This window comes from Ailuropoda melanoleuca, chromosome 11 (genome assembly GCF_002007445.2).
Source record: "Ailuropoda melanoleuca isolate Jingjing chromosome 11, ASM200744v2, whole genome shotgun sequence".
NCBI lineage: Eukaryota > Metazoa > Chordata > Mammalia > Carnivora > Ursidae > Ailuropoda > Ailuropoda melanoleuca.
In genome coordinates this window covers 34,647,873-34,766,974 of record NC_048228.1, presented here as the reverse complement: position 1 = coordinate 34,766,974, position 119,102 = coordinate 34,647,873, and the positions used below count along the sequence as shown (strand labels likewise).

Below are 119,102 nucleotides of genomic sequence, written 5' to 3'. Positions count from 1 at the left end.
ATCGAGCCCCACATCAGGCTCCTCCACTGTGAGCCTGCTTCTTCCTCTCCCACTCCCCCTGCTTGTGTTCCCTCTCTCGCTGGCTGTCTGTCTCTTTCGAATAAAAAAAATAAAATCTTTAAAAAAAAATAAAAATAAATAAATAAATAAATAAATAAAGGAAGGAGGGGAGGGAGGAGGGAAGGGAAAAGGAAAGAAGGGAAGAAAAAGAGAAAAATGCAAGTTTTCTGTCTCCCAAAGGCATTCAAAGTGTTACCTTTTTACACTTCCCTCTTTTGGAAATACGTACTCACCCAGTATTTTTCGCGTGCTCAGCGCCAAGTCCTGTGTTAGATGCTAAAGATACAGCCCAGAGCAGTAGAAGCACGGTCTATACCCATACTGAATTTAAATAGAACTTAAGTTATAATAGAGTAGTTAGAATCGAATCGAATCGAATCGAATCGAATAGAATAGAATAGAATAGAGTACAAAAGACAAGTAGATATTAACTTTTCTAACTAATTAAAAAGATCTCTAAAGTATGTTTTTAATTATGCACTTTGTCAATCTTAACTATATCCTAATAGATACACTGAATTTAAAAGTAGATGGGGAAAAATAATTTTCTATGACAGTAAATGCCTTGTAGCTGGATGTTTAAGATAAACATTTCCGTATTTCAGTTCTAGACTAGTTATTATTATTGAACACAGGGGCAAATGTAATAAAACAGACTAATTTTCCTGTTAAAGGAAATGGTTTTTTAAATGGTCACAATTGCTGTGGTTTAAGAAATGCTTTATAAATTGGGACAAATCAAAGGCCAAAAATCTTCTAATCCATGGAAAAATTAAATCTGAAATTATTTTTAGCCTATTAAATGCAATTTTGAAAATGCCTTTGTACGTGGATTATCACATTTAACAGATAGAGACAGAAATATTTGAAATTCAGGAGTCATTCCTGACTAATTCTTTTTTTCTGTCTCAACCCTTCAATATCACTGCACCTCTTCCTATTCTTTAAACAGCACTTAGCATATTGAACTTGTACTGATTCATTTTGACGTCGTGGTTTGTTTTTTCTCATGTTGTACTATACATTTCCTTGTACTCTGTTGAACCAATAGAAATGATTTTCCCGGGGCGCCTGGGTGGCAGAGCGGTTGGGGCGCCTGGGTGGCAGAGCGGTTAAGCGTCTGCCTTCGGCTCAGGGCGTGATCCCGGCGTTATGGGATCGAGCCCCACATCAGGCTCCTCTGCTATGAGCCTGCTCCTTCCTCTCCCACTCCCCCTGCTTGTGTTCCCTCTCTCTCTGGCTGTCTCTATCTCTGTCAAATAAATAAATAAAATCTTTAAAAAAAAAAAAAAAAAAAGAAATGATTTTCCCTTAAACTCTACCCCCAGCCTTTGATTAAGAATGGATACATCAAAATTTTTTGCTTACCTTTTCAAGGTCTCTTAAATAATCCTATTTTTTTCATTCAAATTCAAAGATCCAGTTTGTTCCTGTGGAGCTGAAATACTTATGGGCGCCTCCTCACTGGCTCTATAATCTCCAGGCTGCATCCCACCTTTCAAACTATTCCTTAATCTTGTTTGAAAAGACAGTAGCAGTAGTGAGTATCTCCAAACAGTCAGTGACTTCCAGATTCCAGTATTTCATGTCCCACCTCTGGGACACTTGCCGGAGTAACACTAAGCCAAGCCTATTTCTGTGTTTTCTACTCCTTGATGAGCTGTTATTACTCTTCAGTTTCTTGCTTTGGTCTTGGAGGATGTCTAAAAGAGCTCGGATAGGGTATTTACCTTGCAGGAATCAGATATTAAGCAGTGCCAGTCCACAGAAACACAGAAACTCAGACTCAGCACCTGCATCTGGCTCTGATTCACATCTGTTGGCTACTAGCTGGTTTAAAAACAGACAAGGTTTGTTGTTGGTTTTTTCCCCCCCATTCATGGCCACGTGACCAGAAATCCAAATAAAAGCAAGCAGCATGAATTATCTTATTGATAACAAAGGTGAGACAGACAAGAAGGTATGTGTGGTAACTCACAGGGTGATCAAATCCATCTGGGGGTTCTAGCCATACTTGTTTTCCATCTACTAGTGGCTCTTCATATGCTCCAATTTAAAGTGGAATTTAATTTGAATATCTCAAAATCTATTAATCAGCTTTAATTACAATCTCTAGTATAATATCTTATAGCAGCCAATTACCAAGATAGTATAGAATTGGTTAGGACATACTGACACCTAGTTAATATATGTTCTTTAATAAGTTTTGTATTTCATTTCTTTTTTTAAAATCTTAGAGCAGATATGCAGCATTTTGGATGCTCAGGGTCTACTTTATTTTTAGGAATAATAATATTGTATTTTATTGCCACCCCTCCTTGTTGGGTCCAGATCCTATAACTCAAAAAGTAAAGGTAAATTGAATAAAAGTAAATTAACACTTTTAAGCTAGCAGGATGCCTTTCTGGTTAAGTAGAGCTATAACTGCATTACTCTTTAAAATCACATTTCAACTCAACCACAGTTTTGATCTCAACCCCATAAAATTAACCCTGTGTGAAAGACAAATGTACCTGACAATTAAGGAGATGGTTTTATTCAAGCTACTGTAATAGGGGGAACATTCATTAATAAGGAACATCTCAAAGAAAAGGAAATGGAACTAGGATTTTACAGAGGCAGATAAACAAGGGAGACATAGGGGTGCCTGGGTGGCTCAGTTGATTAAGCATCCAACTCTTCATCTCAGCTCAGGTCTTGATCTCAGTGTCATGAGTTCAAGCCCCATGTTGGGCTCTATGCTGGGTGTGGAGCCTACTCAAAAAACAAGCAAACAAACAAAGGAGTCACTGAGGAAGGATGGAGATGTGTCTCACCAAGAAGTAAGCCATTTCTTGGAACACAAAGGAGTGGAGAGGAAGGGTCCTGACTGGTGCTGGTTTCCAGGAACACAGGGCTCAGATAAAGTTCAACACTGTCAAGACAATGACAATTGTTCAAGAAAAATGAGTATCATTCATCCTGAACAACTCAGAGCTACCATAAATCTCTAGATAAGATAAGGTCTAAGAAATAGTCTCATAGATTCTTGTTGGCACTATTTCCTGTAAACTCGGTAAAATCATCTGTTGAGAGGTGGTGGCAAATGTCAGTCGTTCTGGAGTCCTGGAGGCTTTAAAGACTTAGGCATCCTAAAAGGGGGATGCTTAAAAGGAAAAAGAGAAATAGTAGTACAAAAGTTTGTATTAAAATAAAGGAGTTGAAGCCTGAGGGCAACCAGTCCGGTGGATTCCAAGAATCTTTTGGTTATGCAGCACCATTTGCTGAGTCTCATGCTATCAAACAAGGACCTCAGCGCTCTTGGTGATGTTGTCCACAGTCTTGGTTACATCTTACATAAAGGTATGCTTAACTGAAGCATCTCTCTGGACTTCCTTAGTGGTCCAGACAATGACTTGTGCAGGGAGAAATCTGGACTATGCATGGGCTATTGTAGTAGTGAGTTCTTCAAGATTTGCATCAGGCCATTAGGCTTCAGATTGCAGAGGTTCTTCCTATCCTGTGGAAAGGCTCAGCTTCAAGGCAGCTTAGAGAAATTGGGCAGTCAGGTGTTAGTTCTCCACGATGCTGAGTCTAACCAGGTTAGAATCTGATAACCCAGAAGGGTATGCTATCAACGATGCAGTTTGCCATTGAACTACAAAATTTCTCTCTATAGTCACCCACCTTTTAATAAAAAATAATCACAAAGAAAGATTATTCTTTTTTTTTTAAGTAGGCTCCACGCCCAATGTGGGGCTTGAACTCATGACCCTGAGATCAAGAGTCACATGCTCTACCAACTGAGCCAGCCAGGTACCCCAAAGAAAGATTATTCTTGGTCACAAAATAAAGCTGGTATAATTATATTTAGCCTGATTATTTACATAGGTGTAGCAATGATGGTAATTTATTATATAGGCCTTTTAAATTTTTCTTTGCTGGTAATTTTCATTAAAAATCTCAGATTAGACTTTCAATGGCCTCTTGAGAGTAAGAAGCTAAGCCAAGAAACTGCTATTAAATTTCACCTGCAGTAGATACAAATTTGGGATAATTCTTCTCTTCACAAGATCCCCAAAACAGTTTAAGATTCTTGGGCTTGCTGGAAGCAACCTTCCTTACTTACCTATAAGGCAGAGGACACTGTAAGCCAGGTACCAGGCTAGTCTTCCTAAGTGGTTTTGTAAGCGTTGCTCCATAAAGTCAATTTTAGTTCCTTAAAAGTTCCTAGGCATATAGAGCAAATGAACATCATTCTCAAAGAGGATATTCCAGGCAAGGTCTCAGTTGTGTAACTGGTTCTTCTAATTATGTCCTGGTAACAAGGAAGAAAGGTTCTTTTTGAACCTATGCAAATAATTATATTGCTATTAAGATAAAGACATTCAATAATAGTTTCCCAATTCTTGAGGGCCCAGACAGGGACAAAAAGACCATTTATAAATGTTGTATTTCTGTTTTAAAAAAGCAGGAAATTGTTATGAGTTATAAATAGCTTACGAGAAATGAGAAAGCAGTTCCATAGATACGCAAAAAATACACCACCAATATTCCAAACAAAAGCCACAATTATCTCTCATTAGTTCATTCGGTCCTATGTAATTATTCTTGTACTGCTCAGTCTTGGGTTAGTAGGCTCATGAACCCATCTGCTTTTTGACAGGAATTCAGGAATTCCCAACTCAGTCCACCAATATGCTTTCCAAGTTGTTTAAGTGATGCCATCAGAAGCCTATACCCCCCAATGCCAGGCATCATCTTTTTTCCCAGAGCACTGAGGCAGTTCTTTGTTGAAGATGAAGTATTCAGGGCTGGCGTTGATTTTAAGAGTTTTCAGGGAAGCATTAGAGAAAAATAAAATCTCTGTGGATGACAGACTTAAAATGACTATGGTAAAATTATTACTGATAATTTTCCAAAGGGAAAGATCTGATGAGAGTTCTCAACAAGAGGAGCACAACTGACAAGGAAATTTAGTTGTTTCCGTTGTATGCAAGACAAGATAATCCAGTCAACAACAACAAAAAGTTTTAGACAAAATATCTATAAACACAATCACTAATAATTAACTTATTTTCAAAGAAGAATGGATATTACATTTAATTTGCGACAATGATTAAGCATAATTTCTACAAAGAAAAAACTATGGATATAATATATAATAATCGTGAGACATAATAGACCATGAATATACCAAGCATATAGTTAGAACATAACAAGAATATATCAAGAATATCAAGTAAAGGGATTCTATAAGACTATATCTTCTGCATGTTTGTATAACTCCATAGGTAAGTGATATGAATCCCCAGTTGAAAACCACCTGCCTAGAAGAAGCTAGATTCAAATTAAAGAAGTAAAGTTCTGGCCAATATTTTTAAAAATTACTGAAATTCTGATTGATAATACTGTGGTGTTGTTGTCTAATATCAGGCAGAGCAGCACCAGAACTCTGATAAACAGAAACATGTCTTGCACATCAAGAGCATTGACAATTCTCTACAAACATCCCATACAGCATACAATTTCTAAAATATTTGTATTAATAACACTTTACCACACAAACGTAATCTAAGGCAGGTGAAGCATTTCTTCTGATTTAGCAACTTCCTTTCCCCAGACTCAAGTTCAATTCAGCAACTATGTGCCAGGAATAAACAAAGTCTCTAGAGATTCAACGATGAGCGAGACACAGTCCCTATCCCCAGATATCCTTGTTTCATAGTTCAGTGGGGGAAAATATGCAGGTGAGAGTTACAGAAGCACAGACTAGCTGCTCTGTGCCCAGCCTGGGAGGAGTAAGGAGAGTAACAAAAGGGAGGGAGGTGAAGGTGGGTTACATGTGGTTTTTGGAGAAATGATGCCTAGACTCAGTGGTCCGAAGAGTAAAGAGGAGAAAAAGTAGAATCTGTTTAGACTGCTTTTCAAAGAGCTTAATGGAGTGGGTATAAAAGTGATGACAAGTGAAGAACAAGAGAAGTTATGGATAAGAGAAGGAACAAGATCTTGAAAGAGAAATCAAGAGCAGAGACCAAGAACACCAAAATATAAGAATATTCAAATTTAGATACAGCGGTAGGAAAATTCTTTCTTAATCAGTAAAATGTTCTCAATAGTAAGGTCCTCTGCTGAGTGTGATTCATGGTGATTCATACAGGATTAGAGCATTTGGAGGTGGTTACCTATGTTTGAAATCGTTGCCAAAGAAAACAGGGGGAAAAAAACTGTCCAAAGACTGTAAAAGGGCTTTTCCATGGCACTGCCTCCCCATTCCTGATATGGAAGGTAAAATATTTCTGGAGGTACCAAACAGCACAGCATGGGACCTTCTCTAAAAAGTCAAACAGCATTGGGTATAGGGAAAGCAGGTTGTGCCAGAGTATAGAAAGCCATGAAATCTGGAGTGGACTCAAGGAACACAAAATTAGGTAGAAATCAAGGCAGTGGAGAATTCGGAGGGGTTAGTAATAGGAGCTGTGAGACAGACAGCCTGAACAACTGGAAGGATAGGACTACTCCAGCCCCCAATCTGAACCTAAACTATTTTAAATAGGTTGTTGTATCAACATCAAGCTTGTGAGGTAAAATGACATATTTTAGAAACAACAGAATCCCAGATCTTGTAGAGAAAATATTCTTCCTAGAAATTTTTATTACCCAAACTCTTTTGAACCAACCCAGACCAGAGAGTATTTTGGTAATCAATTGATTTTATTTTATCCCCACAGTAAACTCCTTTGTACCTAAGGATTAGGGTAATTTACTCTAACACTTGAACAAGTTTATTCAGTCCAACAACTGATGGATAAATAAAATGCAGTCTAAACAAACAGTAAGTATTATTTTGTGATAAAAGGGATGTAGTGCTGATACACTAAAGAGTGGATAAACGTTAAAAAAAAAACTTCGCTAAGTGAAAGAAGCCAGACACAAAAAGCAATATATTGTATAGTTCCATCTACACGAAATATTCAGAAGAGGAAAATCTATTTAGACGAAGTAAATTAGTGGTTGCCTTCAGCTGGAGGAAAGAGAGAGGGGAATGAGAAGTGATAGGGTTCAGGGTTTCTTTTAGGGGAGAAGAAAATATTGTAAAATTAGATTGTGGTAATGGTTACATAACCTTGTGAATATACTAAAAAATACTGAATTGCACACTTTAAATGTATGAATTATATGGCATGTGAATTTATATCAATAAAGCTTTTAAAAAGGTTATCCACTCAATGTTTAAGACAACTAAAATGTACCAACAATTCAAAAACATGAGTTATTAACAATTTAATAATACATGTAATGAAATATTTCATAGCACATATCATCTATTAAAAAATATTTATATTGCCATGAGGAAATAGTAAATCGATTATTTACCTTATTGATTTAGGAAGATAATTTATTTTTAAAATATATGATATTTTGATGTAATACAGGCTGGGTTTGTTTCTTTTTTTCTTGGAAGCATGTTATTGTGGAGACAGTCTTATAATTTTCATGGTACTTTTACTGCTGTAATTTAAGTGATTTAAAACAAATTGTATTGAATTTTACTGTATACTAATATTTTAACGCTTTGGCTTCTGCTTGGACCATAATTATAACATTTTGCAGCTATTGGTTATTTTAATTACAAAATACTGCTGAATGATTTCATCAAAGATTAACTATTTCTTCAACAAGGATTGCTACACATTAACATCAAGATGCCTCCCAGCCATTTGACAGTTCATCTTCTCATCTCCCCAGGGCTTTTTACTGCCACACCCTAGGGCCAAAAATCAGGTTTCCAAATCAGCCTTACTTAATTCTTCTTAGTAGCCTTTGCTTTTTATATATTCGCTCATTCAATAAGTTTTTACTGAGCACCTCTATGTACCAGGTATGGGGAATGCAACAAATACGTACTATCTCTAGAAGGTAAGAGTATAGGAAAAATATATAATTAAAGAAGTAATTACAATAGTGTAGGCATTGTGGGAGCAGAAAGCAGTGAGGCATCAACAGGTATAAGTGTTAAACTAAAGCATTTCAAAGAAGGGTGTCAAAGCTGAGACTTGAAAAATGAAGAGAAATTAGGAAAGCACCAATTAGAGTAGTTGAAAGGAAAAAATAAATATATGAAAAAGTTCAGAAATGAGTGACATCATCAAGCTTCCAAGGTCACTTTCCAGCAGTTCAGAATGGTTTAAGAATTGAGCGCAAAGGAGGAGATAGGGCTAGAGAGAACTAAACGGGTTTTGAAATGCCTAATGAGCTGTTCTGCGGAATTTGGATCTTCTAAGGGCAATGGAAGTCTTTGAAGAGTTTTAAGCTTTAAAACAAGATAAGACCTGTGTTTTTAGAAAGATTAAGTAGGTATTTTTTTCCCTTTAAGGTACTTCTCAAAACCAGGCAACCTCCAAAATCCTTATAATCATGATTCCTATAAACTTTAGCAATTAATTTTAAATATTTGACCTTTTTTCCACTTGAAAAGAGCTATCCCAGGGCAATAATCAGTCCCATCTGTTATCAAGTGATCAATTTGCATGAGGAGCTTTCGTGGCCAGGAGCTTCTAGAAGCACTGGGTCAAAGACCAAGAGTAAGAACAAGTGTTTTTAAAACACTCCACTTTGTAAAATATTCACCTTTAAAGAAATAATGGTGCCTTTGCAGGCATTCCTGGGTGGCTTAGCTGGTTAAGCGTCTGCCTTCAGCTCAGGTCATGATCCCAGCATCCTAGGATCCAGTCTGGAATAGGGCTCCTTGCTCAACAGGGTGTTTGCTTCTCCCTCTGCCTGCCTCTCCCCTGCTTGTGCCTGCTCTCTTGCTCTCTGACAAATAAAAATAAAATTTTAAAGAAATAATGGTGTATTTGCACCATGGAATGTTATGCAATCATTAAAAATAATGAATGAGAGCTATGGATGTGGAAAGGATTCCAGAAATAATTCTGAGAAGAAATGCAAAATGCGGTTAAGTGCCTCCATAATGCCATTTTTGTAAAACCATGACATCCCACCATGTATGTATGCGTATATTAATATATGTATGTGTATGTTTATAGGTGTTTTAATATGATGACATGAGTCTTTATCACAGGATCTGAGCTGAGTAAATTCACTCCCACAAACTGAGTTGCCATTTCCTTTTGTTATATATATATATATTTTTTAAAGATTTTATTTATTCATTTGACAGAGACAGAGACAGCCAACGAGAGAGGGAACACAAGCAGGGGGAATGGGAGAGGAAGAAGCAGGCTCCCAGCAGAGGAGCCTGATGTGGGGCTCGATCCCAGGACTCTGGGATCACACCCTGAGCCAAAGGCAGAGGTTTAACAACTGAGCCACCCAGGCGCCCCCCTTTTGTTATGTTTTTACATAAGTACACATTTGACTACACAAAACAAACAAAAAGAATCAGGTAAAAACCTCACCAACCAGCTCCCACCAGGAATCTCAGATTAGTCCTGATTTTTTAAAAAAGATTTATTTATTTATTTATTTATTTAAGAGAGAGAGAGAGAGAGAGAGAGAGAGAGATTGAGCACGCACACAGGAGCCGGTGGAGGGGCAGAGGGAGAAAGAGAAAGCTGCCTCCCCACTGAGCACAGAGCCTCATTCAGGGTTTGATCTCGAGACCCTGAGATGGGACCTGAGCCAAATCAAGAGTGCAACGCTCAACCAACTGAGCCACCCAGGCACCACAGGTTAGTCCTGATTTTTAAATAAATATGTATATGTGTCTCTATATATGCATATATCCCCCTTAAATTATCAAATGACTCTACTACCTTACTTATTGCATTCTTCACAGTTCGAGTCACCTAATTACTGAAAGTAGGGATCCAAGGTATTTCAGTTTGCCCATACATTTCAGAATTTTGATTTTTGTGACACACTCCTTTCCTTCTACAATTGCTATATAATATATATGAACATATTTTAATTATTTTTAAGGTATAAAAATTATTTTTGATATACTTATAAATCATGTTTATTAGAGAAAATGCCAATCATTTTTATGTTCATATCCGTACACACATGTATATAATGCTTTAGAAATGCCTTAATTGAATCATAAACACACTATTTTTTTCCCTAATGTTTACCGCTTTGTTTTTGTTTTTATTGTCCTCACTACATCCCTCCTACATTTTATAGCAGCAACCAAGGTTATGGAATAATAACTGCAAATAGAAAAATAACTGCAAATAAATGACTTACCATTACCAGAACTGTTCAGAGTGCTTTATGCATATTAACTTACTTAACCTTTGCAACAATCCCAGATGGTAGATACTATTGTCCACATGTAATAAATGAGGAGACTCAGGCATTGAAGGATAAAGTAACTTGGCCAAGATCACATAGGTGGTAGGTGACAGGAACACTTTTAAACTCATAGTCCATGTTCCATAGGCCATGCTCTGACCACTATTCTAACCCCCCACCCGCAAATTAACATAGCCTTCCATTTTTGTCTCCATGTTCTTGCCATCATATGCAAACATATATACACATGTACATACATATACGGACACAAACATATATGAACAGGAATGTATGGTTTTGCAAAAATGGGATTATGGAAACAGATTCCTACATTTTGTATTTCTTGCATACAGTCATCTTATTTTTATTACTGCAACATTCTTTTACATTGAGACCTTCATCCTGGCACTCCTTGTCCCCCTTAACTACTCTACTTTATTTTTTTCCATGAACTTATCACCTTCAAGGACATAATTTATTGTATTTATTATTATTAACCTTGTCCCACTATAATGTAAGCTCCATGAGGACAGCGAACATTGTTTTATTTATTGAAGTATCCCAATAGCCTGGGATGGTATCTGCCACGTGAAAGGCACTAAATAAATATGGGTTGAATAAACATATGAAAGTGAGCATCAATTATCTATCTATCTACATACATATATCTAGTTTAAAAATAATTAAAAAGTAAGCAACTACAAACCCCTCAGGTCAAGAAATAGGGCATTACCAGCACTCCTAAAAGTTCTTTATATGGCCACCCCAGCCACGTTCTCCTCTGTCATCATTCTTTATTTTTTTTTCCTCCAATGCATTCCTTTTTTTAGATAAAATTAATTTAATAATATGTATATATTTTTTATATTAACTGTAGTTGACACACGATGCTACATTAGTTTCAGGTGTACAACATAGTGATTCCACAAGTTTATATGTTAATCTATGCTCATCACAAGTATAGCTACCATCTGTCACCATACAACAAACACTCTTACAATATCATTGACCAGGTTCCCTATGCTGTACCTTTTGTTTCCATGCTTATTTTATAACTGGAAACCTTTATCTCCTACTCCCTTTCACCCATTTTGTCCATCCCTTCACCCACCTGCTCTCTGATAACCATCAGTTTGTTCTGTATTTATGGGTCTGTTCCTGCTTTTTGAGTTTATTTGTTCTGTTTTTTTTAGATTTCACATACAAGTGAAATCATATCGTATTTGTTTTTCTCTATCTGACTTATTTCACTTCGCATAATATCCTCTAGGTCCATCTGTTGTTACAAATGGCAAGATCTCATTCTATTTTATAGCTGAGTAATATTCCATTGCATATATACACCATGTCTTCAACCATTCATCTATCAAAGGACACTTGCATTGCTTCCATATACTGACTATTTTAAATAATGCTGCAATAAATAAACATCAGGATGCCCATATCTTTCAAATTAGTGTTTTCCTTTTCTTGGGTAAATACCCAGTAGTGGAATTTATAGATCATATGGTATTTCTATTTTTAATTTTTGGGGAGACCTTCATACTCTTTTCCACAGTGGCTGCACCAATTTACATTTCCAACAGTACACAAGGGTTCCTTTTCCTCCACATCCTTCCCAATACTTATTTTTTATATTTTTTATTCTAGCCATTCTGACTGCTGTGAGGTGATAGATACCTCATTGTGGTTTGACTTGCATTTCCTGGTGATGAGTGATGTTGAGCATCTTTTCATGTGTCTGTTGGCCAACTGTATGTCTTCTTTGAAAATATGTCTATTCAAATCCTCTGCTCATTTTTTAATCGGGTTATTTTTTTTTGGTGTTTTGTTGCATAAGTTCTTTACATATTTTGAATTCTAGCCCTTTATCAGATATGTCATTTGCGAATATCTTCTCCCAATCTGTAGGTTGTCTTTTAGTTTTGTTGATTGATTCCTTTGCTGTGCAGAAGCTTTTTATTTTGATGTAGTTCCAATAGTTTATTTTTGCTTTTGTTTGCCTTGCTTTAGGAGACATGTCTAGAAAAAATGTTGCTACAGCCAATATCAAAGTAATTACTGCCAGGAGTTTTCTTCCAGGAATTCTATGGTTTCAGGTCTCACATTTAGGTCTTTAATCCATTCTGAGTTCATTTTTGCGTGTGGTATAAGAAAGTGGTCCAGTTTTATCCTTTTGCATGTAGCTGTCCAGTTTTGCCAACACCATTTATTGAAGAAACTGTCTTTTCCCCATTGTATATCCTTGCCTCCTATATATTATAATGCCTGAACATTTTAAAATTTAAAAAAAACCTGGTGTGGCCTATAAAGGTTAGATATTACACAGCTGTGAACTCGCTTGACCTAGGTGACTTTTTTAATGTTAGAGTTTAAATAATCATCTTTATGGTAATTGTTCTATTTCCGCGGTTCTTATACTTTAGCATTCTTGTTAAGACACAGTAGTAGGGGCGCCTGGGTGGCACAGCGGTTAAGCGTCTGCCTTCGGCTCAGCGCGTGATCCCGGCGTTATGGGATCGAGCCCCACATCAGGCTCTTCTGCTAGGAGCCTGCTTCTTCCTCTCCCACTCCCCCTGCTTGTGTTCCCTTTCTCGCTGGCTGTCTCTATCTCTGTCGAATAAATAAATAAAATCTTAAAAAAAAAAAAACAACACAGTAGTAAGCGCCATTCACAGTTTCTGATTTAGTGGGTCTGAGAATTATACTTCTAACGAGTTCCTGATGATGCTAATAATGCTGATCGAGGGACCACACTTTAAGAACCATTCGTCTCCATAAATAAGCTTTTTTTTCCTCAGTTTTCAAATTAGTAGCTATGAAGTTTCACATAATGGTCTCATAATATCTTTTCTACATCTTGATCCATAGTAATATCTCCTTGATCATGTCAAACCTCGTATATCTTTGCTTTCTTCCATTTTTCCCTAGTCAGATTCTATTTGAATGCTTTTTTTTTTTTAGAGATTTTATTTATTAATTTGACAGAGAGAGACAGCCAGCGAGAGAGGGAACACAAGCAGGGGGAGTGGGAGAGGAAGAAGCAGGCTCTCAACGGAGGAGCCTGATGCAGGGCTCGATCCCAGAACGCCAGGATCACGCCCTGAGCTGAAGGCAGACGCTTAACGACTGCACCAGTCAGGTGCCCCTATTTGAATGCTTTTATGAAAGAAAAGATTTTGGATTTCTTTTCTCCTATCAAATATGTTTTGTTACTATTTCCTTAATTTCAGCCTTTCGTTTGTTTAATTTTTTTGTTTACTTTTTCAGAAGATTATCAAGTTCCTTTATTTCTCATCTTTAGGATTATTTTTAAAAGTTTTTTTAGGATACCTGGGTGGCTTAGTCAGTTAAGTGTCTGCCTTTGGCTCAGGTCATGTTCCCAGGGTTCCGGGATCGAGTCCCACATCGGGCTCCTTGCTCAGCTCTGCTTTTCCTTCTGTCTGCTGTTCCCCCTGCCTGTGCTCTCTCTCTCTCTCTGACAAATTTTTTTAAAAATCTAAAGAAAAAATTTTTTTTCAGAAAATGTAATGCTGAACATGTCAAAGGTTCATTATAATCTTTCTGTAAAGGAAAAGTCAAAGATAGTCTCTTGGTAAAAACAGAAATATTTATTTGCCTAGACACATAGAAAAATCATTTGGCATAAGGTCACTAGACTCAAATCTGGTGGTAAGTAGATTGGTGATTAGTAGTTAAATATATATTGTGGTAGCCAATGATCCAAAATGGTCCCCAATGATCCCTGCCTCCTGGTTCACATATTCATGTGTAGTTCCCTCCCACATTGTAACTAGGATTAGTTTGTGTGACCAATGGAATACAGCAGAAGTGATGGCATGTCAGTAATGAGATGAGATTATAAAAGGTACTTCCACCACTCTCTTTTTAGATCGCTTACTCTGGCAGGTGCTAGCTGCCATGGCCAGGCTCACTAGTGAAGAATCAAAGCCTGCATATAACCGCACGAGTGAATCTTCAGTCCTACTTGAGTATTGAGATAATTGTAGCCTCAGCTAAAAACTTGATTGCTATCTTATGAGAGTCCCTGAGCCAGAATCACCCAGCTAAGTCACTCCCAGATTCCTAATCCTCATAAATGGTGTGAAATAATAACCCACTATGTTTTGGAGGATAATTTGTTATGCAGCTATAGATAACTAATACACACATTTTTTAAATGATTACAGTTTTTCTACCAAAGTTTCTGGGACTTAAGAAAGTATAATTTACACCAATCTAAATAATTAGAAGAGGATGAAGAGTGGAAGGTTATTAGAATATTAGAACATTTAGGAATATTGTATGTTTTACTATGCTGGAATCTAGATACTTGTACAGGCAAAAGAATAGTAACATTGCTATAGAAACAACATTCATTACATACAGCCTTTCTTTTGTCCTCAACAAATATGGTTATGCTGGTTTAAACATTTCAAACCTACTTTTCTTCCTTCTTTTATTTTTTCCAAATTAATATTCATGTAGAAACTCATCTGAGACAGACAGTCTGGATTCTAGTTTACAATTTATAGCAATGCAAAACACCTACTTTTAATGATGTTGAACAATCTTTGGGGACAGGTCCTAACACATGTGCTGCAAATATTTCCAAGACAATAATAACTATGTCAATTTCAAACAGGAATGTGTTAGAATGGGGCTATGTGCCAATATTTGTTGAAAAACTTAAAACAATCATGAATCAATGACCAAAAAAATTAGATTTAAAGGAAACTGTCCTGACAGAAAACTAGTATCTCATATTATTACATATTTTTTCTTGTATATGCTAAAATTTTATTTTGAGATTATGTTGTTTTAAACAAATCAATGTATTTTAAAATTTTGGTAATCCCCACATTATCAGATGATTTTGTAGATATCATATGGAACAGAAAAACAAAAAATTATTGAGTTACAAATAGAAGTACAATAACTTTATGAAACCAAAGAACAAGGAATTTACAAGACAGCTCATTAGCCTCAAAATCCCAAAATGGAACACAAATCTTTTCAAGCACTAAGAATCATTCAACCTATGTTTTTATTTACAGATGTGAGCCCAAGTAATAATGATGGTAGGTAGAATTTTACTGAAGGCTTATATATATATGTCAAGCATATGCACCCACCTAATCACCCATCTCTACTTCTGATTTAGTCAATCTTATTTTATCCTTTTCCTTCCAAAAGCAATTATCACTTTCTAATATACCACATAATTTACATATTTATTAGACTATGTTAGGCTAAGTGATTTACCTACTTTCATACAGCTTGAGCTGGGATTAGAATCTGGATTTCCTCATATTCATTTGAGTCAATCCAGTCAACAAATATCTGAGAGACTATCATGCATAATGGAATCCACCCAACGGGCCCAATTGCTCCTTATTTTACAGGGAATATTCTTTTTTTTTTTAAATAAAAATGTTTTAAAAATTATTCTTAAAGTTTTTATTACCTGAGAGCTTATTTAGAATATAAATGCATATTGTGAACTATTTTGTTAATTGAATACGTTTTTTATTCTCTCTTTTTCAGTATACAGAAATGTATGTAATGAAATGTCCCTTGCAGTATCAGTTCTTTTATCTTAAAATGTTGTCACGTTGATAGTTAGCTTTGTGATTAGGAATTGGAATTCAGGCATGGTAAAGACCTGTTTGGTTTGTGACTCATGGTGTATAGATTTTGGGTGGCTTGATGCCTCTGGCAGTTCAGACCTGTAATGACAAAGTCACTGCTAGAATAATGATTTTTTTCTCCTCATTTTAAAATCCTTCATCAAATGAATAAGTATACTTAAATAGTTTAACTTAGGTAGGCTGATACAGCAAAAATAGATTTGGAATTATGCTGTTAACATGCCTTTCCCATCCTTTTCACTAAGAGCTCACATTTAACCAACTACATTTTGATACCTGTTTTTCTCTATAATTTAATCTTAAAACTCAACCCTAAATATCAAATGTGTTTTTTTATGCCAAAGTATTAAAGTACATTTATATTTCTATACCACCTTACTTCTCATTTAATCCAGTTAAACTTGATGAGTCTTAGTCTGAGCTCAAGTCATTGATTCCTTCATTCCCAAAATATTTATAGAGCACCTATTTTAAAAAGCACACTTCAGTAGGCTCTGTCATGCAGCTTAAGTCCATGAGGGGTGACAGAGAATTATATAAGCAATTATGATACAGTATGGTAATGACATCTGGGAGGGAAACCCTGTATGTTCTAAGAACACTGAGAATAATTGAAGGAGGGCATGAAAGGCAGTCCTAAATGAATGGGTTAAGACATCAGAATGCGAGGAATAGTTTTTCAGAGCAAGAGAACAGTTTGTGTAAAGGCTAGGAAGGGAGAGAGAAAACAGTGCACTGGAGGAACTGAAAGTTCAATATGATTGGAGTAGGGGTGGAAGGGTCATGCTTAAACATGAGACAGGAGAGAAACCCAAAGATCAAGGGCCAGAATACCTAGAATCCTATGAGCCAGGCAAAGATTTTGTACCTAAGTCTAGAGCTATAGAGTCACATAAGGGAGTAAAGCCGATGTGGTATCCTTGCAGAATGGATTAGATATCCACAGACCAGGCTGTGGAGGTTAAACCCAAAGAAGGAATTGAAGATATAAAGGGTATTATTCAATTGAGAAGAAGAAGTGTGGCATTTGGAATGGTATTGAAGAGTCTAATGATTTTGGTAGGAAGAGATGGAAGTAGATATTGCAGACAGAGAGAATGTTTGGAATTCTTGAATTTAAGGCTAGTAGTAATTTCGTTTACTAAATAGGAATCAAAAGACTGTTGGGATATGTGGCAAACACTGCTGATTGGCAACATAAAAGTATTCTTAATCCCTCTTTCTCTTTGGCACCTCCTATATAAATCCAGGAAAACCAGGTTCTCATTTGGCCTCCCTTTGATCTCAGGGGTAGACACATGACCCAGTTCTGACGAACTGATAGGGGTAATCTTCTGAGGGCTTTCTAATAAGGATATGGAAAGAGAGCTCACTGCACTGCTCCTTCTCTCTTTTTACCTTGAATGTGAATGTGATGTTTAGAATTGTGCAGCCCTCTGGCAAACAACATAATACAAAAAAATATGTGGATGAAATGCTGAGGATAATGGAGAAGAAGCTAGAAAAGTCTGGATCTTGGATGATATTCTGACCAATTCTGAGACTAACAACTAGTAGTCTTCTTGTAAAGAAAATAAGAAATGGCCTTATGGTTTAAACCACTGTTAGTTTTTCTGTTTCTTCCAGGAAAAGCATTTCTGAACAGGAAACTGAAACAGGAAATTAGTTGAGGGAAGGAAGACAGGAAGGAATAAACTAGTACCAAATTAAGACTTCTGTGTCACACAGAAATGGCCGTAGGTATGGTTTCTGTAGAATGAAGAAATGTACTCCAATTCCAGAACTGTTTCCTCATTTATTTGCTGACGTTTCAAATTCAATAACTTCCTTGCTGGTTTGATCATTCAAACCAGAGCCTTTTATTATGTAATTAAAGATCAAATTTAAACTGCAAAGATATATGGCAGAAATAGCCACTGACAGTGTTGATAGATTATCTCATTAGTTCAGACACCCAGGAAATGAGTCCTAGAAGCCTGAAGCTGGGGAGCAAATGCATGAGGACTGGAATATTGATCCTTAATCACATATACCTTGAACAGATAGATTTCATCCACACTTATCTTTACCCTTCTTTGCAGAAGACACAGAAACATTCATGACTTAGTGCCTAATGTGCAGATACAGCTTCCAACCAGAAAGTCTTATCTCATCTCTTTGTCTGTCTTCTTTCAACTCCTCCTTTTGGGATTCAACTCAATTAACTCAATTACCATAATCTTAATGTAGGATATCTCCCAATAGCCACAAAGTTAGTTTTATGTTTTCTGTGCCACCAAAGTATGTCACTTTTATCTTTGTAATAGCACTTACCCTGTGGTAATATTCTGTTGACAAGCTTGTCTCTACCATTTGATAATAAGATTTTTCCCTTCAGGGACTAGATTTTATTATCTCTGTATCCCTAGCATCAAGCATTGCAACTAGCATATAAAACATAAAACGATGGGACAAAAATCAAATCAGTGGCTGGCAGGAACAGGGGAAGTGGGGAGAAAACTGGTAATAGACAAGATGGAAATTTTTGGGGTGATAAAAATGTTCTATATCTTAGTTGCGTTTATTTCATTATTTTTTTAAGATTTTATTTATTTGAGAGGAGAGAGAGAGAAAGAGAGCACAAGTGGGATGATGGTCGGAGGGAGAAGCAGACTCCCTGCTCAGCAGGGAGGCCGACGTGGGACTCCATTCAGGAACTCCAGGATCATGACCTGAACTGAAGGCGGACGCTTAACGACTGAGCCACCCAGCACCCAGTGGTGGTATTTAAATGACCACATATATTTGTCAAAAATCATAGAACTGTATACCTAAAAGGGGTATATTATACTGTATATAAATTATACCTCAGTATAAACATGTATTGTAAAAAACTATGTAAGAATAAGGCAATGAACATGAATGAGTGCAAAACACATTGATACATTCACCAGAGACTTAATTTTCTCACTATGCTTAGTTTTTTTAAGCACCATCTAAAACCAAGGCAATGTTTAGCACCAATAAAACTTGAATGGTGGGCATTTTAGGAAAGCGAGTGAGATTTCTGAACAGAGGTACTTCTAGGAATTGTTTATTCTATATAATTTGCCTAAGTAGAAAAGTGACTGGTCAATATGTATCATTTAGAGACGTTAGTCTTGATTCTAACATAGTATTGAAGTAATTCTTCCTAGTACACTAACTCAAATGTACTTTGCAGTCAGTCTCGGAAGTATCTTATGTTGATATTAAGAGGAGAGAGCAAGTGTACCATAGAAATTTCAAATGAAGCCAAACTCTGCACATGTAAAACTTACAAAATATTTTGTCTACACTGCATTTTATCACATTAAATTTCTGATCTTCTTACATATGTTTTAAGATTATCTATGTGTCTAGAGAGTTACCCTTACACACTTTTAACATGGTGGTAATCTGACAACAAATTAAACTGATGTTGAGTTGGGAGTTATAATAGTTACTACTAACCTACTGGGGTGCCTGGGTGGCTCAGTTGGTTAAGTATCTGCCTTGGGCTCAGGTCATGGTCCATCAGTCCTGGGATTGAGCCCTGTGTTAGGCTCCCTGCTCAGTGGGGAGTCTGCTTTTCCCTTTCGCTCTACCCTTCTCCCTCCACCCCCTGCTTGGGCTTGCTCTCTCTCTTTCAAATAAATAAATAAAATCTTATAAAATTTTTTTAAAAAAATTACTAACCTACCTTAGCTTCATAAAGACTTAAGTTTAGTTTCTCTTAGGACATAAACGTAAATGTTTACTACTTCTAATCACCAGTGAAAGATGGTGTATGACTATGCAGGTACGGACACACAGCACCCATTCCACCCTTTATGATTTTCAGTCTCTGCTCAGAAAATGCACAATCCTAAAATTAAAAGTGAAACTTTAAACCTGTATAGAGTGTTGTTGTACATTACCTGGAGCAATGTCTGAGATCACATAAAGTTCACAGTTGTTTCATTTCTTCTTGCTCAATTTTTTAAACCCAGATTTTATACAGCACCTCTGGTGAAGGTTTGGCCCATGCCTGTTTTCCAGTTCTGCTTCTTACCAGCTATAACATGGGCTGAGTTATTACCATTTAATCTTTCGAAGAGTCAATTTCTTCATTTATAATATGTTAAAAATAACATCTTCATGATTATAATCAAGATTAAATGAAATGATATATGTCTTTTATAAACATAATATGTTCTATTATTTTTATCCTGGATTCTTATCTTAGGGCATGGACAAATCAGTAACTTTGTTTTTTGTAACTAGTCATAGCACAAGCTTGTTTATTTGGTAGAATGAAAAGTGAACACGGGGAAATATCAGAGATGTATTTAATTCAACACATATTTATTAAGCTCTTACTATACACGTAAGTATTATAGTAGGCACCTGGGACACAATACTTTCCTGAAGTTTATTGTAATATGACTAAGTCTTTTTTTTGGCATAAGTAAACATTTTAATGTAGCATATTACAGATGGGGCATTTTCAAGCCATTTATGAGGGGATGCGTTTTTCCAGTTGTTTTCAAATTACACCTTGCGGGGAGGTGGGCATGGGGGTATGTGCTGCTGGCAAGTTGCAATAACTCTTGTTCATTCCCATTTCAACCATAGTGGTCTGTTTTACATATTGTACTTATTGGTAAGTTGATCTAAAGGGTTCTGGACCAATCTCGTATGAAGGTAACATCATTTTTTGCATGGACCAGGAAGAATTGGGTGAGAAAATAACATTTGAAGAATTTGTCTTTCAAACATATTTCTTTTGAAGAAAACTTCTTCACTGAGAGTCTTTCATTTCCCTCCCCTTCTAGGAGTCGTGAACTTTAGACCCTCTGCTTCCGATACCCATTCCCTTTAATTCTCTAATATGACTAAGTCTTATTTCTGTTTTACAATGAGGAACTAGGGCTCAAAGAAAAAAATAAACCAAATAATTATTTAATTGGACTGTGTAAGGATTATATGTGTAATGTATTTACGAGAGCCCAATATAGTTCTTGGTTTTACAGTTAACGGTCAACTACATTGAAATGTCATCTAGGGGAAAATGGGTGGCTGTTCCTGCAGGCCTCACCATGTTGTGGTTATCATGAGAATTTTGTAGGTCCAGAAATCTTGATTGGTGATTGTCATTCTCGAACACTGATTTCACCATCTGACACATTCATGTGTCAGACTAGACCCTCCCCGCCACACACACACACTTCTTCCCCCCTCCTCCTCCTTCCTATCTCAAGGGAACCAACATTTATATCATTGCCCATTCTAGAATTCACCCCTCTCCTGGCCAACACCCTTACCACATGCCAAGCTATCGACAAATCCTGCCAATTCCACTTCATTATTTTGTTTCAAAATCCATTCTTTTTTCTCCATCTCCTCTATCAATACCCTGGTCTAAATCACTGTTATTTCATGTTTGGAAGAGTACAACATCCTACCTGAAGTTCAGTAGGCCTTCAGACTTTTTATCCTCTCTCTCCCCAAATTTTTACTTACTTTAAATGTATAAAAAATAATGTACTTAGTTCCTACATATATCTCATTTAGATTCACCAGTTAACATTTTGCTACAATTGCTGTGTTTCTCTTTCTCCCTCTCTCTACATTCGTAAATTTTTCTCTCTGAACTCTGAAAGTAACTTGCAGACATCATTAACCCTAAATGTTTCAGCCTGAATTTCCTGTTGAGAATATTATGCTATGGGACCCCTGGGTGGCTCAGTTGGTTAAGCATCTGCCTTCAACTCAGGTCATGATCTCAGAGTCCTGGGATGGAACGCCACATTGCGCTCCATGCTCAGCGGGGAGTCTGCTTCTCCCTCTGCCTGCTGCTCCTCCTGCTTGTGCTTGCTCGCTCTCTCTGACAAATAAATAAATAAAATCTTCAAAAAAAACCAATATCATGCTACATAAACAAGGTATCATCATTACACAAAAATTAATAATTCCATAATATTATGTAATGTAATATGTAACAATCCATATTCAAATTCCCTTAATTGTTCCAAAAATGTGTTTACAATATGAAAATATCTTCCTTATCCCATCTAAGATCCAATCAGTATTTACATATTGCATTTATGTATTAGGTTTCTTTAATTTTTTTTATTTAGAATACCCCATCTCAAGATTTTTTGGTTTTGTTTTATAAGCTTGACTTGAATAGTCCAAGTTAGTTGCATAAAATGCTCCACTTCTGATTTGTCTGATTGTTTCCTTATAGTGTTATTTAACTTGATCCAATGGCTGCTGTATTCCCTGTAGATTGAAAGTAAGGTAGAGACCTAACTATACTATTTTAAATGTTTTTTGGCAAGAATATTTACAAAAGTTTGTAGTTAGTTCTGTATTAGTTTTCTAGGACTGACATAACAAAGTACACAGAGTAGGTGGTTTATTCTTTTTAAAAAAATTCTGGTATAGTTAACATATAATGTTATATTAGTCCCACACGTACAGTATAGTGATTCAACAATTCTATATATTACTCAGTGCTCATCAAGATAAATGTGCTCTTAATCCCCTTCACCTGTTTCATTCATCCCCCCGTCTACCTCCCATCTGGCAACCATCTGTTTGTTCTCTATAGTTAAGTTTTTCATCTATTTTATTCCTTTTTTCCTTTGTTTTGTTTCTTAAATTCCACATACAAGTGAAATCATATGGTATTTGTCTTTCTCTGACTGACTTACTTCACTTAGCATTATACTCCCCAGATCCATCCATGCTGTTACAAAGGGCAAGATTTCAATCTTTTTAATGGCTGAATAATATTCCATTGTGCACACACACACACACACACACACACACACACACACACTACATCCTCTTTATCCATTCATCTGTTGATGAACATTTGGGCTGCTTCCATAATTTGGCTATTATAAATAATGCTGCAGTAAGCATAGGGATGCACATACCCTTTCAAATTAGTGCTTTCATATTCTTTGGGTAAATACAAACTAGTGAGATTAGTAGATCATATGGTAATTCTATTTTTATTTTTTTGAGGAACCTCCATACTGTTTTACATAGTGGCTGCCGCAATTTGCATTCCCACCAACAGTGTACAAGCATTCCTTTTTCTCCACATACTTGCCAGCACTTGTTGTTCCTTGTGTTTTTGATTTGAGCCATTCCGACAAGTGTGAGGTGGTTCTGATTGTGGTTTTGATTTGCATTTCCCTGATGATTGCTGATGTTGAGTATCTTTTCATGTGTCTGTTGGACACCTGTATGTCTTCTTTGGAGAAATGTCTATTCATGTCTTCTGCCCATTTTTAATTGGATTGTTTGGGCTTTTTTGGTGTTTTGTTGATTGCTTCCTTTGCTGTGCAGAAGTTTTTATTTTGACATAGTCCCAATATTTATTTTTGCTTTTGTTTTCCTCGCCTCAGGAGACATATCTAAAAAAATGTTGCTATGACTGATGCAAGAGAAATTACTGCCTTCGCTCTCTTCTAGGATTTTTATGGTTTCAGGTCTCACATTTACGTTTTTTTTTTTTTTTTAAAGATTTTATTTATTCATTTGACAGAGATAGAGACAGCCAGAGAGAGGGAACACAAGCAGGGGTAGTGGGGGAGGAAGAAGCAGGCTCATAGAGGAAGAGCCTGATGTGGGGCTCGATCCCATAATGCCGGGACCATGCCCTGAGCCGAGGGCAGACGCTTAAACCGCTGTGCCACCCAGGCGCCCCCACATTTACGTTCTTAATCCATTTTGAGTTTATTTTTGTTTATGGTGTAAGGAAGTGGTCCAGTTTCATTTTTTTGCATGTAGCTGTCCAGTTTTCCCAACACCATTTATTGAAGACTTTTTCCCACTACATTTTCTTGCTACCTTTCATAAGGTTAATTGAACATATAATCACGGGTTTATTTCTGGGCTTTCCATTCTGTTCTATTTATCCATGTGTATTTGGTTCCAGTACTGTACTGTTTTGATTACTACAGCTTTGTAGTAGAACTCGAAATCTGGAATGGTGATATCTCCAGCTTTGTTCTTCTTTTTCAATATTATTTTGGCTATTCAGGGACTTCTGTGGTTCCATATAAATTTCACATTTGTTTGTTCTAGTTCGGTGAAAAATGTTGTTGGTATTTTGATAGGAATTGCATTAAATCTGAGGTTGCTTTGGGTAACATGGACATATTAACAATATTTGTTCTTCCAATCCATGAGCATGGATGACCTGTCCATTTGTTTGTGCGATCTTCAATTTCTTTTCATCAATGTTTTATAGTTTTCAGAGCACAGGCCTTTCACCTCCTTGGTTAAGTTTATTCCTAGGCATTTTATTCTATTTGGCGCAATTGTAAATAGTTTTTTTCTTAATTTTTATTTCCGCTGCTTCATTATTAGTGTATAGAAATGCAATGGATTTCTTTACATTGATTTTGTATCCTGCAGCCTTACTGAATTCATTTATCAGTTCTAGTAGTTTCTTGCTGAAGTCTTTAGGGTTTTCTATATATATATAGTATGTCATCTGAAATAGTGAAAGTTTTACTTCTTCCTTACCAATTTGGATGCCTTTTATTCTGTTTACTTATCTCATTGCTGTTGCTATGACTATGAGTACTGTTTTGAATAAAAGTAGTGAGAGTGGACATCTTTGTCTTGTTTCTGACCGTAGGGGAAAAAACCTCACTTTTTCACTACTGAGTATGATGTTAGCTGTGGGTTTTTCATATATGGCCTTTATTGTGTTGAGGTATGTTCCCTCTAAACCTACTTTGTTGAGGGTTTTTATCATGAATGGGTGTTATACTTTGTCAAATGCTTTTTCTACATCTATTGAAATGAACATATGGTTTTTATCCTTTCTCTTATTGATGTGATGTATCACATTGACTGATTTGTGAATACTGAAGCACCCTTGCATTCCAGGAATAAATCCCACCTGGCAGTGGTGAATGATTTTTTTAATGTATTGTTGGATTTGGTTTGCTAATATTTTATTGAGGATTTTGCATCTATTTTCATCAGAGATATTGGCCTATGGTTCTCTTTGTTTGTAGTGCCTTTACCTGGTTCTGATATCAGGGTAATGCTGGCCTCGGAGAATGAATTTGGAGGTTTAACTTACTCTTCTGTTTCTTTGGGAATAGTTTGAGAAGAATAGGTATTAAGTCTTCTTTAAGTGTCTGGTAGATGGGGCACCTGGGTGGCTCAGTCGGTTAAGCATCTGCCTTCAGATCAGGTCATGAACCCAGGGTTCTGGGATCGAGCCCTGTGTAGGGCTCCCTGCTCAGTGGGGAGCCTGCTTCTCCCTCTGCCTGCCGCTCCACCTGTTTGTGCTCTCTCACTCTCTCTCTGTCAAATAAATAAATAAAATCTTTAAACAAACAAACAAACAAACAAATAAATAAATAAATGTCTGGTAGAATTCACCTGCGAGATCATCTGGTCTTGGACTTTTGTTTGTTGGGAGTCTTTTGATTACTGATTCAATTTCACTGCCGGTAGTCGGTCTGTTCAAATTTTCTATTTCTTCCTGATTCAGTTTTGGGAAGTTATAGAGTTCTAGGAATTTATCCCTTTCTTCTAGGTTGTCAAATTTTCCGGCATAAAATTTTTCACGTTCCCTATTAGTGGGTAAACAATCCAACGCTTGGTGAATTCTGTTTCAAAATGATAGTAATGCTGACATCGAAGGATCAAAAAGCAATATCGCTATGAATGCTTGGCTGCCACAAGCCAGTTATCCCTGTGGCAAGTTTTCTGACACCTCCTGCTTAAAACCCAAAACGTCCGAAAGATCGTGAGGCCCTGCTTTCACAGTCTGTATTCATGCTGAAAATTAAGATGAAGCAAGATTTTGCCCTTCTGCTCCACGGGAGGTTTCTGTCCTCCCTGTGCTCACCTTAGGACAAAAATTTTTCATAATATTCTCTGTCAATCTTTTGTATTTCTGTGCTATTGGGTATTTCTCTTCTTCTTCTTCTTTTTTTTTTTTTTAAGATTTTATTTATTTATTTGACAGAGAGAGACAGCCAGTGAGAGAGGGAACACAAACAGGGGGAGTGGGAGAGGAAGAAGCAGGCTCCCAGTGGAGCATGGAGCCCAAAGTGGGGCTCGATCCCAGGACTCCGGGATCATGCCCTGAGCCAAAGGCAGATGCTTAACAACGGAGCCACCCAGGCGCCCCTATTTCTCTTATTTCATTTCTGATTTTGTTTACTTGAGTCCTGTTTTTCTTGATGAGTCTAGCTACAGATTTATCAATTTTGTTGATTTTTTTCAAGGAACCAGCTCCTGGTTTCATCGATCTATTCTATTATTTTTTAAAATTTCTATTTCATTTATTTCTGCTTTAATCTTTATTATTTTCTTCCTTCTCTTGGTTTAGGATTTTGTTTTTTCTTCTTTTTCTATCTCCTTTAGCTGTAAGGCTAGGTTGTTTAAGATTTTTCTTGCTTCTTGAGGTAGGCCTGTATTGCTATAAACTTCTCTCCTAGAACCACTTTTGCTGCATCCCAAAGATTTTGGACTGTTGTATTTTCATTTTCATTTGTCTCCATGTATTTTTTATTTACTCTTTGATTTCTTCATTGTTTAGTAGCATTCATTGCTTAGTAGCATGTTGTTTAACCTCCATGTATTTGTGTTCTTTCCAGATTTTTGCTTGTTGATGATTTCTAGTTTCATAGTACTGTGGACAGAAAGGATGCATGGTAGGACTTAGATATTTTTGAATTTGTTGAGACTTGTTTTGTGGCCTAATATGTGATCTATTCTGTCCTTGAAAACAATGTGTATTCAGCTGTTTTAGGATAGAAAGTTCTAAATATATCTGTTAAATAAATCCTTCTGGTCCATTCAAAGCCACTGTTTCCTTATTAATTTTCTGTTTGGATGATCTGTCCATTGATGTGAGTGGGGTGTTAAAGACCTCTACTATTGTATTACTATCGATTAGTTCCTTTATGTTTGTAATTAACTGTTTTATATATTTGGGTATTCCCATGCTAGGTGCATAAATATTTATAATTATTATATCTTCTTGTTGGATTATCCCCTTTACGATTATATAGTGTCCTTCTTTGTCTCTTGTGACAGTCTTTATTTTAAAGTCTTTTTTGTCTGGGGCACCTGGGTGGCTCAGTCAGTTAAGTGTCCGACTCAGTTTCAGCTCAGGTCATGATCTCAGGGTTGTGAGACTGAGCCCTCCATAGGGCTCTGTTCTGGGCATGGAGCCTACTTAAGGTTCTCTCTCTCCCTCTCTCTTTCTGCACACCCTCAAAAAATTTTTAAAAATTAAAAATTATAAAGTCTATTTTGTCCAACATAAATACCGCTACCCTGGCTTTCTTTTCATATCCATTTTCATGATAAATGCTTCTCCATGCCTTCACTTTCAAGCTGCATGAGTTTTAGGTCTGAAATGAGTCTCTTGTAGGTAGCATATAGATGGGTCTTGTTTTTTTTTTTTTAATCTATTCTGTCATTCTATGTTTTTTTATTGGTGTGTTTAATCTATTTACATTCAAAGTATTGATAGGTATGTACTCATTGCCATTTTGTTACTTGTTTTATAGTTGTTTTTATAGTTCTTCCCTGTTCCTTTCTTCCCTTGCTCTTTTTCTCACAATTAGTTGGCTTTATTTAGTAATATACTTGGATTCCTTTCTCTTTATTTTTTTGCATTGTATATAACATCTTCTGCGTATAGCAGTATATATTAAGTTGATGGTCATTAAGTTTCAACCCATTCTTTACTCCTCTCCCCTCAACGTTTTAGATATGTCATACTTTACATCTTTTTATAACTCCCTTGACTGATTTTTACAGATATACTTATTTTTACAGCTTTTGAGCTTCCTACTTTTCTTACTCTTACTTATTGTCTTTCTTTTCCACTCGAAGAGTCCCATTTAATATTTCTTGTAGTCATGTAGCTTAGTGGTCATGAACTCCTTTAACTTCTGTTTGTCTGGGAAACTCTTTATCTCTCCCTCTATTTTGAATGATAATCTTGCTGGATAGAGTGTTCTTGCAATTTTTTTTCTTTCAGCGCTTTGAATATATTGTGCCACTCTCTCCTGGCCTGCAAAGTTTCTGTTGAAAAATCAGCTGATAGCCTTATGTGGGGGGAGAGGGGGTTGTGCTTTTGTACTAACTGTATTCTTTTCTCTTGCTTCTTTTAACATTCTCTTTTTATCACTACTTTTTGCCATTTTAATCACTGCCTTAGTGTAGACCTCCTTGGGTTGATTTTGTTGAGGGATCCTTCTGCCTGCTGGATCTGGATTTCTGTTTCCATCCCCAGATTCAGGAAGTTTTCAGTGATTATTTCTTCAAATGAATATTCTGTCCCCTTTCGTCTCTCTTCTCCTTCTGAGATCACTATAATGAGAATGTTATAACACTCTGGTGTCATTGAGTTCCCTTAGGCTATTCTCATTTTGTATTATTTTTTTTTTCTCTCACCTGTTCAGTTTGATTGCTTTCCATTGCTCTGACCTCCAGGTCACTGATCCATTCTTCTGCTTCCTCTAGTCTACTATCTATTCCATCTAGTGTATATTTATTTTCATTTATTGAGTACTTCATCTCTGACTGGTTCTTTTTTATGCTTTCTATCTCTTTGTTAGAGGTCTCACTGATGTCTTCCACTCTTTTCTCAAGTCCAGTGAATATCTTTATGATCATTACTTCAAACTCTCTATCTGATATATTACTTATCTCTGTTTCACTCAGGTCTCTTGCTGTGATTTTTGTGCTGTTCTTTCATTTGGGACATATTCCTCTGTCTCTGCATTTAGTCTAACTCTCTGTGTCTGTTTCTCTGTGTTAGAAAAGTCAGCTACATCTCCTACTCCTGAAAGTTGTAGCCTTATGAAAAACAGGTCCTTCTAGTGTCCTGCAGTGCAGTGTCCCCTGTTCACCAGAACCTGGTTCTTTAGGGGTGTCTCCTATGTGTGTTGCTGCACACTGCTGTTGTGTTTTGGCCATTTTTCCCATCAGTCCAGTCATCTGCAGTGGCTTTCTTTGCCTGTTGTGGGCAGTGTTTGGTCCCTGTGGTGTTAATGGATCAGTCTGGGGCTTGAGTTAAGTTAGACCAGACATTTGCCAGAGATGCAGTAGCACCAAAATGCAGGGCACTTTCCCTGTGTTGTCTCTGGAAAAGCCTTCCTCGGTGGGTGGGGCCTGCAGTCAGACCAGCTGTCTGCCCCAGCACACTGCTGGGGGCACAGTCAGACTAGTGTGGTTATCCTTCCTTCTACCTGAGACAGGAGTCACTTTGGAGTAGTGCCGGCTTCTGTCAGGGCTGCTTGCACACTGCTAGACTTGTATCACTGCTTTGGATGGGCTCTGGCCAAGAGTGTATTGGATGGGGCAGATCTGCAAAGTGCACAAGGGCAGGACATGCAGTGTTAGCAAGGTTTGCATGCCTGTCCTCTGCAAGAGGGGACCTGCAGCCATGGGGACTGAGGCTGTCTTGGTTGGAAAGGGCAGATTCACAGATGTGCAGAGGGTAGGGAGAGGGTCACACAGTGTAAGTAAGTTAGGTAGTGAGTGTTAACACCTTGCTGGTTTCCCCAGGTGGCTGTGTGTTTATGCTGGGGGGTGGGGAAGGCAAATGGCACTTGCCAGCTCCTTTGTTCCCGGACAAGTCTCCCATTAATCTCTGCCCCTCCAGCACATCTTCTGAGATTAATAAAGAAATCATTCTCTGGTATTCTCCAGATGTTTTTCAGACTACCATTTCTATGCTATATCTCTGCTTGCATATATCGATACTTTGAAACATTCAATTCACACATCCAGTCCAAATTTTCCACATCTGTACTAGTGGCATCTCATTTTTTTGTAGTAATGCTTACCACAAAATTATCCTTTTACATTTGCCATTTTGCAAATATCATTTTTCACCATATATTTAACTCAAACTGTATCGTTATAATCAGTTCTTTATATAATTTTTTCTTCTTGAATTGGTCTTTACAAAGACTTATCAAAATAAAATAAATTATTCTTTTCCTTCAGCCATTTCAAATTCCACAAACACTTAACAAAATTCAAGATTCTTACTGCCAGATCTACTTAGGCTTAGTCAAAACACAACTCTGGGGATAAATTCCATTTTCACATTTTACATTTTTGTGTGACATATGTTGTCTGCAGATTGTTCCTACTTAGTTATTTGATAATATCATAAATGCTTTACATTATACATGTCTATATTCTTAAAAGTAAAAGCATTACTGAACTAAAGACATAGGTTTCAATAAAGAGTCATGGTAATATATTTATGGTCATCTATAGGGAGTACAGGGAATTCTTCATAAGAAAGCAATTTCAAAATTATAAAGTCATTATGAAATTAAAGACACCTGATCCCATCTCTTCTGTTGATTAGTGGTGTGATATTCTTTCAATTTCCTCATCTGTAATGGAGTGAAAATAGTACTCACACTAAAGGGTTTCTGTGAATTAAATTTGATATAATTCAGATTTATGTCAGGGCCTGGCATATAGTTAATAGCAAGTCAATATTTATGATTTTTAAAGTGAAATTCACCTCATTTAGGAATTAGACTCTCAGTAAGCAAATTTTTCCAGAAAAGCAATTATGGTAGTTATCACCACACAGCAGGTAATTATCAAAGGGTGATGCATACTCAATATTTTTAATCCCCTAAATTGGTTAATAAGGGTTTCAACATAATAAAGGCCACATATGAAAAACCCACACTTAATATCACCCTCAATGGGAAAAACTGAGAGCTCTTCCTCTACAGTCAGGAACGAGACAGGAATGTCCATTCTCACCATTGTTATTTAACATAGTACTGGAAGTCCTAGCCACAGCAATCAGAAAACAAAAAGAAATAAAAGGCATCCAAATTGGCAAGAAAAAAGTAAAACTTTGCAGATGACATAATACTCTAGAAAACGTGAAAGACTCCACCAAAACAAACAAACAAACAAACAAACAAAAAACTGCTAGAACTGATAAACAAATTCAGTAAAGTCACAGGATACAAAATCAATGTACAGAAATCTGTTGTATTTCTATATACCAATAACGAAGCAGCAGAGAAATTAAGGAATCAATCCCATTTACAATTGCACCCAAAACAATAAGATACCCAGGAATAAACCAAACCAAAGAGATAAAAGACCTCTGCTCTGAAAACTATAAAACACTGATGAAAGAAACTGAAGATGATATGAAGAAACAGAAAAACATTCCACGCTCATGGATTGGAAGAACAAATATTTTTAAAATGTCTATATTACCCAAAGCAATCTACACATTTATTGTAATCCCTATCAAAATACATACAGCATTTTTCACAGAGCTGGAACAAACAATCCTGAAATTTGTATGGAACCACAAAAGACCCGAATAGCCAAAGCAGTCTTGGAAATATATTTTAAAAAAAAGAAAGAAAAAGAAGAAGAAGAAAAAAAAGCAAAGCTGGAGGTATCACAATTTCAGACTTCAAGTTATATTACAAAGCTACATGGTACTGGCACAAAAACAGATACATAGATCAACAGAACAGAATAGAAAACCCAGAAATGGACCCACAACTATATGGTCAATTAACCTTCAACAAAGCAGGAAAGAACACCCAATGGGAAAATGACAAAGTCTTCAACAAATGATGCTGTGAAACCTGGACAGCAGTATGCAAAACAATGAAACTGGACCACTTTCTTACACCATACACAAAAATAATTTCAAAATCAATGAAAGACCAAATTGGAGTCATGAAACCATTTCAATCTTAGAGGAGAGCACAGGGAGTAACCTCTTTGACATTGGCTATAGCAAATTCTTTCTAGATATGTCTCCTAAGGCAAGGGAAACAAAAGCAAAAATAAACTATTTGGACTTCATCAAAATAAAAAAAAAAAACTTCTGCACAGGGAAGGAAACAATCAACAAAATGAAATATCTTCTCCCTTTGGGATGGGAGAAGATATTTGCAAATGATATATATGATAAAGGTAAGTATCCAAAGAATATAAAGAACTCATAAAACTCAACACCCCCAAAAATGAATAATCCAATTAAGAAACGGGCAAAAGACATGAATAGACATGTTCCCACAGAAGACATACAGATGGCCAACAGATATATGAAAAGATGTTCAACATCACTGATCATGAGAGAAATATAAATCAAAACCATAATAAGCTATCACCTCACATCTGTCAGAATGGCTAAAATAAAAAACTCAAGCAACAAGTGTTGGTGAAGATGTGAAGAAAAAGGAACCCTCTTGCACTGTTGGTGGAATTGCAAATGGGTACAGTCACTCTGGAAAACAGTATGAAGTTTCCTTAAAAAGTTAAAAATAGAACTACCTTAAGACCCAGAAATTGTACTACTAGGTATTTACCCAAAGAATACAAAAGTACTAATTCAAAGGCGTAGATGCACATGATATTTATAGCAACATTATTTACAATAGCCAAATTATAGAAAGAGCCCGTGTCCATCAACTGATGAATGAATAAAGAAAAGGTACACACATACACACACACACACACACACACACACACACACACACACACTTTGGAATATTACTCAGCCACAAACAAAAACAAAATCTTGCCATTTGCAACAACATGGATAGAACTAGAGAATATTGTGTTAAATGAAATAAGTCAGAGAAAGACAAATACCATATGATTTCACTCATATGTGGAATTTTTGAAACAAAACAAATGAGCAAAGGGAAAAGAGAGAGAGAGGCAAACGAAGAAACAGACTTTTAACTATAGAGAACAAGCTGATGGTTACCAGGGGGAGGTGGGTGGGTGGGTGGATGCGTTAAACAGGTGATGGGCATTAAGGAGTGCAATTGTCATGATGAACATCAGGTACTGGGGGGCAGTGCTGAATCACTATATTGTACACCTGAAACTAATATTACACTATGTTAATGAACTGGAATTTAAATAAAAACTTTTTTTAAAAAGGCACATACAGGGATGGAATCACCATGAATTCCACTAGTTACAAGGATTGAGGACCTTTTTGTCATAATTTCTCAAAATTGTAATGTAAAATGTAAAATATAAAAAATAATAATTCTTCAATGTGAAGTTCACAGAGCAGGAGGAGTTCCATGAACTTCCTGAAATTATGTACAATCTCTCACATGCATATGCAGGTTTTGCAAGGCTTTCCATGGCTATTTATTTATTTGAGAGAGAGAGAGAGCACACACGTGTGTGCAAGCATGGAGGGGAGCAGGAGAGGGAGAGAGAGAATCTTAAGCAGGCTCCCCGCCCAGTGCAGATCCCCACGAGGGGCTTGCTCTCAAGACTCTGAGATCATGATCTGAGCTGAAATCAAGAGTCAGATGTTCAACCAACTAAGCCACCCAAGTGCCCCTCCATGACTTTTTAAAGATCAGATTCTCAAGAGAGTTTCATGACCATCCCCTCTACCTCAGCACATTAAGAATTATTACTCTGGGAAAAGAAGTATTTGCTTACAAACTGGTAATATTTGTCTTAGTCTTGTTACCAAGGAAGGAAGATCTACTTAGTTCTGTGATTTGGTATCTTGTCTTTTCCATTTCATATTTGTGTGTGGGAGGTAAGAGTAGTTTACACAAGTTTCCATTACCAACTAGGTGTGGTTTACATTTTTAAGATATCAAGTTAAGAAGGGATCCAGGTTTGCAAATCCCATTTTTAATCTTTGTTGCTGTTTATTATTTTTTTGGTTTCTTATTTAATTCAAATTTGGAAGAGTTTCTGTTTCCTTGAATTGCTTCATGGTTTTATTCTGGTAAATATAAAGCAAAAAGAAATAAAAATAAAATTTCCACAAAGTCCTTCTTCCCATTTAATGAAGAAATTTGAGGCTTCTATAAAACATTTTCACTGGGCCTATTTCAAAGCTAACAAGTAACAGGATTTCGGCAGCTGTGTTAGTCAGGGGCCTATGGAGAAAGAGAACTGGTAGGATATATATAAGTATACAGATATAGTATGAGGGATTTGCTTACTCAACTTTAGAGGCTAAGAAGTCCCTCTACAAGCTGGAGGTCCAGGAAAGCTGGCGGTGTACCTCCAGTCCAAGACCCAAATGTGTCAGGTCAAGCAGAGAGAGTGAATTTGCCCCTCTACATTTTTCTTCTATTCAGGCCCTTAAAGAATTAGGTGATGTCAACCTACATTTGTGAGGGCAATCTTCTTTAGTCAGTCTACCAAATCAAATACTAAACTCTTCCAAAAACACTCTCAGAGACACACTTAGAAATCTGTTTTACTAGCTAAATGGGCATCCCTTAGTCCAGTCAAATAGATGCATAAAACTAACCATCACAGCAGCTGTACATAAATATTTATTTTAACTTAAAAGGTGAATTCTATCCCCATAGGGATGCTTGATAAGATTTATTTCTGAAATCTTAGTCCCACATTTGAATAGTTTTGTTGACAAAATTCTACTTTATAGTCTGTTATTCTAGGAACTTTATCTTAGTTACCACATTGAATCACCTTATACAAATTAGAAATGATAATGCTTTTTTGTGACTAAGTATATATTTCTAAAAAGAGGTGCCTTTAATTTCATTTGTATTACCGAGAAAGAGAAATTAGATACTATTGTGGGAAATAATTCTTTTGGTAAGGAAGGCAGAGAGAAAGTATGAGGACACACAAACTAAGTATTAAATGTTGATTTCTGGACTCAGCTACTCCAAATTTGAGGTGAATAGGAAACGAGCCTAAGATTTCCAGACAGTCTCTCAGTGTAGGTATTTGGAGACAGGAAAATAAGTAACATTTTACTTCTAACTGGAAGAATGAGTATATTTGAGACAAAAATGTAGGGAAATATTTGGATATGTTCTAATTATTATCTATTACTGCATAACAAACCAACCCCCAAATTTACTGGTTTAAAATAATAGCCATTGTATTTCATCTTACAATTTTGTAGGTCAAAAATCTGGGCCAGGCTTGCTGAATGATTCAAATTTTATCATTTCTTTCTCACTATTTGGAATACTTTTGTAAAGAAACATTTCCTTCATCTATTATTTGATTACTTAGTAGAACTGTTAGAGTAAAGGCAACATAAAAGTTTAATTCTTTTCCCACACACTTATCAGTTTTCATGATACTGAATTGTTTTTTTCCTTTCACTTTCCACAAGACAACCACGTTTTTAAAAATACCACAAAGAACTCATGGACTTAAACATATTTCATGGCTTTCAAGTAACTGGAATTTTTAATCTTTTTCAAGTTGAAACTGCTCCATCTTTGGCCAGTAGTAGGAGCCTCTTCAAGTTAGCTCCTGAATCTTTTTGACATAATGTTAGTGGTCTTTGATAACTTTCTTGCTTTTGGTATAGGAAGATATTCCAGGCTCATCCTGTACATTTCCTGTCCTAGAATGATATCTGTTCTTTTTCCAAGAAGTGTGTGTGTGTGTGTGTGTGTGTGTGTGTGCACGCGTGCGCATGTGTATTAAACCTCACAGGTTCCTACAGATACTTCCAATTCAAATAAAAGGCCACTCCGCATTCTAGGATTTGTACTCTAACCTATCTACCTTCCTTTCTTTCTTTTCTTTCTTTCTTTCTTTCTTTCTTTCTTTCTTTCTTTCTTTCTTTCTTTCTCTTTCTTTCTTAAGATTTTATTTATTTTTTTGAGAGAGAGAGATGATGATCAGAGGGAGGGGATAGAGGGAGAAGCAGACTCCCCACTGAGCAGGGAGCCTGATGCAGGACTCAATCCCAGGACCCTAGGATCATGACCTGAGCTGAAGGCAGACACTTAACCAACTGAGCCATCCAGGAACACCACACTCTAACTTCTTTCTATCACATCTGTATCTCCTGTCTTCTAGTTGAAAATCCTGTAGAAACAGGATATAATGGAGTTATTTGCTTTATTCAAAAGTGTACACACAAAAGTCTCAGAATAAGATTACTAATATACTTACTCCAATACAATTACTGAAAAGTTAAAAAAAAATTTCATATGTTCCTACCACTCACTTCCAATTTTAAGAGGTGGGCACTGACAGATCATATAACCATGACATGCTACTCTTTCCCTTTTAAACGTCTTATTGTCTTTGTTCTACAAATAACTATATAGCTAATGCTCAATATCTGTCCTTTTGTAATTGTTACTATAGACATTTTGGTTTTATGAAGTTTATTCTTTAATAAATTCCATAGGAGGGCTCATGAGAATAATATCCACAGAGTTCTTGCATGATGTTAAGAGTCTGTTTTATATTTGAAAAGCACTTTTACTTGATAAAAAAATCCTTGGATCACATTTTATTTCTTTGAGCCTCCTATATACAATATTCCATTTTTTTAAAGATTTTACTTATTTATTTGACAGAGATAGAGACAGCCAGTGAGAGAGGGAACACAAGCAGGGGGAGTGGGAGAGGAAGAAGCAGGCTCCCAGTGGAGGAGCCTGAAGTGGGGCTCGATCCCATAACGCCAGGATCACGCCCTGAGCCAAAGGCAGACGCTTAACGACTGAGCCACCCAGGCGCCCCACAATATTCCATTTTCTTTTTTTTTTCTTTTTTTTTTTTTTTTTAAGATTTTATTTATTTATTCGACAGAGATAGAGACAGCCAGCAAGAGAGGGAACACAAGCAGGGGGAGTGGGAGAGGAAGAAGCAGGCTCATAGCAGAGGAGCCTGATGTGGGGCTCGATCCCACAACGCTGGGATCACGCCCTGAGCCGAAGGTAGACGCTTAACCGCTGTGCCACCCAGGCGCCCCTACAATATTCCATTTTCTTTCAGCATAAACACTTGCTGTTGAAACTGTGATGGTAATATAATTTTCTTTCCTTTATAGGTCACTTACTTATTTTTGTCTAAATATTCAAGTAATTAAAAAAAAATTTCAAGTCTAAATTTTACTAGACTAGGTCTTGGTATTAGCCATCTCAGTTGATATTCTCAGGTAAATGATGTGCTCTTCCAATATATGGTGTAAAATCTTTTATATTTTCAGAAAATGTTTTTTGAATTACAGTTTTTAGTTATTTCTTCCACACTTTTGCTTTGTTTTGAATTTTTTCTGTAATGATTCCTATTATAATTATGTTGGATCTTCTTTGCTTATCTTCAATATTTATTATTTTCTCTTGAAATCTATTTATCTTCTTATTTTTATGTTTTATTTTTTCCCTTTTCAACCTCTCTTTCTCTTTAGGCATTATCTGTTATATTTATTTAACTACATGTTACATCTAGTTTAATCTTCATCTCTAAAGTTTTTTTTTTCTTTTACTTTTCTTCCCTTCTTGAGTTGGGAAGGGAATAAAGCAAACTTTGATGCTTTCTTTTGTTTTGTTGTTTTGTTTTGTTTTTTAACTCTGATTTAAGGAGTGCCTGGATACTCAGTTGATGGAGCATGCAACTCTTGATCTCATGATTTCAAGCACTACACTGGGTGTAGAGCTTACATAAAAAAGTAAAACAAACAGAAAAAAATTAAAAAAAAATCTGGTTTACATTGTTTTTCCATGATGTAATATTTTGAAGATATTCAGCTTATTTTAAAATTTCTGGGGGTTCCTGGGTGGCTCAGTCAGTTAAGCATCTGCTTTCAGCTCAGGTCATGATCCCAGCATCCTGAGATCGAGACCTGCATCAGGCTTCCTGCTCAGCCGGAAGCCTGCTTCTCCCTGTGCCTCTGCTCCTCCCCCTCGCTCCTGTTCACTTGCTCTTGTGCCTGTGTGCTCTCTTTCAAAATAAATAAATAAAATCTTTAAAAAATAATAATAAAAAAATTTATTTGTGGTTATATGTATACTTAGGCATCTTATGTAGTTATTAGTATCATTCATTCACTTAACACATTTTTATTGAGCATGCACTATGTACAGCCAGGCATTGTAGCTGGAAGTTGAACCACCCTAGCCAATCAAGATTATCGTTTGATGCAACTAAAATTTTGTGGTTGTTATGCAACAAAATATTGATGAATACAACATACTTATAATTATTAAGTCCTCATTGTGTTTAGTCTCAACAGAGTACTTCTATACCATGAATTCTACATTCTTGACATTCTCATTCTTGACCCGGATTTATGTTTTTAGGAACAGTTTAATGAAGACATTATCTTCAAGGAATTAAAAGTTTGCAATTTTTTTATCCATAAATGAATAACATATATATAATCTAAAAAGTTACTGAGTCACAGTCTTTTCCCTCCAGATCTTTGTAGTTGTTTCATTATTACCTTCTGGCATTTAGTTTATTCAGCAAGTTTTTTTTTTAAGGTTTTATTTATTTATTTGACAGAGAGAGAGAGCAAGCACAATTAGGTTGAGCAGCAGAGGAAGAGGGAGACGCAGGCACCCTACCGATCAGGGAGCCCAACATGGGGCTTGAGCCCATGACGCTGGGATCATGACCTGAGCCGCAGGCAGATGCTTAACCAACTGAGTCACCCAGACACCCCATTGAACAAGTTTTTGACTGATTTTTTTTTGTTCCTTTGGAGGCTGTATGTTTTTTTCTGAAAAAAATTGCAATACATTTTTAAAATTCTTGAAATTAAAAAAAATTCTTTAGGACATTTTTAGTGTTTACTTTTCTTTAATTGCTGTTGTCTTGAATCCCATGAGTATTTTCATTTGAAGACTAATGAGAGCTCATGAACATGTTCTATTACATATTTTCATTATATGTTCTGCTCATTTTGTGTGTTTTCTGTTCTTTGATTTTATTAATTCATCAAAGTTTGCTTCTCAGTCCTCTGAATCCTATACTTATCATTTCTTTAAATCTCACTGATTTCACCTCTTCATCATTTTCCTCTTCATTCTAGGGGGAGAGGTGGTTTTCAAATTTTCTTCCTTATCAACAATTAAATGTTTGTAGTCACTTTTTAAAAAAAATGCTAGGTGTATTGAGTTATAACTTACAAACAGTAAGATTAAACCTTCTTAAGTCTATAGTTGAGACCAAGATTTCACAAATATATTTGGTCACCACTATAATCAATGTTCTCTGGGAAAGAGTAGAGTGAGATAAGCAGGACACAAAGGATTGAATTTTAGAAAATGATCCTATTGAGGGTCAGAAGGAAGAAAAATCAGAGGACTAGTTTTTAACCTCAATTCCTGCTATCATTCCAGAAGATCTTAAGTTCATACAGAGAATCCTTCCACCCTTTTGCCCGCTGTTATGTGCTGAATTGTGCTCCCCCAAATTTATACGTTGAAGTCCTAACCCCCAGTATCTCAGAATGTGACTACACTTGGAAATAGGGCCTAAATTTTTAAACACAAATACAGTTAACAAAATGTAAAAATAAATTATATTTTATTGTCTTATTTTGAAAATGACCTGAAATTTACTCACAAGTACAGTGGGAAGATTACATACAGACATGGGGAGAAGATGGCCAAGTAGAGAGGCTTGAAGCAGATCCTTCCCTCATGGTCCTCAAAAGCCAACCCTACCAACACCTTGATATCAGACTTCCAGCATTCAGAGCTTTGAGAAAACTGAATTTCTGTTGTGTAAGCCATCCAGCCTGTGGTACTTTATTATGGCAGTCTGTGTACTTTGTTATACACGCCCTTAACCTTTTGATTCACAATGAAGCAGAATTCCAATCATGGAAAATTCCAATTCTCCCAGGTCAGTGAATGCTGCGGAACCATCCCACACTTAGAACTGGGTAAGAGTGGCTCCTGTACTGCTATTGCTTTATAGAACACAATTTGGCCCTTTTCCTGCTAAACCGAACCCCAAAGAGCAAGGAATCTGTGAGGCCAAAAAGACAGGTTCACTCAGAACCTATGTCTTCCATTTTAGACAATGGTTTTGAGTAGCTGGTCTTTGAAATTTCTGCTCACAGTCTTTCCTGCTAAGGGCCAACAGTGCTTCCAGTATCTAAATCCTTAGACCCAACATGTAGTAAAAAAACTCATAGGCCCAAGAGGTGGCGAAGCAGTGGGGTGGGAGGAGGCTTGCCAAATAAAATACAGGATACCTTGTTAAATTTGTACTTCAAACAGACAATAAGTTTTTAGTACAAGCAAGTTCTAAATATTGCATGGTACATACTTATATTAAAAAGGTATTATTTATATAAAATCCAAATTTAACAAAACAGCCATTTTTTTAAAACAATATAGGAACTCTAGCTGGGGTCATAGTTGGGCATTTGAGCTGGGTGTCCATATGCATAAGCACAAGGCTCCTAATGGTATCAAACTGAGTGGGCGGACATGATACAGGGAAAGCAGGACACATGTGCCAACCAATTCTCCTTGAATCACCCATTCTGTCCAACACAGGAATTCTAAATTCAACCTGGCTTTCCAGGTCATTTTCAAAATAGGACAATAAAAAATAATTTATTTTTACATTTTGTTAGCTGTATTTATGTTTAAATATTCAGACATATGATGTTTGGGTCTCCATTTTCACTCTTGCCCCAGCTGTACAAATGTCAAGGGGTTAATACGGTGTTGCAGAAAATTGCCTTAAGAGGTCAATGGTATCATCAACCACATTTAAAAGATGAGGAAACTAATGCTTAGAGAAGTTAAATACAATTTGCTCAAAGTCATTTAGCTAGTGGAATCCATTTTCAATGTTAGATCTGTCTGAATACAAAGCAAATACTCTTTTTAAAAATTACATGTACTAAATGATGACTGTAGTTAATACTGTATTGCGTATTTGAAAGTTGCTGCAAGTAGATCTTGGAGCAAATATTCTTTATCACCAAAAATAATTTACTATATATAAGTTGATATATCTTTTGATCCCATCAGTTTACATGGGTGCATAAAGCTGGTGCATTTCATGGGATATCAAAAATAGTTATAACGAAATCGCAATTGTTCAGGCTTTGATCCTGAATTTTATGGATCTAGTCACTTGATTCTAAAGTGTGCCCGCATTTGATAAAACTGTTGGTTCATGTTATACAGTTCAAAACACTGATTTATAAAATAGAATGCCGATTTGTAGTAATTTTTCTTTAAGGGAAATGCCAACCAGAGGATCAAATTAAAACACAGAAAACTGCCTGTTAGCCTAATGTTAGAAGAGAAAGGGTAAATATTCTCAAGGTAGTATTTCCGTCAAGATAGGTGAATTGTCATATTCCACTCTAAGAATAATCCAGCCAACAGTGGGGAGGCAGTTGATACCCTCTGAAGCTCAACATACCCTGGTTTTTACTTCTTAAATTTAACATCTGCAGGCCTCAGTTTCCTTATTATGTAAAAAAGGCTTGTTGTAAGGGTTGAGATTATTCATGTAAAACTTCTAGCACAATATTACCATCATACCATGTATATATTATACAAAATAGTATACATTATAAATATCAAATACTATATTATTTATTAGTAGTATTGGACTGTGCAATTTATCATTGTTCTATTTAACAACGTTCTCGCTAACCTGGAGAAACGGGCCAGAAGCGCGCTTCCCAGGCGTAGAGGCGGGTACGAGTTACCATGGCAACAGCGCGCGCCTAGACATCTTCCGCTCGCGCGTCGCTGGGGAATTAAAAAAGCCTAAGCTGCGTGTTGCGTCATCACCGCGCGCTCGTTTGGGCTCTCCGTGCTGTTTTGGAAGGTCCCGGCCCGGCTACCGTCGCCCCCCCCGCCAGGAATTATTTTTTCTTTCAACCTTTGTTACATCGCATCGAGCCTGCAAGACTGTAAGTACTAAAGAAAGAAAGAGGGCGAGCGAGTGAACATTGAAAGAGATGCCGCAGCACACTTCCCACCTCTGAACCCTCCCTATGTTTTCTTGATCCTATCAGCTTCCTCTCAGCTGGGATCGCGCCGCGTCAACTTCCGGGCGGGTGCCCGCCAGCACGGCCTCCGCCGCTCCCCTTCTTTGGCCCCTTTGTGTCCCCGCAGTAGCGAGGCGCGGGCCCTGGCACGTCCTTTCTCGAGGCAGGGAGCACCGTAGTGCAGGGAGCCTCTCACTGTGGGCGGGCGCGCGGCCCGCAGGGGGGTTAGAGTGGGGAACGTGCCTGCGCGTGCTGGGGTAAGAGGAGGTTGCACGAGGGTCAGCGTGTGGTTCGAGGAAGGCGGGGCGGGCGGGGAGGGGGGAGACGAAGGGTAGTAGAAAGAGCAATGGAAATTTTTAAAAAGATATCCCTGTCCACCTTCTGATTATTGTGGCCTAACAATGAAGCGCAGCCATAATAGTCATCCTGTGCCACTGGCATGTTTGCGTGCTCTTAATTGCCTTGGGATTGAACTGCTAAGGCTTTGTATTTTATATTGTTTTCATGGCCTCTTTTGTCTTTTTATTTTCTTCCTGCAGATAGTTCATTTAAAGCTCTTAATTCCACAGGGTGGTGGTTTCTACCAATATGAATCTTTTCAACTTGGATCGTTTTCGCTTTGAGAAAAGGAGTAAGATTGAGGAAGTGCCCGAAGCAACTCCTCAACCCTCCCAGCCTGGCCCTTCTTCACCAATTTCTCTTAGTGCTGAAGAGGAGAATGCTGAAGGGGAAGGTAGCAGGGCAGGCACACCTGATTCAGATATAACTGAAAAAACAGGTGAGTTACAATGTTGCAAACTGATGTAGCATCAAGAGGTATTTTTAAAAGATGAAAGGCGGAAGAGATTCTAATATTCTTTATGTCGTGCATACTAATACATTGTCTTCCACCTTGCCCTTTAAAGTACCGCTTTGGGGATGCCATAGGCACCATATACCTGCCGTCAGCTGAGCATCCATGGCTTCTTCAGCTTTATATGAGTTCTTGGAATATGGCCCAATGATGGAAGTTGGTACCTTAATTTAGGTCACCCTTAGGTCAGGATAGTTGCTACTGGAAGAGAAACTAGGTGATTCGGACCAGTGATGGAGACTTTGAGTCTGTTGTTTGGCCAGGTGTTTACTTCCATCTCAGTATATTTTCAAAAAATATTGCTCACTTAATATGAACCAGACTTTACTCAAGGTGCCTGAAGACAACCTCTGGACAAATGAAGAGCAGATCACATTCAGATTTTGCCATCATTTGACTTCCTGGAGCTCCCCAGGGTGTGAATGAGTAATTGGTATTCTTCAAGGTGAAAGAACCATTTTTAACCTCTTCAGCAGATTGTCACAGACAATGGGATTTGAGAGGAAGCCAGAAATTAGCATTTCCATTTTAGTCTGTGTTCTTTGAACAGTTAACAGGATATATTTGAACTCATGTTTTAGGCACTGTGCCGAGTGCTTCACATTCTCTCATTTAATTTGCACAGCAGTTCCACAAGATACTATCCATATTTTGCAGAAAAGAGACCCAGAGAGGTTAGGTTGTTAGGAATTTGATAGAACTGGAACTCAAATCCAGTCAGTCTAGTTCCTGAACATAAACTTTTAATTGTTTACATCATGCAGTTTCTTATGAAGGGTAGAAGGAATATTAGAAGCTTTATTTTAATGGTTATTTTAGTGATACCTTTTTTAATAAAAAACTCAGTATTTCCCAAGCAGCTTTTACACTGATGTGGCCCTGACAAGATTGGTCATATGTCTGTCTTTATCGTTGGTGTCTTACTTTATTTGCTAGTCTTCTATTTGTACCAGTGATGGCAGACTCCCTACACATTATAATTTGAATAACATTTAAAAATCTTTGGGTATAATTGGAAAATGGTGGAATGATTTGGTAGGTTGAATTATGTGGTAATGAGGAGTCATAATTTTGAAAGGATTTGTTTGTATAAAAGGTTCTGAACTCGTCCAGATTCTGTGAGGAACCACTGAAAGCTTAGGAGTGCTCTTTGTTCATTCTTTAATAGGTGTTTACTTTGCATAACGTGCTGTAGTTAATGTGTAGGCATCCAGGTACTTTAATATTTGAATAATAAATATATGAATTTGTTTCTTACGTAGTCAGAGAGGGCTGGGAAGGCCAGCATGTAGGCATGGGATTTCGAGTCCTTAAAAGTCTCTACTGCTTCATTTTAGTTAAATGGAACGTTGGACAAATTACTTAAAATCTGAGATTAACATTTTTTTCATCTATCGAATAAAAAGCACTTTGTAAACTGGAACACAGTGGAATGTTTTATTTATCAATATTAGTAATGTGAAATTCTTAATTGTCTCTTCTGGTCAGAAGATGCTGCGGTACCTTTTTTTTTCCTGTTTAAGGAGATTTCATTCATCTTTATTGGGATTTTTTTCCTTCGTATGTAAATTCCTCTTATAAACTGAGATTGCCTTTAGGAATCACATGGTTAGTCTTAATGACATTGGGAAATAGGAAAATTAAGTTTGTTCTGGGAATGGTGAGAATTTGTCCTACTAGGAATAGAGAGCTTTAAGAAAAGATGATTGTAGATGGTACTGTGAATTTGGGAGAATCTTGAAAGCGAAGGCTAGGTGTCGTCGGTTTTACATTGTAGTTACTGGAGCTCCATTAAAGCCTTCACAGATAGAAGGGTAAAATGATGAAAGAAAGTTGTTTTGTTAAAAAAAAAAAATCAGTCTAGCAGTCCTTAAGTTTTGAAGGGAGAAAATTCATTTAGGAAGTAGAAATAACAGTAGAAATGGAAGAAAGAGATCTGAGGGATTTCAAAGAAAGGGCTAAGTTTTACAACCAAATCTGTGGGAGGAGTGAGATAAATAAGAATTTTAGTTTCGGGTGGTATGGGTGGCTCAGTAGGTTAAACGTCTGCCTTCAGCTCAGGTCATGATCCCAGGGTGCTGGGATCTAGCCCCACCTTGGGCTCTCTGCCGAGCAGGGAGCCTGCTTCTCCCTCTTCCACTCCCCCTGCTTGTGTGTATGCACGTGCACGTTCTTTCTCTCTCTCTTTCTCTGTCAAATAAATAAATAAAATCCTAAAAGAATTTTAGTTTAGGTAATTGAAAAAAAATGGTAGTTTTGTAGATCAGAATAGGTATAAAGTACCCATTCTAACCTATTGGGCATGCCTTTTAAAATTCAAATAAGAATTAATTGTTCTCTCCCCAGTTTAGCATGTTGGACGAGACCTAAGGCAACTTAACATAGAGGTGGGGAATTCTGAATTGAATGTTGGAGCTTGGGCCTCTATATAGGACGAGATACTGAAGCTGGTTTAGGATCCTCACTAGATACGGTGGGATATGGATTTTGGCCTTACCTCCTTCATCATCGTATGTAACTTCTTATTCTACCATTGTGTGATAATGCTATATTTGCTTATTTAGTGTTAGGGTCTAAATCAGGTCTAAATCATCTATTTCTTAAATAGAATGGAAATTGTAAAAATAACCTGTCATGACTTTTTTAGCTAACCCTTTTAATTTTACCAATATTTCCTGCCATTCTCCTTCAGTTACTGTGCCACAGCCACACCTTTTCTTAAATATGCCAAGGACAGTGCAGTCTTTCTTTCTTCCTCTTTGCTGTTCTTCCTCCAAGACCCTTCCTGCTGATATGTGCATATGACTCTGGGCTTAGTGAAATATTTACTGTCTTTAGAAGCCCTTCCCCTGATCACACTCTCTGAAATAGCAACTTCTCCCCCCTGCCCCCAGCTTTACTCTTCTGTGTTTTTCTATGTAGTACTTATTTCTACCCATGATTTTATATATTTGTGTCTCCCTTATTAGGACATAAGATCCATTTGAGCAGAGACTGTCCTATTCACCATTGCTCAGAGCAGTGACTGGCGCATAGTAAGCTCTTAGTAAATCTCTGTTGAAGGAAGGGGTATTGGGTGATAAGTGGGCGGTACTAGTACTTTGTACAAATTTTAAAAAGTATCCTTCCTCTTTATGATCTTGAAGCAGTCCCATAGCCATCAGGCATTCTTCAGCCATGGTTCCTTGAAACTGCTTTTGCTGCCGGATGGTCTTCCTTCATCCAGCCTTTGGGTATGAGGGCATACACTTAACTTGTGGGCACCTCTCCCTCCCGTGTTTATTTTGCCCTCGTGGTGTCCAGTTATTAATGGTTATTGCTTGCTTACACATTGTTTTTTTCTTTTGACCTTTTTGAGAGCGCAGCGGGGTTTTGAGGGGATAAAATAAGGGCAGATGAATGAAAGAGGAGAGAGCTTATTATCTTTTCTGCATAAAGAGTAAAAATAAGAGCAAAGCTGGATCTTAAAGAAACACCAGAAGGAAAGGACTTATATATAGTTGAAATAGTACAATGTAATAATTCAGGAAAATATTAAGCAGTGTAGAATTACAATCCAATACAGAAATGATTATTCTTCCTGGAGAGGATCAGGAAAAGTCACAGAGAGATGACTTTGACTGGATCCTAAACAATGAATCAGTGCTTATTTGGTGAACAAAAGATGAAAATAGACATTGCTTAGAAGAGCGGTGTGTCTGTGGGAGGGGAGGTTATCTGTGGAAGAGGTGGTTTAGGGCAGGTAAAGATGAAACTGAGAAGATACGTAAACTGCTGGGTTATGAGGGCGTTTATATACTGTGCCAGGATGGATGGACTTTTTGGTAGACACTAGAGAGCATTTCAGCATGGGAAGACCGTTGATGAAGTTGTTGAATTAATTGAAGCCTAAATGTAGGAAAGTGATAGTGGGATAGCGGAGGCATTTTAGAGAAGTTTTATATTTCAGTATTTGATGATATTTGGTGATCAGTTAAATGTAGAGGGTTTAAAGATAAACTCAGATGTTTCTTGCTTAGACAGCTGGGTGATGGGCACTGTCGACTGAATTAGGCAGTGCATTTAGGAGAGATAATTACATTGAGTTCAGTTCTCCTGTTTCAGAAATGAGGTCTGGTAGAGGATTAAACTTTAGTTTTGTAGCTCAAAGATGGTTGGAACCTGAGAAATCAACTTTGGGAAGGTCATCATTGTGGAAGTTAACAAAAAATATCCCCAAGTAAGGTATATAGTAAAAAATAACAACATTTAATGGTGGACAAATGAAGGCAAACCAACAAAGATAATAAAGGATAACTTGAATAATTATAGAAAATGATGGTACCCTGAAAATTGAAGAAAGACAAGATTCCAGTTTTGTGTATAGTGAACACTATCAGATACTATAGAGAAGTCAAATTGGATGGGGACTGATGAGAGACCACTTTCCTTGAAAATTGAATGTTATTGTTGACCTTTAACAGACAGTTTCAGTAGAAAGGTAGGGAAATGAAGACCGATCTTTCAAGAAGGAAAAGAGAACAGTTTGATGGTATAGTAGTGTCAAAAGAAGATGTTTCAGGATTGTTGAAAATTGAGTGTATTTGTTGGCCTAGGGAAAGATGCTATGTGGAGAGGGAACGGATAAAGGGAGGGGAGGTATTTGAAGACAGGCACCTAGGGCATGGGAACAGGTGCACAGCTGGACTGTGTAACGTTGCAAAGGAATAGAGACACTTTTTACCTGGGGAGGAAAAGTGATAAAATAAAAATAAATGGGTTAATCAATTACTTTGAGGTTGGAATGGAGGAGAGTTTTAGTAAATGCTTGATTAATACCTTTCCTTAGTGAAATAGAATCAGTCTCCTAAAATGATTGCCATTTCAGTGTGGTGGTCATGTTGAAAGTAACAGTTGTTAATAAGAAAATTTTGAAATTATTCCAGTTAATCAAAAAGATCCCCCCCCCCGAAAAAAAAAAGCTTTCCAGAGAGCACTGCTCTGTCATACAGGTTGTAGGATCTTGGGTAAGACATCAGCATTTTTGGACTTCACCTCTTTTCCCTAGATGTTCTCTGAAGTCCCTGCAAGCAGTAAAATGGGTATGATCCTTTGAATAATGGAGCCAAATGTATCATTTTAACATGATGATTCTGTAACCATTGGGTGATACTCAGGGTTTTTTTTGTTTTTTGTTTTTTGTTTTTTTTAGCTGTGTGTGGCCAAAATGCAAATCATCACTATATCTTTGGATAGTTATTCTGGTTTCTTAATGACTGCAAGTGTTAGTTGACAAGCAGTACTTGGTAGAAGGCTAAGTGCTGAATTACTCTGATAGAAGAAAGTACAGTGAATACTCATGCTTAAGTAAAAGTCTTAAGTACATTTTAAGTATATACTTTCATCTGTGTTTCCTTCTCTACCTTTTTACTCTCCATGCTTAGCTATTGTTTTCTTCAAAATAAAATATATATGAAAGATGCAGTATTGTAATAATGAAGAATATTCTATAATCCTTTAGTTTTGGTGTTTTCACATTTTTTTCTGCCTGTATACCAGGTTTTTGTATTTATTTATATTATATATTTAATATTTATTTTTGCTGTTCCTCAGTTTTTTTAAAATGATGACAGTGTCTTATATAGATATAACTCATGTAGTTTCCCATTAGTGGACATCAGTTGGTTGGGTTTTTTCATCATTTTTTTTTTGCTGTCAAGAGAAGGCTGTAGTGACCATCCTTTTACACAGATTTTTTAGCTTGTGTACAATCTGAAGAAAAATTCTTGGAATTGTCAGATTAGAGCAAATGTTAGCAATATTTTAGTAATTGCCAAGTTACCATACACGGAAGTTTTACCACTTGGCACCAGACTACAGCTTAGTTTTTAGATGTCTGCTTTTTCATACTAGGCCAGAATATTGGAAACCTTTTTAATCTTTACCAGGGAATTAAATTGTTTTACTTTTATTCTTTGCTTTTAAGGTTAAGTATGCTTTCATAAATGTATTAACGTTCTGGACTTTTTCTTTGTTCCTTTTTCTTTTTTTCTGATAAATGATTTGTAAGTTTTTTATTCTTTTGATTCCTTGTTTGTCCTAGAGAAATTTTACATTTTCACATGGTCAACTTGTTCATTCATTTCTTTGATGGCTTCCAGGGTTTAAGGTCCTGATCAGACAGGCATTCCTTACGATCACATTATAAATATTTTCATCTGTATTTTATTCTCACACATCTGTGTTAATTTTATTTTTAATTGTAAAATATACATAAAATTTATCATCTTAACTATTAAGTATACAAATCACAAGAGTTTTAGGTACATTCACAGTATTGTTCAGTTAATCTTCAGAACTCTTTTCATCTTGCAGAAATGAAACTCTGTACCCATTCAACACTTCCCTCCTATTCCCAGCCTGTGGTAACCACCCTTGTACTTTCTGTCTCTGAATTTGACTACTCTAGGTACATCATAAAAGTGGAATCATGCAGGATTTGTCTTTCTTTCTTTTTTTTTTTTTTAAGATTTTATTTATTTATTTGACAAAGAGAGAGACAGCCAGCGAGAGAGGGAACACAAGCAGGGGGAGTGGGAGAAGAAGAAGCAGACTTCCAACAGAGGAGCCTGATGTGGGGCTCGATCCCAGAATGCCGGGATCACGCCTTGAGCTGAAGGCAGATGCTTAACGACTGAGCCACCCAGGCGCCCCAGGATTTGTCTTTCTGTGACTGGTTTATTTCCCTTTGCATAAAGTCTTTAAGATGCATTCATGTTGTAGCATGTATCGGAATTTCCTCTTTAAGGCTGAAAAGCATTCTGTTGTGTGTATATACTACATTTTGTTTATCCATTCATCTGTGGATGAATACTTGGGTTGCTTTTACCTTTTGGTTATTATGACTATTAGTGCTATGAAATGTGTGTACAAGTATCTCTTTGGGACCCTACTGTCACTTCTTTAGGGTATATACCTGGAAATGGAATTGACAGATCATATAAGAAACCATCACACGTTTTCCATTAATACCTGCACCATTTTACTTTCCCACCAGCAGTGCACAAGGGTTCCAGTTTCTCCACATCCTTGCTAACACTCGTTACTTTCTTTTTTTGTTTTGCTAGCCAAACTAATGGATCTGAGTCAGGTTTTGCATTGATAAGCAAAGTAATGGATATGAGTTAGGTTTTGTGTTGATTTTTATTTTAATCTTGAATCTCATCTGGAATTTATATTATTATAAGGACTAAAGAAAGGTTGATACAATTTTCTCCTTTGCTCGTTATTTGTCATTTACTAGTCAGTTGTTCCAGAATCATTTATTGATAAACCTTTTTTCTTATGAAACATCAGTATAGTCTAAATTCTCATGTATATTTGCATCTCATAGGCCATTCATCTGTTTCTCTAGTTTTATATTTGTTTACCCCATTATTTTAATTCTTGTAGTTTTAAGGTGTTGTTTTTTTCCTCCTCTCTGACCTGAAACTTCAAAGAAGTGGTTTCTATGGCTTTTTTTTCTTTCTTAAATTTCCAAGTGGCTGAAATTTGCTTCAGTGTTCTCATTAACATTTACTTCTAATTGTACTGTTTTATGACTAGAGAGTGTGGTCTATAGTATTTCTGTTTTGGCTAATTTACTGAAATTTTCTTTGGGGCCTTATTTACCATTAATTTCTGTAAAAGTTCTAAGACTACTTGAAAAGATGACATAATCTAAGTATAGATTAATTTATATAACAAATAACAGATTAATTTTATTTATATAATTCTATTCAAACTGTAGATCACAAACCTTGTGTCATAAACTCAGTTTCTTGGATCCTGACTAATTACATGCAACTGTTTTTTAATGGAGTAAATAGAAAATTATCAAAGTATCACTGATAGAAAGCCTCTGAAACTTTTATTTCAGTTATATGTGTTTAATATCATGTTTAGGGTCATAATCTAAAATGTGTCTCTTATGGTGGGTCCCAATCAAAAATATTTGGAAAGCAGTATTATATGTCTTATTTTTGTGCTGTCTGTAAAGAGCTTGGAAAAGAGAGTTAAAGCCTCATATTTGTCTCTTGACTTTTTGCCTTATGTATCCTGCAGTGTTTATGTCTTTCATTATTAGTATGCAGTTAAGATAATATGTTAGTTGTATTTTTGTTGTGGATCTAAGTTCTGTTATTAAAAAATGGGTCTCTCAAGTTAAACACTTTTGCTTTGTCCAGTAACAACAGCATGGCTTTGTATTTTTTTTACATTTCCCATTTATCTTTTCTTTTGGCTTACACCTGAGATGTTTCAGAAGTTACTCTTCAGTCTTGTATTAGTGTAGTCTCTGTCTTTTTTAGAGCTTTCGTCAGAGATTTATCTTTTAGAAGATGCTATTGGTATTTCTCTTTTTACTGTGACCTTCAGGCTGCTCAGATTTTGCGATTTTGGTTACCTTTTAAAATGGTAAATCAGTGATGTGTTTTACTTGGTATTCAAAGGAGTTGCCTGAAAGTTAGTTGCCATGTTAGAGAATTGAACCATGTAGAGCAACACAACTAGACGATGACAAGTGGCACAGTTCTGTAAGTCTTCAGGACAGATATAAAGGTTTATGTATTTTCATTCTACTTTGGAAGATAATTTTTATTTATGGGCTATCAAATTAATTTGTACTGCTTTAGTGTGAGCTCATAATCCTAGCACTGATTTTTGTTTGTTTTTGAGTGGCCCTTGATCTTGTACCCTTTGGAAAGGTGAAACCAGTGTCAGACTTAAATACTTCTTTTGTTTTATGGTAGACTTAGATATGAGAATGGGTACAAGCATACTGGAAAAATTTGGGATATAAGATTGTCTTCTCTTGTGCATACCATTAATAGGGATTTTAGTTTGGAAAAACTCCCTGGAATCTTGGCGCCTTCTTGCATATGCTAGTGATGTAGGTTCCCATTACCTTTTGGTAATGAGAAAATACTCATCTTCTGTCTCTAAAATATGATAGGCTTCTTTATGGTCTTTGTATGAAAGAATAGACTGTTTTCCCTTATGTTCCTGTAGCATTTTGTTTATTCCTTTCTCATGACACAAATCATATTTCATAACGGTTATTTGTGTACATGACTACTTAGCTCTTACTTGTTTCTTTAGGGCGGGTTGAAGTTTTTTTCTTTAATATTCCCTACCTCCTGGTACAGTGCCTTAAACACGGAGGCAGTCAGCAAATGTCAGAATTTAATAGTAGCTGATGCCTTCATAATTGTTTCAGCGTTTCACCATTCTTTCATTTGTATTTTTCTATTTCCTCTCTCCCTTGTGCTGCTGCTTAAAAGTGCTTGTTTGGCTTGGGTCAAAAACCATCACTGCATCGTTTTGGCCATTGCCTCTTAGCTATTTTTGGTTTTGCTTACTTCACAAAGTGCAAACAAATCTAAGCAGTGAGCGTTATTCTAATTCTAAATTATTCACTGTATTGGGAAGTTGGTCTTTTTATATAAACAAGCTCTTACTGTGTCCCATCAGTTTTCAAAGTGTGGTATGTGAACCTTTAGGATGCCTAAGGGCAAACTACTTTCATGATAATACGAAGATACTACTTGCCATTTTATTATGTTGATGGTACAAAAGCAATGGTAGATAAAACTGCTGGTGCCTTAGCACAAATCAAGGCCAAGACTCCAAACTGTTCTAGTAGTCATTATATTCTTAAAATTTTTTAAATGTCAGTTTCGCTTAAGAATGTTTTTGATAAAGCAGTAAAAATTGTTAATTTTGGTAAATCTCAACTAAGCAGTAGGTGTCTTTTTAATACCTTTGTGAAACAAAACGTGAACCAGCCTTTGCTGTATACAGCCGTGTGTACAGGGGTTATCTCAAGAGAAAGCATTTGAACAGTTTCTTTCAGTTCTGATTTGAACTTGTCATTTTTTTTCACCAAACACCGTTTTTACTTAAAAGAATGATTGACAAACTGTAGTTAAGCAGACTTAGGTATTTAGCAGACATTTTCTGAAAAAATGGACAGTGATATCAAGGAAATAACTGGCCGCATGTATTGCTAGTGATAAGATTCCAATTTTCAAAGGAAAGTTTGGATTTTGGACTGTGAGTTTGACAGTCCCCAGATATTTCAAGATCAATGGTGATATTAATAAACCTAATTTTTTAATTAAAATATCGTGAAATGTGTTAACATTTGGAAGATCTGCATTAATCAGCAAGTGAACTAAGTACTTCCAAGTGACCAATGCACACAATGTTACAAAATAATGCATGGTTTAAAGGTCCATTAAAGTGCAAGATAGACCGGTGGGTTTAAATGTAATAGAACGCAAAAGTTTTATTCATATGGTTTCAGATTCCACATTGCAACTGACCTTTAAAAAAAAAAAACTACCACCTGTCAAATTTGGGTTAAGTATCAAAGAATATCCATCGTATTGTAAAAAGGTTATGAAAATGCTCTTCCTTTCCTAACTGTGTAACTGTGCGAGGCATGATTTTCTTCATAGACCTAAACAAAAACAGTATATTTTAATAATTGAATTGCAGAAACAGATAGAACCTAGCTGTCTTATGTTAAGCCTAAGGTTTTTACAAATATAAAACAGTGCCAATCTTCTCACTAGACTGGGAGGAGAGGGATGGGATGAGGGATATAGTTTTCATAAAAATTTGTTATTATGTAAACAGTTTAATAAAGTTTCTTAGTTTCTACTTTCTAATATGGTAATACAGATATAACCAACATAAGCAACATAAGCAAAAGCTCTTTAGGGTCCTCAGTTTTCAAGAGCGCAAAGGGTTCTGAGTTTGAGAAATGCTATTGTATTGTAACCTTCCCTTATCCTCCGTATTATCAGACTACTTCCTCTGTTAGTCACTTACCAGTTGGGCTATGGGGATGTCACTTGGTTCAGAGCTGTGTACATGTTTAAGGTATATTTTTAGGTAGAGATAATATAGGTATGTTTAATGTATATTACAATCTATGTAATATAAAATATGTATAATATATAAAATATAATATATAATATACAAAATAATACATTGTATGCAGTGTGTATGTGTGTGTATATATATAATGTATATATTTTGATGGTATATATTACATTACCAGTAAAAGCTCTGAGTGATTGAGTACATGATGGAGAGTAAGCCAGATGTCTTTATTTTTTTTTCCTGTCTTGTTAACTAACCACATGAGTTTTAAAATTTGGTATGTCTTCACTGTATATTTTGTATTATCTGTATAAAATAAGAGGGAAAAAAATGAGAGAAAATCAAAGATGAATATGTAATCAAGTTCAAGAAACTATAGTTCTCCTAATACTCATTAACAGATTTTTTAGGACTCCCCTCCTCCAGACATTTAGGCATTTAAGTAGCCAACTTTAAAAAGATTTATTATTCATTTTGAATAAAGAGACTTTGAAGAAAAACAGACAATGTAAAATCATTCAAAAAGCCCTTTGAAAATATAAGAAAACAGGATGCTGGTTAACATGTTTAGCTGATATGCATTAGCTTTAGGTCAGATTTTTGATACCGTGAACATGTAGTTTTTAATTTTATGTATGATTTTTGATGTATCAGGAACACTTTGTAAAAGCAGAATCCATATTACCCTTATAATTCATAGGAGTTGGGCTTTAATCTTGTTATTCACATACCTATCAGAATTTGTAAGTGTCTTCATGTTTATGGCATTTAATACAGCTATGATTTGTTCCAATGCAGAGTTCTTCATCTAGGTTCTTCACTCAATATTTATAAAATTGTTCTTTTGGAAAAAACGTGATTTGCTTTTCAGTAGTGTTGATAGGACTTCGTCGTAGGAAGTAAAGAAATGTCATTTTACTGCCCTCCAGGTTAATAGTAGTCCTATAGGCCATGGTTAATGTTATTTACAAATACAGCTCATGAGCTTCATTATAATGATTGCCATCATTCTGTGACAGGTATTGGGGATGGCCTAAGAATTTTGGAGTATAAGGATTTAGACCTTTATGCATGGATTTCCGATTTGTTACTTCTCCTATATGACTTTAGACAGGTTGTTTTCTCTAAACCTAGTTTATCTATAAAATGGTGATGTAATGTGTACCCTCAGGATTATTGTGAGGATTAAAAATGCTTGTGCATCCCTTGAGACTTGAGTCTGACTTAGAAAAGAATTAATGGCAGTGATTGTTTTTTTACACTGACACCTTTGAACTAAAGATTGATATGGTCATTGTTTTTTAAAATACATTCACTAGACCAAGGCATTGACTACTTTTAATATGAATTTCTTAAATGTGATCTTTTCTTTGTCACATATGTAAGGGAGAATGGTGGTTTTGCTAGGAGAAGGGAGAATAATTTTGGAACGCTGCTATTGAAGAGACCTTGGTAAAATATTTTATTCACCAGTTTTGAACGAGCCAAAATTTTTAGGCTGTGAGGACTGCCATAACAAAATACAGTATTGGCTGCCTTAAACAACACACCTTTATTTTGTTAAACGTCTGGAGGCTGGAAACCCAGGATCAAGTTTGTTTCTTCTGAGGACTTTCTCCATGGCTTGCAGATGGCCACCTTCTCACTTTGTCCTCACATGGCCTTCCCTTCGTGCACACATATTTTGTCTCTCTTTTCTTACGACTCAGTCATACTAGATTAGAGCCTCCACCGAAGCAGCCTCATTTTAACTCAGTCTCCTCTTTGAAGACCCTGTCTCTAAATGTGTTACATTCTGAGGTCCTGGGAGTTGAAATTTAAGAATTTTGGAAGGGCCATAATTCAGCCAATAACACCAACATTTGCGTGTAAGGTAATGTGTATTGAATACGGGCTATGTGCCAATGACCTAACTAAATGCCTAATACATATCTTTTGATTTTATGTTCACATGACCCTTGTGATAATTAGCATCTCTATTTTACAGGTGAGGACACTGAGGTTTGGAGTGATTACATAACTTAACTAAGAGACAGGATTGGACTATAAGTATTTTGGGCTGTACTGTCCATGTTCATTTAGACCAGAACTGGGTACTAGGAAATTAAAGCACAGAGAGAAGATGAAGACATTTTAAAGCACAAACCTCTCTTTTGCAGTTTCCGCTAGGGTCTTGCAAGTAAATTAACTTGTGAAATGGAAAATCATTTAACATCAGCCCTGGTCTATTAATTTTTTCTTTAAAAACTGGTGAGAATTTTTGGTTTTAGGGTGGAAACAGTGAACAAATTAGAGACTTTAGCACATGATTATAGTTATCAAAAACAGATTTATTTTCAAGTTGCTCAGAATGCCTTTCTCCTTTTTTTTCTTTTGCAGAAGATTCTAGTGTTCCAGAAACTACAGAAAATGAAAGAAAAGCTAGTATATCATATTTCAAGAATCAAAGAGGAATACAGTATATTGATTTGTCTTCTGATAGTGAAGATATCGTTTCCCCGAATTGCTCCAGTACAGTTCAAGAGAAAAAATTCAACAAAGACACAGTGATTATAGTGTAAGCAGCTTAATAGATTCATTCATTATATTTGTCTATGTAAGAGGTTTTTCAAGAAAAAGTTATTTAATTTGAAAATTGGTTGGTGACTTCTCTCTTTTATTCTTTTTTGCCTTTTCCCTATTGCATCTTGGTTATTTTTCCCTAACTTAGAACTGTAGAGAGGTTGTGTGTGTGTGTGTGTGTGCGCACGTGCGCACGTTTCTGGGTAACACTGATTTTCAATAAAAAGTTTAGTGAGAGCAGATAATTTAATTTTTTTAATCCTCCATAGAGAAATTATTTTAACATGGACCTTTGATCATCTATAATTGCTTTATGATCTATTCTTAAGTCCCAGAGTCAAATAATTTTAACATTTTTGGGGCACGTTTCTGTGGAGTAGCTTGGAGTTTGTGTTATAGTCAGGTAGAAAGACAGTGAACAAATAAACAATGTAGTATGCAAAATAATAAATATTATGACCAAAAAGGAAGGAGAATAATGGAGTTCAGGGGTAGGGGATGTGGTTTCTAAAGAGCACAGTTGGAAAGAAGCTTTATTGAGAAGATGATGCTTGAGAAGAGATCTAAAGGGGGTAAGAAAGTGTGAACCATATGGATATGAGGGCAGAGGGCAGGAGTGGAGTATTCTGGTCACTGGAAATAACTTGTTCAATGACCCTGAAGTGGTATTATACCTGATGTTTCTAAGGAAAGTAGGGGGCAGATGAATCAGAGAGAGGGACCTAACTAAGGTCACAGGGTAAGCAGCGGGGTAGAAGAGGAATTTAATTGTTACGCACATAGGCTCTTTGGCTTTTACTCTGAGAAAGCTAATGAATGGAGTGTATGGAGCAGAGGAGTAAATTATTTCACTCACATGCTTTAAAGGTCTTTGAGACTATAGGGGAACAGTACTAGAAGCGTGGATACTGTTGTAATAACGCAGGCAAGACATGATGGACACTTAAAGAAAGCTCCTGTTTATGGGGATGATTAGAAGGGGTTAGAAACTGTATATACCTTGAAGGTAGAGCAGAGAGGTTTTATTGTTGGATTTTGGGTGGAAGAGAAAGGAGTTAAGGGTGACCCTAAAATTGGCCTGAACAACTAGAAGGATGGAGTTACTATTAACTGAGATAAGGAAGACTGTTCGGGGTGTGGTGTGGGTCCTCCTTTTGAAGGAAAGATTGGCAGTTCAGTCTTGAACATGCTGTGATTGAGAAGACTGTTAGACATCTAGGTGGGAGATGTCGAGTAGGCAACTGGATTTGTGACATTTGAGTTTTGGGTGGAGGTCTGGGTAACATCTAAATTTAGGAATTGTCAGAATACAGATTTGATATTTAAAGTCATATGATAAGATGAAATCACCAAGAGATGCTAGTATACCTGAAAAAGAGATCTCCTGTTTGAAGGATTTAGGCCAGAGAAACTTGGGATTTTAGGAACAGAGAGGTAAGGAGAAATCTGTAGAGGTTCTAAGAAGGAATCGTTGTTAAGGTTAAGAGAAAAGTCAAAATGTTTTGTGCTCAGAAGCTAAGTGAAGAAAATGCTGCAGGAAGGAGCCAAGAGATCGAGACTGTCTGCTGATGATGAGAATTTCCTCTTAAAATAAACTTTTTGTAAATAAGCCATAATGAACATGCCTTTCTACTGAAATTCACTCTGAAATAAAAAATAGTGAAGATCCTGCATGGTTAAATGTGTTAGAGTCACATTTACCTGCTAAGAACAAGGTAGTTTTCTTACATTACAAGAGAAGCATTTCAAATTCAGAAATACCAATTAATATTGCACAGTACACGTATCTAATGTACATTACATATTTAAATATTACCAGTTAATCCTGATAAAGTGCTGTTCAGAAGTACTGATTTGTAAATAAGTACTGTGCTCTAGAATGCAAATCAGTATACCAGTTTCTTTGCCAGGAAAGTATTATAAGGAAAAGTCAGCTCGACTAAGTGATATGCTTATAATGTAGTTGTTTTACCTTCTGGTGCAAGTTCCTTATCTTGTCACTGCTGGGTAACAGTGTGAGTTTAGGAACTAGCAGTCAGTCCTTGGACTGTATTTTAAGTAAGTACTTCATAGCAATTTTTTCTCCAGTATCATGTTGGAGTTTGTTTTTTTTTTTTAAACAGTATCATGTGTCTTTAGTCTCATTTAATCTGACAGTTTCTCAGCCTTTTTTCGTTTTTCACATCATTGGCCTTTGAAGGTTAAGAGGCCGTTTTTTAAGGAGGTTTCTCAACTTGTACTTAGCTGATTTTCTTCATGATTAAAATTAGGGTGAAGTGGGAGGAATGCTACCTCAGTGTGTCGGGTTACAAGGAACATTGATAGCAGTTTGTCTCTGTATTGGTGAAGTGATCTGGATCACTCAGAAACCTGCCAGCTTTCTCCCTATAGAGTTACTGTTTTCCCCTTTGTAGTGATTAATCTATTGGCAGATGCTTTGAGACCAGGTAATGATCTTATTCCTTAGCAGACTTTCACTCAGTAGTTTTAGTATCTGTTGATGATTCTTACCTGAATCAGGTATTTAAATGAGGGTTGTGAATTTGTGGTAGTCTAATTAACATTTCAGATCTTATACTTCAATTATTTGGTATTCTAATATAAAAAAGGTTTTTTATTTTCTCCCCCATTTATTTATATGGTATTTATATAGTGTAAGTAAATATCAAAATGGGATCATAGATACTTATTTGTTCAGCGGGTTGTAATTCATTTACTGTCATTATTCATTTTGGTGCTCAAATTGCTAAATTTTGGCAATTGAGGGCTTTTTTAGGCAGGCTCTGATTTTGAGAGGTTCCTATCATTTTATGAGCCTTTCTTTCCCTTCTGGCAAAAGATGGTCCAAACTTACATTGTCCCTACCCTAGGCCTGAATTTAGAATTAGCCATTTCTCCAAAAAACACTGGTTCCTTTTATTTTTTTTTTACTTTTTACTCTTTTTTTTTTTGCACTGGTTTCTCTTAATAGAGAATGGTATTTGGAAATCTGGGGACTAGGAGTGTTCTTTCTTTGCTATTGGGCAAGGCAGGGGTTATATCATTGTCCTTTTCAGCTATATGGGCTAGGAAATATGAGGGGAACGTGTGTGTGTTGTTTTTTGAGTGTGTGTTTTTAAATCACAAGTTTTTAATGATAACCTTTAATTCTAATCTACCACTACAAGGCTTTTCCTTGGCTCTCCTTCTGTATTTCCTTTTCTGACATTGAGAACTCTGGCTTCTCGCTTGTCATTTTATTTCTTAACTTGCGCACTCATCCAGTATACATAAAATAGTTTCAGATTTGCTGTAATCATACCACTTGACCATTAAACCTACTAAGTAGAGTTCAAAATTTGTTTATAGGTTTTGTCTTTAGATCGAAGGTATATGGTCAAAGTATTTGGATTATCTAACGTTTTCTCTGTTATTCATTTGAAATATAGATCAGTTCATTAATTTCTGTTTGTATTCCTTTTAAGGTTTTTTCCTTATCCCTTTTTTAAATTTTATTTTTGAATATTTAAAATATTAAGCTTTCAGAAATTAAAACTCTACATGGAATGTGCTTAGAAAAGTATTACGTCTCTCCCTTTTTCTTGTAATACCCACTGTCATCCCACCTCAGAACTAACCAGTTTAGTTTTTCATCATACTTTTTCTTTCATGTATCTTTTTTCTTTTCCTTCTTTCTTTTTCTTCCTTCCTTCTTTCCTTTCCTTTTCTTTTTCTTTTTCCTTTTCCTTTCTTCCTTCCTTCCTTTTTTTTTTAAAAGAGAGAAAGAGTGCACATCCATGTGGGGTGGAGGAGAAACAGAGGTAGAGAGAGAAAGAGAATCTTAAGCAGGCTCCATGCTCAGTGTAGAGCCCTACTAGGGGCTCAATCTCACGACCCTGAAATCATGACCTGAGCCGAAATCAAGAGTTGGGAGAGTTGGACACTTAACCAACTGAGCCACCCAGGCGCCCCTCTTTGTTCTTGTTTCTTACACAGAAGATAGCACACTACATAAATGCATGCATATATACATACTCTTTGATATTTGTTTTATTCACTTAGGTATTTATCCTAAAAGTCATATCCGTTTATAGAAACCTGTATTCTTTTTCATACTCCATAGTACTGCAGTGTGTGAATGTTCCATAGTTATAATCAGTACCCATGAATGGGCCATTTTGGTTATCATTTCTTAACCTTAACAGTTTGGGCCAGATAATTCTTTGAGGGGCTCCTTTCCTGTGCATTGCAGGATGTCTTGCAGAATCTGTGATCTCTACTCACTACATGCTAGTAGCACCTCCCAAGTCAAAATAAGCAAAAATGTCTCCAGGCATTGCCAAGTGTTCTCTTGGGGTAAAATCACCCCCCTTTTGATAAGCACTGGTGTTGATAATAGAAACTGGCAGTTGATGAAATCTCCTAAGAATTATTAGTAGACGAGAAGGAGCTGAAAAGATAGAATCCTAGGAAACACCAGCAATTCACAAATGTGAACAAAAGGAGGAAAGCCTTCTTTGGAGATTAAGGACAGGTGAAGAGGTAAAGGAAAATCAGAAATACTAATGTTGTAAAACCCATGGCGTGAGGGTGGGTGTAGGGCCAGATTTTCAGAGATTTGTCAGCAGTGTATGGGACTACAGAGGAGTAGATAACCAATGAAAGATTTTTATTACATTTGACATTTTCGAGGATATTATTGCCTTGGTAAGAACAATTTCACTGAAATCGGTTGGGCAAAAGGTAATAAAACATTGAGAGGAGAACTATACAGGAAATGAGCAAGTAGATAATTGGTCCTATAAAATTTGTTAAGGAGAGGAGAATTTGCTTATTTCTGTGCTTGTGTCCACAGTTCCTAGAGTTCCTGGCACATTGAATTAGTTAGTTAATGCAGTCTTGAGCTCACTGTAGGCTTGGGAGGAAGAGCTCAGGGAGAGAGAGGAGACTGGGAAGAGAAGATAGTAGATGGTTGAAGCAGGGTCCTGTAGGAACTAGAAAGGGCTGGAATCCCTTAGCACTGAGAGGGGACTTTACCTTCAGTAGAAGGGAAGAACTTTATCTGAGACCAGATAAAAGAACACAAAGTAGTCAGCCCTTGTTTTTGTAGATTTTTTTCTTTTATTTTTAAATCTTCAGGCATATAAGAAAAAATAATAGACAATGAACATTCATGTTCCTACCACCTAGACTTAACATTTGTTAATGTTTGTTAATATTGTTAATAAAAAATGTTTGCTTCATTGTTTCATATATTATTATTATTGGCCTGGAGTATTTTATTTTTTCTTTTTACATTTTATTATGTTGTGTTAGTCACCATACAGTACATCGTTAGTTTTTGATGTAGTGTTCCATGATTCGTTGTTTGCGTATAACACCCAGTGCTCCATGCAATATGTGCCCTCCTTAATACCCATCACCGGGCTAGCCCATCCCCACAACCCCCTCCCCTCTGAAACCCTCAGTTTGTTTCCCAGCGTCCATAGTCTGTCGTGGTTCATTCCCCCTTCTGTTTACCCCCCCTTCATTCTTCCCTTCCTTCTCCTACCGATCTTCCTGCTATTCCTTGTGTTCCACAAATGACTGAAACTGTATGATAATTGTCTTTCTCTGCTTGACTTATTTCACTTGGCATAATCTCCTCCATTCCCATCCATATTGCCGCAAATATTGGATAATCGTTCTTTCTGATGGCTGAGTAATATTCCATTGTATATATATATGGACTACATCTTCTTTATCCATTCATCTGTTGAAGGGCATCTCGGCTTCTTCCACAGTTTAGCTGTTGTGGACAATGCTGCTATGAACATTGTGCATATGGCCTTTCTCTTCACTACATCTCTGTCTTAGGGGTAATTACCCAGTAGTGCAATTGCTGGGTCATAGGGTAGCTCTATTTTTAACTTTTTGAGGGACCTCCACACTTCTCCAAAGTGGCTGTACCAACTTGCATTCCCACCAACAGTGTAAGAGGGTTCCCCTTTCTCCACATCCTCTCCAACATTTGTTGTTTCTTGCCTTGTCAATTTTTGCCATTCTAACTGGTGTAAGGTGGTATCTCAATATGGTTTTGATTTGAATTTCCCTGATGGCTAATGATTTTGAACAATTTTTCATGTGTCTGTTAGCCGTTTGTATGTCCTCATTGGAAAAGTGTCTGTTCATACCTTCTGCCCATTTTTTGATTTGATTATTTGTTTCTCATGTATTGAGTTTGAGAAATTCTTTATAGGTCTTGGATGGCCTGGAGTATTTTAAAGTAAATTACGGACATTCCAACATTTCTAACCCTAATACTTGGTGATATGTCTTTCTCCTCCCCAAAACCCAATACCAATCAGTGAACAGTTCTCTAATATCATCTAATTCCCATTTTATATTCATGTGTTTTTTTAAATTAAGTTTTTATTTATTTGGGGGAGAATGAGCACAAGTTGGGGGAGGAGCAGAGGGAAAGGGACAAGCAGACTTGGCCCCGAGTGCGGAGCCTGACTGGGGGCTTGATCCCACGACCCTGAGATTATGACTTGAGCTGAAACCAAGAGTTGGTTGTTTAACCAGCTAAGCCACCTACATATCCCTACATTCATGTGTTTTATACCAGCTTTTTCAAACCAGGATCCAAACAAGAAGCATCCACTGCATTCACATGTTAAAAGTCCCGACTTTCTTTCGATCTTAAAGGGTCCTCTCCCCTCCTCTTTTTTAAGGATTTTAACTTACTGAAGAAGTAGAATCTTTTCTTTGAGAAAATAGTTTTTTTTCTGATTGTTTCCTCATGATGGTATTGAATTTATTCCTCTCTCACTTGTATTTCCTGCAAGCTGAACAGTTAATCCAAGGCATGGTAAGATTGGTAGTTAGTATAAATATTTAGTACAGCAAGAGGCACACCAGTTCGTCCCACCAGATTGTGAATCTGATCATTAGGTTAAGGTGATGGCTAGCAGAGTAAGAACCTTTGAAAGTGGTTTTCTAGAGCAGAAATCGTGCGAAGATTCTGACCTGAATGCTTTCATTTTCTCAGTGAACTAGGTGGCAAAATTGGGAATGTGACCAGAGTGAGGCAGAATGAGCATTAAGAGTTGAGGACATGAAGAATGAGAGGTCTGGGTATAATAGAAAAGGAGAAGCACGTAATCGCATTCAGATATTGAAGGACATTCCTTCTGGAAAGGAAGTGATTTATTTTACCTTGTTACATTGGAGTATTTTCTCAAAGCCGGGTTCAAGAAGTCAGTCTAGAAGTCTGTTAAAATATATGTTCCTGGTCCTTGGGGATCTGTCAGCTTTTAAATATTTTGGGCGATGCTCAGGTAAAACTAGTGCCCTAACCAGTACAGCTGAACTAAGATGAATAGATATAGTGAAGTTATTAAAATACAGATTCTGTATATGTTTCCCAAAATAGATGAGCTGTATAGCAAAGTCTGCATTCTCTGACGCTAGGAACATACTTAACTAAATTCCCAGCTTGCTTTCTCTGATCCTTCTAACTTCTGTCCATTTGTTATACTTCTGTTTTCTGATCTCCAGAATGGCTACCATGGTAGAAAACCAAAATTTCAAAATGAGATTTTTGTTTGTTTGGGAGATAGATTATTAAAATTTGGCTCCAAATGTCTTTTATATAGGATTAACATATAAATTGAGGTGGAATGAGATTAATGTTAGTTGTAGAATAAAACCTCACATGGAATAAATGCTCCTTGTCTGCTGAAGAAATGTTTTCTTCTTGGCAGAGATTCTGGTACTCAGTGGGACCATTCGGATTTTAACACTTAGATTCTGATCAGCTAGGTAGGCCATGAAAATGCTTGTATCTTTGTAGTAATGTAGGCTTTATAGTTTCTCAAGAGCAACCTGACAACGTTCATCTGATACACAGAGTAGAGTATAGGTGAAAAAAAGGAAAGATAAAGTGGGCAAGCAATACATGTGTGTATCTTAAAATAAATGTCAGGTATTTTATTGTTCTTTTCCATCCCACCCCAGGTAATATGAGATGTTTTTAAAGTATGCTGACTCTGGGAATGTAGATTTATATATATAACCATACTGAAATGAAAAAAGTTTTTAAATCTTTGACAAAGATTACATTCTTATTGAAAAGAATTGCTGTATTACATATATATATGATTCTAATAAAATAACAGTAATACATCAAAATACTGTTTTTTTCCTCTGAAAATATTTTTAGTTCTGAGCCATCTGAAGATGAAGAGTCCCAGGGCCTTCCTACTATGGCAGGTAGAAATACTGATGATATTTCGGAATTGGAAGACCTTTCGGAATTGGAAGACCTTAAAGACGCTAAACTTCAGACCTTGAAGGAACTTTTCCCACAAAGAAGTGACAATGATTTACTTAAGGTTATACCCTTTCATAGTAATTGGTTATTGTCGCTGTAATGATGTTTTTAGTACTGTATTTAGTGGATAGTCATTTTTTTAAAGAAGTCTTATGTGAGGTAATTAACTTTTATTTTATGTAGTAAAAGTAAATGCCAGAGATTTACTTTTTGGGAGTCTATAACTTTTTAAATAGGTAAGGCTATTCACCTACAAATGATACAGTAATATATAATATTTCCCTTAATAGCTCACATAGCTTGTGAAATTTTTTTTTGTGCTTAGTTCTGAAGTAGGGACACCTGGTCTCCCACTAGAAACTCAGAAATGTTAGGAGGCTTTTTTTTTGGGGGGGGGTGTCTTTATAACGACAAAGGGTTGCTATTGATAGTTAATACCAGGGGACCAGGGCCACTAAACGCCCTGCCGTACTGAGGGTGGTCCTGCAGAACAAAAGAATTATCCCGTGAATAGCACTCTTGCTGAGAAACATTGAATTATATACAACAAAATCAGTGGCAGTATTTGGACTGTAATAGGTATCTTTATAAGAGCACATAAAAATTGACCATTCAATTAAATTTCAGGTAGAGAATAAATCTCTGAAGATTACTAGTTATCTTCATCAAATAAATAGGTTATTTCTAGCTCTATCACTTATTAGATGAATGACCTTAGGAGGATCATTTAATTGCAGGTTTCTGTTTTTCACCTTTGTATCTGTCATGACCACCACCATCTCCAGTCTGAACCTTAGGAGGTACCATATCTGTGTGGTGTAGGCAGGTAACTTTGAAGTGGTGGGCACTGGTGTATGGTAGAGTATATGCTCTTTCTGAAATGGGTAGCTGCTGTCTAATGCCAGCAGGACATGGCCATGCGATATTAATGGTAGCCCATTTTTATTAGGTTTCAGAGTTTCCAAATAAAGTGAAAAGGCTGTTATTTACTTTTGATCAATTTAATAGCTTCCTTACCTACTTGAAGTGTTTAATTTAGTGGTTTTTAATATATTTACAAAATTGTTGCAATTATCACCATAATCTAATTTTAGAACATCTTAATCTTTCAAAGAGAAACTTTTTTTAAAAGATTTTGTCTGTCAGAGAGAGAGAGAGAGAGAGAGAGAGAGAGAGAAAGCGTGCACAAGCAAGGGGAGGGGCAGGCAGAGGGAGATGCAGGCTCCCTGCCTGGCAAGGAGCCCTATGTGGGACTGGATTCCAGGACTCCAGGATCATGACCTGAGCCAAAGGCCGACGCTTGACCAACTGAGCTTCCCAGGCATCCCCAAAAAGAAACTGTATTCATTAACAGTCATTCTGCATTTCCCTCCTCTTTCTTTAGGCAGCCACTAGTCTCTGTCTTTATACATTTGTCTGTTCTTCACATTTTATATAAATGGGATTATATGTGATCTTTTATGATCTGACTTGTGAACTGGCTTCATTCACTTAGCAAAAGGGTGTCAGGTTCATCCATGTTGTATCAGTACTTCATTAACTTTTTATGGTAACTATTTTTTTTTTAAGATTTTATTTATTTGAGAGAGAACATGAGAGGGGGGAGGAGCTGAGGGAGAAGCGGACTCCCCGCTGAGGAGGGAGCTGGACACAGGGCTCAATCCCAGGACCCTGGGATCATGACCTGAGCTAAAGGCAGCTGCTTAGCCAGCTGAGCCACCCAGGCTGCCCCTATGGTAACTAATTTAAAGAAGGAAGTACTGTGCAGGCTAAACAATGTGTCTGAACTGAAGGTGGTGCTGGGTCTGCTAGTTTTAAACTGTGTAGAATAAATTACTACTATTCTCTGTTATCTTTAACATGAATCTTTTTTCCCCCAAAATAAATTTGATACATTTTTACTGTTAGCTAAATGAAACTTTAGTGGTATCTTGAGTTTGTACCCTGCCAGCAGTGTTATTTTCCTCTGGATGTGATTTTTTTTCTAGAATAAGAAGACAATAAATGTAGCGACTAGTAGCTACAGGGGCTGCTTATAGTGTTGAAAATAGCTTCCAACAGAATAAACATGATGGAGTATTAAATATTCAGAGGAACAAATCTCTGTTTAAAGATACTTTAGCCTGATTGCTAATTGTTCACGTAGTTAAGAGTACTTTTCTCCTGTAAGAATATTTATCTCTAATTTTATAATTACAGTGGGAAAATAAGATTGATATGCAGAATTCGTATGCATATTTCATTAATCAGTATTTGAAAATTTAGGGAATTTAGTGTATCATTGCAAAGCAGAGCACTCTTGAAGTACTCTGCAAAGGCTCTTACACCCATATAAGAATTCAAGAAGCTGTAAAATACAGTTTAGTCCTAGACTTAATAAGAATATTCTTTGACTGTTTTGAAAATGAAGAGAGGCTTACAGGATATCAAAGGATCCAAGATTAGGAAAACTAGTAGAAGAGAGCACTCTTAACTGTAGCAAGAGAAAAATATAGGATGTTCAGTTTCTTTTGAAATGCAGAATGTTATAGATGAGTACAAAAAATTATATATTGAGGTTATTAATTATATAAGTAGTATATCAATATGTTCTTGAATAAATTCAGGCAATTCAGAAATAGAGGAAAAATCAAAAAAGAACCTTTCGTCCCACTCATCTTAAGAGGTATTAGATTTAAAAAAATGATCGCAGAATTGTGGTTCATTTTTTCATAAATAAAAAAGGAATAATTCAAATGTCTACTAGTGTCCCACCTCCTTCTCTCTCCATTCTCTCTCTCTCTCTCTCTCACTGCCTGGACACATAAGCACATAATAAGTAGGGAGTTTTTAATGTTTTAATGTAGAACTTAGCAATTAAAAATTAAAATAATAAAACTTTGAATATACTGTATATATTTCACTACATAGGGATGATAAGTCCAATAACATTTTAAGATGTGCTTACATTGTACAGACTTACGTGAGATAATTCTTAAAGTGTTATTTTTAAAACAGTCTTTTCTCGTTCTGTTAGTTGATTGAATCAACAAGCACTATGGATGGAGCAATTGCTGCCGCCTTGCTGATGTTTGGTGATGCAGGTAGGCCTCACTTCGTTTCTAGCCATCTCGATTTATTAGTTTTATAATAATAAATATCTTCACATTTTTAATAGTTGCTCTACAATTTTCCAAGCACCTTCATGAATTCTTACAGGAACCTTATGAGTTATTAATAGCTTCAGTTTTTTTTAAATGAAGAAACTGAAGCTTAAGAAGGTTAAGTGACTTACCTGAGGTCATACAGCTATTTGGGAACCAAATGTTTTAGGCTGATTTTTTTTTTTTCCCCTAGGGAGGGGGCAGGTTTTCATTGGTAATTTTGCTTGTTTTCTACAGATCAAATCTCATAACAGTGAAGTTTTGGAAGGTATATTTTCTTTCTTAAGTGTCCTTTCTAATTGCATTGTGGTTTTATTTACAGGTCTACAAATCTGAGTCAGTAGGAACATAATGTCTTGTGGAAAGTCCTAGCTGGTAATCAGCATTCCTTCATTTAGTAAATATTTATGCTATGTTCCAGGCTTGGGATACAAAAATAAATGCATTTGAAGGAGCTTGCAGTATAAAAGCACCTCCAATTTTTTTTTTTTTTTGAAAAGCAAATACTGTGTTGGGTTTTTTTTCCCCCTAACTTATATATACCAAACAAGTAAGAATAACCTAATATCCCAGTACCAAAAAAGTATTTAAGGAGTGAAAGCAAACCCACACTCCATTAACCACTCTTCAATTTGCTTTGTATCATTTTCAGCTTTTCCTCTGCTTGCACCTACCATTACACAACACACGTGCACACTTTTAATTAGGAAATGCAATAATAGTATTGGTTTGCCTTTTTTTAAAAATCACTTGATGATTTTCCATGGATAACTTGTCAGAACAATCAGATTTATCCAATTTTAAAATACGGTCCCATAACATTCCTCTATAACTACCCATATTACTGCTTTATTAACTATTTCTCAGTTAATTAGCATTTAACTTCCATTATTTTGTTATTATAGTACTAAAGTAAATACCCTTATAAGGAAATCTTTATGTTATTATTTCTGTAGACTAAATTTCAAACTGGGATGCTGAATCAAAGAATATACACATGTGAAAGTTTAATATGTACTTCCATTTTACTTTTTTAAAGGTTGTGCTAATTTGTTTTTTCATCAACATTGTGTAATAAATGCCCATTTCCCTCAGTGGATTTTTTAGCTTTTTAAAATTTTTTGAAACTTTAAAATATATATGCAAAAATAGAATATCGCATAGTATGTTCCCATGGGCCTGTTACCCCTCTTCAACAAGTATCTACTGCACTTTTACCACAAACTAAGTAGATTCTGTTGGAGTGCATTCCAAAGATGAAATTGTTTCATTCATATGCAGTATTTCAAATCTTTCATTTTCTTCAGTTTGAGCAAGGGAATAGTATGGTGTTGTGTGGGTGCTACCTACATAGAACTTTAAGATTCTTCATTTTCTTCCACTTACTAGCTGTGTGACCTTGGGCAGTGTTGCCTAACTCTTCCATGTCTCTGTTTCCTTAGCAGCAAAGCAGTGTCTTAATAGTACTGAACTCATAGGTTGTTGTGAAAAAGTGATAAGGTTAATATAAATTTCTTACTGTAGTGTGTGGCACATAATAAGTACTATGTTAGCAGTCGTTTGTTCTTACGGGCCATCTGATGATAGAAAATGGTATAGGAGAAGGTTGACTGTATCTCCCTCATTACCATAGCCCTAACACTTATTGTAGAAGTTTCTGAAAAATGGTAGACTCCTTGAACATTTGCTGAGTTGCAGAATGGTTTGGGAAATTTTACATATACTTTCTTGTTCTTGTAATATCTCAGTATTTGATAATCTTTCCAAATTTGTAGAAAAAGCTTTATTCCATAATTGTGTGTAGTCTTTTTCTCTTAAGCAACTTATATCATTCAACTTACTCACTATTTTAACAAATACTTATTGTGCATCTACTACTAGGTGCCACATGCTATTTTAGGCATCGAAGATACATAAGGAAACAAAATGGACAAAACCTTTGCCTTCATGGAGTTCACAATCCTCATTAAATTTGAACTTCATCTGAGTTTTTTTCTTCTCATTCTTACACTGTACACTGATATTATTTCTTATTTAAAAATATTTTCGGGGCACCTGGGTAGCTCAGTTGGTTAAGGGTATGACTCTTGATCTCAGCTCAGGTCTTGATCTCAGGGTCGTGAGTTCAAGCCCCGCATTATTCTCCATGCACAGCATGGAGCCTATTTAATGATAGTAATAATAAAAAAAAATATATATTTTCAAGTGGAAAGTTACAAGGAAAGAAGAAATCAGGGTTTTCTTGTTTTTAAAGTAGGCTTCCATGCCTCATCTTGGAATGGACTAGACTGTCGTTATCAGTCATCTTCATCTTTAGTACTTTACACTTCTGAGGTGATAGAGAGAATGACAGCTTTGCCTCGCCAACATAAGATAGCCTTCAATATACAGTATCATTAAGACAGGAATCTATTTTGGATATGTTAGGACAGTTTTCCCCAAAAAGGCCTTTTTAAATATCTGTAAGATATTTTGGACCGTTCTACGCATCATGATATTGGATATTGGTTTTAACACAAGTTATAATCTCTTACAGATAATATTTCACATATTAAAAAATAGGGGTACCTTTTATGCACTGCTTTCTGAAAGTTTTCGTTTAGGGATACTAGGTTACAAAAACAAAAAATAATACATATATCCAAAGTTTTTTATCAGTGTTGTCAGGAGTCTAGCTATTTCTTCCACTTCTCTATGTTTGTAGAAAAATAAGCAAAACATTTTTAGGTGATTGTGATCCTTTTATATTTCTGCTTTGTAACCTTTTCATTTATTAGAGACATCTTTCCATGCTTATTTTTAGAAGTCTACCTTATAAGAGTGGGATTTATGCATATATTCTGATTTGTTTAATATTCTGGGCATTTAGACAGAATTCTTGTGTGTATACTTAAGCACACATTTCCATCAGTTCTGTCGAATAAATTCCTAGAGAAGGAATTGTTGGACTAAAAGACATCTAAAATTCTGAGATGTATTATTTATATTGTCTTCCATAAAGGGCATAACAGTGCATAATGTTTAAAAGTGCCTTGGTGCCTGTGGTCTGCTTAGAGTGTCTATTTACTACTCTTTTTTAATGGATGAAAAATACTGGTATTTTTTTATTTTACCTGTTTTTTAATTATTAATGAAGTTTAGCGTCTTTTCATTTTCTTTTCCTGTTGAACTGCCTATATGTGTTCTTTGTCTATTTTCCTTTTACAGTTTTATGTTTTATTTTTTATTGTTAAATACTGAACTTAGATGAAATTCATTTTCATGTGGGGTATGACGTACAATTTTAACTTTTTTTTTTCTGAAATTGATGATGGGTGCTCCCAGTAAAAGATGGGAATTTATGAAACACAATTTGGAAGTGATATTCAGTGGAAAATATTAATTTTTCTTTGGATATATGCAAAAAATTTTTTTATTGAAGTATAGCAGTGTTTCATGAGTTTCAGGTGTACAACAGTGATTCAACAACCGTGCCTTATGCTGCACTACCACACAATGAGCATCTCTCACAGCTCAGGGAGTATAGTCAGTGATACTGTGATAGCATTGTATGGTGACAAACGGTAGCTACACTTGAGGTGAGCACAGTGTAACACAGATACATCCAAATTTTTTTTTTTAAAGATTTTTTATTTATTTATTTGTCAGCGATAGAGACAGCTAGCAAGAGAGGGAACACAAGCAGGGGGAGTGGGAGAGGAAGAAGCAGGCTCATAGTGGAGGAGCCTGATGTGGGGCTCGATCCCAGAACGCTGGGATCACGCCCTGAGCCGAAGGCAGACGCTTAACCGCTGTGCCACCCAGGCGCCCCCCAAATTTTTAATTAATTATAAATAGAGTAGATTTAGATGTAGGCAGCATTGTGTGCTGTTATGTAACCTTTTCATACTAAAATTTTAGATTTGCATTTTCTCCCCCACATTTTCAAATTTTTTGCTTGTAGCCTCTTTAAATACATGTAAATATTTGGTGTCATAATATTAACAAAAAGGAAAGATGTTTAAACAGATAATTAAGGTTGAAGAATCCTTTATTGACAAAACAAAGTTTTTGTTCTTTTAGGAAAGAAACCTGTCTAGGTGACATGGCATAAATCATCTAGTTTGAAGCTTTTTTCAGACTTAGATTATTACTAACACTGCTCACCCTACCCCAATAAATATATGGGTAATAATCCCTTTTTAAAGTGGATAATGGGAATTAGTTGGTTTCTGCAGAATGCACATTTACTTTATGAAATAAATTGGAAGATAAAAATTTAACCATTCACACATGAAATTATACTTCAAAAAGTTAATAACATTTGCTCACTTTGTTACAACTATACTATAAAACTTTTAGGCTTTCAGCTTAAAAGCTGTCATGTTTATATTTAGTTTGAATATTGTACTTTTACAAGTTTCATTTCTAACAGCAAAGTTAGGGTACTGATTTAATTAATACTGTACTTTCGTAAGCTTTAGCAGATGGTTTCATATTAGCACAGAAGTATGTCTGAGGAATTTGCTTTCTGAAAGTAAAAGTATATAAGAAATAGATAAATGTATTCAAAGTACAAATATGTAATATAGCTTCCTTTTTTTGTTTTTTTAAGATTTTATTTTTACATAGTCTCTACACCCAGTGTGGGGCTTGAATTTACAATGCTGAGACTGAGTCATGTGCTCTACCTACTGAGCCAGCCATGTGCCCCTGTAATATAGCTTCTTAAGATCATGTAGTTTGAGCTTTTCTTTCAGTTATGACAGAATATGTAAATTTTCTATCGCTGTTAACAGCTTCTGTGTTACACTCTCTTGGTTTTAGGTTAAGAGCATTAATCGCTTGAGCTGTCTATATTTCACTTCCTCCTCATTTGTTAAATGAGAAAGACTGTGACCTACTTTGTAAGTTTATTGTGGAAGATGAATGAAACAACGGTTAATAAAAGCCCTTTGTAAAGCCTGGTACATAGTAAACAGTTTTGGTATCAGTGATGGTATTCAAATAAGCTGCACTTGATAGGGCTCATTTTTTTTCACTGCTGAACACTCAGTCACTGGGGAGAATCCTTTCCTTTCAGTATTGCTCTGTAGAATTACCCGTCAGTTTAGTGTTTTATGTTATTGTTAAATAACATGATGGTTTACAAATAACATTATTACAGTGATTTCTACTTTTGAAAGACTGATAAGAGTCTCTATTTTTCCTTTAATTCAGTTGACATTTATTGAGTACACATGATATGTAGAAGAAATAACATTGGACCTGATGTCAAGAGAACTGTCTACACGTATTCATTGTAATAACATTTTTGCCTTTATTTTGCATTAATGCTTCTTATAATAACTGTGCAGACTTTGATTGTTCTTCTCTGTTTTAGAAGGTGGTGGACCCAGGAAAAGAAAATTATCTTCTTCTTCAGAGCCATATGAGGAAGATGAATTTAATGATGATCAGTCTATAAAAAAGAAAAGACTGGATCATGTAAGTTACATTTGAATTGCAGTATCAAAATCAGCTGTTAGGCATAGAATATCTTGAATCTGTGAATATTAGACCTATGTGAATCAGTCCTTTTTCACAACCAAATCAGAATGTGTTTGCATTTCCTTTATGACTTTTTGCTTTCTTTTTAATTTATCTGGTATTAATTGCTTATCTCTGAGTTATAAAATCAGTTATTAATGATATTCTAGTGGCATGAAGTAACTTTGGGAAAATATACTTTTAATATATAGTTGAACACTTAGGAAAAACAGCTGTTACCACCACCAACACCATTTCCTCCTCCTCAGTGGCAGCTATTTATAATTCTTCTAGATGACATCTTTAATATTTAACTGCTTATCTAAAAATAATTACAGTTATGCTTTTATTGGGTTACTCTGTAGTTTTCCATTAACTTTCTACTTTATGAGTAGAACTACTGAGAGGCCTCCCAGTGAAACCAGACATAGTCTTCCTGTCTGCATTCAAGACAGCACAATTTCTTCTTGGTAATCAAAATCAAAATCAGTTACCCCAACTAGTATAGTAACTTTGTTTTTTTTAACCTATAATTTAATGGTATAAGGAGCCCAAAGTAGCCAGGAGGCAATCTCTAACCCTAATTTAATGAGACTGTTGTTAATGTCCCTACATAGAAGCATTTTTTCTGAAGAACTAATACTGATAGGAAGTAAAAATTCTGTGAGTGGGTTTTTTAGGTGTAGTATAACAGCTGTAGTGTAAGACACTAGTCCCACATTATATAGATCTATATATAATGGCTGTGGGGAAAATGGCATCATACTGATTGCTGATTCAAAGTATTTACTTTCTTCATACATCCTGTTGAATAACACATCAGTCTTGGGTGTTCTCTATAAGATCATTTGCTGAATTTTCACTAAGTGGTACCACTGTTCTATAAGCCTGCTGCTTCTAAGTACTGAGGCCCATGGTGAAATCACTGAACTTGGGCATGAATTCATTGATGCACTTTTCGTAGGTCCCTGGTCAGGAACATTATGGTGTCACAGTGTACTATGTGAATTAGGTTTTCTGTATATTTGTATATGATATGTTAGTTTCCTCTTTCCCAAACTTCTGGTCTCTGATCTTTTACTCTCCTTCTTGCCTTCTGTCCATAATATATCATAGCTCTATACATGTAGCCATCTCTTTCTATACAAATTGAACATAAGATGTACTGCCCAATATTGTGCACAGGGCTACTCTTTAAAATGAGGTTAAATCATAGCAGTTATTTACTTCACTTTGGGCTGCTTCTAACGGTATATAAACCCTTTGAAAAAAGTTCAAGGTTTTCCCTCATTTTATTTGATCATAAAGAATTCCCAGAAGTGCCATAGATACTGGTTGAAGGAGGGGTAGCAGTAAAGCAGAAGTAGGTACAATGGGAGTCTGGGACTGCTGTACATGCAACTTATTTATGCCTCCTGAACCTGCTCAAGTTCAATTTCAGTCTGCCGTTTTGACGATGGGTTGCTGCTGTTCATGCTCAGTTTTAGGCTTGGAAGATCAGATAATAAGATCACGTAACAGCTCAAGTCTCCTGGTCATTTGATGTCCCATCGTCAACCATTCTGTTCCTGTTAGGACTCCCTATCAAGCCAACAATTGTTTCACAAAAAGAGATCAGTCCATTCTGTTTTTAAAATGTGAATTTGTTCCAGTGCAGTAAATAATGTTAAACAGCAATTTTAGTGTAACCTAAATTTTGTGTTATTTATGTACTGTTTCGTTCATGAGAAGTACTGGGTGAACACAGAACACTGTACCCAGCTGCACTGGGCCACATAGGAATACATAAAATGCACGCACCCCAGACATCTACTGGCTGCCTCATTTTACCGTGTTTATTATCCCATGAGGTTGTGTTTTACTGTTCTTTCACATTGGTGAACTTTTCTATTTGGAAAAAAAGCACCTCTTCAGCATCCCAAACGTATCTAAGGAATCTCGGTCAAAAATACCGGGCAGTACGTAGAAAAGGAAAGTTTAAGTGTTGAAGAAAAGCTTGAAACAGACATTTGGGAAGAAATGAGAATATGTGCTATATCCTGAGCAACAGGCATAAAGGAATCCACATTGTGGAGCATTAGAGACAGTGCCACAAATATAATAACTGCTGGACTGTCATGAAATGCTGGGAAGTCAGTAAGGATAGGTGTAAAGAAATAGGAGAAAAGAAAATTGTTGAGTGTTTGAATTAAAGATCAACGAGTGAAAAAGTCAGGAACAACCTTTTCCTGCAGAAGTAGCTTCTTTTGGTGCCACCAGTGGTTGCTTCAGTAGTTTCAAACAGTGCTGCAAATTCCTAAGCCATCAACTGTCACACACAAGTGATGAGTGCAGATGGGAAGGCTGCAAAAGAATTTTCCAGGTGTGATATACAAGTAAGCTAAAGGAAGTAACTGTACACCAAATTAAGCTCTCAATTTTGATGAAACAGGTATCTGTTATGAATGCCTGCCTTACAGGTCTCAAATTTGAAAGACAGAAAACAGGAATTAGGGCTTTGAAAGATAGCGTTACTGTGATGTTCAGCACTAGTGCCAGGTAGAGACTTAGAGCTAAAACCAATAGTAGTTTATTACTCACCAAACTGAGCCGAGCCCTTTAAAAGAAGTAAAGTCAGCCTTAGAGTTCACTACAGGTATAGGAAAAATGGATGGATTGCCCAAATCTGCATTGATATTTTTACTAAATTCTTGTTTGTTGCAAGAGAATTATTGTAAAAACAAAAACAAATGAAAAAACTTTCCTTAAAAACTCTTAATGCATCAAGCCTGCCTATTTACAAAAACTGAACTCAACCCCGTTTTCTTCTTTTTGCCTCAGAAGTCCACCTGTCTGAGATAGCCCTGTGATAAAAATGTAATTACAGCATTTATGGCTTCCTGTTTAAAGTGAGCATTTAAGATGCTAATTGCCATTACTGAAAGAATGCAGATGTGGTTATAGAATTTGGGAATAGATTGAACATCAGAATGTTCATTGCTACCATTGGAAAAGCCTGGAGTGATAAAAGAGTGTTTGCATTATGTGTGGTGGAAAACTCTCCTTGACTTATTTGTGATTTTGAAAGATTTTGATTCTTTAGAGAAGTTTTTAAAACCTAGAACAAGCTGTGTTGATTTAGGAAAGCAGGTTGGGTTTGAGGAAGTAGAAACTGGAGATGTTGAAGAGCTCAGGTCCCACTCTGATCATCTGACCACAGAACTCTTGCAGTAATTTGCTGCTGCTGGCCATGTGGATGTGGATGCAGAAGGTGATGACAGTGGTGAAGACTAAAAGGCTTAACACATCAAGTTAGCAGGTGTTTTAAGTGTTACTGAAAACAGTTGTACTGTTTTGAAAATAATGGCTTTAATGCTGAACGTAGTAAGAATCATGAATAGCATCCAGTTGAATTTAGAACCATAGAGACGGGGGCGCCTGGGTGGCTCAGTCAGTTAAGCATCCGACTCTTGATTTCAGCTCAGGTCATGATCTCAGGGTTGTGAGTTCAGGTCCTACATTGGGCTCCGAGCTCAGCGCTTGATGCATTCTGCTTAAGATCTCTGCCTCTCCCTCTGCCCCTCGCCTGGCTTGCACGTGTATTTGCTGTCTCTCTCTCCCCCAAATAAATAAGTTAAAAACAAACAAACAAACAAACATATGTATAGCATTAGAATGAAAGGAAGGGCTAGCAAAGGAGCAGAAATATATATTTGTTTATTTTATAATTGCTTATATTTTCAGCCAGTATAGCAGAGATAACACAAGGACAGTGAATCATGGCATTCCATAGCTGCTGTTAACATATTTGTTCATTTTCAGATAACCCTCTTACTACTTCACAGTAACTCAGAAGCTGCAATCCTTCCAGTGCTAACACCCCCAAGCAGACTTCAGTTCATATTTATTGTATTTATATATTTCTTAACCATTTAAAGTATGTAAAATTGTGCTACCCTGTTTTAAGGATCCTTTCTCTTTTTTTTAATGTGTCACTGATGAAGTTTTTGAATATCGTGCCTCTAACATGATTTTTCTTGAACACTGTAGTTTATTATTTTAATGATTTTGCACAGCGCAGTAATTTTGGAAACACATATGTCATGTAGCAGAACAGACTGTAGTTTTCAGCAGGAGGACATCTGACCTTGCTTCAAAAGCTTGTGATCTTCCTATTAGGGCTTTCTAGAGACACCGTACAGCATCCTTATGAGCCACAGATTCTTTGAGGACATTGCATCTGCTTGTTGGTTATGAAGCCCAAGTGGCAGAGCACCTTGTACTGTATCGTGGACCTGCTCCAGAGCTTTCTGTTAATGTGGGCCCCATTCATAACTGTGACAGTGTTAAGAGTTAGCTTGTAAACGGATTAAGCAGCACACATCATAGTGAAGTATACCTTGCCTCCAGTATTTGAAGGAGGCCGACCAGGAGTTGTGCTTCTTTCGTAGAGTTAAACAGTATATACCCTTTTTCTTTCCTTTTTTTTTTTCTTTTGAATGGCATTTGCAGCATGCCCCACATTGGATCACCCATAAAATTCATGAAAGTGGTGGTCCCCAGAATTTGAGGGGGGTTATTTCCCACTCTTTGGCTTGCATGTATCTTACTTAGGTACCTACTACTTCTTGCCTACCAAGTCCAGTCAGTGTGATGTCTTTAGTGTAGATGATTAAAGTGAATTCTGTGGACTGTGTGGAACTGTCAGTCCTAGAATACTGTATAAGGAAAGAGCAGGAGAGTTAGCATGGCCCTAAAAACAGTGAAGGTGTATTTATCACTGACCCTGCCCAGATGAAAGCAAGTTTCTTTGGCTTGTCCTTTCTAATTGGCATGGGGCAGTGAGGGACGAAGCATCCGACAGATTGATAACTACACAGTTTTATTGATTTGCTCCAGTAAAAACACCACATCTGGTATGGTAGTTAAAATTGGGGTCATCACCTCTTCATTTATGATAACCTGAAATAATCCCCCAAAACCCATCATCCAGCTTTAGTATAGGCTAGGGAGCCCCATTACATTGGGATGGGATGGTGATAGCCATCTCTCATTTCCTTCAGGAATGTGGTATTGCTGCTGCTGCTTTTACTTCTCCTCTTCCCCTTGCTCCTCCTCTGCCCCCTCCTCAGTTTTAGGAACTTGGATTTGTTTTTTTTCCTACAATAATGGCCCTTACTCTACAGGCCAAGGAGCTAATATGAGATTGCTGCCAGTCCTAAAGATGTCTGGTCCAGTTCTGCATTCTGGAATGGGAAAAATAACCACAGATTAATTTATAACCCTACTGACCACTGAGAAACAGATTTAGGCCCAAACTGTGTATCACCTGTCTTCTGTAAAGCTCTAGTGTAACCACTGGATTGCATAGGTATTTTAAGTCACCAGGGATTAGCAGAGCTGGCAGAAGTGTTCAGTCTGAGAGCAGACATCAAATAAGAGGTATACCATCTTCTGAATGTTTAATTTGTGCTATCATATATTTGATTCGCAAAAGATATTTTACTGCTTTCCAAATGTCAAACTTTTTTTATTAAGGTAAAATTCACATAGCATAAAATTAACCATTTTAGAATGAACAGTTCATTGCCAGTCTACCACCCTATCTAGTTGCAAAATCTTTTTATCACCTTATAATAGCATGCCATTCCATTTTAAGTCATTTCTCTCCATTCTCTCATTCCCCCAGTCCTGGGAAGCCACCAGTCTGCTTTCTGTCTATGGATTTACCTATTCTGGATATTTCATGTAAATAAAAGCACACAATATGTTATGTTTTGTGTCTGGCTTTCACCTAGCATAATGTTTTTGGAGGTTCATCCACATTGTAGCAAGTATCAGTACTTCTTTTCTTTTTTTTTTAATTTTTATTTTCTTTAAAGATTTTATTTATTTATTTGACAGAGAGAGACAGCCAGCGAGAGAGGGAACACAAGCAGGGGGAGTGGGAGAGGAAGAAGCAGACTACTAGCGGAGAAGCCTGATGTGGGGCTCGATCCCAGAATGCTGGGATCACGCCCTGAGCCGAAGGCAGACGCTTAACGACTGTGCACCCAGGCGCCCCAGTACTTCTTTTTTTAAGGCTGAATAATATATCATTTTATGTATATACTTAGTTTATCCATTCATTCTTTGATGGACATTTGATATATTTAAAACAAGGTGTGTGCTCTGTGAATGACTAAGGTTTAGGAAACATTTACATAGTAGAAAAACACCAATGTACAGTTAGACACCTAAGTTTCTGTTCCTGCCTTAGATAGTTATTACTTGTCTGTGACCTCTAAAAGGTTTGTTCCTGGAGTTTCAGTGTCTTCAGCTATTAAGCGAGGATGGCAGTATGAATTTCTGAGGGCTTTGAAATGCTTTCGCCACATATTAGTGTTTTATTCCCCAGCTCAAAATCTTTTGCTTTCTTAATAAAGGCTGACCTTAGTTTTGCACTCCATGCCAAATGCAGTATTAGCTCTGATTTTTCAGCCTCTTAACCTACCCATAGTCTCTGTGCTTCAACCCAAATGGGCCATTCACTATTATAAAAACACATGCAGTTTTCTTCTTCCTACTTCAGACTTCCATAATATTCTATTTGCATCTGTCTTGTGGAACTCCATCATATACCTTTGTGCAGCAGAGGTATCAGTCACAATTTAGTATTTCTATTTTGTGTGGGGAAAGAAAAATAACATTTAGTTGTTGGATAAGAAAGGAGGTAGAAGAGAAAACATGAGGCTCTATTTTTCTATATCTTGATTATATGGCATGTGGCACAGTTCTAAGCAGAATTAGATAAAAATGTTTTTTGATTGACTGAGATGCAAGATTTTTCTTATGCATGAACCCAAGAATCTTTTTTTTTTAAAGATTTATTCATTTATTTTGAGGGGAGAGAGAATCTCAAGCAGATTCCCCACTGAGCACTGAGCCTGTCGTGAGGCTTGATCCCACGACCTGGGATCATGACCTGAGCTGAAACCAAGAGTCGGACACTTAACTGACTCAGCCACCCAGGTGCCCCTTAAATGTGGAATTTTAACCAGTTTCTTTAAGTCAAGTTAAGTGACAAGAAAGAGATTGTATGAGTGACTATAATTATTGCCAGATTAGTGTTTTGGTTTCACATAAGTCTCTTTATCATCGTGTTACTTTTATGTTGTGGCTGAACAATTAATACTCAAGCCATTCTGTGAATCAGCACCAAATGAAAAGTAAACTTTTTTCTCTCAGTATTTGAAATTTGTAGAGAGGTATAAAATTGTGTGCATAGATGAGATATTTGAATCACTTTTTTTATTTGCCATTAGCAAATATACTTCAATATACCCGAATTGTTTAGAGTAATTTGAGGAACATTCTGGTCTTTTAGCAGATTTATCTCATTTTTTTTGTTTGTTTGTTTGTTTGTTTTTTTTTAAAGATTTTATTTATTCGACAGAGATAGAGACAGCCAGCAAGAGAGGGAACACAAGCAGGGGGAGAGGGAGAGGAAGAAGCAGGCTCAACAGCAGAGGAGCCTGACGTGGGGCTCGATCCCATAACGCCGGGATCACACCCTGAGCTGAAGGCAGACGCTTAACCGCTGTGCCACCCAGGCGCCCCTCATTTTGAATGCTTTATGAATGAAGTGGGGGTTTTGCATAGGCAGTTAGGTTTTTTGGTGATCATAAAGCAGCCATGTTTTTATCCTTGAAGATAGAAATTTGTTAGTTTTCACAAGAAACAAGAAACATTTTTGGTTTCTTAATGCAGTAAGTTCCAAATCAAGTCACATATAAATGTAATTGTCTTAAGACTGTTAACATTGTAGATGATCTCCTTAAATGGTTCTTTTTTCTTTCCATTAGGGAGAAGAATCAAATGAGTCTGCAGAATCTAGTAATAATTGGGAAAAACAAGAAAGTATTGTATTGAAATTGCAAAAGGAATTTCCCAATTTTGATAAACAGGTAGGTGGTTGTGGACAGAAATTTAATCTGTGTAAATATTTGGAACAAAATAGTGTTTGAGATAAACTGTGGAAAAGCTTAGGGTATGTTTTGCATTTTCTTAATTAAATATACTCCTTTATCAATATTATAAAATACTTTTATACTGCTTGTTAATTCTTCACGTTGTTTATTTACCTTAATTGCTAACTGTGTTAGCATAGTAACTATAATCATAGTAAACATAACAATTGGGACTTATATATGAAATGTGAATATGTAGAAAGCCAAGTCAACTGTTTCAGCCTTTTTCATATCCTGTCCTTTAAAATTTTCGTTAAGAATTTTAAAGCGTTAGGGGTGCCTGGTTGACTTAGAAAAACGTGATTCTTGATCTCAGGATCCTGGGTTCGAGCCTCACATTTGGTGTAGAGATTACTAAAAAAATAAAGAAACTTAAAAAAAAAAGAATTTTAAAGTATAATACTGCATTTCAGTATTTTAGTATTCCATAAGCTTTGTTCTACTTGCTAAGTAGTAAGAATGCTTCCAGAGTCTATATATAAAGATTCATGCCAAGCTTACTTCTCTTCAGTCACCTGTTTGTATGTAGAAGCACATTATTTGTTTAACATTTAGAATATATTCACACTTGCATTGATTTATTCAGCTGTACGCACAGGAGTACATCTGCTGAGTTCTGATAAGCTAAATGCAAAATCTTGTTGTTAGGTTGGTTCTTTACATGTGTTGAAACTATATGTTTTGAAGTTGGCAGTTTGTAAAAAGCCTACCTGCATGGTGAAGTTTGATTGAAGAAACATTTTTGATCCTCTTGTGGTCAGAGCACTTCGTAGGGAGAGTAGAAATGCAGAAAAAGTCTAGCTTCTTTTCCTTTGAAGACTTACAAATTCGCAGAGGTGAAATTTTATATACACAGCATTTTTAAAGCTGCATATAAACATGTGAAATAATCAGATACGAATTTTCAAGTGATTTACTTAATTTTAAAAGAGCATGAACGGTTTTTTTACAAGTTGTTAATTTTAGATTTTTAATAAAAAGATCAATGACTTATTTTTAGGAACTAAGGGAAGTACTCAAGGAACATGAATGGATGTACACAGAAGCTTTAGAATCTTTAAAAGTGTTTGCAGAAGACCAAGGTAATTAGCTCTTCTGTCCTAGAAAACGCATACTTCCTGTTATGTTCTGTATTTTGGTATATAAGAAAATGTAAACCTATTAGCTAATAATCAGAGAATGGGATTGTAAAAAATCTTGGAAATAATGATGTAAAAAATTTTTAAACGACCAGTTTCCAGGTGTTTTGGCCTGTTCTTTAATGGCAGTGTAAAGTGAAATAGTAAATATCTTTTTCCATTTAGCTTTTTTTTTTTTTTTGATAGTTAAGGCTACTTTAAATTACCATGTTTTACTGAATATAAAAGGAACATTTTTTTGTATTTTAGCAGCTCGCAGGATGGCTCTTAGGATGGCTGGTGGTTTATAATCACTGTAAAGTAGGTGTCCTAGCCTGCTCTCTTACAATGAATATCAGAAGCACCAGTATCAAAAACCTAAAAGATGAATTTCACTGGCATGGAAGAAAGTCCCTAAACCTGTACTGGAGCACTTTTAACTTTCAGAGCTAGATGTTAGAGGAGAAGTGGTGAAGAAGAGTTGAATCACATGTAACATCCTCATGAAGAGCTGATCTAATTGATTCCTGCTTGATTGCAAAACCAGCTTAGAAAGCCCAGTACAGTGGCTTTAGGGTTTTTGGTTTTGTTGTTTAATAAGTTCTTTTAAGAAATATTTTAGTACCAGCGCTCTTGATGGCACAGAGAGTGATACTGTGTGGAAGAAAGAAAGCCACGAATATCACCAATTCTGCATCTGAAAATGATTCAAAAGAGATAGATTATGAATGTGAAGAATTTGAGGACTACCTTATACAATTTATTTTTCTCTTTTATGTATGTACAAGAATGAATGTATGGTAATCAGTGGGTAGTCTGAGAGCTCTTCAAGTAAGTAAAACAACCATTCTGAACAGTAAAGTATTGTGTTATAGATTAACTGGTAAGAAATAACAGTTATCTTCAATCACAGACATCTTAGAGATCTATGGAGTATGATAGGTTAACTAGTGATAAAGTAGCAGTGTTTTTTAATAATAGTATATTTCAACAGATAGACATGGTGATGGAAAATTAATATAATAGGGATGGTTTTAATTTAGGGTGAACATGTTTTTGCTATACCCATCAGTGTTGGCATGGAGATGGGGCTGCTAAGTAGCATCTAGGATATCTCACAGAATTGCAGCTGCCATATGTATTCTCAGGACCTTTGTTAGAAAATGGGGGGTTTTATTCTTTTTTTTAAAGTTACCATCTGTTTTTGAAACTATTTCAACTCATTGTACTTCAAATTCCACTTCAGTATTTCTCTTTAAATCATATCAAAATTTAACAAATTATGGTTGAATTCTGTATTCAAAAGGAAAATAACATGTTTAGGTAATTTTTTATCTTATTTGAGGGCTTATATTTTTATATTTAATTTATATCTTAGTTATTTTTGTCTTTCTTTCTACACAGATATGCAGTATGCTTCACAAAGTGAATTTCCAAATGGAAAAGAAGCTTCTTCAAGAAGTCAGAATTACCCTAAAAATGCAGCTAAAACAAAACTGAAGCAGAAATGTTCCATGAAACCACAAAATGGTTTTAACAAGAAACGTAAAAAAAATGTATTTAATCCTAAGAGAGTTATTGAAGACTCTGAATACGATTCGGGCTCTGATGTGGGTAGTTCACTAGATGAGGACTACAGTAGTGGTGAAGAAGTGATGGAGGATGGCTATAAGGGTAAAATTCTTCACTTTCTTCAAGATGCTTCAATTGGTGAACTTACTTTGATTCCTCAGTGTTCTCAGAAAAAGGCTCAGAAGATAACAGAACTCCGGCCCTTTAACAGTTGGGAAGCTCTGGTGAGGCTACATTATTTTTTTTCCCCTGTGTGTGTGTGTGTGTGTGTGTGTGTGTGTGTGTTTAACTCACAGTACCGTTTATAGTCAAGGTGTCTTCAGCCCAGGGAAGCATAGATGGGTGGCCTTATCCTGTGTAGAGGCAAACATTACTTTCATTGTAAGCCAATAGTATTTCAAATAGTGTCATATGACCTAATTTTGAATGAATTAAGGGGTGATTTTCCTGAAAAAACCCAAGCTGATTGGCTGGGCATACTGTCACTCATTCTTTTGCATAGAAACTTGGTTCATTTCACTGCAGAAGAAGAAATTAGAGCTTACATTTAGGAAGGAGTTGTTTGCTAGCCTGTTCTGATCTGTTATGCTGAGACACCATGCAGAAAGCAAGAATGTGGCAGAAATTTTACTACAGCTACTTGAAGAGCAATAGCAACGTCCAGGGGAGCTCCATGATTCAAAATGCCAGCCTAAGTGTTTTATGCTTCACTACAAAAGAAGCAAGAGTTTATTTTCTTTTTCTTTTAAAAATGACAGCTCAGTCTCTAACATGTTTTTCTTGGTTAAACAACACGGCCATTTTGTGGCTTGTAGCAGGCTGCAGCGTTTTTAATTGGAAAAGATAGAAAAGTGTGTGAAGCCTAGGATTCAAGCGTTAGATGAAGGGAAGGCATAAGTAACTGGTAAGTACAATTTGCATGATCATTGTATGGAATTCGATTTCCTATAAACAAGTATTATCCAAAATACTTGTATTTTGAGTTTTATAAGTGTCAGCAGTGAGCAGATTTTATTCATACAGAGAGATAAGAATTCTGTCTTTTAAATTTTGCCTTGACTTTTGTGAGAATGTGGGCTTTTATAGCATGAATTATATACAGGCCCTGCTGTGAAAGCAATATGGATTTAGAAGCTTTAGAAGATGAAGTGCCTCTTGAAGCTTTAGAAATGTTAAGGAAGATTTATTCCCTATCTTAGAGAGTAAAGTTGTTTTGTGGTTAATTTTATACTTGTGACAAATCTGTAAGAGCATAAGTTCCCTTATTAAGTGTCTTTAAACTGGTAGTATGGGAGGGTCCCTAAACAGTGGTTCTAAAACGCATTTAAAAAAAAATTAAGATATTTGAAAAATAAAGAAACAACATTACTAGTATTTCGTAGCTTAAAAAAATAAATAAAGCCATTCTTTTTGCCTAAAGCCTTTGCTTTTCCAGAGAACATCTGTTAAAGCAGGTCCTTTCAAAACTTGTTCGGCTTTGCCTGAGTGATTTATTTGTTGAAGTATTTGCTGAAGGGCTTTCTTGTTCTTCTTTTCATTCTTTTCTTCTTTCTTTTAATCTTTAATGGTCTCCTGTGTTATTGCAGAGTCAGTTGCTCAGGCTTGTTGGGGTTCTAATTTATTTAATAAGGAATGCAATTATCTACACCACTGTATTTAGTAACTGTAACTACTTGCCCAAATATCTTATGGTAAAAGTAAATTATACCAGACTTATATGTGCCAGATGCTTTTTAAAAATATTCAACTTAATGTGTAGAAAGCATATTTCCCCTACTAATTAATGGCGTAGTTTAAATTAGTCTCAACATGAAATTTTTGTAGATGATGCGTTGCCTACATAAATCTACTGTATCTTGCCCCCTCTCTAAAAATTGAAGACAAAGATGATATTTTTTGCTAGCTGTTTATTTAAATGTTGGTTATTTTATGTAACATTTAAAAAGTAAACTTGCTACTTGTTCTGAAAAATGTAGGTAAATGAAGAGTTTTTGGAAATGAACAGTTAACATTGGCACATCTGTGTAAGCTTTTAATTTTAATTTGTGTAGAATTTTAAGCTTCTACTTTCAATCACTTTAGAATTTTCAGTGTGACTGATTTAGGGAGCAATTTCATCTTAAAATCATCAAAGGTGTAAAAATATTATGTACATCCTAGTAAACTGTATATGATATACTCCTTTCCTATTATTCAGAAAGGTTGTTTAATGTACCTATAAACAACTTCAGAAAGAAACAAAAGAGAAAACATTTACTTTTGTTTTCATAGCTACTGTTTTTAGAAATTCCTATGAGAATTAGTTGAAATTTTAATTATGACACTCAGTCATACTTTGATGAAAATTACATGGCATTATATATTAAGAACAGCATGTAAATATCTAGTAAAGTCTTAATATTATTGTTGAAGTTTATTTGGTCTTAAGGATTGGGGAATTTGTCAGAACTTTAGAAGTCATTTATATTTCATTTAAAAATGCATACTGAGCCAACAAATCAAGTACACATACGTTTTAATTACAATTTTTGTTAAAACTGAAGTCTATAACATTGGTAGATTAAATGTATTCATTAGTATTTCATTGTCTTATAAAAACAGTTTGAATGTGAAAATTATGTTTGCTGTGCCATTTAAAACAAAATTAGAAAAGTACCTCAGTTAAGACTTTCCTTGTCAGAGAATTACAATTTTTAAACATTAAATGCTGTAAGATATTCTAGTCACCCTATTTTACGTTAGTAAAATTTATTTAACAAAATAAGTGCATTGTGAATGAGAGTGTTTGTGTTTGCAGCTTTACACCTATTGTTTTCTTTGAATCAGAATTTAAATACTGTCTGTCAAATTTTTTTCATAATTTTTCCATCTTATTTTTCTGCTTAACAGTAGTAAAGCATGTGTTTATTATTAAAGAAACCACAACATCAAATCCTGTAGACTTTGGAAATACAGCAAGCCAATGATGTCAGTTTAACATTTACTGTTAAGGTGGTGAAATTGGGATTTTAGCTGCCAGATTTCACGCATTTGGTAGCATCAGTTCACCAACCACTTACTGAATTTTTGTCTAGCCTTGTGCAAAGTAGGGTGGGGACACTACTAAATCTGTGATAATCTTATGATGTTGCATCTTTATACTTTAATCAGGATGTTATGTATGCTGACCAAAGCAAGATTCATGAGTTACTCATTCATGGATAACTCAACCTAAGAGCTTTTTTCATATATGCATCTACTTCCTTAACATTTAGGTCGGTGTAGATGCAGTTTTTCTTGATCGTTAACCACATAACCCAGGTTTTTGTTCATGTCAGAAACACTTTATGCTCCTCATTGTGCTGTTCCTGCCTACTAGTAACTTGGACCACCCGTTTTCTTCTTTACTTTGTTTTCCCAGTTCTTATTATAAACTGCTTAAGTTTGTCACTTAAAGTATTGTAATGCCTGTTACTTCCTGATAGGATGATTTTCAGTAAATTCAGCATTTTAATATGTGTAAGTTGATAAACATTTATAAAAAAATTATAAATGCATTTTGAGCATTTTGTTGGCTGCTGCCATGTATTTATATCTGTGAATAGGATTAGGACTCTGTCCTCAAAAATGTTACTTGTTAGGTAAGGGGGTAAATCTGGTTTTAAACAATCCCCGCTTCCTTTCGAAGTTCAAAAATATTTGTATTGTAAGAGTGACACTCTGTGGTGGGAGAGAGGTACTTCAATTTGTGACTGTTTTTAAAAGAAAAGTCTTTAGAGTGATACTTGACTTTTAAATCAAAGTGATTGTAATCAGGGCATATTGATATTCTTTTTTTTTCCCACGCTATTATCCAGCAAGTAGGAATTGCTTTCTTTTTTTCGTTCCACCCGAAAAAAAAGAAAAAAGGCTTTATCACTTTTTTGAGGAATGATTTTTCTTTGTCTAAAATAAAACAGTACCTGCAATAACAAAGAAGAAAATAAGCGAAAATTCTGCCAAAGATACCCACCACCTAAGACTGGATTGAACATCTATTTGTGCATCCATTTGTATATTTCATATTATATAAATAGGACCATATTTTTTATGCTCATGAGCAAATGTTAGATTTACTAGCAGATCCTGTATTTAGAGTATTTACATTTCTTAAATCCTTTTTTTGTTGAGGCTAAGTAATTTATAGGATTCTTACATGCATTTTGTCTTCAGAAAACAGTAACAACAGTGGAGTGTTCTTACATATTTCCTTAGTGCCAGCTGGCCTGTCTGTCTGTCTCTCTCTCTCTCTCGCACAAATACATACACCACTAATGAAGATATTGTGGAATTACGTATTGAGATTTATTTACGTTTTGATTTTTATTATTTATGTATTTAGATTAGCAAGTTAAATAATTCTACATGCTGTTCCCTCCAAAAATCCATATCCATCCCCTTCTCCAGCCAGTTTCCCACACTGCAAATAACTGCTCTCACTTCTTTTGTCTGGTTCTTATCACTTCCATATCTCTAGGTAATATAAGCATAAAGCTATTTTTTATTTTTGTTTTAGGTCTTATCTGTTGACATGACAGTATAACACTATGGTGAGATTAACTCTCATTGTTAGTCTCACCTCCCATGCCCATTTCCTATTCCCCAGTCCTACTAATAGAAGTTAGTAATAGGATAATTTTGAAGATCATTGTTTAGTTATCTACACTGTTGTCACTATATAAATGCCTTTCTTAGCTTAGCATTTTGTTTTCTCTAGGTATTAGTTGTCTTGATTTTTCTGTTTGCTTAATTTTCTATATATTTATTATTTCAACTCTAAAATTTTCCTCAGTTGTCTAAATTTCCCCTCAGTTTTTAGGCACTTCAGGTATTCCATCAGTTTCATCTCCCTAAGAAAGTCTCCTCAGGATCTTAATGACCTGCTTTGGTTTACACTGGTTGGATTATGGGCCTGCTATTCATCTGTGGCTTTGGGCCCTCATTTCCCTGACACCCTCAGGAATCCTTGTCTTTCTCGCGTAGGATCTCTTCTTCCTGAATTTCACGCATGCCTCTTTATTCCCTTGGTTTTATGAGTACATAGTAAGAGGTAGAGGTGGGTGAATTATATAGTGGAGCTAGATGACCTGGCTTTGCATCCCAATTCTGACATTTCCAGCAGTTTATCTGACCTTCAGCAAGTTCTTATTCTCCATTTCATCTGTAAGTAGGGTGTAATCATGGTACTGACCGGTGGGACTTCTAAGGATTAAATGAAGTAAACGCCCATTTAGTTGCCCAGTTCTTAGAAAATGTTAGCTGCAGATATCCACAATATTTTGCCTGGGAAGTGTTGTGTATGTTACTCGTGAAATGCTAAGAAACTGTTGTTTTCTTGAATGGAACTTTTTTGGATAAGTTCTTCTTTATTTTAAAACTCCTTCTGGGCTTTTAAACAGATTTATGGCTGTTTACATTACCCACAGTCTATTAGGACAACGTTTTTCAGCCTTCATTGTGGTAATTTGACAAAGTTTTGTCCAATGGGATGTAAGCAGAAGTATATTAGACTTTTGGAAAGTGTCCTTAATAGGATCCCTTTTTCCTGTTGATTAAGATGTCATTGCGGTGGCAGGAACCCCACATATTGAGGATGTGAAGCAACAAAGTAGAAAAATCCTTGACTTGGGAACCATCATACCAAATCTGAAGTGCTTCTACAGGTCTTCATTTACATGGAAGAGAAATAAACGTATGTTTTATTTAAACCCCTGATTTGGGTTTACTGTTAACTCATAACTGGACCAAATACTAACAACTTCGTCTTTTAGTGAAACTTTTTCCTTGAAAATCTGGCGTTTTACATTCATGGACAGTGTATTACTACTAGATAGATTTAAATTCTAAACTAGCAGCAATAATTTGGATCATCTCTAATGTCGGTTGGGTTATGTGGGAGGAAGGGTAGGGACAATAGGAAGCCCCAGGAAGATAAATTTTGACTTCAGAAATAACCAAAATGTCAAGTTCATTTAAAAATCTTAGTAACCAACCCAAACTGATGCAGTATCCTGAAATAAGAGTTACTTTCTGTACTCTCCTTTATTTCCCCTACAAGAATTTCAAACATAAAACTTAGAATAGTGTAGTAAACCCCCATGTTCTCATCAGCTGCTTAAGTTCCTGGCTGATGTCTGATCTTGTTTCATCTTTATCCTCATCCACTTCCTTCCTTCTCATACTATTTTGAAGCAAATCTCAGAGTTCATTTTATCCATAAAAATTGAAATATATATAAAAAAAAGATTTTTTTCCTTAAACTAAACTACATTGTCACACCTAATAAAAAATCATCAATAATTCCTCAATATTAGAAAATATCCATTCAGTGTTCAAATTGTTTCTAATAAATGCCATAAATTTTTATTTCTGAGTAAGTTGAATTAGAATCCATTAAATAAGGTCCACATACTGAGATTGATATCAGTCTTCAAGTCTCTTAACCTATAGGTTTCCCCATCCATCTCTCTCTCCTTCTCTCTTCCTCTAATATCTTTGGTGAAGGAACTGGATCATTTGTTCTACAGCTTCCTGGTCTATATTTTTCTGCTTATACCTCCTTGGTATAGTTTAACACATTCCTCTGGATCAGGTTTTTCTGTAAAATTACAACTAGAAGGTTAAATGCTCCTACCACTCCTGTTACATGGTTGTTGATACTTTCTTTCATCAGGAGGATTATGTCTGGTGGTTTCTTTTTTTGTAATGTTAGTTTATCTCTTCTCTAGATTCTGACATAATTGATCTTCTTTGGGTCGTAATAGTTCTTTCTTATTTCTGGCCTTATTACTCTGAAAGAACTTTTTGATCCTAGATTATATTAGCCTCTTTGGGAAGTGCCCATGAAATTTTGTTCTTTCCCTTGTAATAGAAGTCGTTACACTTAAAATTATGGGTTGCATGTCTTGCCCAATGACTATAAACCACGTAAGGACGAGGACTGTGTCTATGTATCAGGTGTCTTCACCAGCCAGTGTACTATTTTCTAAAAAATTAGAACATAGTGAATGGTAGATGTTTACAGGAAAAAAAAGTTTTGTTTTTTTTAAACTTTTAAGGTCTTTTTGTTTGTTTTGTTTTAAACTTAGGGAGGTACTAATTTTAGTGAAAAGAAAACAGTATGGACTTTGGAATCTTACCCTACTTGATGACCTTGGAAATTGAACCTTGGTTTATTCTTCCAGAATTGGTGAATTGATCTTCGGTTATTGAGAAGATTTAATGAGCTAGTGAATAAAAGAGCTATCTAGTAGTTTCTAGCACATACATGGTACACAGTACATGTTTCTTCTTTATTTCCTGGTTATTCTTGTTCTCTTACACACGTACACATCACAAACATACATTTACACATTTACCCCCAACAGGCATTAGATTGGGTTTCTGATCTATAATTTTAGGGTTCCATTTAAAAATTTATTTATTTTTAAAAAAAGATGTACTTATTTATTGAAAGAGAGGGAGGGCACAAATGGCAGGGAGGGGCAGAAGGAAAGGGAAAGAGAATCCTCAGGCAGACTCCCCACTGAGCGCAGAGCCCCAATTCTGGTGTGGCACACCTTGGGGCTTGATCCCAGGACTTGGTCCCAGGACCCTGAGACCTTTGACCTGAGCCAAAATCAAGAGCCAGACCACTTAACTGAACCACCCAGGAACCCTAAAAATACTTAATTAGAAGTTCTAATAGAGGGGTGCCTGGATGGCTTAGTTGGTAAAAAGCACCTGCCTTGGGCTGGGGTCACGATCCCAGGGTCTTGGGATCGAGCCCTGGCATCAGCCCAGCATCGGACTCCCTGTTCAGTGGGGAGTCTGCTTCTCCCTCTCCCTCTGCTCCTCCCCCTTGCTTTTGTTCTCTATCAAAATAAATCTTTTTAAAAAAAGTTCTAACAGAACCTCCTTAACATCTTCAAGGCACTGATTCTTATATATCCTGGTGTTTGTCTATAAATCTTTTCCCTGGAAAGCACAAAGTGGGAGATCACATTGTGATTGTTATGTTGCCCTTGTGAAGATGTAAAATCGTGTGTAAATAACGATTTCACAGTGCCATTTTGTGAAGTGCCAGTAAGTTTTTGTTTTGTTTTTTAATCCTGCTTTGGAATAGTTTGGAAATTTTATTTCTTTCCAACCTTTTCTAGATTAGATATGAAAAAAGTATATCATTATAATGCATTTTTTATGAAATTATCTTGTATATCCCATAAGTGTTGAATTTATATTACTTGAGCTTCTCTGTGAATTTAGATACACTGTGGTCATATGTTCTGAAACATAATATGTCATAGTCCTGGGAAGTGATGAAAATGAAGGCAAGATTTTAGGTATACAGTTATAATACTTGGTGCCATTCCTTTGGTGATAAAGATGAATCTGAGATTTTTTTAAAACCAAACTTCATAGAAGACATTAACGGTTACTCGAGAGTTTCTTCTATAAGAGAACAGCTACTAGGGGCGAAGTAGCTTGAGATTGTGCGTTTTGGGGAGAAAGATACATTTTATTTCAATATGGTGAGTTTGACTTATCAAAGAGAAACATGGAAATTCAAATGTAGACATGAAGAAAAGCTTCTCTTAGCACTTGATTTAAGGTCATTAGTAAAAGTTTAATTAAATTAACAAATTTTTTCCCTCAGAAAGAAAGAAATTGATACTGGATTTGTATTTACTAGATCTGAACTATTAAATTATTTTTCTTTTTATGCTATAGTTCACAAAGATGTCCAAAACTAATGGCTTATCAGAAGATTTGATATGGCATTGTAAAACACTGATCCAAGAAAGGGATGTAGTTATAAGACTTATGAACAAATGTGAAGACATTTCAAATAAATTGACAAAACAAGTTACCATGCTCACTGGAAATGGAGGTGGATGGAACATAGAACAACCCTCCATTCTAAACCAGAGGTAATATTTGTTGTACTTACCTGTTTCTTACTTTATCTCAGCTGTATAAAAATTCTGAACTTATTTCTGTGTTGTGCCTAGAGAACTTAAATGTGGAAGTTTTATGAAAACTAACGTTAGAAAGGGAAGCCCAAGGTTTCCTGTAATGACACATAAATGATATAGGAATTGTTTTTTATCAATACCTCCCACCGTGCCAAGGGTATTTTACTCCATTATATTATTATAAGTTAGAGGGAGCAAATGTTATGATCTTACGTGACCTGTTTTCCTTGTCTCATGACAGATAATTTCACGTATAATCACAAAAACTGAAAAGCTGGTTTTAGCTACCCCTTTACACAGTGTGGTGCTTCAGAAAGTCAGCTGCTTAATTACATCAATGAAAAAAATTTATCTTAGCTCAATTTCTTTTTAGTCATAAATAAAATGAAATGGTTAGAATATCCTGTATCTGTGATATAATGTTTTAAATGCTTTAAAAAGCCCATATTTTTTAATCTCTTTTTGGAGTAGAAACAATCAGAAATGAAAAGGACACTTATTAAATAGATTATATAGGGAAGGATTATAAAAAGTGTATTTCCCAAAACTACTGTCAGTGAAATGCCTTGTCAGAATTCTTACAAAGAATAGACACTAAATTATGTTCAATAAAAACCTCATACAACGACCAGTACATATTAAAATGTCATTTTATAATTGTGAACCACCCCCATTTTGCATGGTGTTGGGATACTGGGATGGGGAGATTGTTTTGAACTTCCTTTAAAAGTTTATTTTTAAGTGGTTTGGGGACTCAACTATTTAGAATACTTCCTTCTTAAGAAATGTATAAAATTGTTTACTGTGATAATATTTATAGTGACAAAAACATAGAGACAATCCAATTTCCTAAAATCAGAATAGAATGAATTATGGTATGAATAGAATGGATTATGGTATAGCCGTGCTATGTAGTGTTATGCAACATTAATATTGAGTTACATCTGTTCAGAATATTTCTGATAGGTATTTAATAAGATTAGCACTAGGGCCTCATTAAAATTAATTACCTTAGTTGATGATTTTATTTACTTATTTTCGCATTTTTCTAGTTAATGATCAAAGCATATTTGCTGATCATTGGTTAATTAAAAGTCAAGGTATGATTACTGGCCTTTAATAGTAAGCTACAATCTTTTCTGTGCCCTTCTAGGGTGCTATGGGATGGTGTAGGGAAACGTGATGCAGTTCCCACAAAGAAGCTCTTTTCTCTGTTGCATAGAAAGAACTATGGCCATGTCAGCAAATTCATCTCCTAAAAGTGTAGTTGGAGCTGCTCCTTCTTGTTCTACAGCATTGGATATGGGGAGTTCTTCACTCTACAAGACTTACCCAGTTGAGTCTACTTTATCATAATTTGGATTTTAAAAAATCAAGTGCTTTATTGCATCACTTAAAAAATTTCTCTCTTAAACCCACATCCACAAAGTCCTGTTACTTGTAAATAGTATGATCAGGTAATAAACTATCCTTTCCATTAGGCGGAGGAATTTTTTGATGAAGTATATGATAGATGAGAAAAGTAGCTCTTTTTTAAAAGTGCTCTAGACCAAAATATAACTTTTAAACGCCTGTGTGATAGTTTCTTTAGAGTTTATTTAAATGCACTTTTAGGGGGTGAAATTTGTTGTCTTGGTTTTTATTTTTAGCCAAGGTAAGAGTTACATAAGCAGTTTTACTTGGTATACTGGCCAGGCATCATCGCTGCTTAGCATAGAGACTTGCAAAGGAGTTGCCTTGCCTTGGGAAGGGATTCATTAGCCTGGAGGAAAATGTTCAACTAACCTTATGACTAAGCTATCCTGCTTTTCTTAACAGAACCAGTTCCTTGTTGTGAAATTATGTTAATTGTTTATTTTCTTATTACAAATTTATATGAATTATAACAAAAAAATTACCTTTTAGAGATTAGGGGCATACAGACATACCAACATCCTTAATAAAAATAAAGTCTTTGTGGAGGAAAATAAAATGTCTCGCATATATCTCAAAACCATTACATTCATAATTTTTATTTTAAAATGTCAAAACTAAAGATGCCTAAAGTTAAAATACAATACAGTGAGGGAAAAGGAAAAAAAAAAAAATCAGTGTTTCTCCCTCTTTATTCCTACCGTTAATGTAGCCATCTTTCAGACTTTAGCTTTTTATCTAAAATGTATTGGGTTTAAATTGTTTTAACTGAAAACATTTCTCAGTTGCTCAGTATAAAATATATTTAATTATATGTGTCCGGTCTTTCTGGGCTGAATCTACCTGAGGTCTTTCTGATTTTGTCCTCAACTTGACAGGATGGGTTTCTCTCCTGTTGTAAACAGTTGCTATGAAGCCATTTGACAGCGATGTGAATGCAAATCAATACTGCAGATGTGATTGGACTAACAAAGTACTATGATGGAAATATTTTAGTAGTTTGGATACTACTATTAGTACAAACTAATGTTGTGGTAGTATTTTCAGCAACTGTGTTAACACTTATGGGACATAAACTTTTGGTCAGCTAGTATCCCTAAACTTGTTTCATGTGAACTACTTGCAACAGGTTTCCCTAAACTATTCCTGCATTTTAAAATCGAAGTTAGCATGTTGTATGGACTCCTGTTGTTTCCATTTCAGGCTTTTCTCACCTTTCAAAATAATTTTGATACTAGTTTCTCTGGCAGGAGATTTAAACCCAATTTAATTTTCACTCTGAGAAGAAATCATAACTGTTTGGAAGGATTTTTTTCTCCTAACAAAACAAGTACCTTCAAAATAACATGCTGCCTCATTTCCTTTTATAATCTCAGAAAATTTTAAATCATAAAATCATTTTTTTCCTTAGTAGGAGGTAAGAAAACCTTCAGTTTATAAAGGTGTTTATAGTCCGCTAATGAGAAGAGAGCACTTAACTAATTCAGAAGGCCTGGGCCTCATTTCTTGCCATTTGGGTAACCCTGGACAGATTACTTTCTTACCTGTAAACTGGTGTTTGGGGTTCATATACAGTCATGAAAATTCTTAGAAAACCACAGAATGTCATAAATTGAATAAATGGAAGGTACGATTGTACAACATCTAAGTATTAGACCCTGCTAGAGAAAGAATACAGCTGCCCTGTTTTAAAATTTGTCATAACAAGTGAATTAGATTTAAAACGTCTTTGTCAAAATTGCGTTTTCATTGATCTTTTGCATTCTGAAGAAAGGGTATGTTGATGGGCAGCGCCCTTGGGATACTAAGCAACAAAAAGTTTCTTGTAGCTTAGATAAATCCAGTAGAGAGCACATTCACACACAGATACACATATATACACATAAACAAGCACACATACACACACACAAATACTTGCATTTTTAAAAAAAAATATTATAACAAAACTATTTAATGTCCTGATCAAAAACAGCCACCAGAGCTGCTTTGTGATTTTGGATGAGACCGTTTTATTTGATCAAAAAATTCTATATAGTAGATGCTTCTCAAAATTCCTTCATCACTTTTTGAAGTTTTGTGTGTAGTGAAGAATATTCTAACAGTTACACTAGTTTCTCAATATTTCTTGGCTACTTGTGATAGATAGATGTTGGGATAGCATACTGGCCCCTTGATGCATTAATAAATGATGTGCTATGCCTAGGCTTATCAAATTTCATCATTTTTGTGAAATGGGATCTTATATGTGTGGGATGACTGAGGCCTTGGGAAGGGCTCAAAAATAATAACTCAGTTTTGACCATAGAATGGGTGGGTCAGAGAGAAAGAACTTTTTCATGTTTTGCTGTTTAAGGGATGAGCTCTGGGTCAGACCTGGATTGGATACTGTCTTTGCCACTGCAGACATGGATTTGGATAGCTATATGACCTTGGACAAGTTACTTACCTTCTCTGAGTCCCAGAGATGGTCTCATCTGTAAAATGGGGATCATAATTTTACTTGCTTGATAGTGTAGATTAAATGAAGAAATAATGCATATCAAGCCCATAGCATTGTGTCTGGAATAGAGTATATATTCCAATATTAGTATTTACTTTCACCATTATTGTAGAAAGAACTCATTTGGATCTGGAAGTTAAAATATCTGTGATAACATGTTTTATATTATTATTACTTTCATAGTGGCAGTAGAAATTATATTTGCCAAGAAGACAAGGATATTTTTAAAAAGGAGCTACAAATACTTCAGTAATACCGCTGATTTTTTTCCTACCAGCACTTTTAATTTTTTTTTTTAATGAGAAATGTTGTGCAGATTGCATACCTTACAGTTGAAGCATAGATTCTGATTTGAGATGGAAATTTTTTCTACCCCAGCTCGTTTACAAACCCTCTTCTAATTAAGGTATATTGATTTTAGGATTTGGCCCTTTAACTACTTTATTATGCCATAGCTATGTCCAGACCCCTTCCCAATCTGCAGTTAGGATGTATGTAATAGGAAATTAAGGGGACAGGATAAAAGCTGGAGAACAAGAGGCACATGGCCTTATCCTAGCTTTCCATCTTAATATGGGGTGTATGCTTACCTATTGAGTATGAGAATAAACTTCCGAATGAGATAGCCTTCCTCAGTTCAAATCTTAGCCTTCCATAAAACACTTTGTAGCTCTGCAGCCTCAGGCAAATTACTTAGTCTCAGGCTTTTCATCTGTTTAAAATGATGATAAAAGACAATCTTTATAGGATGTTAAAAGATTAAATGAGGTGGTGCTCGAAAATGATATTTGTGTGTCTGTATATATGTTTGGTAATAACTGCTATTAGTTTTTAACCACTTGAACTTTTAGGGTAAAAAATACTGTTTAGATCCATTATAACCTTCCATATTACCTTCCAAACAAGTTATCTCCAAATTACGTCTTTACAAATTAAATGAGATTTTGACACTGTCTTGCTACTTTCTACTCACTGATGCTCATTGATGTCTAGCAAATTTCCATTCATACATAGTTCAAACACAAATATACACATACATACACCTTCTAGAATTACACATTCCACTGATATTAGAGGTGATTGACATTTATTCAGTCATCCGAGCAAAGGCAAATTAAGCTTGTGTTGTCCTAATACTTGAAGTTCCTTAATGTGGTGAAATTCAAATCCATACATTACCGTTTTCTAGTAGAAATATTAGGTTAGTAATATGTTATCATAATTAATATTCTGATCCTTTATGGAATTAATTTGGTAGCATTACCTTATGACTGAATATGGAAATTTTTTTTTATAATTCTTATAGCCGGAAAAAAAAATCAATGCAAAATAAAATCTGAGAAAATTGAAAAAAAATGTATTGTGTTTTGGGCTAATTTTCTTAACAAAGTATCAATCGCTTGTATACATAAGGTAAAAGGTAAGACTAGACAAAGGTATTTCCGTTTTTGTATGTGCTATAAACTTAACAGTCACGTCAGAAAGCTAGTAGAGAAAACTGATAGAAGTACAAATCCGTAATATTTAATAACTCTCTTTACCAGTTTGTCACTCAAGCCCTATCAGAAGGTTGGTTTGAATTGGTTGGCATTGGTACATAAACATGGACTTAATGGCATTTTGGCAGATGAAATGGTAAGTAGAACTCTGTTTCTAGGATTTGTCATTAAAAGGCGTTCTTGCTGTCATTTAGAAAATAAAATTTTCCCTTGACGCCTGTAGTTTACTGCTCTCACTTCAGTATTTTAATACCCCAATCACCCCTTCTAATTTTCTGTTGCTGCTCTTAGCTCTGGCCTCCTCATTGCCCCCCAAAATGAAAATGGTCTTTCTTTCTGATTATAAAATTAATAAATATATGTTTTAAAAATTAGACTACATAAAAGTACAAAAAAAATCAAGATTACTCATATTCCTACCGTTTTGAAATAAGTATTATTTTGATGTATATCTTTTCAGATTATTTTCTCCTGCAGGTTTGTGTGTATGTACACATACATATATACATATGTGTAAAATACTGAGTGAGATTTTGTTATATGTGCTTTTCTATAGCTACCTTTAAAATTTATAGATAACCTATAAATCACACATTTATCAGCAAATTTTATGGATATGTATAAATCCACACATTTACCAGCAACATCATTTCATCCATTTTACTTTTTTTTTGTTAGCTGTCTCTGAGTTTGTTTTTTTCCCAGATCGCATTTGCTTGAAACTAAGCTTATAAGTTCATTACAGCGTAGGTCAGGTATTATCACATAGAAACTTGACCTTTACTCTATCCTAATGTCCTTCCTCCTTTAAAAAGCTTATTAAAAATTAGTCATGTTTAGTGGTGAAATTTTTGTTAAATACACATACATTACATTGTATGTTACATTATTAAAATAAAAATTAAATAGTGCTCTTTATTCTGTAGTTAGTCTAGTAGTCTTTTGTACTTTAAGACTACTCCCACACAAAAATCATACTATCGTCATAAGAGAGATGCTGTTTAGCTAATAGAAAGCTAAATAATATATGCATGATTTCAAAATAGTTATAGAATTAGATACAGAACATGACAGTTGTGGAAAGCTGGACTTGAGAATCAGATGTAGGTTTGGGGCCCCAATTTTGACTTTCATGGGCTAGTTCTTACCAAATGAGGTATAATATGTAAAACTTTTTTGACCTGTAAAGCACTGTATTTATAAGTTAGTGTCTTGCTTGGTCTGCTAGGACTTCCATAATAAAAGACCAAAGACTGGGTGGTTTAAACAACAGAAATTTATTTCTCACAGCAGTGGAGGCTTTAAGTCTAAGACCAAGGTGTTGGCTGGTTTGGTTTCTCCCGAGGCGCCTCTCTTTTATTTGCAGATGGCCACCTTCTCACCATGTCCTCACATGTCTTTTTCTCTGTGCACACACATCCCTCGTGTCTCTTTCTCTTATGATGGGGATTGAGTCCCCATCCTTGTGATCTCATTTAACCTTAATTACCTTCTTAAAGGCCCTGTCTCCAAATATAGTTGCATTGGAGGGTAGAACTTCAACACATGAATTGGGCAGTGAGGTCAGTTCAGTTCTTAACAGTTGGTAATGTTTAGCTCCTCCCCGGGAGCCTTTAAAAACAAAAAAACAAAACAGAAAAAAAAACCCTTCATTGATGTATAATTTACTTGTAGTAAAATGCACAAATGTTCAGCTTGGTGATTTTTTTTTTACATATGTGCACCTGTGTGACCACCCTCCCCAGATCAACACTTCCATTATCCCAGAAAGTTCCCTCATGCTCCTTTTCAGTCATTACCTCCACCACTATTTGGATACCTTATAACCATAGGTTATTTTTTTCAAATTTTGAACTTTATATAAATAGAGCCATATAGTATATACTGTTTGTTTCTGGTTCATTTGGTGCATGATGCGGTTACTGAGTTTCATCTGTTCTTATATGTATCAGTAGTTTGGTGTTTTACTGGCATGTGGTAGTCCCTAGTATAAATATGCTATGACTTCATCCATTCTCCCGTTGAAGGACATTGAAGTTATTTCCAGTGTTTGGCTATCATGATAAAACTACTGTCAGCATTCTTACTCAAGTCTCTTTGTGGACATGTGTTCTCATATCTCTTGAATATACTCTTAGAAGTGAAATTGGTGGGTAATAGGGCAGGCATATGTTCAAATCCAATTAGCCATTGGAACGTTGTTAATCTATCCAGTATGTATTAAATATTTGCTTTATATAAAACAATCACCAAAATTATGTCCTTTATATGCATTGCAGAGCTCTTCCATATTAATGTGTGTCCCATTTTTAACTAGCAGTTAGGATACATTCTGCTCATTAAACTTAAGTTATAGTTATCTTTTGGAGATTATGATCTGTTTTATCTGTCACTGAGAACTAAGAACATGGTAGAATTCTCATAGGGTTGCATTTTGGGGAATCAAAAGTAAATAAAACCAGAAATACTATTTTTCCTTTTGTGTTTTCCAGTATTTTTTATTTGTTTTTAAATTTCATATATTGTCTTTTAAACATTTAATTTTAGGGCCTAGGAAAAACTATTCAAGCCATTGCATTCCTGGCATACCTCTATCAGGAGGGTAATAAAGGTCCTCATTTGATCGTTGTTCCAGCATCAACTATAGGTTTGTAATACTGTGAACAACCATACTTGACTGTGTAGTGTTTATACAGGGAGAAGAAAAACTGTGTATGTGTGATTTCTTAGTTTGTGGAGGTGAATATTAATTCTGTGGTCTCCTTAGACTTTTTTCCCCCCTTTGTGTATGTATGTGTGTTTGATTATACTGGATGTCTTTTAAAAGAAAATATTTCAAATACAAGTCAGTTATTCAGCTTTTAAATTATTATGCCTCAAAGGACCATCGATAAGATCATTTTTGTAATACTTTTAAAAAATTATTTTAATGAAAAAAATTGTTTTAATGAGTAACCAAAAGAAACCAGTCCTTTTAAATTTCTAATTAAACATTTATTGAATCAAAGTATACAGTTCATTCCCACTTAAATTACTTGATTGACTGTAGACTAGAGTAAGTGAATGTATGTATGAATATAATCCAAAAAACTCTTTAAATTGAAGTTTAATCATCCTGTAAATATAATGGTTGGTCCTCTTCCTTTTGTTTTATGCCTCCTCAGAATTATTTTAAACATCAGGAATAAAATTGTGAAGGGTCTGTAATTTTTTAAAAATCTTGTATTATTTGGTAAAAGAAAAGTTTTTGGATAGAATTCATTTCACTGCATACACTTAACCTGTTTAGCAGATGCAAGTAATACCTCTCTTGTTTCCTAGACAACTGGTTAAGAGAAGTTAATTTATGGTGCCCCACTTTAAAGGTGCTCTGTTACTATGGTAAGAATGTCATTTTGCTTTAATTGGAAATTTCTTTAAAATCCTGACATACAGTAAAGTACATTAAGTATAATCAATATGTGTGTGTTGTTTTTAAATTGTAGGCTCTCAAGAAGAACGTAAACAGATCAGATACAACATCCATAGTAAATATGAAGAGTATAATGTAATTGTGACCACGTAAGTATCGAGAAAAAAATATTGGGGCGGAGATATTGTGTAACCCCTATATTTACAAAAAATATTTAAAGCATGTTAGTAGTAACATGAAGGAAAGGTCAGGCTAAGAACTATGCAACAAAAGTAATGAACGACTTATGTTGAGTATTCAGGCACTTTTTAGTTTTTTAGTAGTACAACAGGTGACTGATAGTGGTTGTAAAAAGGTTTTTGTCCATGTGATCAAAAACATAGTTTTATAGGACTCTTTCTGTTAAACTTCAAGTAAAAGTGAAGATATCCCACTAAAACGATTTGTAATATTTGTAACTTACAAATGTTAATTATTAATATTAATAATTAAGTATTAAATACAGTGGAGTCTCACTCTAAATGAAAAAACTGAATTAAAATAGAAGGATGGGAAAGAAAATTTTGAATAAGTTAGTCAATCCTTGGTAGTAACCGTTTAGCATAAATATGTAGCAGAGAACTTAATGCTGTCATGTTACCTTTTTAAATATGGATTATTTCAAGTTCATAGGTTATTTCAAGTTCATATTAAATCTGTCAGTATTTAGTTATTTCCATCTACTGACTTCTGTAGGAGGCCATGATTAAAAGAAGAATCCAAAATTCATCTTTCCTACATAAAATGGACTTCATTTTTATATATAGTATAGTACTGCTAGCTACTATTAACTGTTTTTTCATGAATGTACTCTACTAGTTTAATACAGTAGTATTATGTTCTTAACAAATGTCTTCATTTCATGTCCTTTTTTCCCCACTTTTGTTCTGAAAATACAACAATTTGTGAAGCAAAGTGTATAACGATTGCAGATAACGTGTAAAGTATACCCAAATTGGCTGCTTCTTAGTTGTGTAGAAGTTGTCTAATTTTGACATTAAAATTTTCTTTTACCCACACATTGCAGCTTTTATAACTTGGTTACATGTAGATAATTATTATATACAAGCGTATCAGTATTTATTTGAACACCAACAATGTCTAGTGGTATCTGTCAGGTACTGGATACTAGAAATGTATAAATAAAAATAATTGTAGAAAACGTTAAGTTTCACTATGGTGCAGGCTCTTAAAGGTATAACCTTAGAGAGGTTTTTGTTTTTGTTTTTTTTGTGACAGGTATAATTGTGCAATCAGCAGTTCTGATGATCGTAGTCTATTTCGACGGCTGAAACTTAATTACGCGATTTTTGATGAGGGCCATATGCTGAAGAATATGGGCTCCATCCGCTACCAGCACCTTATGACAATTAATGTAAGAGTATTTTGTGAATTTTTCCAGTTATAATGAAGTTATGTTTTAATGTATTTAGTATTTTATATCAGGGGTCAGCGAACTTTTTCTGTAAAGGTCCAGATAATAAATATTTCATGCCTTGTGGGCCTTCCTCTGCGACTTGTTCTTTGCTTTTGTTTTTGTTTTGTTTCGTTTTCTTTTATAACCTTTTAAAAGTATAAAAACCATTTTATTAGCTCATGAGCCTCAATTTACCAACCCCTGTTCTATGTGATAAACTTTATGAATATCAAATACAATCAAGTTACCTACTTATAAAATGAAACCATTAGTTTTACATATTTTACCTTAAAATACAATAGATGGTAATTTTTCTGAATTACTAGTCTTTCATCACAGAATGTTACATTATTAATAATGGTTTTAATTTTTTTTCTCTTTTACTGATGAGTATAGACAGGAAGGACTTGGCTCTTTAAAAAAAAAGAAAGCTAATCTAAATTTTACTTTCACAGGCAAATAACCGTTTGCTGCTCACAGGCACACCTGTACAGAATAATCTGTTGGAGCTCATGTCACTGTTGAATTTCGTTATGCCACACATGTTTAGTAGTAGCACCAGTGAAATACGAAGAATGTTTTCTTCTAAAACGGTAAGCATAAATTTATATTTTTTCCCAAATATGTTACTTTGTGTTTTATATAGGCCACTCTTCTGCCGTTTTTTCTTGTTTTCATAGTGTATACATGATATCAGTTAAGTTTAAGTAGTTGATATCCCTATACTTGCATGAATTGGGAAGTCTGCCAAAATACCATGGGAAATAAATTGGTGACTTCTGTAATTGATATCCAAAAGTCTTGGTTTTAATATCTTAATTTTCTGCAATGACAATTTTAAATTAGTGGAGTGTTCAGATATATAATATGTGGGGAAGGTTTGGTCATTGCATTTACCTTACTAAAATTTGGTAAATTAGTAGCATTTCTTTGTAGGTAAACTGTAGAACTGGGCAAAGGTAGACTATCCAGAAAATTCCTATACTGGGAAAAACGTTTCGAAATAAAAGTCCATAAATTAAAAAGTAACAATTTTTTTTAAAAAGTCATTTAAAAAATGATGGGATGGAGGGGTGAGGCATGCAGAGGGAGAGGGAGGATTTCAAGCAGACTCCTGGCTGAGCCCATGACCTGGAAGGCCACGACCTGGAGGCCACAACCTGAGTCAAAACCTAGAGACGGGCACTGAACCTACTATGCCATGCAGGCACCCCAGAGTAACAGTTTCTTACAGTTACACAAAGAAATTCTATATATAAGAGAATCTAGTTAATTTTCTCTGTGTTTCTTAGAAAAAGTAGAGTAGAGGGATGCCTGGGTGGCTCAGTTGGTTAAGTGCCTGACTCTTGATTTCAGCTCAGGGCACGATCTTGGGGTCATGAGATCAAGCCCCGTGTCAGGCTCCACACTCAGCATGGAGTCTGCTTGAGATTCTTTCTCTCCCTCTCCTTCTGCCCCTCCCCCCTGCTCGCGCATGTTCTCCCTCTTTCTCTCTCTGTCTCAATAAATTAAAGAAAGGAAAGGAAAGGAAATCTTTTAATAGAGAAAAAGTACAGTAATAGACTTCAGGAAGTCCTACTAAATTCTCCAGTACTGCAATGTTTATATAGATTCTTGACTCTCTTCCAAGTCACATATATTTTGCAGGAATTCTCTATGATATTCTTCCACTGCAAATTAAATGCCTTTTAAACTTTCACTAATGTATTCACTCCCACTTGATGGCCTAGTAGATTATAGAATATGGAGGACTTCCTCACATCTTAGAATAAAATTCCACTTCTTTAATTCTCCAGAATTAACAAGCCTTGACTAGGAACCATCCCTGTCTTTTAAAACACATGGTGTACATCACCTGCACTAGCTTTCTTTTGGGGTCATTTTTCTAGAAATAAATACAAGTTTTCTACCTGTTTCTCTTTCTCTTCCCCTTCTCATCTCCCCACCTTGTTACACACACACACACACACACACACACTTTCATGAGAGCTGTCTGGTAATTTAGTTATGACTCATGAGTTATGTCTTAAACTTCTGAACGCCCTCTTAGGACAGTTCAGTTTTATTAGCTCAGCAGAGTACATGAAACCTCAAAATACATATGGAGCTTGAAGAAGTAGGCTAATAGCCCAGAGTTGAAGTGTGAAAGTCCATCTAGAATGAAGTGCGTTTCTGTGGAAAATAACTCAGATTGTAGTGAGGATGATTTTCACGTTCTATAATATTGTTAACTGTGATCATTTAAGTGATTAATTTCTGAAAGGATGTGTTCTTTTTTTTACTTAGAAATCAGCAGATGAGCAAAGTATATATGAAAAGGAGAGAATAGCACACGCAAAACAAATTATAAAACCGTTTATTCTCAGAAGGGTAAAAGAAGAGGTAACTTATCTGCATACTTATTATGATGATTGTTTTTTAAAAATCTGTTTTCTTCTTTATTTGAATGATCTGCTTTAACTGTTTTCCTTTCTCAGGTTCTCAAGCAGCTACCCCCCAAGAAAGACCAAATTGAATTGTGTGCAATGTCAGAGAAACAGGAGCAGCTCTATTTGGGTCTTTTCAACAGATTGAAAAAATCTATCAATAACATGGGTATAATCTGATTTTTACAGTTGCATGTGAAAAATAATCCTGTAATGGGCTACACGTAGTTTAGTCATGTTATAGTGGGATTTGCTCGTTTTAAAAAGTTAGTTAAAATTTGAAGAGACAATTTTAAGCTTTTTGTTTGCATTGAGATATATTTCAGCAGACAGCTGTCAACTTAGGTTTTGTTTTTAATGTGTGTTCTTTGGATCACAGAAAAAAACACAGAAATGTGCAATGTCATGATGCAATTGAGGAAAATGGCCAATCATCCTTTATTACATCGCCAATATTACACAGCTGAAAAGCTCAAGGAAATGTCTCAGCTTATGCTAAAGGTAAGGATTTCATATTATGTTAACACTAACCTTTATTAACACTATGAAACATGGAGTTAAATTATTAGGCTAGCTAAAGATCAGTTGAGCCTAATGAGCATATTAATCCGTTAACCCCATATTTAAGAAAAGTATTTTTAAGACAAAGTTCAAGATAATTGAGGGGGTAACATAAGGGCCGAGAGGATGGACGGTCTGTATTAGGAGTCAGCAAACTATGGCCTTAGGGCCAAATATGGCAGTGGTTATTTTTGTAATAAAGTTTTATTTTAACACAGCCAAGTCTTTCTGTTTCTGTTTTTTGTGACTGCTTTCTCAATACAGACATACCTTGGAGATACTGAAGATTTGTCTCCAGACCACTGCAGGGGAGTCAAATGAATTTTTTTGTTTCCCTGTGCATATGAAAGTTACATTTATACTGTACTGTAGTCGATCAGTGTGCAATAGCATTATGTCTAAAAAAGTATACATACCTAAATTAAAAAATACTTTGTTGTTAAAAAAAAAATGCTACTGTCATCTGAGCTTTCAGCAAGTTATAACCACTGATCACCACAGCAAATACAATAGTAATGAAAAAATTTGAAATATTTTGAGATTTACCAGAGACACAAAATGAGCAATATTGTTGGAAAAATGGCACCAATCGACTAGGTCAATACAGGGTTGTCACAAACCTTCAATTTGTAAAAAGCACATTATCTGTGAAACCCTTACACAAAAAAAGTGAAGCAAGGTATGCCTGTACAAGGGCAGAGTTGAGGAGTTGCAAAATAGATCATTATTTAGGTAGGCCTACAGAGCCTACTACCTAAGATATTTACTATCTGGCCCTTTACAGAAAGTTTGCCAACTCCTGATTGAGACTACCATAATGTACTTCTTTATTTTACCAAAAAGATACCTCAGATTTTATGTCCAGGGCAGTGAGTTGTTTTCTCCATTTGTTTTCTTCGTTTTTTTATTATATTTTGTCTATAGTTTATTATTAATCTTTATTTTTGTCTCATTTTCCCTTAGCACCCACCCACAGTTTTCCTTTATATATCTTTGTGTTAAAAACAACTGTTTGCGGGCGCCTGGGTGGCTCAGTCATTAAGCGTCTGCCTTCGGCTCAGGGTGTGATCCCAGAGTCCTGCAATCGAGCCCCACATCAGGCTCCTCTGCTGGGAGCCTGCTTCTTCCTCTCCCACTCCCCCTGCTTGTGTTCCCTGTCTCGCTGTCAAATAAATAAATAAAATCTTTAAAAAAGCAACTATTTGCTTTTTTAAAATGTTTTTATATTATTTTAAATTTATTATGAAAAATTTTAAGCATGTGTAAGTAGAGAGAATTGTATAATGAAATCTTCTTCCCATGTAACCCTCACCCATTTTTTTTTATACAGTTATTATCTAGAGTGACACTACTTTTGTTTCATCTAGACCACTCCCCAGGATTATTGTGAACCGAATTCTAGACATTACTTCATCTCTAAATATTTCAGGATATTGTCTCTAAAACAATAATAAGGCTTTTCCCCCTTTATTGTACCTAAAATAATGAATATTATTTTCCTTTGTTAAATTGTACCATGTAACATGTGCTGTTTAGCTACTTAATATTTTATCAGATGTGAACAGTTTTATTCGAGTGTGGTGGTCATATTATAAATTATCTTCATTTTGAAGTGCGTATGGTTCTGTTTTGTTTTAAGGAACCTACACATTGTGAGGCTAACCCTGACTTGATCTTTGAAGATATGGAAGTTATGACAGACTTTGAATTACATGTACTTTGTAAACAGTATCGACATATTAATAACTTCCAATTAGACATGGACTTGATTTTAGATTCTGGAAAATTCCGAGTTTTAGGATGCATCTTGTCTGAGTTGAAACAGAAGGTAATAAAGAGGAATGCTACTCTTCTTGTATTTTTCCAATTAGTTAAACTTCTTCAAAATCATTCTGGCATGATTTGACTTTCTTAAAGTTTTAGCCTATGTCTACTATACATGTTTCTAGAAATTAATTCTTTGAGCATTTAGGGGATATATTTCGGGATATGTTTTCTTGATTACTTCTCTTCTGTTGAGTCTGAGAAAGAAAAACAGAAGTTAGTAGAATACATCTGTATTGATGCTTTTAAAAAATAATCTTACGTGGCATTATTTCATGAGTGACAATCTATATGATTGCCTAAAAATTAGTATTTTGAGGATACCATGTTATTTAAGTACTACTACCATTTACATGTGAAACAACTTAAATTTATAAGATCATAATCCAAATAGTACTTTTGTACTATTGTTTTCATGAACTGTCCTTGAAAATCAAAACTGAGAATTAAATTTTAGGTGTGAAGTTCAGAAGTTATGGTAGTTTATTTATATATAAGCTTGTTGTATCTATAACAAGAAATTCACCTTTGCTGTGATCACTTGATTTTTATTAAAAAAGCAGTTGATCATTAGATACTTATAATTTGATTTTTCCACCTATCTAATCCATGTATGTATTTTCACAGGGTGATAGAGTTGTATTATTTAGCCAATTTACCATGATGCTGGATATTTTAGAGGTTCTCTTAAAACATCATCAGCATAGGTACCTCAGATTAGATGGGAAGACTCAGATTTCTGAAAGGTTAGTATACTTCACTTTAGTTTCAGAAAATCTCCACCTCAGCTTCAAATAAGAGTAAATGTTGGAATTGTAAATGTGTGTAAAGCATTTGATTGAATTGTATTACTTTTGAGTCTTCTGTGTGGTTATTTCAAATCAGTGTCCTAAGATAAAATTTTCTAAGTTTTTGATGTGAATTGCACAGAAATCTATCTCAATATCTAATCAGAATGTTTTCCTCTTTAAGATTCATTGAGACCCTTGAAGCACCTTACCTTTAAACCAAGATTGTTTAAAAAACAAAGACAAAGATTATTTTAAAATCTTGGGCTTTTCATATTTTAAGAGTAATGGAATAAGTTCGGTTTTTTTATTTTTTTAATTCTCAAAGATTAAAAGATTGTCTTAAAAAAAAGGAATACCTTTTCTAGTGTGTTTAAACAGCATTTTATTTTTTGGTTTATTTTTTTATCAGCTAGAATGAATTTTTTTTTCCTGCATTAAGGATGGAAGTCATGCTAAAAGAGAGAATACACTATTCTAGTTTGATCTTGAGATCTTTAGTTCATCTGGTATCAAGAGCAGCCACTAATAGACTTCTCAGAAGGCTAAAGATTTAAAAGCCATATGCAAAATTTAGATAAGCCAGAAGTCATGAAACGAAGGAGAAAATAACCTTGGAGGGGGCTCAGGTGTTTAGAACAGCGGAAAGCAGTAGTTCTCACCAGGTCTCCCCCAGAGACACTTGTTAATGTCAGGAAACATTTCTGGTTGTCACAACTAGAAAAAGAAAGGAGTCGTTCCTGGCATCTAGTGGGTGGGAGCCAGGACTGCTGCTGACAACCCTACCGGGAACAGGACAGCCCCACAACAGAATGGTCAGGCCCAAAATGTCAAAAATGCCAGGGTTGAGAAATCCTGGTGTCAGGAAGCTTCCAGTGAGGTGCCAAGCAAGTCCATCCTTGTGTAAATACACCACCCACAGAGACATCTGTATCCATTAAGGAGGAAAATAATGCCTCACTTGGTGAGGTACATTTCAAACAGACTGTACATTTCAAACAGAGGAAAACAATGGAACCAGTGAGTCAACAAAGTCACTGAGCAACTACTAGACATCTAGCCTACCCAGGGAACTGTCAGGGGAAGGTCTCCACCCTGGAGGCAAGATAGCCAGAGAAAATTATAATATATCATAGCTGTCTTTTGGTGACCACTTACCTCTGAGGCACTGTTCTAAACACAATTTATTTACTCCTGGCGACCCTTTTAGCATTACTCAGACCTGAAACTTGAATTAAATTAGTAGAAAGAGAAATGGTATAGAAAAGAAGGTGAATTAGGAAGGTCTTTCAGTAAAGTAACTGCAGGAAAGGTAACTTTATTGCCAAGAGCATGTATTTACATCTTCAAGGTTTTTTTCCATGTAGCGTGATTGTTTTCAGTTTTAGTTACATACATTTTAGTGAAATTTAGCCTAATATATTTATCTTATAGGATTCACCTAATTGACGAGTTTAATACCGATATGGATATCTTTGTGTTTCTGCTGTCAACAAAAGCTGGTGGCCTAGGAATAAACCTCACTTCAGCGAATGTTGTTATACTCCATGATATTGACTGTAACCCATACAATGACAAACAAGCAGAAGACAGATGCCATAGAGTAGGCCAGACTAAGTAAGTGTTTTGAGTTGAAATTTATTTTTAACCAAATGCCAGTCTAATTTGTACAGAATAGTAGGATATAGTCTGTCAGTGTCTTCCATCAGTTTTTGTGTTTTTAGCAAAGCATGGCTGCTGATATATTTTATACCAGCAGTGTTGAATATGAACTTCACTATGTGACCTATTCATTTTTCTAGTAGTTAAAGCAAAATAACCTCCCACCTCACCCCAATTAGTCCTGCAGCTGATGAAAACAAAATATTACCAATGGTTCAACCCCATTGAAAAATATTATTGTTAGGGGCGCCTGGGTGGCGCAGTCGTTAAGCGTCTGCCTTTGGCTCAGGGCGTGATCCCGGTGTTCTGGGATGGAGCCCCACATCAGGCTCCTCCGCTGGGAGCCTGCTTCTTCCTCTCCCACTCCCCCTGCTTGTGTTCCCTCTCTTGCTGGCTGTCTCTGTCAAATAAAATAAAAAATCTAAAAAAAAAAAAAAAAGTCTTGTTAGACCACTTAAGAGCCAGATAGACAGTAATATGTATATTATTGCTACCCTACTGTCCTATAGGAAATACATTATTTGAGTTGTAGATATTTTAGGTGAAGGTTCATTTTGACATTTGACCTTAAAGAGGTGCCAATACCTATAATTCCACTGTATTTGCAGATGTAAGTAGTGAATAATCAGTGTTTTCTGTGTGGAGTGTGTTACTGTATTTCCAAAAGATACAAATTCATTTATGAACCACATATTTATCTGTGACTATTATGGGATTAAAACTTGCTGTGTAATCTTTGTACTTCACTACACTTTCTTACTTTTTATACTGAGTTATTTAGTGGAACCTGACAAAGCATGTTCCTTTTTAATTTTTTTTTTTAATTTTTGTTTTTGTTTAACATGTTCCTTTTTTAAAATGAATACCTATCTGAACCCAGACTGTTTGTTGTAATAAGTTTTATAAGTAATTTTTGGAGTACAGATATCTTGGATTAATAAGAAAGGTCCTTTAAAAGTTACATGCTCAGAAAACATCAATCCCAAGTTTGAATAAAAGGGGAATTTAAGGTTATGGATATATTTGTTACACAATATTCAAGTTATTCTTATTGAACTCTAAGATGTTTTATATAGCTTGTATGTATCCAAATAGTTTTATATTAAGTAACCAATGGATGTATCTTCTATTTTCTTTATAGAGAAGTACTAGTTATAAAATTAATAAGCCAGGGGACAATTGAAGAATCCATGCTAAAAATTAACCAACAGAAATTGAAACTAGAACAAGATATGACCACAGTCGATGAAGGTAAGTTGTTTGTAAGCAGAAACATCAATATTTATTTATTTGAAAAGGCATCAAATTGGCAGTAGCAAGGAATTAACAAAAATGGCCCGAATCCTTAACTGGCATTCAGTACAGGAAAAGCATGCTCATTTCAAAAGTACTACAGTAACTAAGATTATTTTGCCAGAATTGATACAAACACTTGATTTTGGATAATTCTGTCTCTTTTATACTTTATCTCTTGACACCAAAACATCCCCCAAATAAAACTAGATCTATAATTTTATTCAAAATTTTATAATTTACTTACTACATAAGTAACATAAATGAATCCAAAGAATTAAAATATGTGGTATAATATTAATTTCTTAAGAACTGTAACATTTACATTTTCATTTTGACCAGCAAATACTGCACTAGAGTGCAATAAAATGCATTTTTTCCCCTCAAAAATTTAGTAATTTCAGATTGAAGTTGGTTGGGTACTAGAAAGAACCCTCTAAGAGAATCTTCTTGAAAAGAATAATTTTTAAATTAAGTTTTCTATTTTTGAAAAGATAATACATTCACATAGTTCAAGATTCAAAAGATGCAAAAAGCAAACAAAGGCCTCCTCACCCTGTCGTCCAGTTTCCCCCTAAAAGTGACATATTGACTTTTATTAGCATGTGACCACTTATTTTATGCAGATAGAAGTATATGTATTCTTTTCCCCTTTTACACAACTTAGCATGCAGTCTTTTACATCTTTCTTTTCTTATTTAATGTTAAATTTAATTGGACACAAGCTTTTTTATCATTATTCTAATAAGTAAGGATATTCCTAATGTTGATCATGGTTCATTTCAATTCAGCAAACTTCCATTGAGTATTTACTAGGTCCCAGTATTTTGCCGGGCACTCTGTACTATAAAGAGTTCAGTGTATTTTAATCTGTCTTTGAGAACAGAGAGAAAGAGAGAGGGATGTATGGTGAAATTAGTAGGTGTCCTTCCTATATAGTGTTTATTTCAGGGTGCTTCAGGTTGGGGAGGCAGGCATTGAAGAACGTTTGAGTAGAAGCAACTGTGATGATTGTAACTTAAACAATTACTAGGCTTTGTGTGGAGGTGGCAACTTGCCAATTTCAGATTAGCTAGCAAAAGCAATAGAAGGCAGATTCCACAGCACATTTTTTCCTGACTGTTTTGTTAGGGCATCTTTTCAAATTTCGTAGAATACCTGTTCTCCTTTAGCACTGTTGCCACCTACCCAGATACGTAGATTTTATTCTAACAGTAAGTCTTTAAATAGAACCATCATAGTTAATTGGGGTTTCAGCAGTTTGATTGTTGGACTCCCCACTGTCTTTAACTACACAGGCTGTTTCTCATGGGCTAGTTCATTTCCCCAGGAACATATTCACCAATCTTTTCTGAAATGTGGGAGATAGAGTATAAACCTACTGACACATTATTAGAGCTAAGGAGAAGCAGGGAAGGAGGGAGGGCTGTTGTCATATTTATAGAGATAATTTTCCTGTTCCAGTATAGTTTCACTGTCTTCTACCATGCCCATATTCAGCATTCCTCTGATTCAGACTTTCCAAAGAATAAACCTTCATTTGTGTATCTGGGGTAAATGGCTGGCTCTGTTGGGCAGGCCTTAGATGTTCTACTCTTCAATCTGTTTTAGCTCTGTGTATTCCCCATCTTTTGGGAGCCATGTATTACCTCTGTGTCTGGAGTTGGGGCGGGGGGTGGGGTAGTTAGATTCTGAGTATGAAGTAACCTTCTTGCATTTTCTACCTGTGCTCACTTAAGTTTTTGCTCTATCTATTCTGCTAAAGTCAGCTTCCATTCTTCCATTTGCTTTTCATCTTCCAAAATTTGTTGACAGCTTTCTCTTCACCGTTGTCTTTTTCTTTTGTTCTTTCTCTTTTGTATAGTGCCCCTGATTTCTTTTTCCATGGCATTTTAATGGTATTTCAGATGAGACCAGTGTATATCCAGTCATGTCTAGTCATAATTCACGTAAATTATTTGTACTTATATGAATTTGTTTTGTTTAAATTTTACCTGTTATTTTCATATCAAGTATCTGTTAAAATAGCAACTTATTTCAGCTATGCTTTTAGGCTGTTACCTTTAAAGCGTTTAGTTATAAAGAATCGTTCCCCCATTTATTACTCTTTCTTTCTGTAGGAAATTTTCCTCTGTCTTGTTAAAGCTATTTGTATCAGTTTTTTCAGTATGTGTTGTATTTGGTAGGCTAAGAATACACTAATGCCTTTATTCTCTTAACTGTAATGATTTTGGTGTTTGCTTCTGGTTTTATTTAAGTAACTGGACACTGACCTAATGAGAGTACATGTACCCTTTTCGTCTCTCTCAGTGAGGTTCTTTTCCACTGTAAACAAAAAGTATATTTGGAATTGAGTGTGTCTGTGCTTTATGTTAACAATCTGTATGCCTCTGTTTCCAAGACACTATGAAAGATAAGGACCGTGATTCCTCTCAGAAATGCTTGTCAGATTTTTGTGTTTCTAGAGCTTGCTTTATTCGTTCTAAAAGTGCAGTCCCTGGACCAACAGCAACAACATCACCTGGGAAATTGCCTTGAGATGCAAATTCCCAAGCCCAGCTCCATTCCTACTCAGTCAGAAATTGGGAATGGAATTCAGTAATCTGATTGGTGTTCTGATACATGCTAAAGTCAGAGAACCACTGCTTTAGGATAAGAATTATGGTTTGGGGGTGTGTGATTTTTCTTTAATCTCTTAATGTCATTATATTAATAGATTTTCTACCTTTTAAAACTCTAATATGGAAATTTTCATGCAAAGATGTTGAAAGCATAGTATAAATGAATTTAGCAGTTGTAAACATTTTGCTTCATCTTTTTTTCCTCACGAACCATTTCAGTCAGTTGTAGACATGACTTGTCATTCTGAATATCTTAGCATTCCCTCTAAGTTGCCACAATACTATTACATCCAAGAAAATTAACAGCAATTTCCAAATATTATCATGTTTTCCCAATTATCCCCTAATGTCTTTTATAGCTTTAAAAAAAAAATCCAGAGTTCACACCTTGCATTTTTTTGCACCATATCTTTAGTATCTTCAGACTTAGAAGAGTCTCCTCACCCCTTTTCCTTCTTTCCACCCCTCCCTCCATTCCCAGAATACTGAGTCTTGTCCAGTTTTGTTGTCTTGTACTTTTGGATTCTTGTCTTACTGTCTCTGGAGCTGTCTGATTATTTAGTTGGGTCAGTTAATTTAGGACAAGTTTCAGGTTAGATTTCATGGGCTAAGTCTGTGGATGAGCTTCAAGGCAAGGGTGTCAGTGAACTTGAGAGTTTATGGAATTGTTTGTGTTTCTGTGCATATGTTTTTTTACTGAAAGAAGAGTAGATAAAAGTACTCATAATTTTAGATTATAACTGGGGTGTGTATGTGTGACAGAAAAGTGATTAGTTTGGCTGCATTTTAGCCACAGAGAATTTATAAAATTATCCATTGCTTTGAATGTACAAATATTTATGAATTGTCAACTATGCCATTGTCACTATAAACTAATAAAGCAGTTCATCTTTAAACATTTTAAGTGGTTAATTGACACAGGATGTTTTCCTGCTTTAGAAAATCCTGGGGGCACCTGGGTGCCTCAGTCAGTTGAGCGTCTGGCTCTTGGTTTCAGCTCAGGTTATGATCTCATGGGGTCCTGGGATTGAGCCCCGTGTCGGGCTCCATGCTCAGTGAGGAGTCTGCTTGAGATTCTCTTTCTCTGTCTCCCCCTCCCCCCACTCGGGAGCACATGCTGTCTCTTTCTCTCACATAAATAAATCTTAAAAAAAAAAATCCTGAATGCTTCCTGCGTAAGTGTCTAGATACTGGAGTCTCATTTAATTGAAATATGGGGCAAACATTGGGAAAAGGTTATTTACAGTGGGCACTTGAATCTTCAACTGGTGTGCCATATTCATAATTTTGTTTAGGTATGCCATGTGAGTCTAAGTTAGCGATTGTATCTTTGGATTGAAAGTAAGGGTGTAGATGCCTGAATTGTTTGGTTGGCTTTGTTTTCACTATTCAGTTTGTTACAGAAATGTTTTTATTGAGTAAACCTGAGTAGTAAATACTGTGCGCTATATGAATAGAATGTGATCCAAATTAATACGTGCCTATCTTTATATACCTGTATTTATGTTAACTCAGAAACCTAGCCTCTAGATTACTGTGCTGGTAATATGAATATGAGCACAGAGGAAATAGCCCTAAATATATGTAGGGATTTGCAAAGGTTGTGTTGTGTTGTTTTGTTTTAGATTGATTGATTGATTTTAGAGAGAACATTCACAGTGGGGAGGGGCAACAGGAGAGGGAGAGAGAAACTTAAGCAGATTCCGAGCTGAATGCGGAGCGCCTCACAGGGTTCAGTCTCAAGACCCTGAGATCTGGACCTGAGCCAGAACCCAGAGTCAGGTGCTTAACTGAATGTGCCACCCGGGCATCCCTTGCGAAGGTCTTAACAAGGAACGATACTGTAGCAAACTGGGCCTTGAAAGATGATTAGGAATTCACCAAAATTAGAGAAAATATATTTCATCAAATATTTTTATTAAACTTTCAATGCCCCTTTCTGATCTGCAGGTGACGAAGGGAGTATGCCAGCAGATATAGCCACATTACTAAAAACGTCAATGGGCCTGTGAAATTAAGAATTGTGAATTCCTAATTGATGAGGAAATATCAACTTGGTGCACTCAAGGACATTTACATTATGATGACCATGGGGTTTATGAACATTTATACCTTTTTATAATTTCCATATTACATTTCTCATAGTATGGACAACTTTTTGCCACTAACTGAATTCTCCAGATGCTCACATGTGAAATTTCAAAAAAAAAAAAAAAAAAAAAGCCACAAATATGTAGTCCTGAAGATGTTGAATAATCATTTTACAAAACAGTTTTCTGAATGGGGATTAGTTGGTGATTGTTTGTAACAAATATGCTAATGCTTTAGAAATGTCAGTATTTTTGTAATTATTTCTACCTCCAAATATATATATATTGTCTTTCACTGGATGATGTGTGTAGATTTTTACATGTGCCTTATTTGACAATGCTTATGTCTTGTTTTTCCTTGTCTCATTTGAAGTTCTTTTTTGGTTAGTTTTAAGGATGCAGCTGTATAGATGATATAGCTTTCATTTTATTGCTATTTGAAGCAGATGTTCACCACTGTCAACAAGAACTCAACCTGAATTTAAAGGTGGCATTCCATTTACTAACACCCCCAGGTCCTTCCAAATACTTCTGTTAAAAAAAAAAATTTGTTTGGCTAGGCACTAAGTTGTTTTCCAGTGAATAGTAACGAAGAAGCCCTTCTCTTGCTCCACGGATTAATTCCTTCTGTTCATTTCCCCACTGCACTAATTGTGCTTATTACTCTGCCTCTTCCTGTGCATGTTTTCATTGATTTCCCTCTCCTGGCTTTTGCTTCTCTTGAAACTGTTGCCCAGTCACTTCTGCTCCAGTTCTCTTTACTCTCTGAATAGTAGTTTATTCCTGCCATGTCACCACGTATCAGCGAAATGTGGGTAACATTTGTCTAGCCTGGCAGGACAGATTAACAGGCTGTTTCACTTCAAAGCAGACTGAATGTGACTTCATATTAAGGCAGCGTTAGGTACTGCATGGAAATAGGTCATTAACTTTAAACACTTCTCAAAATATAATTTATCAGTTTCCAGAATTTCCAGTACAGGACCTCCTGAAGAGAGAGCCATTGTTCAATTCCAATTCAGTGTGGGTGACAAAGTGAAATTTAGAAGAAGTAAAGTTGTCTATTTGATATTTACTCTTTATTAAATCTTTCTTTACATTTTTGCCTGTCAGTCTATCTTGCTGTTTTTATTATACATCAGTTTCTTTGTATAACTTGTGAGTTTCATGTGTTTTGTTTTTATTATGTAAATATCATTATAAATAAACTTATTTATAAATCACAGACTTGTTAATTTTGGAGATTGTACTTTCAGGGCATCCTGATAAAGATGCTAAGGTCATATAATCCTCTGGAGTTAGAAGAGTAATGAAGCTCTCAAGGCAATCTTCAGATAGTATAGACTTTGAAAACTCATGATTCAGGAGATTTACCCAATCTTGAAGATATATTGAATATAATCGATATATTTTAGTATAATGGGGCTAGAAGCAGTCTGCAGATATTATTACTACCTCCTCCTACATCGCAGGACCCAAATCACTTAGATGGCTGGAAATACTACCTTTCAAAATCTCATAATGGATTTCTTATAACTTTTCTGTGGTAATGTGTCTTCAGTGATAGGCTGTTTCTTTTGTTGTTATTAGTCCATATTATCTTTAATGAGATGTAGTTGGGTTCTCCCTGTAATGCTCTATTATGTCTTGGGCTTAATAAAAATATTTGTGATCTTAAGTTGTATTTTCACACCCTTTTTAATCGTTCTCCCTTTACCCTTAAAAATATAATGTTGAGCACAAATGAGATCATTTGTGCCTAATATTATCTGTTTCTCAATAAAGAGGAATTTATTACTTAGGATATATTCCCATTAGTCTTTTCCCTGGACTGATGTTCATGTGAACATCATAACCCATTACTAGTAGTAAAGATTATGTGAAGCCATGGGTGGAATATCATCTTGACCGACTGAAGCAACTTTTATTTTTTTAATGCAGTTTATAAGGAGTAAAAGATTATACCTTATGTTTCATAACTGTATTCCTGATCCCATAGACTTGTAACTTTACACCAACAGATATTTATATTGCAACACTACTATTGTTTATAACTGTTGGTGTTACTTGTAGAGTTAGACAGGAATATTAAGAGATTTTGGTTTCCATTTGTGTGACCCTAAGCAAGACACTTAAATGTCCATAAAATTAAGGAACTAATTCTTTTAATTCTTCCCAAAATGTGTGTTTTCTGATTATAATCTGCAACTCTCATTCATTCGTATTCACTCACACTTGTTCACTTAGCAAGGAGCCATTTATTTTGGGTACAGGATGGGATAATGGAACGTGTTTTCCCTTCAGTGAAAAAAGATGGCCTAAAGGTTAATGATGATGCTATGATTGAAATGAAATATTTCGTTATGAAACCTGTGGTTGCATTTTATATTTGAATTACGATTTGTATAAACAAGTGGAACTGATGTTACTGTGAATTTTCATAATGTTAGATAAGCATGGTAGTTCTTGCTTTTACTGAATTCTGTTTTCATTAAAGCTTGTCAGAATATAATTTTATGGCAGAAAATGAACATGCATAAGAGGAAAGAAAAGTTACTACCCTCATTATCTAGAGTATTATTTTAATTTCTATTGTGAAAGATAATTGTTTTCTTTAAATTTCCTTGATAATATGATACAGTATTTTGCAATGAGATTCACTTATAACCTGTTACCATTTATTAACAGCCACTAGCAATAAGAAAATGTGATCCAAAGAAGCAAGTCATTTGGGAAATGTACTTTGTTTTTATGGTAATCCTTAATGATGTATAAAGTATTTAACATCTTTTCTCCTATTTCGTAGAACGTTGTTAATGATGAAAGAATCACCCTAAACAAAATCATACTTAGCCCAGCTTTCCTTTTCTTTTTCTTTCTTCCCCTACACCCTCTCCCCATTTCTGGCTTCTCAGCCATGTTCTCCTACCT

General features: G+C 35.6%; 1 protein-coding gene across 7 annotated transcripts; it reads left to right on the top strand.

Moving 5' to 3' along the window:
* The first annotated feature begins 41,493 nt into the window (after nt 1-41,493).
* SMARCAD1 (SWI/SNF-related, matrix-associated actin-dependent regulator of chromatin, subfamily a, containing DEAD/H box 1) lies at nt 41,494-116,466 on the top strand. Of its 7 annotated transcripts, none has more exons than XM_011219799.3 (24): nt 41,494-41,628; nt 42,246-42,484; nt 55,847-56,024; nt 64,215-64,386; nt 67,342-67,408; nt 72,831-72,934; nt 80,800-80,901; nt 81,965-82,046; nt 83,487-83,878; nt 92,382-92,581; nt 98,084-98,174; nt 100,586-100,685; nt 101,360-101,419; nt 101,524-101,599; nt 102,729-102,864; nt 103,362-103,499; nt 105,193-105,288; nt 105,384-105,501; nt 105,712-105,833; nt 107,533-107,721; nt 108,345-108,463; nt 109,940-110,122; nt 111,309-111,418; nt 116,032-116,466. In XM_011219799.3, exons 2-24 carry the CDS (start codon nt 42,295-42,297, stop codon nt 116,091-116,093), a joined length of 3,087 nt encoding a protein of 1,028 aa, XP_011218101.1. In that variant the 5' UTR covers nt 41,494-41,628; nt 42,246-42,294; the 3' UTR covers nt 116,094-116,466. The 7 variants fall into 7 exon arrangements, with proteins under 7 accessions (XP_011218101.1, XP_019650896.1, XP_034527387.1 ...); XM_019795337.2 differs by having other exon boundaries at nt 41,504-41,628; nt 42,276-42,484; XM_034671496.1 differs by lacking the exon at nt 41,494-41,628 and adding an exon at nt 41,690-41,963 and having other exon boundaries at nt 42,276-42,484.
* The last annotated feature ends 2,636 nt before the right edge of the window (nt 116,467-119,102 follow it).

Excerpts from the sequence above, each read along its gene's own strand:
- SMARCAD1 (XM_011219799.3), top strand. The coding sequence starts at position 42,295 with ATGAATCTTTTCAACTTGGATCGTTTTCGCTTTGAGAAAAGGAGTAAG. Across the intron at positions 56,025-64,214 it reads AAAGACACAGTGATTATAGT|TTCTGAGCCATCTGAAGATG; the intron begins GTAAGCAGCTTA and ends AAATATTTTTAG. Across the intron at positions 72,935-80,799 it reads AAAAGAAAAGACTGGATCAT|GGAGAAGAATCAAATGAGTC; the intron begins GTAAGTTACATT and ends TCTTTCCATTAG.